Source organism: Tursiops truncatus, chromosome 2 (assembly GCF_011762595.2).
Source record: "Tursiops truncatus isolate mTurTru1 chromosome 2, mTurTru1.mat.Y, whole genome shotgun sequence".
In the NCBI taxonomy this organism is placed as follows: domain Eukaryota; kingdom Metazoa; phylum Chordata; class Mammalia; order Artiodactyla; family Delphinidae; genus Tursiops; species Tursiops truncatus.
This window is the reverse complement of record NC_047035.1, coordinates 107,212,960-107,351,384: the sequence shown is the minus strand read 5'-3', so window position 1 is coordinate 107,351,384 and position 138,425 is coordinate 107,212,960. Positions and strand designations below refer to the sequence as shown.

Sequence of the window (138,425 nt, the reverse complement as noted above, 5' to 3'; positions counted from 1 at the left end):
TCTCAGTTTTTCCTTCCCCAAGAGGCCCTGGAGATCCTGGAAGCCCCAGTCCAGAAGTCTGTACTCCCCGTACTTAGCCAAGAGGAGACTCGCAGAAACTCTGCTCAAGGCTGAGAACATGGCGGGGCCATCAAAAGTTAGCTCTGGCAAGACCCTCAGAGAGCATTCATGTCATTGGGCATTCTTAATCTTGGGCCCATGCATGGTTTCAGGGGAGCAAAAACACATTTCCTCTGTGTGTGTATTTTCCTGGGGAAAGGGTCTCTAGGCTCTAATTTTTATCAAAATTTTGAAAAGCCTGTGTCTCCAAGGTGTTAAGAGCTACTGATTTAGCACAACGATCTCAATTTTTGGTTAAGAAACTGAGAACGCTTCATTTTCTCGTAAAAAGGTGGACGAGGTACCGTAAATAAGCTTCATTCTGCAAACAATTCTGGATAAAAGAAAAAAACCCCAACTTTTTTTAATGCACTGATGAGCTGGCAAGAAAGTGAGGAATACTCAGGCCAAAAAACTCAAGAATCCAAAGAGGTAAGTTGAGCTATTTTATTTGTTTGTTTATATTGTGGAGATCTCTCTCTCTCCCTCCCTCCCTCCCCCACCCACCCTTTCTCTCTCTCTCTCTCTCTCCATATATATATATATATATATAGTGAGATCTACCCTCAACAAATTTTTAACTGTACAGTACAGTATTGTTAACTATAAGCACAATGTTGTACAGCAGATTCCTAGAAATTTTTCATCTTGCACAACTGAAACTTTATCATTTTTATTTTTTAACTCAGTAAACTTGAACTTGGTCGTATGGGCTGGGGTGATATGAGAGAAACCAGTGTTATATTAGTAACTGGCTCTCCAACAAAACAAAGTACCCTGTTTTTAGTGTTTGCTGATTTCCACAGTGTAAATACTCTCACCATAGCCAATTTCAAGCTCTCAATGGTACCAGGAACTGCGAAATTCCTAAATATTGGTTCTTCTGAGCTGGTAGGAGCCAGTTCCAGCACACTACTGCAAGAAACTCAAGTCTCCTCTAAGGTTGGAAGTCTGATAAGACCTTCCTCACATAAGATTGGGACTTCAGTGAATGAATGAACCAGATAGAAGCACCACCACATCCCAACAGACTGAAAAGAAAAATGCCCATCTTAATTTCCCTTTTCTCAGGAGAAAATAAAATAGCCCCTGCAAATTCACAATATAAGCCATACCTATGTCATTTGAAGCCCAAATTCACACTACTTAGGTGGTCTGAAAAATTTCAGTCCAGCATTTAACTTAAATTGGGCCCAGTCTGGTTAACACCATAAGCATCTGGCAAATCAAACGCAAACCCTCTTGGAAAAACCCACCTTCACCCCAGGCCTCAAGAATTCCCACAGAGAAATCTCCAAAGAAATAGTAGCTCCTAATTGAAGATCACGAAACACGCAAGGGAACAACAGATGATGGAAACAAGTCTACGCTGACTTAAGGTATTGGAATTATCAAATAGTATAAAATAACTATGTTTAAAATGCTGAAAGAGTAGAAGAGAAACTTAAAAACTTGAACAGGGAACAAGATACTCTGAAGAAGGACCAAGTATATTTGAACAAGAAATAGAATGTCCCTGTAGAAATTTAAGATATTGTAACTAAATCTACAAATTTAATGGTTGTATTTAATAGAAGATTAGATACAATTGAATATATCAGACACAATAAAATTATAAGTGGAATAAAGACCTGAAGAAATTCTCTAAAAGGCAGCACAGAAAAATAAAAAGATGGAATATATGAAAGAATAGTTAAAAGACATGGAGGATAGAGTGAGATGGTCCAAAATACATATAATCAGAGGTTTCAGAAGGAGAGGAGAGAGATGATGGGACAGAAGTAATATTTGAATAGTTAGTGGCTGAGACTCATCCAGAAATCCATCAATTCATGCAATCAAGAATCTTGAAATCCTCAAAAGAATAAATAAAAAGAAATCCACAAGTAGTCATATCATAGTGAAGCAGATTACCAAAGACAGAGAAAGTCTTAAGGTCAGATTATTTTCGAAGTAGTGACAATTAGACTAAAACAGCTGACTTCTTAATAGCTGGAAGATAGTAGAATTATATTTTCAATGTGCTGAGAAAAAATGACTGTCAACCAAGAATTCTAAAACTAGTGAAAAGATATTTTAAGAATAAGAAAAAATAATGACATGATGAGATGAACAAAAACATATTTGCCACCAGCAGGCAGAAAGAAAGTGATTCCAAATGGAAGGAATTAAAGACAAGAAGGATTGCAGAGCAAAGAAAGTGGTATCTATATGAGTAAAAACAAAGATTGTATAAACAATACTAACAATGTCTTGTAAGCTTAAAAAAAGATAAAATTCAAATACATGAAAGTAATATATAAGCTAAAAGAGGGGTGATTAGAATTAGTTCTAACGTCCTTGCTTTATTTAAGAAAAAATAGAAGATACTGGTTAACTTCAGACAGGCAAAATAAGCATATTAAAGTTTCCAGTATAACCCCTAAGAGTATAAAAAAAAAAAAAAAAAAAAAAAAAGGTATAATTTGCAAACTAGTAAAGGAGAAAAATGGAATAAGAAAAACTAATCAAGAAAACAAGAAAGAATAGAAAAAGAAATCGAGAAAAGGCAGGAAAAATACAAATTAATAAGGTAAAGTACATATACGTACACACATAAACATATATATAAATGTATGTGTGTGTATGTATCAGTATTTCAATAAATGTACATGGACTAAATGCTTCAGTTAGTAGAAAAAGATTGCCAAACTAGACAAAGCAAATGAATCCACCTATCAGCTGTTCATAGAGGCGTATCTAAAACATAATACAGAAAGATTGAGAGTAAAAAGGATGAAAAAAAATCTGCCAAATACTAAGCAAAGGAAGATTGACATATCTATATTAATTTTAGTCAAAATAGACTTTGACAGAAAAAAGCATTATGAGAGACAAAAGGGTCACTTCATAATGATTAAAAAGTCCAATTCATCAGTAAGATGGAATAATCTTACATTTATATGCACTTAATAACATAACTTCAAAATAAAGCAAAAAGAAAAATCAAGGAAAGCAAAATAAAAACAAATTCACAATGCAGTGGGAGATGTTAACACACCTCTCTCAGTAACTGATAGATCAAGCAAACAATCAGTGAGAATTAGGAAAGTGGGGTCCATAGAGGGGAAGTGACAGATGTTCATTCATCCTTGCACAAACACTGAGTGCCTGGATGTCCCAGATCCCACAATTATATGCTTTGCCAGAAAGAAAAAATGCTTTTAGTACTTTTATGAGTGAGAATTTTAGTCCCATTTTATAAATTGGGAGGCTGAGAGACATGGAGAAGTTAAATAACTTGGGTAAGATGCTCTTCCTCAGAAATCTTAAATGTCAAATCCTACTGCCTTACACAGCCTTTGACCTTCCTACTTGTGGACAACCTTAATCTCCTTATATCTCCTCTTGGACTTTAATTTCCTGGAGACCTCTGGTCCAGTCTTTTTAGCCCCTCTCATCACTCTTCTTTCTTTCCCAGCCTGAACCTCTGGAGGGTCATTTGAATCCCTCCCTCCTCAATATCCCTGATTCCCTTGCATCCCTATCCTCTTGGGCTCAGCCCATCCTTGTTTCATGCCTGGAGCCCACCTTCTGTGCTCCTGAGACTGGCTAGCTTGCTGAGCCCTGCTGGAGAAAGATGCCCATCTCTACGAATTCTCCCAGTTCCTGGATCCCAGTCTCCCCACTAATTCTGGGATCTTGCTCCATCAGCTTTACTCGCCCCCATATCTATAAGACCTCATTCTCTTCGCTCTTTCTCCTTAGCCTAACAACTTGCTCAAGTCTCTTCCATTTTAAAAAGGATCCTCTCCTCCCCTTTCCGGCCACCATGTAACCATTTTGCTCCTCTCCACATCCAAGTTTCTCCAAAGAGTAATTAACTGTGTGTCCACTTCCTCATTCTTTGTAAGCTGGCTTCATCCTCCATCACCCCACTGAAACTTCTCTTTCTAAAACTACCAAGAATCTACTAATTACCAAGTCCAAGAGATATTTTTCATTCTTGTTAGAACCTGGGCTCCCCAGGCCTCAATAGCCTTAGGATACAAATGGACCTATATGACTAAAAATGAAACAATAAGCACCAAATTTCACACATTCTTTGCATCTGCCTGCTGAGGTAGGTGAGGAGACCGTCTGGTCCACCCACGTATTTCTGAGAGTCCACAGGCCATTGCTCCTATTGACTCACAAATAGCCTGATTCAGTAGGGCATGTCCGTGGCCCTACGTTTTCCTGCTTTGGTTGAGGCAAAGAGCCCTGTGGAGGGGAAAATGCTTCTCTTTGCTTTATGAGTTCCCAAAGCAGATTTGTTTGCTCCTTGAAATCCTACATTTTTTTCTTTACACTATTTCCCTTGGTAGGACTCAGACGAGTCCAGTGGGCCAAATTAGGTGTTGAATCTGAATGCAGACTCAGAAGTGAGTTCAAATTCTTCATCCTCCCACTCGCCCTGCTTGCCCTAAGCACTAAGGTGTTTCCTCTGGGTCAAGTTCATACACTTGAGTTCTTCCCTCAGTGAAGCAGGCCCTGCTGCTTGGCTACTCAATGGCTATTCCCCCTTCCTTTTGCCTAACAGCCCCTGACCTTATTCAGGTACCTACTTTAGGGAAAGCAGTCCCAGGCCTAGCCCCAAGGGGAGAGTCACCATTAGTCTCTTGTCATCGAAGTAGTCTCAGGCCCCCCAGCTAGTGATTGTTTTAAGCATGGACTTCTTCTAAATGTCCCATTTCCATGAGGCTGAAACACTGAGGCTCAGGGTCACTAAGTTCAAACAGTGTCTTCAGGGTAGAAGCTGATTTCATTGCTTAGAATCCACTGCCCTCTCAATTCTAGCTTTTGTTTCTTTCTGGCCTGAGTATTCCTTACTTCATTGCCAGCCAGGAGGGGTTTTCACACAAAATTGCACTCTTTCCTGGCTTCTTTCTCTTCCCCTATTATCCTGTGCTTCCCCTTCTCCCTAACTGGTTTCTCCTGGGAACATTTCTTTACTAAATCATCTTTACTGAATCTTCATCTCAGAATTTGCTTCTGGGAGAACCTGACCTATAGCATGGATTACTTTAAGAATCTGATGAAAGTTATGGACCTTGTCCCCAGAAAAGTACACATACACACATTCAAAATGTTATGCCTTTTTGCTCCCCCAAAGTCATCCATGGACCCAAGATTAAGAACTCTGGATAAAATGATCTTTGGGGCCCCTCCATAGCTAACTTTGCTTTGTCTCTGGGTGGGTTTGAGGAGCTTAGCTTTGAGTTTCTGAATTGAGGCTTTCAGGAGTGTGGGATCCAACATCCCTTTAGTGAATTTCTTTTCTGTCAGATTCTTAGGTGAGAGTTTCTGAATTGAGGCTTTCAGGAGCGTGGGATCCAACATCGCTTTAGTGGATTTCTTTTCTGTCAGATTCTTAGTTGAGAGTTTCTGTTGCTCTCAACTAAAAAAACATTTTTTTTTTCCACACCACACAGCTTGCGGGATTTTTAGTTCCCCGACCAGGGATTGAACCTGGGCCCTTGGTAGTGGGAGTGCGGAGTCCTAACCACTGGAGCGCCAGGGGAATTCCCTCAACTAAGAACCTTGATAGAGACACTGCCGCATGCTGCATCTTCCAGCATCTCCTGACTCTTCATTGTCCCCAGCACACCATACGGGTTTTACTAATGCTATCTTCTCTGCCCAGAGTGCCCTTCCTCTTCCTTTTAGTCCAATGGCCATTCATTTTTATACTCAGCTCTGACACCACCTCCTCCAGGAAGACTTCCCCGAGAGTCACTCTTGGGAGGATGCCCCAGAGGGATCCCAAGACAGGTGGTCCACACGACCCATGCAGTGATCTAGTTTTATGGGGCTATGTTTACGGGTTCATCTCCCTATCTATGGGGTAAGTTCCTCAAAGTTAAGAACTGTGCGTCATTCTTTTGTGTACCCCCAGCACCTATTTCAGGGCCTGGTACACAGTAGAAACTAAAAATATTTGTGGGATGAATGAATGAATACCGGTAATTTGTGGTGGAGACAGGGCTTAAACCAGTTTTTCTGGCTTCGAAGCCTCTGCATTTTCCACCGTAGATGCCAGGGGCTGGGGGCAGGCTTGTTTGGGATTAAAGTTTTTTCCAGCTCGGTAGTGCCCTGTTCCCCATGGCCTTGCTGAGGCTGTTGATGCTTCGCTAGAGGCCACAGCCCAGCCCAAGCATCCTAGAGCCTCCTTGTGCCCACACTTAATGTGCCTTCAGCTGGAAAACAAACCTGGGCAGGAGAGCACTCCCTGAGGCCCCTCTGGTGGCCCCAGTCTGGTAACTAAGCTGTCCCCTCCTCCTTCCTGACTTTTGTGCTGGGCCCTCGCACCACGCTCCTGTACCTCCCTCCTTCTCCTTCCCTCCTTCTCCTTCCCTCCTTCTCCTTCCCTCCCTCTGGCCAGGAGCCTGGGACCCCGGCTGTGAGTCAACCCCAGAACAGGGTGTCCAGCCTCTTCTTCCCATGGCCGAAGTCGCCCACGGGGGCTCTAGCTCTCTAACCCCCCGCCTGGTCGCTGCCCCTTTGAGAACCTGGGGTCCGGGGAGGCCGAGGGCTCCGGTCTCCGCTGGGGAAACTGGACTCTGGCTGAAGCCCCCAGGCAGGGGCTGCGCTGCCCCGGAGAGAAGCTATCCTCCTGCCTGTGTCCAAGGCCGGCTCTGGGAGTGAAGGCGTCCCCGGGAGAAGCGAGCTGTTCTCCACTCCGCCACCCCCTCCCCAGGCGCCCGGCTCTCCAGCTGTTTTCCTCCTCTGGGCTGTGGGACCTTCTGCAGATCTCCTCTCCTCAGGATGAGGAAAGCAGGTGGCTCTCCCCGCCAAGGCCCCCAAGGGTCCTCCCGCCTCTCCCAGCAGGCACCTGGCTCTCTGCTCGCTTCATTCTCCCGTGGCCGCGGCCCTTCTCCGCAGTGACAGGTGACGGGAGCAGGGTGCCCTCCACCCCTAGCCTCACTCTCCGGGCTCGGGGCCTGTGTCTGGGGAGGGGAGGCTGGGTCCCCCTAGGGAGGACCTGGCCGCCCAGCAGCGGGGACACCGGGGCAGGTTTGCCGGGCCCCGGCCTGTGGCCGGGACGGGCCCGTGGCTCAGAGGCGTCTGTCTGTGGGCAGGGCCGGCTCGGAAAGTCATGGCGCACCTGCAGGACCCCTCACCTGCCTTTTCAGAGTGCTCTCCCTCCACCCCGACAGTGGCTGTCAGGCATCCCTGGGGTCATATTTTCAGGAAAATGGGCGTGTGGCGCCCTCGGTCATCAAAGCAGCAGCCGGCGCCTGGCAAGAGTCCCCTTGGGAGGAGCTTTCCCCTCAGAGCAGCGGTTCTCAGCTGCGAGTGAGAATCACCTGAGCGCTTTTTTTTTTTTTTTCCCGCGGTACGCGGGCCTCTCACTGCTGTGGCCTCTCCCGTTGCGGAGCGCAGGCTCCGGACGCGCAGGCTTAGCGGCCATGGCTCACGGGCCCAGCCGCTCCGCGGCATGTGGGATCCTCCCGGACCGGGGCACGAACCCGTGTCCCCTGCATCGGCGGGCGGACTCTCAACCACTGCGCCACGAGGGAAGCCCACCTGAGCGCTTTTAAAAACCACCGATGTCCCAGCCGCACCCACACCGGTTGAATCAGCACCGCCGAGGAGGGGCGCCTCAGGGTGGGCCTTAAAGCTCCCGGATGGTCCAAACGGGCGGCATTTGAGCCTCACAAGGACACTGAAAGACAGGTACTGTCGTCATCCCCACCGTACAGGCAGGGACACTGGGCTCCGAGAAGTGAAGCCACTTGACCGGGGTCAGAGGGCAAGTGGGAGGGATGGGACTGGAGTCCCAAACGGGAGGGGCGGGTGGCCCCCCTGCTGACCGTGGATCTGGGCTTCCAGGGGGGCTTCGAGTGGGACCACGAGGTCTCAGGCTGGCCCAGGAGCCTGGGCCTCGGGCTGACTCAAGAGCTGGCCCTGTCTCCCCACAAATGTGGAGACATTTCTGCCACCTCCTCCTCCAAAGCGCTGGACTGGGCCTCCTCCAAGCCCCAGGACGCGGTGGGTCACTTCCACTCACCCAGCCGGGTCCTCTCTGGAACAGCGTGCCCTTTGGTGACGGGGAGGATGCATTTTTGAGGTGAAATATTATATAACAGCCAGGAACGGAAAATATTAAAAGCCCACGGGTGCCAGCAAGGTTCGCACCAGGGCCAGAAAGTTCAGAAAAAGGAGGCAGGCTCCCTGCAGTGGAGGCCACGGGGTGGGGCGGGATCAGCTCGACCACCCACACCCTGAATCCCAGGCTGCCTCCGTCTTCAGGGTGAGCGGGAGCCTTGCCTGGGCCACAGGAAGGTCCCAGGGTGGTGACCCCAAGCGGAGAGCTGAAGCTGCTCAGATCCCTCATAAAGCTGGAGCAGCTGTGTCAGCCTGCCCGTCCGCGTCCCTCTCCCACTCCAGGCCTTGAGGATCATGAGGCCCGTAGGGGGAAGTGGAACATTCGGGAACCTGGGGTCAGGCTGCCTGTGGGTCTGCTCTGAGCATCCCCTGGAGGCTCCCTCAAGCAGGGCAGGCCGTTCACCCCTAGAACTGACTCAGAGCTGCCCAGGTGTCAGGAGTCATGGCTGGGCCTGCATCCTCAAGGGAGGATGTCTCAGTGTCTCAGGGCAGAGCCAGAAGCCTCACCAGACCCAGAACTCGGACTGTAGTCCCCTAGCTTCACAGCTCAGTGAGATGCCGGGGAGCCTACTGGAGGCCTAGATGTGGAGCAGCAGACCTGCGCCACCGTGGCTCTGCCCCTCCCAGCGTGAATGGCCTTGGGTAAGTCCCTTACCCTCTCGGGATCTATGAATTTATGACACTGAGCCAGGTGCTGGGGACACAGAGATAAGGCACGGGCCTTGCCCTTCAGGAGCTCACAGTCAATTGAAAGAAGACAGCATTTCCAGGTGAAGCAAAGAGCTCTTCAACTCAGGGTGGGGCTAAGTGGAAAATGATGGGGCTGGGGCAGCTCAGAGGTGGGGAGTGGTGTGGGCTATAGGGCTCAGGGCATGTGTCTGCCTGTTTTGGGTAGGAGGATAAACTCCCATATTGTGCATGTAACCCTAATGCTGCCACCACACCCCAGATCCCCATCTAGCTGTAACTGCAGACCCACTGCTCCCTACTTAGGGAAGCACTGTTACTCTGGTATTTGACTGACAGGGGCCACTGATTGGCTTAGGCTGAGCATCTGACCTAAACCCAGTCCATCCACCCACTGGCAGGTGACTGGTGAAGTGGGCTTCTTGGGAATCGTTCCACCCAATAGGGATGGAGATGGCAACTAGCTGAGCCAATCAGAATGGCTCCTGGTGGAATCTGAACTAAGCAAGTGCAGGAGGTGGACCCATGAGGAGCAAGAGGCAGGCAGAGCTACCATATAGAGAGAAGCACATACCCCACAGGAGAAACACCAGGCAGCCTGAGGGGCTGAGAGAGGGGCCTGCCTCAGCCCAGCTCTTGACTTCAGCTGTCTTTACAACAAGCCTCCATTTTTTTTCAGAATGGCCTGAGTGAGTCACCATTCTCGTTCCCTAAAGTGCATAACCAGCTAAGGAGCCCCCTCATCTCCCTGGCGTGCCAGAGAGCAGCCAACTCTCTCCTCCATCCTGTATGAGGCCACTGTGAGGAAATGGAAAGATCAGAGGGCAGGAAATTAGGAGGCCTGGCCTGGGTTCAAGCCTGACTCAAGTTCCTAAGCGTCCCCAAGAGCCAGGCCTTGGCAGAAGTCTGGTACACCTTGCACAGTGTGCTTTCTCTTTCACTGGTTATGAGCAGGCTCAAATGAAAATGACAGATAAAAGCAGCCAGAAAGGTAAAGGTAGCTGCTGCCTATTCAGGGCATTCTCCCGCTGTTTGATGGGAGCTGATTAGTTGGGTGTAGAGGATTGAGAACCTCTCTGTTCAAGGGGCCTCTAGGGAGATCTGAGAGTCATCGGAGAGTAGGGGCAGTTCTGGATCCAGCAACGTGCTTGACAGTCTTAGCAGTCTCCTGGGGCAGTTCTCAGTAGACCTGTGTCTGAGTCCTAGGGAGAGCAGAAGGGCTGTAAGTAAAAGCTAAAAGAGCTGTTCCACTGAAAAGTCTGTGTCTTATTTGGGCATAAGCAGTCCTGTTTTGGGATCAGGCAAGAGAGGCATTTGTTCCTGCTGTGCTACTGACTTTTGTGCATGGAGAAGGCTCTAGGGTGCTGGCATCAATGCTTTGAAGAGCCACAGTGTTAAAGAAAAAGGGGGGGGGGTGGTCAGTGGAGAAACGTTCCTTTCAACAAATAGTGCAGAAACAGTTGGACATCCACATGCAAAAAAGGAACCTTGATTCACAGACTTTACACCATGTGCAAAAACTAGTTAAAAATGAATCATAGACCTAAAGGTAAAACCTAAAACTCCTAGAGAAAACCTTTGTGACTGTGGGTTAGGTAAAAATTTCTTAGAGCCAACACCAAAAGCACAAATTTATAAAATAAAAAATTGACAGATTGGATTTCATCAAAATTAAGAGCTTCTGCTCTTCAAAAGACACTGTTAAGAAAATGGAAAAACAAGCTACAGACTGGGAAAAAGTATTTTCAAAACATATCTGATAGGGACTTCCCTGGTGGTCCAGTGGTTAAGATTCTTTTTTTTTTTTTTTTTAATTTATTTATTTTTTTTTGTGGTACGCGGGCCTCTCACTGCCGTGGCCTCTCGCGTTGCAGAGCACAGGCTCCAGACGTGCAGGCCCAGCGGCCATGGCTCACGGGCCCAGCCGCTCCGCGGCACGCGGGATCCTCCCGGACCGGGGCACGAACCCGCGTCCCCTGCATCGGCAGGCAGACTCCCAACCACTGTGCCACCAGGGAAGCCCCCAGTGGTTAAGATTCTGTGCTTCCACTGCACGGGGCCTAGGTTTGATCCCTGGTTGGGGAACTAAGATTCCACATGCCTTGTGGCCAAAAAGTAAAAAACAAAAAGACCCCATATCTGATAAAGGACTTGTATCTAGAATATATAAAGTACACTCAGATTTCAGTAATGAGAAAACAAATAACCTAATTACAAATGGGTAAAATATTTGAACAGGCACTTCATCAAAGAAGACATAGAAATGGCAAATAAGAGTATGAAAAGCTGGGGGCTTCCCTGGTGGCACAGTGGTTAAGAATCCTCCTGCCATTGCAGGGGACACGGGTTTGAGCCTTGGTCTGGGAAGATCCCACATGCCATGGAGCAACTAAGCCCGTGTGCGACAACTACTGAGCCTGTGCTCTAGAGCCCATGAGCCACAACTACTGAGCCCACGTGCCACAACTACTGAAGCCTGCGCACCTAGAGCCCGGGCTCTAGAGAACCTACCACAATGAGAAGCCATGCACCACAATGAAGAGTAGCCCCTGCTCACTGCAACCAGAGAAAAGCCCACACGCAGCAACGAAGACCCAACACAGCCAAAAATAAAATAAATAAATTTATTTTTTTAAAAATGTATGAAAAGCTGCTCAACATCATTGGTTACCAGGGAAATGCAAATTAAAACAAGACACTACACAACCATGGGAAAGGCTTAAAAACGGTCAAACATGAAACTTTAACAGTATCAAGTATTAATAAAAATGCTGAGCAGCTGGAACTCTCATGTTGCTGGTTGGAAAGTAAATGGAAAAATCACTCTGGGAAACAGTTTGAAAGTTTCTTATAAAGTTAAACATACACTTCACATATAACCTAACAATCGCACTCCTAGATATTTACCCAAAAGAAATGAAAAACCTGTTTACACAAAAACCTGTACATAAATATCCATAGTGAAAAGGTAGTTGCTAGAAACTGGAGACAACCCAAATGTCCTTCAACTGGTGAACGGAAAAAGAAACTGTGGCACATCCATACAATAGAATATTACTCAGCAGTAAAAAGGAATGAACTATTGACACGTGCAACAGCATGGATGATTATACTAAGTGAAAGAAGGCAGACTTAAAAGGCTCTTACCAGGGACTTCCCTGGTGGTCCAAGGGTTAAGAATCCGCCTTCCAATGCAGGGGATGCGGGTTCGATCCCTGATCGGGGAACTAAGATCCCACATGCCGCGGGGCAACTAAGCCTGTGCACTGCAACAGAGCCCATGCACCACAACTAGAGAGAAGCCGGTGCACCGCAGTGAAGATCCTGCATGCCACAACCAAGACCTGATGCAGCCAAATAAATAAATATTTAAAAAAAACCAACGCTCATACCAAAGGATTCCACTTGCAGGACATTCTTGAAAAGGCAAAATGACAGGGAAAGAGAACAGATCAGTGGTGGTCAGCAGCTAGGGATGGGGGAGAGGGCTGACTACAAAGGGAGCTTCTGAGGTGATGGAAATATTTTGTATCTTGATGGTGATGGTGGTTATAAGATTGTTTGCATTTGTCAAAAATCATAGAACTTTCCACTCAAAAGGGTGACTTCTACAGAATGACAATCGTGCTCCAATTTTTAAAAATGGGAAGTGGGATTCAAACTTCTTCTTCCCTTTCTTTGCCTTCCCTGTCACTGGCCAACATTCTGTCCTCAAAGCTCTTGTTTTCCTGGGGGGAAAAACACCCCAATTCGGCCACCCTGAACACTGCTTTGCTTCTGGGAACAAAAAGCCAACCCACTAAGAATGGTCTGTGCAGGCCCATGTCTGTTTCTCTTCCTCTGTCCCACCCTGTCTGGCTAAGCCTGCTCACCAAGGCCCTTCTAACCTCCATTTCCCCTTCCCTGCCTGCTCATCCGGGCCATCTGGAGTCCCAAATCTTTATGGCCCAGGCTTTGTGTGGGTGAAAGATCCTGCTTGGAAAGAGATCCTTACGCTCAACTTTCCACAGCTCTAGCCCATTAAACGTCCACGGGTCCCAGGGATGCACAGCCAGAGAGGACAACTACCTGGCATCCGCCTCACCTCACCCCTGACTGAGGCCACCCCCATCACGACTGCAGGCTCTTCTGGGCTGCCAGCGTCGTGGTCAGAGCTGAAGCCGTACTACAGCCAGAGCCACCTGGGGCCTCTCAGGGGAGTCATGAAAAGAGGCCCCGGGTCATGGGAAGCAAGCAGCAGAGTCTGGTAGATGCTTCGGGGCGAGCCTGATGAACCACCAGGGCAAACACATCCCACTGAGTGTGACTAGTCCAGGAGGGGAGTGTGAACACTCTTGCGATGACTCCCTGGTAAGTGTGCACCCAGTAATCCTGTACAAAATCATGAGTGTGGGTGTCCCTGAGAAACAGCAGGGCACCGTGGGGACACTAAGATGTAAACTCAAGGCTGTGACCATGGTGAGTCACCACAGGGACAGTGAGGTGACCTTTTTTTTTTTTTAAGCTTGAAGAGCATTCTGTGATGACCACGGTGAGCACACTACGCAAGGTGGAGGGCTCTACCTGACATGTCTTGGGGGATCCGCCAGACCATGGCCCATTCTCAGGGAACCTGCTCCTACCTACAACCTGTGCGGGGTAAGCACACCCTTACAAGACCAGGTGCTGACTGTCAGGCGGCGGTGCGTGCAGCAACCCATGTGGCTTACATAGTTCTGAAGGTTTCTTTGTTTTTCTTCCATTTTCCAAGCTGGAGTTGTTATTATAGTTGCTCAGCTTTGCTCAACTCTTCTGGGATGTGTTGATGTGGTTACAGGGTGAGGGGAAGTCATACATGGGTAGGTTTGCAGCAGAACAAAGGGAGTGCAAATGCTGAGGTTGACAGCTGTTAAAGTGGTCTCTTGATATCAGGATTCAACTACTGGTATCAAGGTGAGTAGTTAGACATTTCGGGTTGACTCCTACTAGGAAAGGGGTGCTTGTGTTTGTGGTTGTGTTTTAGGTGCGTACGTGTCACTTTTTACTTCCTAGCATCCGTTCTTCCTACTTCTGGTGACAGCACCACAATTTTCCTTTGAGAAAAATCAGTCCATGTGATTCCAGTGGGATGATCTACCCCTACCTCTGGAAGTGGGCTAATCAGAGCTTTCCACCCACATGGTTACAGGAACTGGGTCAGGAATAGGCCAATGAGAGCCTTTCCCAGGACTTCTGCTGGAACAATGGGGGGAGAGACATGCTTTTTCCATTGGAGATTTGAGATGTGCTAGAAGGGAGTCTGGAGCTTCTGGAAGATAATACATGGGAATGGCATCGTTCCAGTTACTGTTGCTGTGTAACAAACTACCCCAAGTTTTAGTGGCTTAAATGATAATCATTTTATCATATCCCCTGAATTCTGTAGGTCAGGATTTCAGGTAGGGCTTGACTGGGCCATTCTGCCTTTTATGACTTTGATTGAGGCCACTCAGTGGCATCCATCTGGTAAATGAGCTGGTCTGTCCTAGAGGGTACAAGACAGCTACACTCACATGACTGGTGATGTGAGGGCTGGAAGGCTGGGCTCAGCTGGGACTACCCACCAGAACACCTACACGAGGCCTCTCTGATTTGGTGGTCTCTTGGTAGTTAGCTGGCTTTCCCCAGAGCAAGCATCCAAGTGGAAGCTGCATGACTTTTTCTGACCTAGCCTGAGAAGTTCACCTCATTCCTGGTTACAAGCAAGTCATAGCCCCGCTCACATTCAAGGGGAAGGAAATTAGATTCTACCTCTTGATGGCAGAGTAGGGCAGTCACCTTGTACGAGAACACATGCAGTGGGAGCTATCGTTGCAGCCAACTTGGGAAAACACAGGCTACAGCCTCCCTGGGAAAAAAGCCATCTCAGAGGAAGCAGTTGAGAAATGGAAAGAGAGCAGTCCTGATGATATTGTTTGAGTCCCTGGATCCAATTTTTCCCAGGACTTCAGTTATGACAACCATCAGTTTCCTTTCCTGCATAGTCCAATCTGAGTTGTGCTTTTGTCTCTTGCAACTGAAAGATCTTTTACTCTTAGTGTGTATATCAGTTATCTATTACAGTACAACAAATCACCCCAAAACTCAGTGGCTTACAACAATGATTATTATTTCTCACGATTCTATGGGTGGCTAGACCATTCCTCTGCTGGTCTTACCTGGCTCACTTATGCAACTGCTGAGGTGGAAAATTCAAGATGGCCTCATTCACATGTCTGGCTGTTGGCTGGGGGCCTCAGTTCTCCTTCATGTGGTCTCTTATCCTCTAGGAGGATAGATTGACTTCTTTCTATGGTGGTCTCAGGACCGTGTTCCTGGGGAGTGGAGGCGGCAAAGTCTCTTGAGTGTCATTTCTGTCATTCCTTTGTTCAAAGCAAGTGACAAAGCCAACCCAGGTCAAAGGTGAGTAAAGAGACTCCACCTCATAACGGGAGAGTTGCAAAGAATTTGTGGCCATATTTAATCCACCACAGTACGATAGATAGCTGGATCACGTTAGATGGGGACATGTTTGAAATTAGTGTATGTATGGGAAGCAGGGTGTATGTGCCAGGCAGGCAGAGCCAGCGTGTTCTAGTATGTTCTCGCTGAGGAGCATATGGCTGGAGTGTCATTTCCATGGTGGCTTCTCTGAGCTGAGGGCACCCCAGGACAAGGTCTACACTAGGTCACCGGTTCCCAGGGGCGACTCTGAGTTGAAGACCTACTGTGTCTGAGTGACTTCACCTCTCTGAGCCTCAGTTTTCCCTCTATAAAATGGGTGTGGTCATCCCTGCCTCGCAGATCAACTGTGAGGCTGAAGATGAGCTGATGACCATGAATGTGCCTTGTATATTACAGGATGGTGAACATTATCATCTGAGACCCAAGAAGGAATAGTCAAGGTGGGCCTGGGTGGTCAGAGAGGGCAGGAGGGAGGAGACTGAGATGGGGCATCGAAAGGTGGGGGACATTCACATGGGAGGGGAGGAAGGGCTGTATTTCAAGATGGGAAGCTGAGGAATAAAACTATAAAGGCATTGGGTTGGAACAGTGACAGACTGTATCTAGGATAGGGAGGAGAACAACAGGGTCAGAGTGCGAGCTCTCCCACTCCCGTAGACTCTGGGTGTCTAGGCTCCCATACATACTGGGTCAGCAGCCCCTGAGGGTTACTCAGAGCTACAGTGAAGTCTTCTTCCAGTCCCCAGGGATCATTAGTGGCTTGTCCCTACCCAGGCCTGCAAAGCCCTCTCAGGCCGCAGGGGGGCAATGATGGGAGCATGGGAGTGGTGGTCAGAGAGCATGTTAGAGACACAGCACCTTCCTCTGGAGCCACCAGCATCATGTCAGACCCCTCCCAGTGTTCCCAAGCTCCTTTCCCCTCAGCAGGGTGGGGACCCCTGGCCTTAGGCTTGGGTCACAGTTGGCCTGGCTAAACATGGCTCCAAGCCCCTCAATCCCCTGGATAGGGGTGGAAGTGATGGATGGGTTTCAGTGTGTTCCAAGCCGGGGCTTGGAGCTGCAGCAGACTAGCCTGGCCTGCAGAAGCCCCAGGTGGCCACTCATGGCTGGTGCCGACCCATCTAGGCCAGGCCCTGGACAGTCCAGATCTGTGGCTGCCTCCCAAGCCCTGACTATCCTAAGGTCCTGGCCAAGGAGAGCAGCAGCCTCTCCCTCAAAGGAGTTCTGGGAGCACCGGGTGGGAGCAGGCTCAGATCCCACCAATCTAGCCCTGCGCAGTTCACAGCTCAGCCCCACTTGGCGACAGAGAGGGATTCTTTGATGGGGGAGGTGGGAGGACATGAGCTAGAGGGACACAACCTGCTGGGCTGTAATCAGAACCCAGGGATTCTAGCTCACAGTCCCTCAGCCTGTGCCAACCATGACAATACCCTCTGGCCACTGGGGCAGGATAGATGGGGCCTCAGTGTGAGCTCTGGGCCAAGCAAGGACACCTAGGCAGGAATCATGGCCTAAGGAGCTCCACTTTGCCAAGCCCTCCACCTTATAGGCTTCCCTCCTCCCACTACAGAAAGAGAAGAGAGGGGTGCATTTGGGAGGCTGGGGAGACCTCTTTCACCTACTCTGGGATTCCATAGAGTAGAGACCTTGGAAATCAGCTGATTACCCTGACCTTGACCTCTGGTCCTCTGGTTTACCTTTCCCCACCTTCCTTTCCTGTCTACCTTGCTCTCCTTATCTAGAGTCTGTGGTCAGGTAGCTTCTCTGGCCTCCTTCCTGACCTCTGGTGAGATTCTTTGGAGCTGTCATTTCTTCTTTTCTCTCCTTTCTGCAGTGTTTGTTGTCAGCATCTTATCAAACCTTGTAAGAGCTGGTGGGGGTCTCAGAGCTCACTCAGTCCAAACTCCTGTTACACAGGTGGGGACACTGAGGTCCAGGGTCACTTGGGTCATTGCTTGTCCAAGATCACACATCAAAATTAGCAACAGAGCCAGCACTAGGCTTTTGACTCCCAAGTTCTTGTTTTTCTCCTGTTCTTCGATCAGGCTATTGTGGCTCAGCTTTTGTCTGACCATGGACCAGCAGAGTTCTCAGGGGCTTCACTTAGTTCAGAATTTGCCTTCACTTAGTTCAGGCTAAAGCTGCTTCATGGCTTGGCTCTGATCGTAATTGGACGGGACTGGGTCTACTACAGGATCTATGGGCCAAAAGCTGGGGGCCAGGAGGGAGACCAGGCTCCAAGAGGAAAAGCAAACCAGCTCTGTGCCCCAGATCTGCTTAGGGGCTGTCCCTGCTCAACATCCTTCCTCCACCATCCTCCTCTCCCCCAACAGCTCCTGTCCGGGATGGTGCTCAGAGAAACAGAGCTCCTAAACCCTTGTTTGTACACACACACATACACACACACACACACATTCACATAGAGAGAAAGACACAGACGTACACACATACAGCATATACACAGGCACACACACACACAACCACACACGCACAGCTCTCTGGATAAGAGTGTGCACGGCTACACTGTGGGATCATTTCCATACAAGGCTCTTTCCTCTGAATGCATGGATACATCTCCTCCCTATAGCCTCCCAGTGCCCAGCCTGGAGCCTGCCCCCAAACAGGCGCTCAGTGAGGGTGTGTGGAAAGAGTGAGCTGACACTGGTGTGGAGGGCCACACGGGCCAGGCCTCCATCTCCAGGCCCTGCATGAGGCAGAAAGCCCAGCCCAGGCCAGATGAGCCTGAGACATGAGGCAGGCCTTGGAAGCTCCTGCTGTCTCCCTGGCTCACCCCTCCCCATCTTCTGCCTCCACCTGGTACTCTCTTCTTGTGTGGTCTGTTAGCCAGCCACATCAAAATCACCTGGGAGCTTGTTAGAAATGCAAAGTCTCGGTCCTCACCTCAGACCTACTGAACTAGAGAGTCAGGGTGAGGGGCCCAGCATCTGTGTTTTAACAAGCCCTCCAGGGGATTCTAATACACGCTGAAGTTACAGAACTGCTGCCTGTGACGACAGGCAAACTCATGCTGCAGGGGAGGCGGGTGAAGTCTGGGAACACAAGCAGCTGCCTGTGCCACCTATGGGTAAGGCACTGCTGGTGGCACCCATACCCAAAGTCAGACACACGCACATATGGGCATCTGGCAGGATCTCAGAGAATCCACATGCAGGAGCTCCTCTCGGGTCCAATGGGTATAGGCAGGTATCCAAATGGAAGCAGGCAGGGGTAAGGAAGAACTACTCTCATCCTGTGCCCCACCACTCCTCTGTCCCTTGTCCCTCTGAGGTTCCCTGCGTGCTCCCTCAGGGGCTACAGAAGCTCAGTAGTTGCCCAACTCTGACCAAGCACCCCCAGCTGAGAGGCCAGGTGATCTGTGGCCCTAAGAGAGCTTGGGGTATGTGCTAAGGCCAGCATAGGTGGGCCAGGGCCGGGGCCATGCGGGGGATCAGCAAGCAAAGCTTAGGCAAGAGCATCCCACCTCCTGAGCTATGAAATGCTGCCCACATGTAGAATTGCCCTTGGCCCCTTCCCAGGGCTGCTCAGTGCCCAGCCGCCTCTTCACCCATCCCTCTGCTCTGGCCTATGGAGCCCCAGGCAGCTGCCCACCTGGCCCATCCCCAGGCCCTGCGGCCTCTCCCTCTGAGAATCTGGAAGCGAAATCCGGGCCCCTGGAGTCTGCAGGGGGTGTGGGGAGGGGTGGGGAAGGCCGAGCTTCCTCAGGCTTGGATCTGGTTTCGCGGCCGCTTCCCGTGGTGCATTGCCACGGGCTGAGCCACCAGCTGTGCTATATAAGGCCCCGTGGCTGGGCTGCTGGGGAGAGGAAGACCTGGACCCCCCAGCTGAGGAGTCCCACTCAGGACACGGTGAGCTCCACTCCTATTCTCCTCAGCCCATCCCTGCACCCCACTGCCTGGCTCAGCTATTCCTGACCACCCCTTATCTCCCCCAGAGAAGACTCCCCTTTCTGCTCTGGAGTTCTCTCCTTTCTCCCATTGACCCAAGGTCTTTTCCCTCCCCCACCTGAGGATAGGGGCCCTCAGAGAGTCCCAGTCAGGATCTTTGTACCTCTGGGCACTCTGCTTTTTTCCTGCGGTCAGCCAGTCTTCTTTATCCGAGAGTTCTGGGATCCGTGGGATGGGGAGCCTCACCCGCAGAGCATATGCTGAGGAAACTTCCATGCGCTGCCAGATGGGAAATGGTTTTTCCATAAGGTGCCTCAGGCCACTTTGACTTCCCAGACAGTTGCGGAGCAATCCCAGACTGAATGCTGTGCAGGCCCGCGGGCTCAGCCCTCTGCTCAGAGCCTGGGAGCGTGGCGTGAGACACACAAGAGCTGGAGACCTCGGGGACACCCGTGCTCTGTTCTCTGGGCTGAGAAACAGGTGGTGGTGGAGTTAGTGGGCTTAGAGCTGGATGATCTGCAGCATGGGGTTGGTCTGTTCTTCTTTTGGGACAACAAAGTGCTATTTTTTTTTAATAAATTTATTTATTTATTTGTGGTTTTTTTGTGGGTTTTTTTTTGGCTGTGTTGGGTCTTCATTGCTGCGCGTGGGCTTTCTCTAGTTGTGGTGAGCGAGGGCTACTCTTCGTTGCGGTGCGCGGGCTTCTCATTGTCGTGGCTTCTGTTGTTGCGGAGCACGGGCTCTAGGCGCGCGGGCTTCAGTAGTTGTAGCACGTGGGCTCAGTAGTTGTGGCACACGGGCTTAGTTGCACCGTGGCATGTGGGATCTTCCCGGACCAGGGCTCGAACCCGTGTCCTTTGCATTGGCAGGTGGATTCGTAACCACTGCGCCTCCAGGGAAGTCCCAACAAAGTGCTTTTGAATCTTTTTTTCCAGAAAGGAGGAATCTCCCTTTTCTCACCACACCCTGGACTTTGGAGGTTGAAGGGAATCACTTTTGAATTTCCAGGCACTGGTCAGATTCTGGGTTGGCCAGAGCTCTGGGGAGAGAGAAAATTGAGCGAGAGCCTGGGCCGCTCCCACTGCATCCTTGCCCTATTGCCAGGCCTGCTCTCCTCTCCCTGCTCCTGCAGCCCATAACCCATGCTCAGCAGTTACTGGGGGGCCCTAGCCTCTCCCAGTGCATCCCCTCTGCTCTCCCTCAGCAGGCTCCTGAGGGAGGCCCAGGAGCAGCCAGGCCAGAAACTCCCAGCCAGGCCCCAAACAAACAGGCCAGAAATGTGTTCCAGCTGCAGCCAGTGCATATCTGGGAATGTGTTCATGGAGGCGTGTGTCTGAAGCATCTGCACCCTTCAACTGGCCAGCCCTGTGAGGCGCCACTGTAGTCGGGACAGGGGCTGCGTAGCCTTAAGATGTAAGCCTGTTGTGTGAGAATGGGAGCCCCACCAAGGGGTAGCAAAACATGCCCCCAAGCCCGGGTCTGAGAAGTGATTAATGAGTCACCCAGAGGCTGCCGCGGGTGATCCCAGGCCCCTCCTCATTGGCAAGGAAACTTCTCACCCCTACTGTCCCTTGTGTCCCATCTCGATGTGGGACCCTGGCACCTGGACCCAGGGTTTGAATCCAGGTCTGCCTCATGTGAACTCAGAGTCTGACTCTGTGCGTCTTGCAAGCTGACCAGATTTGCAATTTGGGCAGGTGTCACTCTCACAAGACTTCATTCTGTCCACTTTTCACCCTTGATAGGTCAAGAACTAGTTCTGCTCAAGCCCTAAGAGGTGACTTAGAGAAGTGGAACCTGACAAGCTTTGTCTCTTTGCAGGTCACTGATCTGAGAAACTTCTCAGGGGTCACGTTCCAGGGACAATCCGACTCTGTGAAGGAACCCTCACTCAACTCCTGCCACATTCCCCACGGGACCTGGAGGAAAGATGGTGGTGATCAAGGCCTGCGTGTTCTTCTTCCTGGTCCTAGAGGTCACCTCTCTGTTGGGTACAGGCTAAGTATCTACTGTCTCTCTAATCCCCCACTTGTCATAATGAAGTCACTATGGTCTGGGACCCAACTCTGCATCTGCCTTAAGCCACAGCAGCGGCACTAAGATCTGAGGCTGGTTTGTCTATTTATTCATAATTTATACCCTGCTTGTTTTCCTAAAGGATTTGAGATAAGTACCAATATTACAACTCACAGAACAGAATCTTTTAAATGAGGAGCAGGGTAAGTGTCACTCAGAAGGCAGATAAAAGATAAGAGCGTTACCACTCCCCCTGAGTGTTAAATTTAGCTCTGAGCTTTCTGATAGCCAAAGCAAAAGGAATCACTGGGTTCTCACAGCCAGATTTTTGGTTTTAGTTTCATGAAAATTCATTTAGACCCTGTAACCAAATTTGACAGAGACACCAGAACCTCTTCTGGTCTCCTTGTCCTCTGACCCCATTCTCTGGTGACACTGAGTTCTCAAGGGAACAGGTGGAGAGAATTTGCCTGGTGGGCTCCCCAAGGCTTCTAAGCATCAGAGCTCCCAGCACTATCCTGTATATGCTCTCCCATCTCCCCTTCCTTTCCTGATTTCTAGCCACATACTCAGGTAAAGCAAAAATATGCTCAAAATCCTCTCATAAAGCAGCGAGCACTGCAGGCTTTGTGACCACAGATGCAGGAACAAAGGCTGTCTCAGCATCTTGCCAAACCCTACATGTGCCCACCTCCTGCCTTGCTCTTTCTACCCTGACAGCTGCTGTTGGGGAAGATGATTAACATTCAGCCATCTGAGGGGAAATCAGATTAGTTTGATTAAAAGAGCTCCTATCACCCCAATTAAGCAGCAAAGAGAATACTGATTTGGCTCTCTCACGTGAGAGTTAATTACCTTTCAAAGATTTTGCAGTGCTCTGCTCTCCTTTCTCCTTTCCATTTGGGAGCCCCCAACGCAGCCTCCGGTGGCGTGGGCCTGGAGGCTCACTGCCTGTGGCCCGAGGTCCCTATACCCTTCCTCAGGCAGACTTTGCCAGCCTGGGGTCAGTAAATTAAAGGACCACTCCTCCAGTTAGGCCCTGTGAAGGTGAGGGTGGATTCCCAAAGCCAAACTTTGCCAGGAGAAGGGAAATGGACATCTATTGTCCAGGTCTTGAGCTTAAAAGGAGTTGCTAACACTTATTCAGCAAACATTCTGTGCTAGGCATTGTTCTAAGTGGATTTTATGAACGAGCTTATTTAATCCCTACAATCCTCTGAGATAGGAACTATTATTATCCTCACTTTATGATGAGGGGTCAGATGAGTTAAGTATCTGGCCCAAGGTCACAGAGTCAGGAAGTGGCAGAGTGTCTGGGGCTCACAGTCTCAATCTCCGTATACTTCAGAGATGTTTACTTTGTGTTACCTCATGGAATCCTCACGCCAACTGGACCACCATATGTGCAGTGGGAACTAATATCTCCATTTTACAGATGAGGAAAGTAAGGTTCCATTCTGCCAAGAAGAACAGGCCCAGACCCTAAAGTAGGAGCCCCAGGTGCTCAGCAGCATCCCATGGTCCCTTTCTAGAACAAGAGTGAAAAGAGAACCACCATTTGTTGACCACGCACTGCATGCCATGTCCCTTTACCTTCACCGTCACCCTGAATATGCACCAGGACCCTATGATGTGGTGATTGTTGATGCAGTTCTATTTTATGGGGAAACAGATTTAAAGGAATAAAGCTTTTGTGAAGTCACACAGCCAGTAAGTGGCAGAGGGGGATTTGAACCCATGCCCAGTGCTCATGTTCCATCCCCCACATCACACTGCTTCCCTATGTCTTGAGAGGCTAGTAGCAGGACCCTGCTGGGCCCTTGTAACTGTTTTGGCCTCTCACTTATCCTCCTGGCCCTCAGGGAGGCAGATGATGCTCACTCAGTCGGTGAGAAGAGCCCAGCCTGGGAAGAGGACCTCAGGCATCTTTGCCAAGACTGCTGACCCCCTGGACAGTGAGTTGTGGCTGGAGCAGGGAGTAATTGGGGGGAGGGTTTTTACTGAGCTTGCTAAGAGGATCTCTGCAGCCAGGGAACAATGTCAGGGGTCCATAGAAACCTACTTTTTTTTTAAATTTTCAAAAATGTTTTATTTATAGCTATTTGGCTAATGGTCATGGTTGTAATATATATATATATTTAGATATCTTTTTTAACATCTTTATTGGAGTATAATTGCTTTACAATGTTGTGTTAGTTTCTCCTGTATAACAAGGACCTAGAGTCTGTCATACAGAGTGAAACCCACTTTTAAAAGGCATTTGGGGACTTCCCTGGTGATCCAATAGTTAAGACTCCATGCTTTCCACTGCAGGGGGCGTGGGTTCCATCCTTGCGGGGAGGAGCTAAGATCCCACATGCTGCACGGTGTGGCAAAAAAAAAAAAAAAAAAAAAAAGGCATTTGGCCTACATCTCTGTCCAGGCAGAGGGACCAAGTATATAGGACAGCTCAGAATCATGCAGCCGCCTGATAGCTTCCAGAAATGCTATAGGGCTTGCTGGGGCCAGAGCACAGGCTGGCAGGGAGAGAGCAGGGAGATGAAGATGGAGAGATACCAGGGGCCAGCTCACCAGCACCTGAATGCCTGGTTAAGAGAGTTAAAGCCAGGAGTGATGTGGCCCAAGCCACGTGGAGAAAGCTCACCCTGACTGCAGTGTTTGGAGAGGGGTGCGGATGGGTTCGGAGGAAGCTGGAGGTAGAGACCCAGGCAGGAAGTTTCTGATGTGGTACAGCCAAGGCTGCTGAGAGCTTTAACAGAACCTTTGGTGGTAGGGTGTAAGCAGAAGTGTAAGAGATTGGAGAGATGCTGGAGAGAGAGATGCAATGAGGGGCTGAGACCAGTGTGGGGGGGTGAGGGGTATTAGGGATGACTTCCAGGGCTTGAGCTCACCTGTAGCTCCAGGGCCTGGCTCCTCTCCTACCTGGCTCTCTCTCTCAGGTCCTGGGGAGTGGACAACGTGGTTCAACATTGACCACCCAGGTGGGCAGGGCGACTACGAGCGGCTAGATGCCATTCACTTCTACTACGGGCACCAGGTGTGTCCTCGGCCCCTGCGGCTAGAGGCTAGGACCACCGACTGGATACCCGCAGGCAGCACTGGCCAAGTGGTCCATGGCAGCCCCCTTGAGGGCTTCTGGTGCCTCAACAGGGAGCAGCGGCCTGGCCAGAACTGCTTCAATTATACCGTGCGCTTCCTCTGCCCGCCAGGTGAGCCTGACCAGTCCCCACCCGCTACCTCCCACCAGCCTCGGCAAAGGGAGAGTCAGGACCTGCGTCTGGCTATGGGAACTCTGGTGGTCACACACATCCACATGCTTTGACTCCATAATAACCCATTAGTGTCATGAGAACCATAATCTTCCCAACAGTGTTCTGTGTGGATGGGTAATTTCCTTTCGATCCACTTTACTGAGTGCCTGTGGCACGGTGGTGAAGACCACAGGCTCTGCAGTTGGGCTGCTTGGTCTGAATCTGGGCCTACCATCTCTACTGTTTTCCTTAGACAAATGTTCTGAAGCTCTCTGAGCCTCATGTTTCTCACATGTAAAACAGGGGTAATATTAGTAATCCTTCATAGGGGTTTTTATGAGGATTAAATGAGATAATGAATGTAGAGGGTTTAATGCAGGTGAACATCCACTAATTGTCAGTTTCTATGTTAGTTCTTCTGTGCCAGACACTGCTAGTTATCTCCATTACTCAACCTTTACAACTGACCTGTGAGGAATCTCCATTTTGACAAGTTATTCCAGGTTCAGGGAGTTTAGGTAACTTCTTGGGACGACACAGCTGATAAATGGAATGCTGGGATTTAAACCCATGCCTGTGTTTGCAAAGCCCAAGAGTTCGTGCTCTTTCCATCTCCTCTCCCCACACTGGATAATTCAGAGCCAGCTGCAGGCCTGCCCGCTTCTTGGATATGCACGCTCCCCTCCCGGGATCCCACCAGTGCACACAGCCTGACCCTGCAGGCCCGGGAGGCAGTGGTGGTCGTCTGCAGTGGGAGCTCAGGCTGAGCAAGGTCTCCTGAGTGAGGTCCGAGGCCTCCATTCTTGTACACAGGCCTCAGACCAGAGGTGAGGAGGGTGGGCAGAGGGGGCTTGATGTCACTGAGGCCCCAGGCCCTGACTTCCCAGGGGGCCCTTCTTCAGGAACGTGGGTAAAGTGTAAGATGGTGCTATCCCTGCACCTCCTAGGACAGCACATCAAAGTCCCAGTGCTTGGCCAACAAGTCCCTCTCAGGGCCACCCCTAGCCCATTCGGTGTTTTTGTAAAACTTAGAGACACCACTTCCTCAAGACTCTTGATGTCCATCTGCTGGAAAAATCATTGCAGGAAATATAAATATCAGTGACATCTGTGATGTAAATGGAGGCCTTGCTCTCTGAGAAAAAATAGCCTCTGGGTCAGATTTCCTGACAGAGTCCCTCTGAGAGGGAAGTCAGACCATCTGCTTATCCTGCTTTGCAGGATCCCTGCGCCAAGACACAGAGCACAGCCTCTGGAGCCCGTGGTCTCCCTGGAGCAAGTGTTCTGCTGCTTGTGGTCACCCTGGGGTCCAGACCCGAACACGCACCTGCTTGGCGGAGACGGTGTCACTGTGCAATGATGCCACCGAGGAGGGTCGGCTCTGCATGGAGCAGGCCTGTTCAGGTACTACCCCTGCTCTTGGTACTGGGCAGGCATGGGGCTGGGGCTGAAGCAGCCTAGAATAGTTTAGAGGGTCAGACTGAGACAGATTCATCCATTCATTCATCAGGTATTAAGTGAGCATCTATTACGTGCACCGATGGGGGATGTAGAGGATAACGTGGGAGCATAGTGCATGGTCAATTATTATAGCTTAGGGGAATTGAGGAAGCCTTTCTAGAGGAGGTGTCCTGAACTAAGTCTTGAAGGATGAGTAGGAATTAGTCATGCAGGCTGATGAGGAAGGGTAACAAAGGCCTAAGGGGGAGAGGAAGCATATGTGAGTCCACAGGCTGGGACGTGACTGAAGGAGGGCCAGAATCCACACACGCCCTCCTGATGTGGCCCCTTCTTCCACAGCCTGTGACCTGACCTGCCCCATGGGCCAGGTGAATGCTGACTGTGACGCCTGCATGTGCCAGGACTTCGTGCTATATGGGGTTGTCTCCCTCCCTGGGGGTGCCCCAGCCTCAGGGGCTACTGTCTACATCCTGACCAAAACACCTAAGCTATTGACCCAGACGGACAGCAGCGGGAGGTTCCGAGTCCCTGGCTTGTGCCCCGATGGCAAAAGCATCCTGAAGATCACAAAGACCAAGTTTGCCCCTATCAGGCTCACAATGCCTAAGACTAGACTGAAGGCAGCCACCATCAAGGCGGAGTTCATGAGGGCAGGTACTTAACTTCTCTGGGATAGGGCTGGGGAGGAAGGCTGGACTTTTAAATAAAAGGATTACAGTACTAAGAGCTGGCTTTCCAGGTTGCCCAGAGTACAACTGAAAAATCCCCAAGTCCCAACATCATCTGCCAGACCCCCCCATTCCTTCTCTTCTCTCTTCCCCTCTCCTCTCCTATTATAGTCCCCTCCACCCACACTGAGTCACTCCACTCCTATCCGTTCCTCAAACACACAGGCACACTCCTGCCTCAGGGCCTTTGCACTTGCTATATACTCTGCTTGTAGTGTTCTTCCCCCAGATATTGGAATGGCTTGCTCCCTCAAATGTATGAGTTCTTTCCTGGTCACCTTATCTAACATAGTCAATTACAATACAGTATAACGTTTGAAAGGCATAGAGAGAGAGGCTGGGGGAATTCAGAAGTGGTGCAGAATGGCCAGAAAATTCTGCTGGAGTCCGCAGAGCAGCCAGCTCTGTCTCAATGGCAGTGTTTGGGAATCTTGGCTGGTACAAGGTCCTCTTGGTTCTCCACTGCCTCACCCAGATGCTGCCTGAGAGGCCATGGGAGCAGGTCCCAGGCTGAGTAGATGGAGGGAGTGGACTCCATTCTGGACCAGCTACTTATTAGGACCATTAGAGAGGGGCTGGGTGGTGTGTGTGAAGTTGTACAATTTTAACGCATGTCAAAATACCTGAGGGAGCAAGGCTCTGGAGAACCTGTCACAAAGAAAAACCCAAAACACCATGTCTCATCTTCTGTCTCAGAGACTCCATACATTGTGATGAACCCCAAGGCAAAAGCACGGAGAGCTGGGCAGAGTGTGTCCCTGTGCTGTAAGGCCACGGGGAAGCCCAAACCAGACAAGTATCTCTGGTGAGTATTCTGCCAGCTACCTGGCCCAGTTCTCTTGGAAGCCAGAGCTTTCTTGCATTGGGTCTGGACTTATTAGTCATGGCAATAATTAACAAGTGGGGGCCAGCAGGGCTGAGGCCACCCAGACAACGAGCAAGCCCTGTTGTTGTCCTATCAAAGCTGGGGTCCCTCAGAGCAGCTCTGGTCTTGGGGTCCTGACTCATATCCTTGGGCCACAGAACCAGGTTCCCCAGCCCTAATTTCCCAGACAAGGGCAAACAAGGTCAGTGTCCCCAGTGGCTGTCCTTTACCCTTCACAAACATTTTATAGCCATTATCTTGTTTGACGCTCTCAACAATTCTATGGAGTCAGCTAGGCATCACTGCTCCTATTTCATAGAACAGGAAGCTGAAACTCAGATGTGAAATGGTTTGTCTAAGGGTCCATAGCCAGTTAGTGGTGGGGCTGAGACTCAGAATCGAGTACCCTGACTCCCAGGCCAGTCAGTGTTCTTGAATGAGCTGAGCCAGTGGTGGTGTTGGCATCTGCAGGGACCCGTCCACCATCTGCCTTGCTCCTGGCACTGTCCCCAAGGATACCAGCCCTCCTACTGCCCCCTCAGGCCGTCCCTCTCCATCCCTTTCAGGTACCATAACAGCACCCTGTTGGACCCCTCCCTCTACAAGCACGAGAGCAAGCTGGTGCTGAGGAACCTGCAACGGGACCAGGCCGGGGAGTACTTCTGCAAGGCCCAGAGCGACACTGGGGCTGCAAAGTCCCATGTCGCCCGGCTGACTGTCATAGGTAAGACTGTCAGGGCCCCTGGGGAGCCCCTGCTACAGCACTGGGGAGCACTCCAGTGGGCATTCCTGGGCAGTAAAACCTTGGGCTTTTCTAGACTGTGCTCTCTGGGACACAAAGATGGCACAGACCTCGATCCTACCCTCACAGAGCTGCCACTCCAGGATGGGTGGAGAAATAAGAGACAAGTCAGTAAAGATGAAAAAATGTAGTTAAAACAGGAGATAAGGAATTGTGGACTCTATAGATGAGAGACAGAGACCTTCCAGGTGGGAGTGACTATGGCTGGTTACTTGAGGCTTAAATAGGGATCATCTGTTGAGTTTTTTAAACTACTGACGCCTGGGTCTTACCTCCAGAGAGCCTGATTTCATTGGTTTGGGATGTGGCCTGGTCATGCACAGGTTAAAATCTTCCCCAGGTAATTCTAATTTGCAGCCAATGTTGTGAATCCCTGGTCTTAAACAATGGCCAGGGTCTGTGTGTATGGAGATGGGAGCATTCCAGATCAAGGGGCCAGCATGAGCAAGGTATAGAAGTGGGAAACTGAGGGGGCTTTACAAGAAAGGGTGACCTGATTAAAGCTGGTTTCTAGAAGTGAGCTGGAGGAGGAGAGACTGGAGGCCAAGACCAATCAGGAAACTGTACTTGGAAAATGAGGGAGAAGGAGGATATCTTAGTAATTGGCCTAAACAAAACCAAACAAAAGGCAGAAGAAATTTTGTTGGAAGGATTTTGGAATATTTCAGAGACTCCAAGAAAGTTGAGTAACACACCTCGGGACAGGCAGGACACAGGGGACTTGAATCCTGGCAGAGGAGATGTGGAGAACTGTCAGCAGTGGTTCCCCGCTCATAATACCAATGCTCCCCGCTTGTCACAGTTATTCTTTCTTTCCTTTTTTTTTTCAGTTATTCTTAATACTTTAAATTTTAAATATTTTCAATTAAAAATATTTTTTACTATTCTAAAGTTAAATTTATAGATAATAACTACATATAATTTCCAAATATACATGCACATGGCCCTAATAACATAAAAGGGAAATACAAAGAAAATAATTTTAATACAAAATAGTATGTATTTCAATATGTAAGTGCTTTGGCATAATGACACAAGAACATCAACCAAGAGGTCAGATACTTGCACTTGAATCCAGTCACCATGAATGTGGCAGCTACAAATGCTGATGGATACAGGGGCATCATTTCACATTCCTTGGGCAATTGTTGTAGGTACATGATTTTTCTGAAACAAGAAGCAATTCTTGGTATTTTTCCAAGCTAAACAAAGTACAATCTTAGCTTGACTTATATGGTAGTTGCATTCTTGAAAAATTCAATGTATGGTAAAGCCATGTAAAAAATACCAGGCTCTGATAATTTTAAACAAGTTTTCCACCTACATGAATGTCTGTAGAATATGTGGAAGTCAAACAGGATGCAGAAGAATTCCGTATGAGAGACAGTGTCAGGCACTGCAGAAAATAGAGCTGCAAGGCCCCTTGCCCACTATAAGTCAGAAGCACTGCCAATTTTGGTGGTAACTCAAAACACCCTCACGAATTTTCAAGACCCCTCCAATTAGGACGATTACTCTACTGGTCTCAGCAGCAAACTCTGTTCCCTGTGTGTGAAATGGAATTAGTAACAGCTGTTCTATCTCCCTCAGAGGAGTTTTGTGAGAGTTGGGATCACACAAGTACTTTGAAAACCCTGAAGTATGGCAGAGAGGGGAGATTGAGGTCCCCTTTATGTAGGGAAAGAACTTGCATTTAATATCCGAACTATTTCCCTCCATAGCCCCCGATGAGACTCCTTGCAACCCAACCCCCGAGAGCTACCTTATCCAGCTGCCCCATGATTGTTTCCAGAATGCCACCAACTCCTTCTACTATGATGTGGGTCGTTGCCCTGTCAAGACCTGTGCAGGGCAGCAGGATAATGGGATCAGGTGCCAGGATGCTGTGGAGAACTGCTGCGGGATCTCCAAAACAGAGGAGAGGGAGATCCAGTGCAGTGGGTACACGCTGCCCACCAAGGTGGCCATGGAGTGCAGCTGCCAGCGGTGTACGGAGACCCAGAGTATCGTTCGGGGACGTGTCAGTGCCTCTGACAATGGGGAACCCATGCGCTTTGGCCACGTGTACATGGGGAACAGCCGTGTGAGCATGACTGGCTACAAGGGCACCTTCACCCTCCACGTCCCTCAGGACACTGAGAGGCTGGTGCTCACATTTGTGGACAGGCTGCAGAAGTTTGTCAACACCACCAAAGTGCTGCCCTTCAATAAGAAAGGGAGTGCGGTGTTCCATGAGATCAAGATGCTTCGGCGGAAAGAGCCCATCACCTTGGAGGCCATGGAGACCAACATTATCCCCTTGGGGGATATCGCTGGTGAAGATCCTGTGGCTGAGCTGGAGATCCCATCCAAGAGTTTCTACCGGCAGAACGGGGAGCCCTACACAGGAAAAGTAAAGGCCAGTGTGACCTTCCTGGATCCTCGGAATATTTCCACAGCTACTGCTGCCCAGAGTGACCTGAACTTCATCAATGATGAAGGAGACACCTTCCCCCTTCGAACATACGGCATGTTCTCTGTGGACTTCACAGATGAGGCCACCTCAGAGTCACTTAATGTTGGCAAGGTAAAGGTCCACCTCGACTCAACCCAGGTCAAGATGCCAGAGCACTTGCCCATGATGAAACTCTGGTCCCTCAACCCAGGCACAGGGCTGTGGGAGGAGGAAGGTGACTTCAAATTTGAAAGCCAAAGGCGGAACAGAAGAGAAGACAGGACCTTCCTGGTGGGCAACATGGAGATTCGTGAGAGGAGGCTCTTTAACCTGGATGTCCCTGAAAGCAGGAGGTGCTTCATCAAGGTGAGGGCCTACCGAAGTGAGAGGTTCTTGCCCAGTGAGCAGATGCAGGGTGTCGTGGTCTCTGTGATCAACCTGGAGCCCCGGACTGGCTTCTCCTCTAACCCCAGGGCCTGGGGCCGCTTTGACAGTGTCATCACTGGTCCCAATGGGGCCTGTCTGCCTGCCTTCTGCGATGACCAGTCCCCTGATGCCTACTCTGCCTACGTCTTAGCAAGCCTGGCTGGGGACGAGCTGGAAGCAGTGGAGTCTTTTCCTAAATTCAACCCAAATGCAATTGGTGTCCCTCAGCCCTACCTCAACAAGCTCAAGTACCGCCGGACAGACCATGAGGACCCACAGGCCAAGAAGACAGCTTTCCAGATCAGCATGGCCAAACCAAGGCCCAACTCAGCCGAGGAGAGCAATGGACCCATCTATGCATTTGAGAACCTCCAGGCATGCGAGGAAGCACCTCCCAGTGCGGCCCACTTCCGGTTCTACCAGATTGAGGGGGATCGGTATGACTACAACACGGTCCCTTTCAACGAGGATGACCCCATGAGCTGGACTGAAGACTACCTGGCATGGTGGCCCAAGCCAATGGAGTTCAGGGCCTGCTATATCAAGGTGAAGATCATGGGGCCACTGGAGGTGAACGTGCGATCCCGTAACATGGGGGGCACCCACCGGCAGACAGTGGGAAAGCTGTATGGAATCCGGGATGTGAAGAGCACGCGGGACAGGGACCAGCCCAATGTCTCAGCTGCTTGTTTGGAGTTCAAGTGCAGTGGGATGCTCTATGACCAGGACCGTGTAGACCGCACGCTGGTGAAGGTTATCCCCCAGGGCAGCTGCCATCGAGTCAGCGTAAACTCCATGCTGCATGAGTACCTGGTCAACCACCTGCCACTGGCGGTCAATGACAACACCACTGAGTACACCATGCTGGCGCCCTTGGACCCACTGGGCCACAACTATGGCATCTACACTGTCACTGACCAGGACCCTCGCACAGCCAAGGAGATTGCGCTTGGCCGGTGCTTTGATGGCACATCTGATGGCTCCTCCAGAGTCATGAAGAGCAATGTGGGAGTGGCCCTGACCTTTAACTGCGTAGAGAGGCAGGTGGGCCGTCAGAGTGCCTTCCAGTACCTCCAAAGCACCCCGGCCCGGCCCTCCCCCGCAAGCACTGTCAGGGGAAGAGCACCCTCAAGGAGGCAGCGGTCAAGTCAGGGTGGCCAGCGCTGGCGCAGAGGGGCGGCCTCTCTGAGGTTTTCTGGGGTTGCTCAGCAGCCTCTGAGCAACTAAGGCTTGTGGTACTTCCCTTCTCCCCACAGCCATTGTGAGACTGACACCCAAACTGTCACTCGGTTAACTTAAGCCCATCTGTTCCGGTGCAACTTGCTCGTTTGTTTCTTCATTCCCTTTCTTACTCTCTTTGTCTTGTGATACTGATTGGCATGGAGCCCCCAAAATGTCAAAATAAAGCCTCTTTGCCCTGTTCTTTACAAGAAACACAGGAAATTGGCCATGGGCAAACTCTGTAGCTTTGAGCATTCTTCATTTAGTGCCATTCATGGAAATGTCCTTCATTTTCTTTTTTGCATGGTTTTGCCCACCTCTACAATAAGGATAATCTGATGTTGAAGATCAAATAACCAATATAAAGCATATTTCTTGGCCTTGCTCCACAGGATGTAAGCAAGGCCCCCATCACAGTTCATACATATAAAAGGTGGTGAAATATTTTTACTTGAATTATAAATAACATTTATTTCTTTGCTGAATCTGGAACTCTAGTGCACATTCAGTGTTACACTGTTGAGTATAAGGTAATCATAGTTCCTCTACCAAGTCTGGAAAAAACATCTCCTGGTATCCACAACTGCCCTAGGTTGCTAATTATATTAGCGTGTTTCCCTTTATATTTGCTTTTGTTCTTTCTAGAAGCCCAGTGTGGCCCAGAACACATGTCAATAAATGCACATTTTGTACTTGATTTTGAGGTCACTGACCTGTCTTTAAACCATTAATCTGAGCCAACTGCTCAGAGGGACAGAGGGGTCTCTGGAAAGTGGTCACCAGGTGGCATGAGGCACAGTGCCACCTAACCCTAAGTTACAGGGCTGGGTGACTAGGCACGTATTCTACTGGTCAAGTTTGTTCTCATAGATCATATTTTCCATTTGCAGAGAAGAGCAGAGATTCCTGGAGTTGTGAGCCCCTCCCAGATGTTCTGGGCCCCTGAGCAAAGCTGAAAACATGTCCTGATTTTTTTTTCTTTTCTTTCATTCCAGTACTGGGGAGCTTATACAGTGGCTTGGCCCAGGGTCTGGCAAGCTGGCCCAGTGGTCCTTTGGCATTCCCCCACAGCCTGCTGCCTTCTCCAGCTGGGCTGGCTGACCTCACTCAGAAGTGATGGGCTTTTTCTTTTTTTATTCCAAGCTCTTCTAAAGTTGCCCAGCTTTTCCAGACGCCAGCCTCTGTGTGTAACGGCCTCTGCCAGGTAACAGCCTCTGTCCCTTGAGTAAAATGACTGGATGACTGATCCAAAAGGACAGGGTTTTTTTTGTTTTTGGAAAAGGTGTTTGGTTTAAAACAGTAAATCAAGAGGCCACTGGATGGTGCCAAAGTGATCTTGGAGGCATCAGTAGCCAGGGATGTAGGGTTGAGTAAGATGCACTGATTGCCTCTTTCCCAACCTCTCCAGAGTCTATTAGGAAAGAGGCCAAGGGGATTGGGGGAGGAGAGGGCATCATTTACAATCAGGACAAAAAGCTCTCCTTGATCCCCCGGCTGGCCCAGTGCAGTTCCTTCTGGCCACCTCTGGTCTGGCCTGGATTTGTACTCTTGGATCAGCATCTGCCCAGCTCCCAGGGGTTTGGTTCATAATCAATTAGAAATTTCTCTGGCTAAGCACCGCATCCCCATGACCTCTGAGAAAGTGGGTGTATGTAGGGCTGGGGCCTAGTGGCCTTTGATTGCTCCTTGACCTACTTCCAGACTATGCTTCCCAGGGAGTGGCTCCCACTGACTGCATGGGTTGGGGGTTGGGAAGCTTGACTGAAGGGGTCTGTGTTCAGCTATCTACAGCACAGATGCCTCGCTGCTTCGGGAGTGAGTATGTGCTGCTTCGACCTGACCATCCAGTTCCCTTCAAACTCACCAAAAGAGGCCACTGGGAAAGGTGGGCTGACTGGGCTCCCAACTTATGGCCTTCCCTTTCTGTTTTCCATTGAGGGCCTGAATAAATAGATCCCAGCAAGCAGTAGCTGGTACTTGATTTTTCTTTCTTATAATAATGTTTATATTTGTGCACTCACAGTGCACAAGCAAGATTAAATTGGCATAAATCATATTGAACAACTTGGAATTGACCATTAGTCCTTGCCAGACATCTTACCAATACAACCCCCTAAAAAAAAAGAAAGAACAGAGCTATTAAGACCTGACATCAAGGGACATGATAGACCCAGGGCAGATAAGCAACCACCCTGACATTGAGGGAACAAATATTTGATCATCTAATGCTTTCTATCTAAAGATTAATTATCAAAATGGGAATAATGTTTCTCAAACATTTATTGAGTGCCTATTCTATGCAAACCCATGTGTGCAAGTAGACAGGCCTTCATGAGTATATAAAATATACTACAAATAGTGGCACCAGATTTGGAGGGGACGGTGGTCAGAGGAGGCTTCTTAGAGGAGGTGACATTTAATTTGAGGTGTGAATGATAGCTAGGAGCTGGCTTGCTGAAGGTGTGGCTGTCAGGAGCAAGGGGCACAAGCTTGTGCAAAACCAGGAGGTGGAGGCTGGGAAGGGATGGCAGATACCTCTCTTTTCAGACAGGAAACACTATTGAGTTGAGCTCATGACACCTACTTTCTAAACATCTTGCTTCCAAAGACAGTTGTGCTCCCTGCTAGCTGTCTGACTTTGGTTGTCATTTTCCTCACCTATAAATGAAGGGGTTGGGGAACTTCCCTGGCGGTCCAGTGGTTAAGACTCTGCACTTCCACTGCAGGGGGCTCAGGTTCGATCCCTGATTAAGATTAAGATCCCGGGCTTCCCTGGTGGCGCAGTGGTTGAGAGTCCGCCTGCCGATGCAGGAGACACGGGTTCGTGCCCCGGTCCAGGAGGATCCCACATGCCGCGGAGTGGCTGTGCCCGTGAGCCATGGCCGCTGAACCTGTGCGTCCGGAGCCTGTGCTCCGCAACGGGAGAGGCCACAACACTGAGAGGCCCGCGTACCGCAAAAAAAAAAAAAAAAAAAAAAAAAAGATTAAGATCCCTCAGGCTGTGCGGCACAGCCTAAATAAAGGAATAAACAAATAAATAAATGAAGGGGTTGGTTGTACACCTAAAACTAATACAATGTTATGTGTAAATTATATCTAAATTATCAGTAAATAAATAGGAAAAAATTTAAATGAAGGATTTATCTAGATTGAATCTAAACCACCTCTAAAGTCCTTTTCATGATTTTCAGTGAGGCTAAGAGCACAGTTCCCAAGATGCTTTTGCTTTAACAAACAGCTGATGATTCATTGGGTGTTCCCTTCCCCTGTGGAGACTCTGCAGACTGGATGGACAAAATGTTCAGTTCAAAAAAGCCCCGGGTTTTTGTCTCAGACTGCTGTGCACTGGCTGATAACTCAGTTACTGAGAGTGAACTGTAAGAAGACAGACACCAGATGGCAGGGAGGAAGGGCACAGGCAGGAAGACAGAGGGGCCAATCAGGCTGCTTCTGTTTCCAACCAAGGACGTTCCAGGCAGAATGCTCTCTACAGTTTGGAGAGTTCCAGCAGCTGAGTTGGTAGAGAAAAATGTCACCAAGCTCTCTCAGTCTTGAAGGATTGAGAGAACTTAGACAAGCCAAGTTGGAAGCAGTGCAGGATAGGTGGAGTTCCAGGCAAAGGGATCAGCTAGAGCCAAGGAGTAAAGATGGGACCGCACAGTGGAATACTTTTGGTTATAAGTAACAGGGGTACCAGCAGACATCAGGAAGGACCAGAACCAGGAAATGCAAAGCCATCAGAATCTAGGCCATCACTCTCAAGCTGATTATGACTTATGGCAATTTGGTAAATTATACCTTTGTAAATAGAACTGAAACATGTCTTTTCTCTCTACCTGATCCCTCCAGAAATTGGGATCTCTTAGTTTCCCAGCAACTTTATCAGGCAAATAAGAATGGCTACCTGCTAACAGGTACAGGAGTCTCAAGGTACTTGGGGGGAAATGAGAGGAATTCACCAAAATCTATGGATATCACAGGTGGAATCTGTGACAAGCCCTTGGTATGGCTTTCCTGCCCCTGTGAGGCCTTTTAAAAGCTCAATCTGAGGGACTTCCCTGGTGGTGCAGTGGTTAAGAATCCGCCTGCCAATGCAGGAGACACAGGTTCGAGCCCTGGTCTAGGAAGATTCCCACATGCCGAGGAGCCGCTAAGCCCATGCACCACAGCTACTGAGCCTGCGCTCTAGAGCCCACGAGCCATGACTACTGAGCCCGCGCGCCTAGAGCCCGTGCTCCGCAACAAGAGAAGCCACCACAATGAGAAGCCCACGCACCGCAACGAAGAGTAGCCCCTGCTTGCCGCAACTAGAGAAAGCCCACACGCGGCAACGAAGACCCAACACAGCCAGATAAATAAATAAATAAATTTATTTTAAAAAAGTAATCCTCAAAAAAACCCAAAACAAAACAACAGCTTAATCTGAAATTCCATATGAAAAGTTCCAGCACAGCCAAGTTAAAAGAGCCTACGTGATCAGTTACACTTATGTAAATAATCAGGCTAAGTTTATAAAAACCAGACTTATTTTGCAAACAAATTAGTCTGAATTTGACTATATTTGGTAGAAATGAGGGTAATTTTAGAGAGAAAAAAATATGTTTCAGTAGATATTAAATTCTAGTTTTGTTAATTGAGGTCTGTATTTACTGCTAAAGACTCACTTCTCAGATGACTCCTTGTTGCTATGTTATATTATTGTAAAGTTTATTTCTGAAGCTTATCACAGTCATCTATCTTTGGATGAAGATCAGATGTGTCTCCTGCAACCAGGGGATAATGCATACAGGAAAAGACATCAGATAAAGGACTCTTTACAGCCATGTTGAAAGGTACCATATCAAGCCTTCTCTCCTGAGTGAACGGCAACTCCTGTTTCTAACACCCAACTTTGACTAACTAAGACAAACACTACCAGGCCAGGACAAGAAGAAGATGAAATCTGAAGTAGACAGCTGACCCAAGATGCCAGACCAGGCCTGTATACTAATTACTTAGACAATTGCTCACACTTTTGCTTTTTAACCAAATGTATTTTTTCCTTGGGCCCAATCATTTGCAAGTTTCAAAAATCAATCCAATTTCTGGGTTTGTGGCCAATTACCTATGTCCAGTACTCCTAGGTTACCTTGGTGGATTTTCCTCTCCAAAGGCTCTAATTGGATGGCTCTTAGCAGTTTTATTTTAGAAGAAAGAAACTCTAGTACCATGCAAGCTAATTTTACTGCCAATATCACTAAGTGGGACCCTCTTACTCAGCCAATTAATGACAACTGTTCTGAACCTGGTCAAAAGTAATCCTTTTCACTAGATGTTAAATATTGGGTAGCTCCTAACAGGATCTAGTGAATTTATGGAACAAGTTTATGGCCTTGGCTCTCCCCAGGTTGGCTAGGAAGATGCACAGTTGGTTTCCCTGGGGCTCAAGGTCACCTACAGGTAGTCTTGGAAACAGCCCCTGCAATCGGCTTTATTGTGAGCACACTGGGTTCTATCAGTTTTCCAATGGTATGACCATTTGGCTGAGATATTTGTTAACTCATGACACATGAAGAATCAAATTTCTGCTCTGAATGGTCCTCTTCCCAGTTTAGGAAAAATACTGGGAAAATGGTTTGGTTTAGGAGGATCTTGGCTTAAACATTTACTAATGACATTGTTACTGCTCCTGTCAATTTTGATCACATCTACAGTTCTCTATACATTAATGAACACTCACAGTGCACAAGCAAGATTAAATTGGCATAAATCATATTGAACAACTTGGAATTGACCATTAGTCCTTGCCAGACATCTTACCAATACAACCCCCTAAAAAAAAAGAAAGAACAGAGCTATTAAGACCTGACATCAAGGGACATGATAGACCCAGGGCAGATAAGCAACCACCCTGACATTGAGGGAACAAATATTTGATCATCTAATGCTTTCTATCTAAAGATTAATTATTAAAATGGGAAAATTGATTAAATAAAATTCATATTTTGTGGCAGGATGAGAAAAATTTAAACATAAAAATTTTCCTTGCCCATTGGGGCCTCTACCTTCCTCCCCTTTAGTGCATATTGTTTATTTGCATTATCCAGACCTCCTTATGAGTTAACATTCCTCTTTAATCTTATAAAAGGTCACAACCCCTTAGGAGATAACCTTCCTTCTTAATCTTGTAAGGGGCCACAATGAACGACCCATGACCCACGCTTTCTACTGTGGATCTGGATTGTGTACACTGTCAGTAATACATCATTTGACATATAAGCCTTTGTCTCAAAAACATATAACTGTTCTTTAACCTCTAATAGGCATAACAGTCCTCAGAGCTTTCTGAAAGACTCTCTTGGGATATAATCCTCAGGTTGGCTTAAATAAAAATTCCCATTTCTTCCTTAGATTGACTATTGATGATTTTTTCATTGACAATATAAAACCAATCAATTAAAAAACAGGTTAGATTCAAATTGGTTTTCTGGCTGATGGAACAAATCAAGGTCATCTGTCTAGATGGCTAAACCCTTTTTTACTAATATTTATAGAGAAGACACTTAAGATTTGTATCTGTCCTTGATAAGTCAAGTTTCAAACTATCTTTCCTCCATTCTTTAAATAAGAATTACCTTCTGAAATTTGCCTTTTAAAAAGATGGCCTGAGATAAGAGTTCCTGGAGAAGACCAGGTAGAACATTTTCATCTCAAAGGCCTGGGAGGAGAAAGGCAAGTTCCTTCCAGGAGAACTTTTTTCCCTTAAGACCAGAAATTGTTTCTTTTTGCCTTTTTTTTTTTTTTAATTTTGGCTGTGCCAGACTTCCCTTGTGGTACAGTGGTTAAGAATCCACCTGCCAATGCAAGGGACATGGGTTCGAGCCCTGGTGCAGGAAGATCCCACATGCCGTGGAACAACTAAGTCCATGCACCACAACTACTGAGCCTCCACTCTAGAGCCCATGCGCCACAACTACTGAGCCTGTGTGCCACAACTACTGAAGCCTGCATGCCTAGAGCCCATGCTCTGCAATAAGAAGGAAGGTTATCTCCTAAGGGGTGTGACCTTTTATAAGATTAGGAAGGAATGTTAGGCAATTCCCTGGTGGTCCAGTGGTTAGGACTCTGTGCTTCCACTGCAGGGGGCACAGGTTCAACACCTGGTCAGGGAACTGAGATCCTGCGTGCCACATGGCATGGCAAAAAGAAAAAGAAATGTTATCTTGTAAGGAGGTCTGGTTAATGCAGATGTACAATACACACTAAAGGGGAGGGAAGAAACCCAAACAGGCAGAGAAAAAGATTTGTTTAAATTTTGTTTTGCCATGAAATATGAATTTTATTTCATCATTCTCAATTTAACTCAGTCTTGTTCTACATTCTTTATTTGTCAACCTGTCTGTCTGACTGTCTCTCTTTCTAAGTCCCTCTCTCTAGTCAGTCTGATTTTCAGTCTCTCCCTCTTACTGTGTGGTCTTTCCTCTCTGTAGGAACCCCTAGTTTCTTTGCAGATCAGCTTTCTCTGCTCCCCAGGGTTCATAGAAGTGGTGGCCATCTCTTAAAGCTAATGAAGAGCCCTGACCTAAGCCCTGGTTCCTTGGAGATTCTGATTGTCTCATTTCGAATTGGGGCTGTACCTCTAGTCCAAACAACTGTGGCCATAGTGGGGAGTGGAGTATAAAGGGCAGTCCTATGATACAGTCATAGTTGCTGGGGACGTGGCACAATTCTCAGAGGAAAGGGATCTTGGAGAGTTGGGGAGAACCCCCTGAAAGGTGAATACTTTCAGTGGGACAGTGAGCAGATCACTGTGGGTGTATGGTCAGGCCATTCTAGATGGGTGTTCTCTTGGTCTCTGTACATCCCCTGCTCAACCAGGCCCTGCTTCACTCACATGACCATCCAATTGTCTTAATTATAGGACTTAATTAGTAACTATCTACATGCTTGTCCCCTGCCCCAGCCACTGGTTTCCTTGGTAACTGATGAGCCAACCTGACTTCAATTCCCCCTATAAATGGCAGCTTACTTCTCCCCCAAGTAGCATCTCTCCAGGACCTTTTGTTTTGTTTCTTTAATAAATTTATTTATTTATTTTTGGCTGCGTTTGGTCTTTGTTGCTGCTCGCAGGCTTTCTCTGGATGTGGCAAGCAGGGGCTCTAGGCGCGTGAGTTTCAGTAGTTGTGGCACATGGGCTCAGTAGTTGTGGCTCGTGGGCTTTAGAGCGCAGGCTCAGTAGTTGTGGCGCATGGGCTTAGTTGCTCCGCGGTGTGTGGGATCTTCCCAGACCAGGGATCGAACCTGTGTATACTGCATTGGCAGGCAGATTCCTAACCTCTGCGCCACCAGGGAAGTCCCATACCTTTTGTTTTGTACATGTAAGATCCCCTGTCCAATAAACCATTAATGTCTGGCTGTCTCCGAACTCTTTGGCCTGGAGGCTGGGCTACTACAAGGCTTGCAAGGCCTGCAGGGTGCAGTCCAACAGTGGGTTTACTGGGAGTTTAGAGTTTTCCATTTCCAAACATCAGGGGACTTTAAATACATCGAATGAGATCTGTGTGGTACCAGTTCTTTGAAATCTGTTGTGTGTTACTTCGTGACCTAGTACTTGGTCAGTTTTTGTAGTTTCTATGTGCAATTTTTAAAAAAAGTATATTCTCTAATCATTGGGTGCAGGTCTCCATACAGGACCATTGACTTATACTTTTTAATTATTTAGTTCCATAAATGAGAAGTGTGTTGAAATCATCCACTAAATGATGTGCTTGTCAATTTCTCCCTGTGATTCTTCAATTTTGGCTTTACATATTTTGAGGCTATGTTAATAGATGCCTATTATGTATTGGCATCTATGCCTATTATGTATTGGCACCCATTATGTATTGGCATCAAAAAAAAAAAATTTTTTTTTTTTTTTTGCATTATGCGGGCCTCTCACTGTTGTGGCCTCTCCCGTTGCGGAGCACAGGCTCCGGACACGCAGGCTCAGCGGCCATGGCTCACGGGCCCAGCCACTCCACAGCATGTGGGATCTTCCCGGACCGGGGCACGAACCCGCGTCCCCTGCATCGGCAGGCGGACTCTCAACCACTGCACCACCAGGGAAGCCCTATGCTTGTGAGTTGAATCTTTTATCTTTTATGTAGTTATGTTCTTTGTTCCTATAATGCTTTTTTTGTCTTAAAGTTTATTTTGTCTAATAATATAGCTCCGAACTCCCTTTTTGGTTAGTATTTGCTCAGTATGTCTTTTCTATCATTTTACTTTTAAGCTTATGTGTCTTGTTTAAAGATGTGTTTCTTGTAAACAGCATTATAGCTGGATTTTAGTTTATTTTATTCAATCTAACAATGTCTTTTAACTGTGAGTCTTGTAAGTACATATGGTGATTACAGTTATATATGGACTTTTTTTTACCATCTTACCTGGTGGGGTTTTTTTTAAATCACTTTTATTGTCAGCTTTTGGATTGAGTAATATTTTTCTTATTCCATTTATTTCCTCATATTGAATTAGAAGTTTTATACCTTTTCTATTCTTTTAGTGCCTTCTCTTTTTCTTTTTTTTTTTATTTTTGCGCTACGCGGGCCTCTCGCTGCTGTGGCCTCTCCCATTGCGGAGCACAGGCTCCGGACGCGCAGGCTCAGCGGCCATGGCCCACGGGCCCAGCCGCTCTGTGTCATGTGGGATCTTCCCGGACCGCGGCACGAACCCGCGTCCCCTGCATCAGCAGGCGGACTCCCAACCACTGCGCCACCAGGGAAGCCCATAGTGCTTTCTCTTTTTAAAATAAATTTATTTATTTATTTTTAGCTGTGTTGGGTCTTTGTTGTGGTGCACAGGCTTCTCATTGCAGTGGCTTCTCTTGTTGTGGAGCACAGGCTCTAGGCATGCAGGCTTCAGTAGTTGTGGTACGTGGGCTCAGTAGTTGTGGCTCACGGGCTTAGTTGCTCCATGGCATGTGGGATCTTCCTGGACCAGAGCTTGAACCCGTGTCCCCTGCATTGGCAGGCGGATTCTTAACCACTACGCCAACAGGGAAGTCCTGATTTTTATTATACATATTGATTTTAACAAAATCAAAGTTAAACAGTATCTTCGCCCCTCAAATAATATTTTAATTCCTTTTTATTTGCCCTTCAAAATATTTATTTTATAAAAAAATTTTATCATTTTATACAGTTTGTTTAAATTTATTTGCATGTTTACCACCTCAGATCTTGCTTTTAAAGTCATTTTTCTTCTTCCTGAAGAATATCTTTTAGAATTATTTTAGTGAAGATCTGTTGTGGGTAGAACTATCAGGTTTTTTAAATTGAAATTTAATTCACATACTGTAAAATTCGCAATTTTTTAAAGTATACAATTAAATGGCTTTTCGTATATTTTAGTATATTCACACCATCACTTTCTAATTCCAGAATATTTTCATCCCAGAGAGAAACCCCATACTCATTAGTAGTCACTCTCTGACCCTCGTCCCCCAAGGCCCTGGCAGCTACTTTGTCTTTACGGATTAGCCTATTCTGGACATTTCATATAAATGCAGTCCAACAATATGCACTTGTCTCTTTCACTTAGCATGTTTTCAAGGTTCATCCATATTGTAGCATGTATCAATATGCCATTACTTTTTCTTTTTTTTTGGCGGTACGCGGGCCTCTCACTGTTGTGGCCTCTCCCGTTGCGGAGCACAGGCTCCGGATGCGGAGGCTCAGTGGCCATGGCTCACGGGCCCAGCCGCTCTGCGGCATGTGGGATCTTCCCGGACCGGGGCACGAACCCGTGTCCCCTGCATCGGCAGGCGGACTCTCAACCACTGTGCCACCAGGGAAGCCCTGTTGAGCATTTTTTACATACTTATTTCTTTTTACTTATTATTTATTTTATATACTTACATACTCATTTGTATATCTTCTCTGGAGAAATGTCTATTCAAATTCTTTGCTCATTGTCGTATCTATTTGAGCTGCTACAACAATACTATCAAAGACTGAGTGGCTTATAAAGAATAGAAATGTATTTCTTGTAGTTCTGAAGGTTGGGAAGTCCAAGATGAAGGTGCTGATATATTTGGTGTCTGGTGAGGGTCCACTTCCTGGTTCAAAAGGGCAAGAGTGCTCTCTGGGGCCTATTTTATAAAGGCACTAATCCCATTAATGAGGGCTCTACCCTTATGACCTAATCACTTCCCAAATGCTCCAGCTCCTAATATCATCACACTGGGGATTAGGTTTCAACATATGAATTTTGGGAGGACACAGACATTCAGTCTATAGCACCTCCTTTTAAAACTGGGTTGTCTTTTTACTGTTGAGTTGTAAGAGTTCTTTATATATTCTCAATACTAGGCCCTTATCCATACTTGATTTGCAGATATATTTTTCCCCATTCTATTGGTTGTATTTTCACTTTATTGATAGTGTCCTTTGAAGCACAAAATATTTTAATTTTGCTAACGTCCAATTTATTTGTTTTTGGTTGCTTATGTTTTTGGTGTCATATTTAAGAAACTGTTACCTAATCCAAGGTCATGAACTTATACCTAGATTCTCTTCTAAGAGTTTTATATTTTAGCATTTGCATTTAGGTCTTTGATTCATTTTGAGTAAATTTATGTATATGTATATAGGTAGAGATCCAACTTCATTTGTATGTGGATATCCAGTTGACCCAGCATCATTTGGTGAAGATTCTCCTTTCTCGTTGACTGGGCTTGGCACTCATTGAAAATCAATTGGCTGTAAAAGTGAGGGTTTATTTCTGGACTCTCAATTCTATTCTATTGCTTGGTATATCTATTCTTATGACGGTACCACTCTGTCTTGATTACTGCAGCTTTGTAGTAAGTTTTGAAACCAAGAAGTGTGAGTCTTGCAACTTTGTTCTATCAGCTTTTATTATCTGAAAATGTCTTAATTTTGTCCTAATGCTTGAAGACAGTTTTGCCACTACACAAACACTAATTCAATTTTAGTCATATAATTTTAACAATTATATTTTTAATCTCAAATTTTTGTTGTTGGGGTTCTTTTTCAAAATACCTGGTCCCTTTTTTTTTTTTTTTTCCGCACCGTGTGGCATGTGGGATCTTAGTTCCCCGACCAAGAACCTTCAGTGGAAGTGCTGAGTCTTAACCACTGGACTGCCTGGGAAGTCCCCTCTGGTCACTATTTTTTTTTTTAAGATTTATTTATTATTTATTTATATTTATTTTTGGCTGCATCGAGTCTTCGTTATGTCACTCGGGATCTTTGTTGAGGCACTCGGGATCTTTCATTGTGGCGCCTGGGCTTCTCTCTAGTTGTGGCGTGCGGTTTTTCTCTTCTTTACTTGTGGCGTGCAGGCTTCAGGGCAGGTGGGCTCTGTAGTTTGCGGCATGCGGGCTCTCTAGTTGAGGCGCATGAGCTCAGTAGTTGTGGCGCGCGGGCCTAGCTGCCCTGCAGCATGTGGGATCCTAGTTTCCATACCAGGGATTGAACCTGTATCCCCTGCATTGGAAGGCAGATTCTTTGCCACTGGTCCACCAGGGAACTCCCCCTTCTGGTCACTTTTGATAACCTCCAATTGCGTGCTCATTTTAAAAACAATTCCTGAGTTTACTTTTGATTCTTTAGAACATTTATATGACAATTTTCAACCTATGTAGTAACATAAGAATTTGCATGCATGTTCATGGAAAATTTTCTTCTTTTTTTAAAGCTCAACAATGCAATAAAAAGTGTATTTCATCCAAGACAATCTAATAGTGAGTCCTGTGGAATATAGTGCGGTGGCTAAATGCATGGCTATAGAACCAGGCTACCTGGGTTCAATATTGGTTCTTTTACTTACTGGCAGTGTAATCTTGGACAAGCAGTGTAATCTTGGACAAGTTATCTAACCTCTGTGTGCTTCAGTTTCCTCAACTATAAACTTGAGAAAATAATATGTACCTCACGGGGCTATTTTAAGGATAAGTTGAACAAATGTATGAACACAGTATATATTAGTAAATGGAGGTTGGTACCTCTTAATCCCCTTCACCTATCTTCCCTACCTCCAACCCCCTCCCCCTTCTGGTAAGACCGATTTGTTTTTTTGTTTTCTGCATCTGTGAGTCTGTCTTTTTATTGAGTTTTTAAAAAATTTATTTGGCTGTGCCGGGTCTTAGTTGTGGCACGTGGGATCTTTTTATTTGCGGCATGCGGGATCGAGTTCCCTGATCAGGGATCGGAACCCCGGCCCCCTGCATTGGGATCACGGAGTCTTAACCACTGGACCACCAGGGAAGTCCCTGTCTTCTTACTGAGTTCTTGCATCCACTTCTCCGTTGCCTCCTTTTTTGTCAGGCTCTCAGAGAACACTTTGGCTGTGGTTAATATGCCCACTTCTAGCACTGCTCCCCTTTCTAATTTACTCACTTCTGGGAAGGAGATCCATATGACCAAATCAGTATTTGAAATGAGTAAATAGACACAGAATGAGATTCTGAAGGCCCAGGTATGAGCAAAGTGTATGAACTTTGAACTGCCACCTTTGCAACATCTATTTTGGTGGCTCAGAAGCTTTTCTCTTCATTTCTTCTTATTGACTAATTTACCAACGGGTACTACTTTACACACACAGCCCAGTGGATGCTTGCAAGTAATAAATGATTACAACTGTTACCAAAGCATAAATATCTCTTATTATCTAATATTATGGCTAAGGCAAATTAATTGCAAATTGTAAAGGACTTATAAACCAAGGGTCTGTATCCTCTCTCTTTCGTCTCTCTTCTTCAATTTTGCATTTGAAATCAGGTGAGCTCCTTACAGTGCTAAGGTATAAAGGAATAGGGTGAGGTTGTCAACAAGTTGGCCAGGAAGCGTAACTAAAAAGGAGTTTTTTACAGGCATAAAAGGAAAGCCATAAATTACATCATTGCACAGAAAAAAAAAATTAAGCGCCTACTGTATACTACGACTCAGAATCTTTTATTTACATTAACCCTAGGGGGTCAGGAGCACCCCGATTTATAGTTGGAAAAACAGGCTTATGAAGTTAAGTAACTTGTCAGAAGTCACACAGCTGGTGAGTGACCCAGCTAGTAGACACACAGCATTCCTTCTACCCCTGACATCTGTGCCCTTTAGAAAATACTAAACAAGCATTCCTAGCACTGTCCTCAAGATCTGGTACACCAAAAGTTCCAATGCATTAGCTTTAAGAACACTTCTCCTCATCCTACAACCCCTCTACCATGGATTCAAAGAGGGAAGCCATGGTGAGTTAGTGCCATCTGCTGACCATCTCCCTGAACATCAGGATGAAGGACATTCCTCTAGCTGAGGACACGGTTGGGGATGGGGAACCTTGTGCCATCTTAGGTCACCACCCCCCACTCAAGGACAGACCCAGGAGGACGGTGAGCATCTTCTTGTAGAATCCTTGGTCTCCCTACAGTACCAAGTCTGGGCAGTGATTTACTGAGGGAGAAAGTGGTGGTAATAGAGGAAGCCTAAAATAGAGGCCTTGAGAAATAAAGACACAGGCTTCTACCACCACAGAGAACACACCTTATTCATTTCGGCAAATAAAACTTAGCATTTCCTGATTCTAGTAATAAAAATGGATTCCTGAGCCCCACTCCAGACTATTTTATCAGAACCTTCCCTGGTGGTGCAGTGGCTAAGAATCCGCCTGCCAGTGCAGGAGACGGGTTCGAGCCCTGGTCCAGCAAGATCCCATATGCTGTGGAGCAACTAAGCCCATGTGCCACAACTACCGAGCCTGTGCTCTAGAGCCCGCGAGCCACAGCTACTGAGCCCGCGTGCTGCAACTACTGAAGCCCGCGTGCCCAGAGCCCGTGCTCCACAACAAGAGAAGCCGCCGCAATGAGGAGCCCGCGCACCGCAAGGAAGAGTAGCCCCTGCTCGCAACTAGAGAAAGCCCGTGTGCAGCAACGAAGACGCAACATACCAAGTACCAAATGGAAGTCTTGGTATATCCCCATGGTATAAGTTCCCCAATTTGAATAACACTGTAAGATTTATACCATCAAAGAGCCTAGCACAAAGTTAGGGTCCCAATACAGGCTTGTTGGGTGCTGATCCTAATAATCCAGGTACATTCTGACCCACAGAGCATAGTTTGGGGGTGATGCACTGTAACTACCAAATTCATGTTGCCTGTGTGATGAAACCATGACCAGTCTGATGCCAAAGCCACATGACCTTTGCTCACATTTGAGAAAAAGTTAAACTGAGTTTTGTACACCTCCCTTTGTTTTGTACTTTCTAGGACAAAGTCTACACTCTGCTAATCAGGCATCTCCTGAGAATTCCTTCTGGGACACTCAATCAGTTGGATCAACCATTGTATAAATTTGTGTCTATTAACACTTCTTTGTCAATTATAATTTGCTCTGATTTTATGTCAGATTTTCTGAAGACACCATCGCAGCTTTCTGCCAAGCTAATGTAGTTGGAAGATAAGTACTTAATCAAGTATTTACTGAATTTCTACTGTGTATTCAGCCCACGTTTATAATGAAATACCTGCCTTCAAAGACTCATAGTACAGTTGGGAATACAGGCTAAATACACAAAACATCGGCCCATAAATAAAATTGAATACTCAGTTGTCCTTGGAATGAAAGAATATATTATGAAACAATATAAAGATATTCCTATGTCATCATACCAGTGGCACATATTTTTGTTTTACCTACTGTCTTATCTTTCCCCACTAGAATAGAAGCTCCATGAGAGAAACTTTTTTGTTTTGTTCAATGCGATTTCCTCAGTGCCTGGCATGTAATTGGTACTCAATAAATATTTGTTGACTGAGTAAGTCAAGTTTTTAGAATGGACAGAGAAAAGGAAGGCTTCATGGGGTGCCCCCAGATAAGCCTAAAATAAAGTGCTTTTATTCAGCTTGCTATATAGCAATCTATAGATTTTAGCAACCAACTTCTTAATTTCTATAAGAAGAAGAAAATGTGTATATAATTGAAATAGAAGGTGGGGTGGAATGAAACAAATTTAAATTGGGTGTTAAGAGTCCACGTGACCTGCTTAGCTTACCGCTACAAGAAGTTTGTCCTAGAATCAGTGGTTTTCAAACATTGTTTTAAAGCAGAACAACTATATTTTCTCTTTTAAAAAAAATTTTTGTGTGTTTATTTATTTATTTAGTCTGCGCCGGGTCTTAGTTGCAGCACGCTGGATCTTCGTTGTGGCATCTTTTAGTTGTGGCATGCGGGCTTGGACTTCTTAGCTGTGGCATGTGGACTCTTAGCTGTGGCATGCATGTGGGATCTAGTTCCTGGACCAGGGATTGAACCCAGGCCCCCTGCATTGGGAGAGTGGAGTCTTACCCACTGGACTGCCAGGGAAGTCCCATGACTATTTTTTCAAACGAAACCGCAATAAATGAAACAGATAAAACCAGAGCTGCTCTGACTGACTTTGGAGGTGGCTTGGAGGAGGATTTGGGGAGGTTCACTCTCTTAGTCCCCTCATCCCCACCAAAGAGCTTTGGCTTCTGAGGGATTCTAGGAACACAGTTTGAAAACACTGGATTGTAGGAATTTTAGAGTCTCTATTCTCTCAAAATTCTATTCATGAAGGCAGCTGAGTTAAGACCTGGGCTCCCTTCTGGTCTCTGTCACTTTAAGCTGAAGGAGTACCAGGAGTCAGCACCCAGAGAGACAAAAAACCTGTGTGGTCTGGGCCAAGGCCAAGGCCAATGCCCCTTCTCACGGCCAGACCCAGGGAACTAGAAGCCACAGTTCTCTGATCCCAGACTGAAGAGGGCTAAATAACTAACTCTGGCTTGCGTGTCGTCGTCCCCCCATCCCCTCCGTCCCCACCCCCTCCTCCGCCAGCTCAGAACTGAAGGTATCCAAGCTCACTTGGCAATTTCTCTGGGCTTTGGAGTTTATGAGAATCTTATATACAAAGTAAATACTCTCTCTGGTGCCAACCCAGATTGAAAAGAGTATGATTCATTTGTCACCATCCTGTACTTTGTCAGCTAGCTGGTTGATCCACTTTATTTATTTCAAATTTATTTATTTTTGGCTGTGTTGGGTCTTCGTTGTGGGCTTCCTCTAGTTGTGGCAAGCAGGGGCTACTCTTCGCTGCCATGCGCGGGCTTCTCATTGCGGTGGCTTCTCTTGTTGCGGAGCATGGGTCTCTAGGCTTCAGTAGTTGTGGCTCGCAGGCTCTAGAGTGCAGGCTCAGTAGTTGTGGTGCACGGGCTTAGTTGCTCTGCAGCATGTGGGATCTTCCCGGCCTAGGGCATGAACCCGTGTCCCCTGCATTGGCAGGTGGATTCTTAACCACTGCGCCACCAGGAAAGCCCTGATCTGCTTTAGATATCCAGAGAGGAACCAGCCAAACAGAGGCCTAAGAGTAACAGAAGAGAGATTCTTGAAGTAACTATTTACCAGGGTGTGATCAGGTTTAAGGGAACGGACAAAGGATTGTAAAGCACCCAGGGACTAGTAACGACCTGAAGAGTCATCACCACTAGGCTTGAAAAAACAAGGAAAGAGAGTTGTCATCCAACAGCTGTTGCTTGAGGAACTTCGTAAAAAATACCGCCACTTCCAGGTCGCAAGTCAGGAAAGCAAAGATAAGGAAAAGATAAGGAACACAGGATGGGGAACCCCCGAGGGGAGGAACTTATCGATTCTTACAGAATCGGCCGCTTTCAAGACTCCTCCTGCGACCGGATAAGCCACGGGTCTCACTTTGACCTTCCCAGACACCAGTAGAAAATGACCAGTTTACGGTTACGAGCTGGAACTACAACTCCCGGCATGCATCTCTCCGCTACAATCGCAAACTTTTCAACGCTAGGATAAAGGGACTTTCCGGAAGAATTGTGGGTCGGGACTTGTAGTTCTTCATTTGGTGGGGGCGGGGGTAAATCGGCCTTCTGCCGTAGCGTGCTCATTGGCGCCCAGGTCACCGCCCCCTTCCCCTCGCCTACGTTTGTGTCTCACGCACGCGCCGCTCGTGCCCACGCCCCCCTCCCTAGGCCTAGGACGCAGGCGCGCGCAAGCCCCCCTGGGCCCGATAGGCGGGGAGGGTGCGGGGGGAGGAGAACGTGGGGGGGGGCATGTTAGGTGTCTATTCAGTAGACGGCAGTGGGGCACGAAGAGTGCAAAGGCATTGCTGCCGGGGGGGTGATATCTGCAGTGGGCCTAGAATCGACAGGAGAGTTCGGAGCCAAGCCAGCGAACCCCGCGAGTAGCAGTCGGCTGCTGAGACCCGGAGGGCGGCAGGGGGCGAAGCCCCAGCCTAGGCCCCGCGGAGATGTCAGGCTGCGGCGCTTGTACTTGCGGCGCCACAGCTGCGCGGCTCATCAGCTCCTCGTTCGCCTCCGCGCCAAGAGGTAACGAAGTAGTCCCGCACCTGAGCTCTTGACCCAGCAGTGGCCTGGCCGGGGGCGGCGGGGACCCTGGGGAGGGCGAGAGGCCTCCCCCACCCCGAGGATGTGAGGAGGTGCTCGGCGCTTCGCTTGGCAACCCCCCCTTTCTCCGTGGCATGGGTCTCTGCCAACCTCTGGAGCAGCTGGTTCTCACATTTGAAGTGAAACCCTCTGGCTCCCCCACCCTCCCGCTTTCAGGCCCTCTGACTTTGGGGCCAGAATGTGGTCGCTTCGCAGAAACCCTGAAAGAGGCACGCAGTGCTCCGTTGGTTAAAAAGTGTCCCCAGACCCCACTCCGCAGGTGACTGCCGCCTCCCCTGGCTGCGGCTCCTCTTCCGGAGCCCGGCCGGGTTCCCCTTGGGCCTGTCGTGGGCCGCGGGAAGGGCCCGGATGAGGAGCCGCCACTGTTGGGGTCCCCCCGGGGCCGCGGGGCGCCGAGCGGGCCGTCCCGGGCGCAGGCCGCGCGGGGGCCGCGGTGTCACAGTCGTTGTGCGGCCGCTCACACCGGGACGTAAAGCTGACTCGCACTACTTTTCGGGGGCCGCAGCAAAGCGCCCGAAGAGATGGAAATTCCCACAGAAATTGTTTTTGAAGGGCTTAGGTGTCTCAGGGAGTCAGTCGTTTGCCGGATTTCCTAACTTGACAGCCCCAAGTAGTTTTTTAAGGGTGGCGCTTGTTTACCTGTCCTTTCTGTTTATCAGGAGCTGTGAAAGAGTGGCAACCCCAGCCAAGAGATTCCGGAAAAGAAACCATTTTTCTCTTCCCTAAATCTATGAATAGCAGACAAAGAGTCTAGATCCTGTTATAATCACTAACTTCTAGACAGATTCGTTTTGCTTTGGATTATCAGTTTATGATCTTTGGATTAGAAAAAAAAAGCTCCCTTTTCCGAATTTTTAGCTTCATTGTAAAATTCTTACAGTTTACTAAATATTTATTTTCCGACAGTTTATTTCACAGAGGGATTCAATGAGGTTGTGTGGGCAGAAGCATTTTGTAAAATGGTACATAAATGTAAAGGAGTGAATTTAGTCCCAGGACACTGTTAATCCTGAACAAGTAGACATCCCTATTCCAGGAATATGAGTTGCAAACACTCGAAATTGACAGATATTTAAATTCATTTATTTGACAAATTCGTTGAGGGCCTGCTATGTGTCAGGCCCTGCTTTGGTGCTGGAGATGGAAGGGTGAATAAGTCCTCATCTTCGAGTTTAGAGGAATAGACAAAGAATAATATTGTTTCTGGGCCTGTATAAGGTATGTGTTCTTCGTGGGCAGGGAAGGCTTCTTTGACAACATTCTTTGTCTCTATCAATTGTCCCTGAAAACTGTGAGTTATAGAAAGTGTGCAGCTATTTGTTTATTTTTCTTTTCAAAACAACATCTTTCAAAATTAAATCTATCATTAGGTAAATCAGCAAAAACTAATGACTTATTTAGGAATTATCTATTTGTTTCTCAGTTAATACAAGTTTACTAGAGGTTTTCAGAAATACCAAACTATAATTTTCACTGTAAAGGAGTAAATTAAATCTAAAATATGAGACATTACCCAATATCATTATAGAATTTAATATTTTTATATGACAATGAAACAGCAAATGGATTTACATAAAATGTTTGTTTTCCATGGTAGAAACTCTAAAAGTATACATAAGTCTACAAGAATATAAAGATGTATTTTTTTAAGGCCTGAAAAACCTTGAAGAGGGTTATTTTTATTTAGAATTCTTGGAAAGAGGAAGAGAGGTGAAAGATAGAAAAATCACAGTTGAACTTTAGCTACTTTATTATTCTTATGTACAGAGTTAAGAATTTCAGCAACATAATTTAAACAAATAAAAATAGTTTCATCAATATAGTCTTCTAACAGGAAATTTGTACAATGAATTAAGAATAAAAGGGGAGATTTCAGAGCTCCTCTGAAGTACAGTGCTATTCTCTATTTCTATTGGTTTATCTGTCATGTTAGACTTTAAAAATTTTAAACGGTAGTTTGAAAAATTAATTTGATAAATTGTCATACTAGACACTGGATCTGTTTTCTTTTCCTGTTGGGCTATGTGTATCCAATTTAATGTGTTTTTCTTCACTATTCTCTTTGAATATGAAACCTATAGTAAAGTAAAATTTTAAAATATTTTTTCTACTTGAATTGCTGGTGTTTTCAATATTGATGTATATTTTTTCAAATGTACTTTGCATATATAACAGTTTGCATTCTAAATATATGCATTCAGAAATGTTTGATTCCATTTAAAAAATTCTGAGTGACAGTACTTGGTTTGAATTTGGCTGTGAGAATTGTGTGCTCCTGTGTAACTCAGGGTGTCACCTCATGAGGGTGTAAATGAAGATTTGAAGATGCTCAAACATGTTGGTGGGCATCTATAATTTTTTTTAGCTATATTTTAATTCTCTCTCTCTCTCTCTCTCTCTCTCTCCCTCTCCCCCCTCCCCCCTCCCCCTCTCGTAGTTAAATCCAATACAAATTAATATGACAAAGTGAGTAAATGATAGAGCATCTTTATTTCTACAATAGCACACTATTTCCTAATCAACATTTCTCTTTTCTTGGGCATGTTCATCTTCAGACCAGCAGACTAGTAGTTTTAGTGAAAACCTATCAAACGTTTTTAAACTTGAGGAAAGCTATCATAGGAGTGATGTTATTTTTCTTTATTAAGAAGTATGCAGTATTCCTGAAGTAATAACTTGGGCATAAAATAAAAATTTGAGATTATTAAAAGCAATAAGCATCTACTAAGTTGCCAGCATTGTTTGCGAGTTTTTGTTGAATTTTGTTTCCAATTTGTGTTGGAGGTTAGAGGACTGGTGTTCAAGAGAGCATTTAACTTAATTTGCCGTTTCATCAGTTGTTATACACTTAAAATATTGTCACTACAAATATAGTTTTAAATTTTAATTAGTTCTTTTGCTCTATTTCTAAAATGCAAATTAAAGATCGGTTAATCTTTTAAGCTGAATCATTTGTATGTTTTTGGAGAATGCTTAGTTCAAGATTGAATATAGGAAGTCAAGTATTTAGAAATTGAATAAATTACCCTCCAAGTTCTTAATAGCCCTAAAATCATTGTGCCTTATTCTAATATATATTTTTAAAAAAAAACTGCTCTGAAACTCAAAGCTTTATCCTTATGACAGAGTTTTGTAAGGAGTTTAACTTGACTGTCTTCTGTCATTGCTGCCAAGTACTCTTTCGAAATATACTTCCCATAAATACTTCCCTTTTTGGCTTTTAGGGGTTTTTCACCTCGGTTCACAGGCTTCCAAAGGGCCCAGGGATAGAATTCAGAGGTTATTTGAACTTTATTTTCACTAATCTGAGTGAAATATAGCATTTCCTTCAATTACGAATGTAGGCAGCAAACCACAGTAGTATTAGCAATACCTGTGGATTTGTCACCAATCAAACACAGATATTTTCATATCACATTACATTACTCGTATTTCAAAATATTGTTTATACTTTCCACTACTTTGAAATCATGGTAGTTACATTAAAAGCTGTTAGATCTTATTTAATTTTGTTAGTTAAGAAGAATATTTTTAAAGAGAAAAACAAATACCGTATGCTAACACGTATATATGGAATCTAAAAAAAAAAAAGTGGTCATGAAGAACCTAGGGGCAAAACGGGAATAAAGACACTGACCTACTAGGGAATGGACTTGAGGATATGGGGGGGGGGGGAGGGTAAGCTGGGACAAAGTGAGAGAGTGGCATGGACATATATACACTACCAAATGTAAAATAGATAGCTAGTGGGAAGCAGCCGCACAGCACTGGGAGATCAGCTCGTGCTTTGTGACCACCTAGAGGGGTGGGAGGGAGGGAGATGCAAGAGGGAAGAGATAAGGGGACATATGTATATGTATAACTGATTCACTTTGTTATAAAGCAGAAACTAACACACCATTGTAAAGCAATTATACTCCAATAAAGATGTTAAAAAAAGAATATTTTAAAAATATTTTGATAACTACTTGAGGATAATTGGTTTCCTTTGTTATGTATTTTATTCTGTACATTTAAAAACATTCTGAATAGGCTTTACCAGACTGCCAGAGGGCACAAAAAAGGGTTAAAAACTGATTGGGTTGCTGCAATAATTTCTGTGAGGATTTTATATGATTGGTGAATGACTGATCATTTAAATCGTTTTGTACAGTGGTTTTAAAAAGTGGGGTCCTCAAACCAGCAGCATCAGCATCATCTGGGAACTTGTTAGAAATGCATTCTTGGGTCCCACCTCATACCTTCTGAATCAGAACCAGGGAGAATCCCCTCCAGCCTGTGGTTTAACAAGTTCTCCAGGTGATTCTAATGCATGCCCAAGTTTGAGACCCAGAGGTTTAGTATTTACAGCATCTTGTTGGTGTAGCCCTTAGATTATATCAGTAGAATATTAAAACAGCTCTCCAGTACCATACCATCAGGGCCAGCAAAGAAATTCTTAAATTTAGATTTTTAAATGATATGAACATGTTTCTCAGATAGTATTTTCTGTGGTGACTGTATGGTTGCCTTGGTTTCATATGTTACTTGATAAATTATTTAAGGTGAAGGACACTTTTTCTTTCTATTCAAGTAGATTTTAAAAGGATCATGTTCATAATTTTTATCTCTCTTAAATTCCCAAAGATAATTTCCTTTCAGCTTATTTTCTAATAATACTAGATATTGTAAATTGTTAAATACTATTTTAAAAGATGTATTGTAAGTGGGAAATAATACACTCTATCTGATACTTCAGGGCTGTTTGGATCTAAACATCCAAGTACAAATAGCCTCACATAAAGCTTGTTACAATTGTAGTTTTCTTTGTGAATACATCATAAAGGTTCAATAAAAAAGTTACCCTTGTTACATAGATTATAATAAATTACTGTATTATGCTACCTTTCATATTAACTTATAATGGATGTTTTCAAGCACACACAAAATAGAACACTGAACCCCAAAATACCTGTCACCCAGCGTCAAGGTGCATTCAACTTTCTGCATTCTTGATTTCATCTATCCCTCTCCTCCATGACTTTTTCTAGACTTGCTTTTTAGATTGACATAGTCTTTAAGTCATATTATGTCCTTGGAAAAACATTAATGTTTAGCTTAAATTTCATAAACTACCTTAGATCTCATTCTAATGAGAGAGTAATAGCTAACATAATTTACTGCAGAAAATGGAAATGTTACAGAGAAAATTTGAAATGTCTTTTGAAGATGTTTCTTAGAAGGAAAACATCAAATGTAGTTGGTTTTTTTTTTTCCTTATTAATAGTCAAGCTTAATAGTGTTAAGCAAAATTTTACACTCTTTGGGTTAGGGACTGGGATGTCATAATCCTTTTTTGGTGTTCTTTGTGAATTTATATAGAAATGAGAAAATTTGTTTCCTCTTACTTGTATCTTTCCTGAGTAGTTTGGTGGGTTCATTTTAGTACTTCATGTAACTGGAGATGGCCTATGGTGATAAGTAAAGAAACTAGTTCTAACAGTAAAGAAACTAGTTCTAACAGTGTACAAAATTGTGTTGGAAAATGGGAGTCGTTAAAAAAAGAGTTATATAATTAAGCATTTGGTTTTGAATTGTTTGATGTACATAATTTTTTTTTTTTTTGCGGTACACGGGCCTCTCACTGTTGTGGCCTCTCCCTTTGGGGAGCACAAGCTTCGGACGCGCAGGCTCAGCGACCATGGCTCACGGGCCCACCCGCTCCGTGGCATGTGGGATCTTCCCAGACCGGGGCACAAACCCGCGTCCCCTGCATCGGCAGGCAGACTCTCAACCACTGTGCCACCAGGGAAGCCCTACATAATTTTAAACCAGTTTTTGCATTTGGATACAATATATACATGTGTGCATGATCTTTTAAAAGCCCTAACAGGTGTGGGAATGAAAATTTAAGTCCTGAGTTGTGAATTTTGCAGGGAATAAAATGAGGGAGGGAAAATCAGTTTCTTAAATTTATCTAAGTGTTAACCCCTTGGTTGTTTATTACCTCCTAATAGCACTCTGCTGGGAAACTTCCTTTTTGGGGATTCATTAATGTACATTATAGCTTATGCAAGATTCTGAATAGCTCTAGTGTACTGAAGTCTATGGAATTTTGTTTAACCTATTGTATGACCATTCAGTTTTCTTGTGTAGGGAACAGTCTTTTAAAGACCAGCTTGGGAAATGCTGCCTTATGGGAGTATGGCTCTTTTGCCATTGACTATAATTTATTCGGAGGCCTGTTTCGTATTTATATGGAAAAAAGCAGGAGTCAGCAAACAGTGGCCCCATGGAACAAATCCAGCCACACCCATGTGTTTACATATTGTTTAAACTTGCTTTCATGTTACAGGGAGAATTAATGAGATTGAGACTACATATATGGCCCACAAAGCTGAAAATACTTACTATCCTCGTCTTTTACAGAAAAAGTTTGCCAAATAAGTCAGTGATTAACCTATGTCTTTTTTAAGAATTAACTTCAAATATGGCAAAAGGTTAAAATGTTTGAAAGCTGGATGGTGGTTACACAATATTTTTTTATTGAAATATATTTCTCTTTTCTATAGGATTGAAATATTTTATTAAAACATGATTTAATGAATAGCACATAACTTTTAAAAGAACATTTGAAATTTGTTGCCATTGTTGCAGATATTACCCCCATATAACCAAAGAGACAGATGAGTTCATGTCAATTGTTTATTCTCATTGGTAGAAATAGTATAAGAAGTATAAGAATATAGGACATAAATGGCCTTTTTCCCCTACAGGTGAGGCAGATGTTGAACTGCTTATTTTTCACACTTTGAAAGAGCCATTCATTGTTATGACCTGGGTGGTCTTTCCTTACTTCCAAAGCACAGGTCGGGCCAGTTTTTGAAGATGGTGTCACCGGTTTGTACTACTGCTGTGAAGACTATAGCTTTTTCAACCTCCTTTATGCTTGAGGGATTTTTGTCCCCAGGGGACTTATTGAAGGTGTGTTAATATTTGATGTGTAGACTAAATTTCATTGTATTTTCAGGTATTTCTTGTGGTCGCATTCATATACCAGTTTTAGGAAGGCTTGGGACCTTTGAAACTCAGCTTCTACGAAGAGCTCCTTTTAGAGCCTTTACAGAAACACCAGCATACTTTGCTTCAAAAGATGGGATGAGTAAAGATGGCTCTGGAGATGGAAATAAGGTATTTTATCTTTATTGGCATCTATACACATATTTGAGTTCCCTCATTTAAACAATTAAATATAATACTACTACTCTGTATTTCATTGGTTTGTATGTTTTCTGTAGGAAATGTGAAATATATAAAATGATGTGAAGAATTTTACATATTTAAAAAAAATAAATTTATTTACTTATTTATTTTTTGGCTGCATTGCGTCTTTGTTGCTGCGCGTGGGCTTTCTCTGGTTGCAGCAAGTGGGGGCTACTTTTGTTTGCGGTGCGTGAGCTTCTCATTGCGGTGGCTTCTCTTGTTGCGGAGCACAGGCACTAGTTGTACGGGCTTCAGTAGTTGTGGCTTGTGCTCAGTAGTTGAGCTCTAGAGTGCATCCGAACTTGTGGCACACGGGCTTAGTTGCTCCACGGCACGTGGGATCTTCCTGGACCAGGGATTGAACCCGTATCCCCTGCGTTGGCAGGCGGATTCTAACCACTGTGCCACCAGGGAAGTCCCTACATGTTTTTATTTTGTGTTATCGGTCTGAGCCATAAAATAGTTTGATAAGCATTGCACTTAGTAAGCAGTAGCTGAAATTTCTAACACCCCAAAGCAGTAAAGAAGCTTCATTAAGGCGTAGAGAACGGACATGTGGACACAGGCAGGGAAGAGGAGGGAGGGACGAATTGGGAGATTAGGATTGACGTGTATACACTACTATGCATAAAATAGATAGCTAGTGGGAACATTCTGTAAAGCACAGGAAGCTCAGCTCAGTGTTCTGTGACCACCTAGATGGGTGAGATGGAGGAGGGTGGGAGGGAGGTCCAAGAGGGAGGGGGTATATGTATATATATAACTGATTCATTTCATTGTACAGCAGAAACTAACACAACATTCTAAAGGAATTATACTCCAATAAAAAAAATAATCTATGTAGTCAGTCTCATGGTTGGTTGGATTGGGAATAACCATCATTTTCTGCTTCCACACAGTTCTTACAACTCATGATAGTATAAACCTTACTTCATCCTCTACCTCAAAATCTTAGATATCTGTATGACTTAATGTTAGGCTACTCTGTAGCTAGCAAGTAGATGATTGGTGATTGTATTAGGTCAGTGAGTTATCATTTTTTTTTATTATGTGAATTTGACAACACTTGAGTTATTAATATATGTGAGACAAAATGCTAGGTGCTTTCATATCCACACTTAATCCTAACAATGACCCTCTAAAGTAGGTGAAATTATCCCCATTTTAGAGATGATAAAAGTTAGATTCAAGAAAGTTGAGTCACTACTTGCCAAGATAATAACTCCTGATTCAATTTCATTGAAATGTAGTTTTTTACCTATAGTAACTTTTTTTAATTTACTAGTGCTTATTGATTTTTTTCCCGTAGTGTTTATTGATTGTCATTGCAGAAAAGCTAATTATACATGCTGGCACATACCATGTAAAGAAGGAGTGCAGTAAATATATGTGTTTACTAGAACTGATTTTATTGTTTTTACACCAGTGACAATAGAGATATAAATTATACTAATAATTCCATTCTAAAAATTGTAAACATTATAAGATTACAAACAATATTGTTTATACTTAAGTTACATGGTGGTTGCCTGAAAGTAATAATTGACTCTTCCTTTTTTTTTTTGTCTTCCACAACGTTAGAAATCAGCAAGTGAGGGAAGCAGTAAGAAGTCAGGCTCTGGGAATTCTGGGAAAGGTGGAAACCAGCTTCGCTGTCCTAAATGTGGAGACTTGTGCACACACGTAGAGACCTTTGTGTGTAAGTATTCTTCTATTGTTCTTCTTTTTCCCTGCCTTTTCTGTAAGTCGTTACTTGCATTATATACATTGTATAAACATATACATTATAAATACATACATTATATAAACTAGAATTATTTTCTTCCTGAACTTACGTTAGTCTTTTACGTTCACCGAATACTAAAAATCTCCTGGACTAGTAATGCTTTGCACTGTGGTATAAGGTAATTTAAGAAAACTCTTTGCTTCTTTTTTTTTTCTCTCTCTTTTTTTTTTTTTGCCGTACATGGGCCTCTCACTGTTGTGGCCTCTCCCGCTCTGGGCACACAGGCTCAGTGGCCATGGCTCACGGGCCCAGCCGCTCTGCAGCATGTGGGATCCTCCTGGACCGGGGCACGAACCCATGTCCCCTGCATCGGCAGGCAGACTCTCAACCACTGCGCCACCAGGGAAGCCCTCTTTGCTTCTTTATTTTGCTTACCTGTGTTTATTTTAAATTTGGATTTTGTGGCTTTTCATGTATGTAACCATTAAGCTGTAGAAGAAGCAAGGCTTATTTATTCTGTATTTGTTCTTCAGATACCTATTAAGCATCTCATATAGCTGGAGATTGTCAGTTATTCAAATATTAAGGTATTTTCCCTTTCTGAGTACTTACCAGAGGTGCTAAGTCCTCAGTTCTAGGAAGTGTCTGATAATTATCAGTGATTCAGACACTAAGAGAAGGAAGACATCAATAGTCCTATTTTTTTTTTTTTTTTTTTTTTTTTTTTGTGGTACGCGGGCCTCTCACTGCTGCGGCCTCTCCCGTTGCGGAGCACAGGCTCCAGACGCGCAGGCTCAGCGGCCATGGCTCACGGGCCCAGCCACTCGGTGGCACGTGGGATCCTCCCGGACCGGGGCACGAACCCGTGTCCCCTGCATCGGCAGGCGGACTCCCAACCACTGCGCCACCAGGGAAGCCCCAATAGTCCTATTTTTGCTGTTAGTGTCAGTAACTATTTCTGAAATGCAGAGATGCTACTGCTGATATTTTATTTAATGAATCAGATAAATCATTTCCTACATGATTAGAGTTGATGGTAATGACTCAAGAGTAAATTACTTTGCACTACCATGGTACCTGCTATACTATCCAATTGTGAAAAGATTGATGGTCAGGCTTGGCAGAAGTTTCAGTTTCTGATGATTAACTAGAGAGGATTCTCTATATTCTAACTCAAATATTGAGACTTCAGTTACATTTTCACATCTATCATTAATATTAATTGGCCACTATATGAAAATGTATTACATGTAGCATATCTTTACAATTTTGGAAAGACCTTTAAAGTGGTACCATTCTATATGAGGTTCTCTTTGTGGCTTTGCCTAGTAAGAGATCAAAGAGAAGAATCAGTATGAATGAAAATTAATTTGGATTGCAACATAAAATGAAAGTGGTAGAATTGGATGATATAACTTCTAAATAACATTTACTTTTAACACATTGGTGTCATATAGTAAAATTCCAAAATGTCTGAGGATTGCTCAGTTCATACTGGCAGTGTCATATTACATGTTTTAATCAAGAAAATTTCCATTTTTTTCCCCAAAGAAAGATTTCAACCTTTATAGACCTATAATTCTACTCTAAAAATGATTTCCTAGAATAGAAAAGGAAAGAAACTAACATTTAATAAATGTCAGTATGTATAATTTTATTCTCACCATCTTATTTTTGCCAAAACAGGGAATATCCTCATTTTTATAAATGAAGTAGCTAAAATTAAGTTTAAGTAATTCATCCAAGGTTATAGAGCAGTGAAGACTTCTTATTCAGAAATTCCTTTCCTATTCAGAAGTTCCTGTCCTTTGTACCAACTGGAATTCTTTAGGGATAAACTAGCTCCTCTTGAGATTAAATTTTTCTTTTTATACAGTGTTTTCATAACTTTCCAGGTTGTATTAATCACTGAAGGTGATTGTTAACGTACAGATTCCCACCTTCCCTAGAGATTATCTAGATAAAAAACACTATACTTTAGTGTTATCTAATCAACTCAAGGCTGTTTCCTTTGGGAATTATAATTAGGGAGGGAGATGTGGGAGTAGAGAATATGGAAGAAAAGAGTAAAACAAGAGTACATTCTTACAAAGCATCTGTTGAGTCAGACACTGCTAGGCCCAGGAAATACACAGATGAGCATGATACTGTCCCTTTCCTCTGGAGCTGTACTGCATAGAAGAAAGAATCCCCAACAGTGAGGCCCTCTTCCTTGGTTTTGCTGGCCCATAATAAAAGTCTCTCCAGAATGTATCCCTTTTGAATGCTGAGGATCTTCTGTGTCTACTCACTGAAAATTGGATCATCCTGGTTCTAAAGAATGTTGTTTGAACGTGGGTTATTCATTTTGTTTGAATCTGCATTTATTAGTTATTAGTTCATAAACATCTTTTTATGTGCTTTTTGTTTGTTTTTGTTTTTATTCTTTTATGTGCTTCTTAGTCACTTGTAATTCTTTTGTGAATGGCCTGTTTAAGTGTCTACTTTTTTTGTCCTTTTAAATTATTTTTAATTACCCGAGGAATACATATGTATATCTCCCTTTGTAAAAAAAAAAGTAGAGCATTATAGATAATGCTAAAGATATATTTCTGTAATATGTCTTCATTGAACACATAACTTTTAAAAAGCATAAATGGTTTCATATTGTTCATGTTTCTGCAAATTGTTTTTTTTCCCAACTCAGCAGTGTTTTGAGAGCTTTGTGTGTTAATACATACAAGTTCTTTCTTTTAAATTTTAATTTTTTATTGAGCTATTATTATTCACATACCATACAATTCACCCTTTTAAAGTATACATTTCAGGAATTTTTAGTATATCCATGAAGTTGTACAGTCATCACCAGTATCTAATTCCTGAATATTTATATCACCCCCAAAAGAAACCCCATAACCCTTAGCAGTCACTTTCCACCTCTTCCCCTCCCAGCCTTGGCAACCATTAACCTACTTGTGGTCTCTATGGATATGTCTATTCTGGATATTTCATATAAATAGAATTATACATTATGTGACTTTTTATATCTGGCTTTTTTTACTTAGCATGTTTTCACGGTTGATCAGTGTTGTATTATGTATCAGTACTTCATTGCTTTTTATGGCTGAATAGTATTTCCATTGTTTATCCATTCATCAGTTGATGGACATTTGAGAGTTGTTTCTGCTTGTTGGACATTATGAATGAATAATGCTACTGTGAACATTTGTTTACAAGTTTTTGTGTGTACTTATGTTTTTACTTCTCTTGGGTATATGCTTAGGAATGGAATTGCTGGGTGAAATGTTAACTTTGTTTAGCTTTTTAAGGAACTGCTACAGAGGTGGTAGTTTTACAACCATTTTACAACCCCACTAACAATGTGTAAGGGTTCTAATTTCTCTACATCCTCTTCAACATTTATGTCTTTTTTTTTTTTTTAATATAGTTTTTTTTTTTTTTTTTTTTTTTTTTTTTGCGGTACGCGGGCCTCTCACCGTTGTGACCTCTCCCATTACGGAGCACAGGCTCCGGATGCGCAGGCTCAGTGGCCACGGCTCACGGGCCCAGCCGCTCCACAGCATGTGGGATCTTCCCGGACCAGGGCACGAACCCGTGTCCCCTGCATCGGCAGGCGGACTCTCAACCACTGTGCCACCAGGGAAGCCCTATGTCTTTTTTTATTATAGCCATCATAGGGATGGGAAGTGGTATCTCATCATGGTTGTGATCTACATTTCCCTAATGACTAAAGATGTTAAGCATCTTTTCATGTGCTTATTGACCATTTGTATATCTTCTTTGGAGAAAAGACTAAATTTTTTGTCCATTTTTAAGTTGGGTTATCTTTTTATTGTTGAGCTATAAGAGGTCTTTATGTATATTGAATACTAGACCCTTATCTAGATACGTGATGTGCAAATATTTTTTCTCATTCTATGGGTATTCCTTTCCTTTTAAATGCTGTATAGCAGGAGTCAGCAAACTTTTACTATAAAGGCCAAATATTAAGTATTTTAGACTTTATGGGCCATATGGTCTCTGTTGTGACTTTTCTTCTTTGCTGTTATAGTGCAGAAGCAACCATAGACAATGTAAAACAGTGAGGATGGCTATGTTCCAATAAAATTTTGTATATGGACACTGAAATTTGAATTTCATATAACTTTCATTGTCATTTTTTTAATGTAGAAACTGTTCTTAGCTCATTGATCTTGCTGTACATATTTCATCTCACAAGTATATTTGTAGTGATTTTTATGTTTTCTTATAGTGGTATTACTCTTGCTTGACTGACTGTAGAAATAAAATGCCATTTTTATAGATACCATTATGAATGTATAGAAAATCATCAGAAATTGAAATAATATCTAAGATTCTTGATTATAATGATATATATTTTTTAGTTTTTTCTTACCCATTTAAAAAATAACTGTCAAACATGAATAGCATCCCTACTTTTATTTAAGGTAGAGCTTTTAGTTGTTTTTTGTTTGTTTGTTTCTGTTTTTTGGTCTTTATTTCTTTTTTATTTTAACTTAAGAGAAAATTGAGATATAATTTCTTTACAGAAAAGGAAAGAAAGTGCATGGATTCTAAATGCACAGTTTGATGGATTTACATGTCAAATAGTCCCACACCCCAGAAGGCTCCCTCTTGTTCTTTCCTAGTCACTAACCTCTCTTTCCCCAAGGCAACTACTACCTTGACCTCCATCGCTAGAGATTGGTTTTGCCTGTTCTTATACTTCATTTAAACAGAGTCATAGTGCATGTTTTGCTTTTGGGTAGAGCCTTTGGTTTTTATTTTTATGTATATAATACTTTCTGAAGGCTTACTGTAATTACATTTCTCATAGGTTAAGAATAAACTTTCCTGCAGTGGTTTGGAGATTTTATGTTTGACCCTGAAACTTTTTCAAAATCATGAAGAACTTTCATTTAAGCAAATATCCTGAAAAAGGTTTTACTAAGGTAGTCTTTCTTCTGTCGTGGGTATATTATACAAGCATGTTTACTGGAATCAGTATTCTGTTTATAAAGGAATATAGGATACCTGTAGTAATCATTTAAAGGAAGGAGGTTTATTTATCCTCTGATGATTTAACAAAATCAGATTTTGCCCCTTGTTTTTAGGAGTAAAAAATATGCATTACAATGCTTGTTTATTTGTTTGTTTTTTTGAAATAGCATTTTGATAAATAAAATCGAATCCTTGAACTTGGGTATATGTTGAACATGTTTCAGTGTAAAACTGTATTGCAAGTATTCAGGTAGAATTTAAGCAACCCTTCAAACAGTAAGCAGAGAGGAATGTTATTTGTCAGTGTTTCTCTTTCCCTTTCACCTAGTATCTTCAGAGAAATACTTTGTTCTTGTGTTCTCAGGCCAGATTTTTCTGTCACACAGCCTGAACTAGATTAGCGGCTTCTCTGCCCTTTAATCCTTCCCCTGTTTACTGGTGCCTTATCCTAAACTAAAGCCACTGTCTTTCCCACTGATGGGAGATGGTGATAACGTGTTTGGGCTTGTGTTAATCAGAGGTACTTGGTATAGCTTGATCTTTTTTTTTAGGGAAGCACTTACTAGGTGATTGATAAATGGAATACACAAATGACCCCTAATCTAGTTTAAAATTTGTGGCTAGAATTTATCCAGAATGTATTTTTGTTTGGCCTTGTGTTTAAGAACAGACACGTAAGAATTAAATTGGCTGAATTAATAGTTAAATTTATTTTTTAAATGCAGAATTGTCTATTTTTTAAAAATTTAGATTATTTTGTGAAGATTGAGGTGTGCTTGCCAGTGCAGTTTTTCTTGTAATGTATGGATAGGTAGTTATAATATTCCCAAAGGACAGGGATTCCCATGGTTTTAAAAATTCTTTTTACCTGTCTAGTTAGGTTACACAAAGGTAACATAAAAATGTATACCTAGACCTACCAACATGTAACTAATTCCTGTGTACCTTTTGCTCTGTATCTGTTAATAGTCTGTATGGGATTCTCTACCATGCGAGCGGGGGCTACTCTTCGTTGCGGTGTGCAGGCTTCTCATCGCGGTGGCTTCTCTTGTTGCGGAGCATGGGCTGTAGGTGCGCGGCCTTCAGTAGTTGTGGTGTGTGGGCTCAGTAGTTGTGGCTTGCGGGCTTTAGAGTGCAGGCTCAGTAGTTGTGGCACACAGGCTTAATTGCTCCGCGGCATGTGGAATCTTCCCGGACCAGGGATCGAACATGTGTTTCCTACATTGGCAGGTGGATTCTTAACCACTACACCACCAGGGAAGTCCCTGACTCCCCGCTTTGACTGCCGAGGGCCCGGGTTCAATCCTTGGTTGGGGAACTAAGATCTTGCAAGCAGTGTGGTGCGGCCAAAAAAAAAAACTTTAGCGAATGGAGAAGTCGAAATCATTTCAACTGATCTTTTCTCTAGATGCAGTCTATCACAAAATGAAAGAACCTAGTTAAAATGAACAAAGTGTAGTTTACTGAACTCATCTTTATCATCTATTTTAGGTATAAACTAGGCTGTTTGTTGTGGCTAGTGGAGTGAACTACAAGCATTTTTGTCAAGTATGTAGGTTTCAATTTCAATGAGTCTTTAAGGTTAAACACTATTTGAATTATTTTTCTCTGTCCTTTTACAGCATCCACCCGCTTTGTGAAGTGTGAAAAATGTCATCATTTTTTTGTTGTGCTATCAGAAGCAGACTCAAAGAAAAGCATAATTAAAGAACCTGAATCAGCAGCAGAAGCTGTAAAATTGGCATTCCAACAGAAACCACCTCCTCCCCCCAAAAAGGTATAGGTCTTAGTTCAGTCTTATAAGCACTTTATCTTGAAAACATTTCATTGCTCCCCTCCCTCCAGTTTATATTGAATCTTAATACTAGTATCTAAACAAGTGTTATAAGTTCTTAATATGGACTATACCTGGCTAAATTGTTACTGATATTTGATACTTGAAATTCAGGTATGGAATCCATTGCTGTTTTCCCATGTCATGATTACTGTATTCGTAGCAATGAAATATAGTTGATGATTATTAAAGTAGTGTTAATGCTGAGTTAATCTAAAATGATATCCTTAAAATAGAGCAGCTGGGGATTTATTTTTGTTAGTTTGGGCCCCTAAATAACACCAGCCTGCAGTTTTTCCCCCTTAAGTTAATCTACTTTATGGTAAAACAGCCTCGGGCTAACAGTGGAAGCAAGTAATTTTTTCCTGACCAATGTGCCAGGGCTCTCCTGTATAGCACTGTGACTTTTGTGGTGTGGGCTCTTCCTAGGAGTCTCAGATGGATTGTGATTTGGCCATGTGAAACACAGCAGAGTGTACCACCAGCTTCATTGGGTACTTGGCGTACACTTTCTGAGAAGGAGGAGCCCTGCTCTGGGCTGTGTGCCCTCTGTTCTGGCCATATCTCAGATGTTTGCACACTTACATCATTTGTCACCCTCTGCTTCGGTTTAGCTTTCTTCTACTTTTTAGGTACCAGTGCATTTGTCTCTGCAAGTGTGCTATGGCAGGTTTAATAAATCATGGGTATAATTTTTAAGGAATGATGATTTTTAAAAACCGTAATAAAATACATATGGCCAACGACTATAGAATTTGTCATGTAAAAATAAATGAAGTAATGGAAAATATAGCTGTTAAGCTTTATGTTCCCCTCTAATTTGTGTAGACTTCAAACATCTGAGTCAAAGTTCTAGAGAATAAAGTTCTAGAAAATAACTATTTTCAGGAGTTAGTGAATATTAACAGTTAATTTCTGTTTCTAAAAGCTGAAATAATTTATCCCAGGTGCTAAGCTCTTGGCAGTATCCAAGTTTCATCTAGAGCTTTAGTTTCTACCAAGAATAAGGCTTTTAGATTGCCATTTAGATAAAAGCATAGCTTTAAAGTTAATATCTAAGAAGAAGCTAAATGTTTATGAGCATTAAAACACATTGATACTGGTGGTATAATGGTCTTTGATTATATAATGCCTATTTTGAAAAGGTTAGTTTTATAATATGTTGTCTTTGTGAAGAATATTATTCATATTATTGAGAGACATGTAAAAAGGATTTTTAAAAATGATTTACATTAATGATGATAGCTTTAGACCCATGGTGGCAAGTGTAGGTATTCTAATTGACTTTAATATTAACTTTCAAAAATTAGGATCAGTGACATTGTTTATAGAATAGAAACTGGCATAGCACTAGAAGAGTACAGGGATACTTTGTTAAGCTAGAGAACAAAAGAATTGTGTTTTGTTCCTTTTAAGTTTGGGGCCTCTGAATCATTGCTACGTAATGTGTCATGCCCCTTGCAATTTGTTTTGTTTTGTTTGTAAACCTAAAGGGAGCAAACATTCATTCGTTTGTTTATTTATTTATTTATGGCTGTGTTGGGTCCTCGTTGCTGCGCGTGGTGGGCTTTCTCTAGCTGTGGCGAGCGGGGGCTACTCTTCACTGCGGTGCAGGGGCTTCTCATTTATGGTGGCTTCTCTTGTTGCGGAGCATGAGCTCTAGGTGCACGGGCTTCAGTAGTTGCAGTGCGCGGGCTCAGTAGTTGTGGAACACAGGCTCTAGGGCGCGCGGGCTTCAGTAGTTGTGGTGCACGGGCTTAGTTGCTCCGCGGCATGTGGAATCTTCCTGGACCAGGCATTGAACCCATGTCCCCTGTATTGGTAGGCAGATTCTTAACTATTGCGCCACCAGGGAAGTCGTGGCATTTTGTTTTGGATGAGAATATTTGTTCAAATTTAAAACTGTAAGTAAATGTGCTCAGTATAGGACTTCCCCGTTGGTCCAGTGGTTAAGACTCCATGCTTCCACTGCAGGGGGCACAGGTTCAATCCCTGGTAGGGGAAGTTCCGCGTGCTGCACGGTACAGCCAAAAAAAAAAAAAAAAGTGTGCTCAGTATGTAACTTTAATGTGCATATTTTGTGATAGCTCATAGTAAGTTGTTCATATCTAATCATTTTTCAGATTTATAACTACCTCGACAAGTATGTTGTTGGCCAGTCATTTGCTAAGAAGGTGCTTTCAGTTGCTGTATACAATCATTATAAGAGAATATATAATAATATCCCAGCTAATGTGAGACAGCAAGCAGAAGTTGAGAAGCAGACATCATTAACTCCTAGAGGTTAGTGTTTTGATAATTGACCAAAATAGAGATTACTGTGCTTTAGAGGTAATCCTTATTTGGAACTCTTTGCTTTTGTCTTAAAATACTTTTAGTACACTACAGCATTTTTCAAAATACAGATCACTTCCCATTAGTGGTTCATGAAATCATTTCAGTACATTGCCAACAGCATTTAAAAAAGAGTTAATAAGTGTGAGTAGAAAATACCAGAGTATGTTAACAACTTAAGTGTTAAGTTAAAGTGTTAAGTGTTAAGTGTTAAGTTTCTTAAAACTTTTGTTTTCAGTTATATGTACATGGGTTCTGGTATGCAGATTGAGACATCATTTTTGAATTGTAGACTTGACTACAACTATTTCCCCATGACTGGATCATTGCAGTGCTCTCTGTGTGACTCTTGAGTTCTTCCCTTTTGGGTTCAGGATACAGAATTTCATTTGCCTAAGTCAGAGATATATGGAGATGATAAAGCTTACAGAACATTTTCAGCACTCTTTCCTTTTAGTCCCCAGCTACAGAGTGCAAGGTTCAGGGCAAATTTGTAAGTGATTCAAAGTATAATTCCTATTAATGGTAGATTCTAACGTACCAATATACTGTGTAATGTCAACTTACTGTGGACAATATTGTGTGTGATATTAATAGAATGATTTTATTTAAAAAACTATGAATAGAGTACAGTGTAAATATTTTAAGGTCTTTTGTGTGTGTGTGGTTTTTTTTTGTCCAGGGAGCTGTAATTTCTGATTTGTCCTACAGTGTATCATTTTACATTCTTTTAGTTATCATTTTATAATTTTAGGGAGTTCTGCTAAATACTTTCAGTATTAAATTACTTTTAGTAGCTACTAAATATATGACTGATTGGCTTAATGAAGACAGTTGTTCACTGGTTGAGCTTACTGCAAAATAGTCATGTAGTAGGATCAGTTACTTTTTTAGAAAGTATAAATCATAGTAACTATTGAAAGACTTGGAACCTTCATTTTTATAAGGTCCAAATCGCGTTGTTTAGTCATGGAGCAAAATGATTTTTTCTGATTCCTTCAGTCAACAAATTAATAGTTAAGCTCTTCTAGGTGCTGGAAAAGCAAATGGTTACATGGTATTTATAGTATGAGGGATTTAAACTCTTATTAAAGACCTAAATTATTACTACTCTTTTCTTAAAATAGATAGCAGCTTTGTATTTGACAAATGTGAATATTAGCAACTGGACAGCCATCATTAAGCATCTTTGGGGTTTTTTTTAATGTAGAAAGTAGGTAGCATATAAATTCTTTGATAATGTGAAAAGCTGAAAGGACGTTAAAGAACATATTCTTTAAATATATTTGGAAGAGGGCAAGAAGTGGAATACTCCTTGTTTGTTCCCCTAAATTAAACAAATATATAATATTTTCACATTGCCATTTTCATCCTCTTTCTTAGAGTTAGAAATAAGAAGACGGGAGGATGAGTACAGATTTACAAGTAAGTGACCTCTCTTCAGGTCCTCCTCTGTAATCATTCTTCCTTTTGAGATTTACCTCAGTGAAGTTTGTCAGCAGTAGTAATGGTAGACATGTATTTGCTTGTGTATTACTAAGAAAGATATTGTATATTATCTAAGCCTGTTTGTTATACGTGGTATATATAACTTTGGAACAGTTTCATAGCTAATTTGTGTAGTTTGTAGATGTTGGGTTATTTTAGATATTTGATTTTATCTTTTCTGTTGTGATATTTCTTAAAGCATAATGTAGAGAAATAAAAAGTACTATATGCAGTTTTTCTCTAGATCTGCATATTAACAGATGTTGTATTTTTAAAAATCTGTAGCTTGAATATTATATCCTTTTTTAAAAAAACCATACAATTAAGAGTTGGTCTGCCTGTAAGTGACAAATTTTAGGGGAGGCAGATTATCTTCCAGCTACTCTTTGCCAGAAACCACACTGTTTATTTTTTGGTGTTTATGAAACTTAGTGTAGACTCGCTAATTATACATAAGCACCAACTCACTGTTGCGAGCCCTAGACTGCCCCTATAAGCATCAGATGGTCTGATGGAGGGTGTGGAAGGACCTGATAAACCAAAGGTAGTGGCCATTCTGATGTCTTGAACCCATTCTTTGGAGGTGGATATAGCTACCATACAGAGGGAGAAGGTTCCAAAGTTATAAGAAGATTCATGTTGTCACAAAAAACAAAAAACAATAGATAAGCCAGTATGAACATTTTTCACTTAAAAGTTTGATAATTTTACATTTGCCTTTGAACCAAACAGTGTTATACATCTACTATTTGAAGTGTACTATATATTCAGGATGAGCTATGAGAACATAACTAGTTTACCAACTCTGGCATGAGATTTATTAAATGTAATAAAATATGCTGTCAATATATATTCATAAATTTGGGCAGGTGGCTGATGAAGCTACTATGAATTATTAAAGAAAAGTCTATAGTGAGTATTTTGATAAAATATATATGTAGTGATTTTTTAAAAATGTATGTAGTGGGGCTTCCCTGGTGGCGCAGTGGTTGAGAGTCCGCCTGCCAATGCAGGGGACACGGGTTCGTGCCCCGGTCCGGGAAGATCCCACATGCCGCGGAGCGGCTAGGCCCGTGTGCCATGGCCGCTGAGCCTGCGCGTCCGGAGCCTGTGCTCCGCAACGGGAGAGGCCACAACAGTGAGAGGCCCGCATACCGCAAAAAAAAAAAAAAAAAAATTCTTGGATGTTCCTTTGGAAATCACATATTAGAGACCAACATATGTCTTTTTAACATGTTAAGATTGATGCTTTTTTCCTCCATCATTGGAACATAAAGTTTTTCTGAAGTTAAGCACGAAATGAAATAGTTGGCTTGCATATAAGGGCTGTGTGTTATACAAATACTTAAACACAAGAAAACGGTAGTACTAATAGTAAATTCTTCCAAAGCACATATAAAACTATCTGCCAGGCACTGTTTTAAGTGTTTTACATGTATATATTCATTAATCTTCCCCAAACCTATGAGACAGAAACTATTATTTTCACTACCATTTTACGTATAAGAAAATTGAAGCACAGAAATTTTAAGTAGTTTGCCTAGGGCCATATAGCTGATGAGCTGCACACAACTAACTATTCTAGCCTGCTTGCTCATAGTCCTTATTATAGAGAGCTGCCTATGTAATGAGAGATAATGCAAGAACAGAGACTTAACTGAAAGAACAGGAGAGTTATCTCAAGTTTACCCTGGAGCATATTTTCATAAATGGAATGACAAACATCATTTGTTCTGTACTATTTAAATTATTCCTTTTTAAAAAATACTTAAATCATAGAGTAAGTTAAATACATGTGTCATATGATTTCACTGTAGTCAGTATGCTTCTTGTGATTTTGTTCAAATTACCTAAATCATCTTTTCCCCATTGGGCAGACCTACTTTTCAGCCAAGCACCTTCTTATATTGTCACAATTCCTAACTAGATTTTGCTGAAATTAAAAAAAAAACTTTTCTTTTTTTTTTTGTTTAGTAGGGACAACTATCTAACTGAACTAATATAGACTGCATTTTTTTTGCCTGATGTGAATTGTACTGAGACATAGCATTGTGATTTATTCGCTGATCATTAACTGTCAAATGGAGCACAATTTAATTAAATTCAAATGTTTATTTAATGCCTATTATTTTTGATGACTAGAATAACCCTTTACTAAAGGGTGTGACCCAAAGATAGTTTGAAAGTGACAGCCAGATAGAATAGTACTATAATAATATGTCTGCTGAACATCTGTCTGTTGGTTGTTTTTTTTTTTTTTTTTTTTGGCGGTACGCGGGCCCCTCACTGCTGTGGCCTCTCCCATTGCGGAGCACAGGCTCCGGACGCGCAGGCTCAGCGGCCATGGCTCACGGGCCCAGCCGCTCCGTGGCACGTGGGATCTTCCCGGACCACTGCACCACCAGGGAAGCCCTGTCTGTTGGTTTGATTAAAATAATAAAGCATTTGAGAGTCCGCCTGCCGATGCAGGGGACACGGGTTCGTGCCCCGGTCCGGGAGGATCCCACATGCCACGGAGCAGCTGGGCCCGTGAGCCATGGCCGCTGAGCCTGCGCGTCCGGGGCCTGTGCTCCGCAATGGGAGAGGCCACAGCAGTGAGGGGCCCGCGTACCACACACACACACACAAAATAATAATAAAGCATTGGAAAATACTGATATTCTTAGAAACAACCTAAAAATAAATCCAGAAAATATAAACAAGTATGATATGAGCACAGATACCTTAAATGCTGAGAGCCAGGAGCAATATGGATAGTTAAAAATCTGGCTAATTGAAAAGAGTATTGGGATTCTTTCCTTCAGCCAAGAGAGAGTGAGAATAAGATTTTTTTTTTAAGGGATCCAGCTGATAAACTGTTAGTTTGCCAACAATATGATTCCCATATAGTTAAGATTATGTCTCTAATAAAGGAACTGCAGTGATCCAGTTGAGATCCTGTAAAATCAGGAATTCAGATAGGGCCAAGGATAATGAATCTTACCATAGTTGGTTTCTCTGGTAGACTCACAGGATCATTTTTAAATGTGGAAGAGACTGTTTAAAGGTCATATGTCTCAGTATTTTCACTAAGGAAGCAGGCCCAGTAAAGCTAAGTGACTTGCCATGCTCCTACAATAGAACCGAGACTAGAACCCAAGTTTCCTATTTCTCAGTTCAATGTTTTTCCCTTTCTCCACAGCCCTGCTTATTTTCATTTGTACTGAAAAAATAATATACCTTTATCTTTCAAAGTGCCTCCAAATCAATTGTGTTTTGTTTTTGTTTTTTTTTTTATTGGCTGTGTTGGGTCTTTGTTGCTGCACGTGGGCTTTCTATAGTTGAGGCAAGCGGGAGCTACTCTTCGTTGTGGTGCGTGGCCTCCTCATTGTGATGACTTCTCTTGTTGCGGAGCATGGGCTCTAGGCACGCAGGCTTCAGTAGTTGTGGCATGTGGGCTCAGTAGTTGTGGCTCGCGGGCTCTGGAACACAAGCTCAGTAGTTGTGGCTCATGGGCTCCATGGCATGTGGGATCTTCCCAGACCAGGGCTCGAACCCATGTCCCCTGCACTGGCAGGCGGATCCTTAACCACTGCGCCACCAGGGAAGCCCTTGTGTTTTGTTCTTAAACACAGGCATAGAAACACAAAGTGTACATATGACTTGCTCAAGATCATATAGCTATTTAGAGGCAAATAAAGGACCAAAGCTAAAGCTTTCTGACTCCTAGCACTGTTCTCCTATTACACTGCCTTCTTTTCAGTAAAAGTATATTCTTCATACAAGTTTATGTAAATAAGGAAGGTAAAAATAATCCATTTCCTTTGCTTAAGGTTCCCTGAAAAATCATTGTGTATTGTACATTTGTCATTAGCTAATTTGAGGCTTTCTTCCTTTATAGGTAAGGCAAAATCAGAATATTTAAATTTTTTCTAAATAGGTGATTGGTTTTAGATGTAGGGTTTTATTGGGCATTTTTTCAGGTACAATCAAATGAAGCTCTAATAATTCCTTTGGCATTTTTTCAGAGTTGCTTCAGATTGCTGGAATTAGTCCACATGGTAATGCTTTAGGAGCATCAATGCAGCAACAAGTAAACCAACAAATACCTCAGGAAAAACGAGGAGGTGAAGTATTGGATTCTTCCCATGATGACATAAAACTTGAAAAGAGTAATATTTTGCTGCTTGGACCAACTGGGTCAGGTAAATAACTTACTGAAAAATCACTACTCATTTTAAAAAAAATAGAATATAAATGATTCTGTAACCTGTGTCTTATGACTGGGGGATTCTCACTCTTAAGAGGAACATCTAAGGCCAATCTTACGGTAGTTATAAAGGGCTTAGAACTGAATTTGAGGTGTTGGTATTGCCCTTTAGGCCAGTCCCTAATATCTTAACAGGAATAATGAAAATAGTGTACCATTATATCTGAGTAATAGTAGAGAAAAGATGTAACACTAATTTTTCTTATTATACATTCTTCACATTTAATTTGTTTTGCATTTTTGTAGAGAAATTGTATGACAACATATTTTTAGTAAATTTTTAGTTACTGTTTCTATTTGTAGGTAAAACTCTTCTGGCACAAACCCTAGCTAAATGCCTTGATGTCCCTTTTGCTATCTGTGACTGTACGACTTTGACTCAGGCTGGATATGTAGGTGAAGATATTGAATCTGTGATTGCCAAACTGCTCCAAGATGCCAATTATAATGTAGAAAAAGCACAACAAGGTATGTTTCAGTGTAGTTTGTCCCCAGATATAGTCTGTTGGGGAAGCAGTCTAATAGCAAGAGAATATAATTTTTATTTTGAGTCAAGGAGTAAAATTCTATAATTATATAAAAGTAGCTATGTTAAACATTTTCTAGCATACCAAGGGCCACAAAGTTTGCTTTGCCTTAATGTTATAATATGGCTACTAGGGTGAAAACAGGCTAAATTACTATTCCATTAGATCCTTAATACTATCATTGTTTTTCCTGTTCTGACTTTCCTCTATACTCGTAATGCTGGGGTGGGGTAAGGGAGGGGATGAGGACAAGTGCAGGAGAGTGCAAGATGTATATAGAAACAAATTAGGCTATTGACTTAGGGGATGTCATAGATGCTGCATTTCTCTTTTCCCTATCTATCATCTGTCCTTGTTTACACGAAGAGCTTGACAGCTTCCTGTCCAAATTCCTTTAAGACAAGAATATGGATGGGAAAAAAATAAGCTAAAATTTTGCTAATACCAGCCCTGTATCCACCTTCTGCTTTCACACTATACCTCTATCTTAGCTTCTTAGAATAAAGAACCTGAAAACATTAGTGGGGTAGATAACTATTGTCATAGAGAATTGGTTATCATACCCAAGTGATATTCTATAGAATAAATTATAAAACGTTTGCACAAAATGATGAGTGGGAAAGCTAGCAGTGTATTTTTATAGTATTAAGCCATTGTATATGTTAAGTGTTAAAGATTAAATAACCTTGCTCTCTAGCTACCTAGTCATTTAAAGCTGAGTTATTTTGTGTATATCTTTTTCATATTATAAATAGAATCCTCCTTAAATTATAGGAATTGTCTTTCTGGATGAAGTAGATAAGATTGGCAGTGTGCCAGGCATTCATCAGTTACGGGATGTAGGTGGAGAAGGCGTTCAGCAAGTAAGCAGTTGAATATTTTGTTCAAGTCCACTAAAAGGAAGGGAATACATCAACCTCCCAAATATTGTACGTTTGGTTTCACATTCAATTAGATTCTGTTTTGTTTATTTCTCCCACTCCAAACTCCATATACCATTTAGTTCAGGTCCTAAGAGAAAGCTGTTGGCGATTTTAAATACCAAATTACCTCTGTTAGGAAATTAAAAATACTTTAAAGAAATAAATGAAATTTAATTTTTGTTGGTTTTATTACATAAAGGCCCAGTTAAACATTTCTAGAGGACTCTTGAAGAAAGTTCTGGTTGTAACTAGACATAAATGAACTATGTACATGTATCTTATTCTTTTCACTTAATTAGAAGATAAAATAGAGTTTTATGCCTTATAGAGTCATACTTAAAGTCATAATAATCTATTGGGCAACTTGACCTTTTACTGGTAACTAATTATGACATAAATTACAGGGTAAGGAAAATTGCTTTTGTTTTTTTGACCAAGACATAGACAGGTACAGTCACACTTATAAAATGTGCTGGATGATGTTTTTTATAAAGGCATCTCAATACATAGGTATTCTCAAAGTTTAACACTAGGAGTAGAATAGAATTTTAATTTGCATGAAAGACAAATCTTCAAAGATTTTCAAATTTTGAATGTTCCCACCATGGTTGAATAACATCTTAGAGAGCCATAATTCTATCTTTATGTCAGAACTATGTCTTTACCATCAAAAACAACCTCTTGAGTTGACTGTTTCCTGAATGCATCAGGAGTCCTATACCTATTCCAAATAAATTTATGAATAATTAATGTGATAGTATATTAGATTTTCATGTTAGTTATAGAAATGTGGGAGTTTTCTTCAGTTATGCTCATTGACCATAACCACATATTATTTTCCCCATTGAATCCCATTACCTAAAGTATAATAAATAATACGCTTATATGATGATGCCATAAATCATTTATTCTTTATTTAGGGCTTATTAAAACTACTAGAAGGCACAATAGTCAATGTTCCAGAAAAGAATTCCCGTAAGCTACGTGGAGAAACGGTACAAGTTGATACAACAAACATCCTGTTTGTTGCATCTGGTGCTTTCAATGGTTTGGACAGAATCATCAGCAGGAGAAAAAATGAAAAGGTAAGTTTTTCTGAGTGATTACTAGGAGAGAAAGCATTTGAAGTTAGAGGATGGACCCTCAGTTTCTAATCTCATATCTGCTGGCTGCCAGTTGTGGATTTTTACGAGTTAGGTTTTCTTAGAGTATACCAGAAATATATGCCTAGTTATTTTTAAAATGTCATAGTAGTAGTTTGGAAGATTTCTAAATATCATCTATATATGGGCATTTTTAAAGTATAACTTGATGATTTCAATTTTATATTTCATCTAAGGAGTTTTTTATTATTTGAGGTAGCTGCTGTATCAATAAAAATTCTACTCATTTCTCTTGCCCAATTCACTGGAGCCCAATAAAGAGCTTGTCTCCATTGCTCCTGCCCATAGAGTCTTCATAGATCACTGCTGACATGCACAAATGGAGGAAAGCAGTTTGGAGGTTGGGGGAAGGGTTGTGATCCCACCTAGTTTTATAGATGTTTCTTAAACATTCTTATAAGCCTTGATTTTAACTGGTACTTATTTTTTCATATCCTCAAAGTTCATGCCCAGTACCTGTTTATTGATTGATTACAATAAAATGTAATGTCAGCATAGTGGCAAGAAGCCCGAAAACATGCCTGTTTTCCATGCTTTTGTGTTTTACATAGTAGCCACAAATGATACCTTTTATATAATATATTCTACGTAAATGAATATATCATAGATCACCTCTTTGCTGTATTGTTTGCTTTAAGTCTCCTTGGCCTTGCATGTTTAGTAGTTTACTTTAGCTTTTAGTTTAGTAGTAGTAGCTACTAATGTAGTAGTTTAGTAGTAGTAAAAAAAAAAAAATAACGCTGCTAATAAATGGTTGCCTGTGTTAATTCTTTTGCATAGCCTAGATGAGAAACCTCTTGTACAGATACTAACTGAGCCAGGTAGTGCTGTTATTCCTCAATAAGGTTAGATTTTTATTTTTCATATTAGTTAATTTATGTTTTTCTTGCTTTTGAAATTCTGTATAAATTAGCCTAACAAATTAGAAAGACGAAATTATTTCTTTGTGTGTGCGCCCAAACATGCATGCGTTTGAGAGAGACAGATGGGGGAGGGTGGGGAAGAGAGAGAGAGAACTTTATATTCAAAATTCTGTAACCAAAGCCAAGGACCATGTTCTTATATTTATTTATAATTCATACTTCCAAAAAGAATTTGAAGCTAGAAACATTTAGAAAAGAACAATTAAAAGTATTATTAGTAAAGAGATCAGAAACATGTAAAAGGAAGGTTTAGGTCATTTCAACTTAGTGGAAATTAAGTCACTCTGTTTAGCTTTGAACTTCTTAATGAAAAGTAGGGAGAAATCGTGAGCTAGTTTTTATTGCCTGAAAGAGGAAGGGTATGATGTCTTCATGAGAGACAAAGATTAAAAAAGAGTTTTTCACTTAGATTTTTTTTTTTTAATTTATTTTGGCTGTGCCGGGTCTTAGTTGCAGCATGCAGGATCTTCGTTGTGGCATGTTTAGTTGCGGCATGCAGGATCTTTAGTTGCAGCATGCGAACTCTTAGTTGTGGCATGCATGTGGGATCTAGTTCCCCAACCAGGGATTGAACCCGGGCCCCCTCCATTGGGAGCGTGGAGTCTTACCCACTGGACCACCAGGGAAGTCCCTGTCACATAGATTTTTAGGAAAAGAAGACAGAGACATAAGAGAGTCTGCAACAGTGATTTTATAGAGGATTAAACACATCCATTTGGCTACTGTTTTTACCAAACCTCATTGAAAGCCAGGAGTACAATATAAATAATATACCTCTACCTCTACCTCTTTCCTAACCATATGAAACTGCTTGCAGTCTTAAGTTTTATTCCTATTGCCTTTGCTCATATCCTCCCCACCTCAGTCCAGTTGGCAAATATGTGTTCATTTTTTTTTTAACACAATAAACATTTATTTCTTGCTCAAACAAATCCAGAAGTGTATTGGGTGGTAATATGTGTTCATTGTTTAAGACTCAGTCTGTCAAATGATTAGGCAATTCCTCTGTGAAGACTTTCTTGGTCACCTCCTACCCTCTGTCCCCAGTATTTCCTCTTTTCTTTCTTTCCACTGCTGTAGTTTCCTGTACAGTTGTCCTTCATTGCACCTATGATGCTTTAATATCTTCATGTGTTCTCACTGTAAATAAGTCCCTTTAGGTTAGGATAAGGGCTGTCTTCAGGTTTGTATCCTCAGTGTTTTATAATAATGCTTAATGCTTAATAAATGTATATCCATATATATAATAAATATGAGTATATATATTTATTACTATATATGCTTATATTGTATGTATAATAAATGTTTAATATATGTTTAAATTATTGAATGAAAGGTATTTTGCTTTCTGATACACTAACTGTCCACATACACAGCTTAGAGTATCAGGAATGGATTTTTTTTTTAATGAATTAATTAATTTATTTATGGCTGTGTTGGGTCTTCGTCTCCGCGCGAGGGCTTTCTCTAGCTGCGGCAAGCGGAGGCCACTCTTCATCGCGGTGCGCGGGCCTCTCACTATCGCGGCCTCTCTTGTTGTGGAGCACAGGCTCCAGACGCGCAGGCTCAGTAGTTGTGGCTCACGGGCCTAGTTGCTCCGCGGCATGTGGGATCTTCCCAGACCAGGGCTCGAACCCGTGTCCCCTGCATTGGCAGGCGGACTCTCGACCACTGCGCCACCAGGGAAGCCCAGGAATGGATTTTTAACTTAGCTGTTTTCTCATATATCATGTACTTGTTCTTTTGACAAAAGTTGTATGACATATCAAAATTAAACTGCGGACAGTTGCCTGGAGTATAGTTCTTTTATATTGACTAAAGCAAGATCCATACACCTTAGATAAACAACTTTTTGCAGCAAAGTTACCATTTTTGTTTGATGTCCTTACATGTTCTTTATAAAATCGAAATTATTCTAACTCATAGGATGTTCTAACTCATAGGATATTCTAACTCATAGTATGCAACCCCAAATCACGATTTTAATAGAATGCTTAGCAATGACTTAAGACACTTGTGGATAATTTTGTTTTAAGTCTGCTTGTTCCATAGGCACTATTCCTGTTTACAGTATTACAAAACTGACTTTGGTTACAAAATAATTACTATCTCTGTTTCCACAGTTCTTGCACATTTTGGAAGCCACACTAGTCTAGAGGTCTCAGAAAAATCCTGCAACATCATTGTATGAGTTCTAAGGGACTTCCCTTCACAGTTCTTACTTACCTACTTTTACTAGAATTCATTCTTTGAGAGTTGGTTAGGTTCTCAATTCTGAAGGCAGATAGACCTGAGTTTGAATCCTGGCTTTTACCACTAGCAGCAATGGTACTTAACCTCTCTAAGCCTTTTTCTTCGTTGTAAAATATAAATGATAATACTTTCTTCTGTTGTGAAGATGGCATGAGATATGCATGTAAAATGCTGAGCACGATGCAGCTTTATTCTGTTATTTATAATACCTGTCTTTTCTTTGGCAGTATCTTGGATTTGGAACACCATCTAATCTGGGAAAAGGCAGAAGGGCTGCAGCTGCTGCAGACCTTGCCAATCGAAGTGGAGAATCAAATACTCACCAAGACATTGAAGAAAAAGATCGTTTATTACGTCATGTGGAAGCCAGAGATCTCATTGAATTTGGCATGATTCCTGAGTTTGTGGGACGGTTGCCTGTGGTAGTTCCTTTGCATAGCCTAGATGAGAAAACACTTGTACAAATACTAACTGAGCCACGAAATGCTGTTATTCCTCAGTACCAGGCCTTATTCAGCATGGATAAGGTTAGATTTTTATTTTTTATACTTACTTAATTTATGGGTTGTTTTTTTTTTTGCTACTGAAACTCTACATATGTTAGCCTAACAAATTAAAAAGCAATACTTTAAAAAAAAAAAAAAGCAATACTTATCTTGAATACCAGCCTATTCCTCACTAAATATGGATCTAGGAATCAGGGAAGGCACGTTGTGTCATATTAGACACTTAGGAGTTGGCTTTATTTTTTTCTTAATTAAAATTGACATTGTAGCTTAAAGCCCAAGGATATATATATAGAGAAATTGTGCTAGCAGCCTACCCCTAACCCCTCAAGCCAGGCACACAGGATTGTCTTTTCAGCCTTGATATTCTAAATGCTTTCATTGTGACATACTAGGTATACTTTTTTTTAAAGTTAGCTCTCACATCTACTTCTCTGCAGCCATATATCTGGCCATATATCTCTGGAGCCATATATCTAATCAGATAGCAAATGTTTGGGTTTTCTGAACCTAGTGTCTCAAAATATCAGTCTCCTTCTCTCCATTGCCATTGTCCCTACCTCAACTCAGTCTCCTTTATCATTCTTCACCTTGACCCATGCATTTACTTCCTAATTGGTCTCCCTATCTAAAGTCTGTCTCTGACCACCACCACCAAAATATTATCATCTCCCACTTTACTTCCAGAGTGGATCTTTTTAAAATTATTGAACACAGTGTTCAACAAATATTAGATATTAAGTTCTTAATAAATACTTAATGAATAAACACAAAGCTAATTATTTTACTTCCCTCCTTAAAAATCCTTCAGTGGTCCCCTAGCCTTATTTAGATGCCCCCACTTTGGTGCTCTCTTAGCACCATGTGCAAACACTATGCTGTAAATGCTCTTTTACTAATTTGTCACCACCCAATACACTTAAGTTTCTTGAGGGCAAAGGTAGTGTCTGATTCATCACTCAGTTTCTAATATGTAAACACACAGGGGTTCAATAAATGTTGAATAAAGCCCTAGAAAATCCACGTTAACGTAGAAAACCTCTTCAAGGACTAAGGACAAACTTGAGATTCATACTGATACCTTCCCATAGGTTAATTCATAGAAACAAGTGCTTTTTGAAGGCAAGGTTCTGAAGCACCGTGAGAGATAATTACCTCACTTAAATTTTACATTTTCTGGATATAGAAATTAATAGACAAAAGTTGTTTAATACCAAGATTTTATAAAATCTGATGTTCCAAAGTATTTTGATTTTGGGAGCGTATATTAACTTCTCAATAAGTTTTGGAATTTGTGGTAATTTAGAGAGACTTGTCTAAAGTTTTACCTTCGTTCTATAGGATGAGAGGGTTAGTAACACTCTTTAAAATGAATATTTTCCAGAAACTAAGTTATAGTCTAAAAATGCTTTAGTCTGAAAGGGGATAGTGTCAGTCAAGACACAAAGATTCTGACTCTGTGTTTCTGAGTATTAGTGAATCAGTGTACTTAGCTCTCTGGAACTTATTTCTTTACCAGTAAAGTCAGGGCATTAGTCTCTTTTTGTTCTAAAAAGACCAGTAACGGTGGTAGGTAGTAATAGTTAGTAGATCAAATACTGCATGGTTATATTAGGAAAATATCATCAAGTATTATCTGAGTTATTTCTTTTGAATATATTTGTAGTGTGAACTGAATGTTACTGAAGATGCTTTGAAAGCTATAGCCCGATTGGCACTAGAACGAAAAACAGGTGCACGAGGCCTCCGGTCCATAATGGTAAGTTGGCATAAATTTACAGAAACTAGATTATTTCTTGGTCTGAATTTTGAGAATACTAAACCTCGATGTTTTCCTCTGGAAATACATCCAGAAAATTGGTCTAATATTTTTTGTGATTTTTTTTTTTTTTGGTCACAGTATATTATATCTTTCTTTTTTCTAAAAAGGAACTTCAGGGTGTTTGCAACAAAGGACATACAGTTAATATGATTAATGAAATAGAGGAAATCAGGATCATGGGAAGGAGAATTTCACAAAACTCTACATAGGCCTTTTGACTTAAGCTCCAGAGTGCCTTCTCAGAACCATTGAAATCCTCATTGTTGTTTTTTGTTTGAAATGAAGTTGTAGATACTGTGGCATTTTACCCCTAAATTCTTCAGTATGTTATGAACTATTTTTATTTTGTTACAAATCCTGGAGACCCAGCCTACTTTGAGTCACCACCCACCCTCTTCCTTAGAGTTCTCACCCCTACTCCCCCAGGTCTGGCTGTACAGTGGGTTACTATTTCCCTACATGCTCCCAAAGCAAGCACATATTCTGTTCTCTGAGGATTTCACTGCTAAATATTACTTCTCTTATCTCAGTAGGACTTTTTTTTTTTTGCGGTACGCGGGCCTCTCACTGTCGTGGCCTCTCCCGTTGTGGAGCACAGGCTCCAGATGCGCAGGCTCAGCGGCCACGGCTCATGGGCCCAGCCACTCCGCGGCATGTGGGATCTTCCCGGACCGGGGCACGAACCCGTGTCCCCTGCATCGGCAGGCGGACTCTCAACCACTGCGCCACCAGGGAAGCCCTCAGTAGGACTTTTTGATTAGAGCTACACATCCATCATAATTTGAGATTTTACTCTTTAATGAAAGCCTGGACTTCAGGTGTTGTGATAGATTTATAAGCATGTAAACTAGAAAAACAGGTGATACAGTTGACATTTTTAGAAAATTTGATGTACTCAACCAGTATTTTCCTTAATATGGAATATAATCCAGCCCCTACTCATAGGCAAAACTAGTTTTCTTTAGTAAATAACTTTAGATCTACTGCAGCACTTGAGACAAATGCCTGTTTGAAGTCATAGCTTTGTAGAGATGATTTAGGATTAAATCATTTCCAAATTAAGGATTACTAGTTGACCTCCTTTGGTCATAGAGTATGTCAAGAATGCTTCTGAGTAACACCTGAATCACATACAAAATGAAGGTACAGTCTTTTTGTATGTGCACGGTGACCTAAGTAGGCAGAACTATACAGACAAAAAGCTTTCCCTTATAGAATGACTTCTCTGTGAATTTAGTTAGAAGCTGTTTTAATATGAAGAATATGAAAGCTTTTACATTGACTTTTCAACATTCAGTTACTGGTGCATAACAGGGACTCCATAATATTTGTTGAGTTGATGAATTCGATTGATAACCTGTAGAATACAAGCATTTTATATGTAACCTCAGTTTTCCATGTAATTCATTACTTTTTTTATCTTTTTAGGAAAAGCTGTTACTAGAACCAATGTTCGAAGTCCCTAATTCTGATATTGTATGTGTGGAGGTTGACAAAGAAGTAGTAGAAGGAAAGAAGGAACCAGGATACATCCGGTAAAGTGTATTGTCAAACTAAAACAGATCTAAAGCTTGAGATAGGCTCTTTATTGCTATGGTTTATTGGTCTGTCATAAAATTATATAAAAATCCTTATAAATCATAAACTAATCAGTTATCTCAAGTTTTCTGTAGAAAAATTTTCTGATTTTGGTTTATAAAATATTTTGAGTCTTGAAAATTGATCTTCAAAATTAGTCTCCACTTGGGACTTCCCTGGTGGCACAGTGGATGACTCCACGCTCCCAATGCAGGGGGCCCGGGTTAGATCCCTGGTCAGGGAACTAGATCCCATGTGCATGCTGCAACTAAGAGTTCGCATGCCACAACCAAGGAGCCCACCTACCGCAACTAAGACCAAATAAATAACCAAATAACCAACCAAATAAATAAATATTAAAAAAAAAATTAGTCTCCACTTTTTTCTCCTAAAGGAAGAAGTATCAAAAAAAATATAAAAGTAATCCAAATGAAAAGACTTAAATGAACTTTGCTGCTAATTCTGTAATTTATGAATTACTTGTTTCATGTCTTTCATAAGACCAAAACTTTAAAAAATATTTATTTACTTGGCTGTGTCGGGTCTTAGTTGTGGCATGAGGGATCTTTGTTGCGGCATGTGGGATCTTTCATTGTGGTGCGAGGGCTCTTCATTGTGGCGCACAGGCCTCTCTCTAGTTGTGGTCCCGTGGGCTCTGGCTCTCTAGTTGTGGCACGCAGCCTCAGTAGTTGCAGTGTGTGGGCTCAGTAGTTGCGGAGCACAGGTTTAGTTGCCCCGCGGCATGTGGAATCTTAGTTCCCAGACCAGGGATTGAATCCGTGTCCCTGCATTGGAAAGTGGATTCTTAAGCACTAGACCACCAGGGAAGATCCACATAAGACCAAAACTTTGACGACATAATTTTTCTCTTAGTTGTATCTTATCAGTTGACAAATTTGACATATCTTTCACTGCTTTATTTAACTATTCTAGGGGTCAGTAAACTGTCTTGTACAGGGCTAGATTAGTACTTCAGGGCCATACAATCTGTATTGCAGCTACTCTGCCCTCATAGCACTAGAGCTACAGTCCATAAATGAATGAGCATGTCTGTGTTCAGATAAATATTTACAAAACAAATGATGGGCTTTATCTGGCCTGCAGGCTGTAGTTTACTGACCCCGATCTATTCAATAAATATTTATTAAACAGTGTTTGACATTAATGTTACCTACATAAAAATTAGATTTCTGTCACAACATATGTTATGTTTTATGCTTATCTTCTAAGGTAACTTATGAGGCAGTTGATTGGTTTTGAACAACCTTTACTTATTCAAAGAGATATAATTCTCATTTTTATTGTTTAATATTAATATATAAAGGAATTGTGGTGGTCTGATCATAATTTTGACTAGTCATATTGGTTTGATCAGAAGCTTTCCACTTCTTTACCATTGACATGCTAAATGTCAAGCATTTTCGTTAATAGATTCTACTTTTTTGCTGGAGGAAAGGCCTTCACGGTTGAAGCCTTGTTGTTGATTTATTTCAGTAAAAAATTTGTTTGGGAAAACTACTTGTAGTTTTTGGTTGTGTGCTCTAAATGTTTCCCATATTTTACCATTAAGCAATCTTAGTATTAGAAGTGCTCTTAACATTTTCCTTCTTTGTGTGTCATTTCTAGCTAAGTGGATTAATTTTTTATTATTCATTTTTTTGAGAAGTTGTGTTTACCCCTAATTCTTATTTAAAAAAACAAAAAACACTGATGGCTTTTCATTATAGGGCTCCAACGAAAGAATCCTCTGAAGAGGAGTATGACTCTGGAGTTGAAGAAGAAGGATGGCCTCGTCAAGCAGATGCTGCAAACAGCTAAACTGTCAGACTTCTGTCCTGTATATAAAGTTTTCCTTCTTTTGTTTAGGATCGTAACTGTCTCTACAGTCTGACATTAAAAGCATTGGATCTATCTTGGATATCATACATGGTCAGAAGCTTTTAGGATAAAAATCAGATCATGTATATAATGTAACATCACATTGATTTATACAGACTGACATAACATGGACTTAATGACACAGTGTTCAGAGACAAAATGTACATTATTTTGGTTTGGTTTTTAAAAAATACGCTTTAAAAAAATTCTTAGGAGTTCTTTTAAGCAATGCAGGTGTTGCAATAACTGTGGATTTTACAATAATGTAACTATAAATGGGAAAATAAACTCTTTAAAATTGAAGATTGGGATGCCATTCTTTAGTTTAGCCTTTTCTACCCATGTTTGTTTCCTGAAAATATTAGAATTTTTTTCATCTTAAAAGTTGGAACAGGTAGTTTCCAAGTAGTTAAAGATTTCATGGAAAAAGTACCCTGAAGAACCTTATTTTGATGATTTGTTTAGCTGTATTCTTAGTCTTATCCACTAATGCATGACACGAAACTTCCCCATTGGACTATAAAAAAAGGCCATTCTCTTGCTGACTTGTCTGATTTATTTGCCATCTTTGGTCCATTTTAGTACCATGAGTGAGCAGATGGAATTGAAGTCTGCCTTAAATCTTCAGGAAGAGACTACATCTAATTCTAAAAGTAGTATTACAGCCATGTGCTGAGCTAAATAAAATATCCTAATACATTTACCTAAAGTACTTAGTTTTCTGTTGTTTTCTGGTGCTGGATATTTGTCTAATTCTTTGGCTTCATAGAATATTAAAGAAAATCTATGCTATCAGCAGAAGGGAATGTGTTCATACTAAAATATAAGTTATTAACTTTCATTATATAAGAAAACTAAACAGTGGGGGAAATTTGGGGGACTTAACAGTGAAAATTATTTCATTTGATTCCATAAATATTAAAATATTTGAGTACCTTTTAAACTTTTTTCTTTCCCACTATATTGATAGAAGTTCCTATACTGTTCCTTCAGTTCAGCCTTGTTTGAAATTGTTTAAATCAGAGTACCTTTAAACATTTGTTTTCAGTTTTTAGTTTATAAACTCTTGAGTTTTCCTCTTACTGCCCCCGCCCCCATTTTCTTAGGAAAAGAACCCTAAGCTATTAGCAAATTCTACATCTTGTTGATGAAATTGGGTTTTCTGTGATGTAATAAGAGATGTTAGATATCTATTTATGGCTGGGGTAGGACCAGAAATGCACTTTTGCAAAGTGTTTAAGCCTGGTTGCTAGAGTATAGAACAGAAACTGGTATCTTTCTTGGTCTCCCTAGTAATGGTTGAAGTTCTTCTCAGGAAGTCTTTCATATTATAACTGTTCTTTATCTTTTTCTTACAGCCTCATCATTTTCCTTTTTGTAGAGTGAAAATTAGAGTAGCTACTAAATATATTAAAGGCAGTCCTCCAGAAATGCACTGGGAGACATTTTAGTCACAACAACTTACATTTGGTTTTGAAAGTTAAAGCATAATTGATGTTTTTAAATTAAACACAACTGAGTATAACTACGATTTGTATCTTGAAACTTGTTTTGGCATTTGAATAAAACAAAAGCATTAAATGAAAGCCATTGTTGTGGTGTGTCCATAATGCAGTGCCATTTTTAAAAGGACACAGATATCATGAGTGGCTTTATTCTAGAGACTGTTAATCCTGACACATTCATATTCTTCTAATAAATTCTCCTAGTTGTAGATTCCACAGACAAAAAGTCTGTTTATGTTAAACATTGATTGAAAATCCTTACTTAAATATCCTGCATGGGCCCCACACTAGGAATACAGACCAAGCTTTCCAAGAAGTTTACTAGTCTAGTAGGGGAAGCAAATACAAACATCAGTGCATTATAATAATGGAAGTGAGGTAGGTACTAGGTGTGGCACAAAAGGTGATAGCCCAGATGGATCTGGAAGAACAAGTAGGAATTTTCCAGAAAGGAATAATGAAAAGTAAATCAAAATCTCAGAAATGTGAAACAACTAGGGAGATTTAGGAGTTGAGAAATAGGTAACCAGTACAACTTCATGTTACTACTCTGAGAAGACCATTTAATATATCTTCTCCCCTCTCCATCTTACTGAAGACTTTGCCTTTCATTGAGAAACCATCAAAAGATGGAACTCATCTTCCCACCATCAAAGTTATAAATGTATCTGCTTCAGCACCCAACCTTTCTCTCCAGTTACAGCTGAAGGATTCCTTTTATCAAAACTCAGTCACTCCATGTTATTATGAGGGGATCCCATCATCCCCTCTCATTTCTTAAGGCCTCCGGTTCTTTTGTTAGTACCTCTACTACATTATTGGTCTCCTTCCTTCTGAAACATTCCCGGAAGCATCTAAACAATGCCTAGTATTTCCTGTTCTGTAGCAAACCCCCAAGCTTATTTTTCACTTGTCTTTCCAACTACACCGTTCAGTCCACTAGCATGAAGATCATGCCTGTTTCGTTAACTATAACCAGCACTTAACATGGTGCTTCATATATTTGGTGCTCCGTACATTTTTTAAAAATTATAGAATATCTTGTATGCCAGATTAAGTTGTAATTTTATGCAGAAAGTAGTGGAGAGCTATTAAAAGGGTTTTAAGCATGAGAATTGGACATCACTAGATATGTGTTTTAGATTGTTGGGAAGGGAAGGTGCTGAGATAAATGGAGGGAAACATGACTAGAGGCCTACTTGTGGACATTTCTCCAGCACTTGCCCTTTATCTCCTACCATCTTTTGGATCAGTTTTTTTTTTTAACTGGAATATAGTTGATTTACAATGTTGTGCTAGTTTCAGGTGTACAGCAAAGTGAATCAGTCATAAATATATCCACTCTTTTTTTAGATTCTTTTCCCATATAGGCCATTATAGAGTATTGAGTAGAGTTCCCTGTGCTATACGGTAGGTCCTTATTAGTTTTCTGTTTTACATATAGTAGTGTGTATATATCAATCAGATAAATTCTTACCAACGTACAAAACATAACTCTTGAACCCACATCCCCTCCACAGTAAACTACAAGTTGATCTTGCTGTTTCCAGTTCCCTTCCAGCCTTTGATTCTGAGTGAGATGAGAAGTTGCCAGAAGGTTTTGCATGGAGAAATGACATAATCAGATGTAAGTTTTAAAAGACCACTCTGGTTGCGGTATAAGAGAACACACTACAGAGGACCAAGGACTAAATCAGGGGCACTTGGGGCTATTATAATAAGCCTACTAGAAAAGATGATGGATTGGACTAAGATGATAGCCATGTAAGTGGAAGAGTGGATGGGTAGGTATTTTTGCAAATCTGATGAAAAGTGGTATCCCATGTTCCTCAATGGGAAAACAATATTATAAAGATGTCTGTTATCCCTATGTTAATTTATAAATTTAATATTCCAATAAAATGCCAATAAGTTTTAAAATGAAACTAGGCAAATGGATTCTAAAGTTCACACAAAAAAATAAGAATGGTAAACAAGCAAAATGATAATGCACACTCATAATGCTTACTCTGTGTCACTCTGTTCATTTAATGCAACAACTCTATGAGGTACATACTCTTATCAACCCTTCTAGATGAAGAAACTTAAGCCCAGAGTGTTTAAGTAGCTTTCCCAAGGTCACACAACTAGTAAGTAACAGCCAGGATTTAACCCCAGGTAGACTGGTTCCAGAGCCTCTCCACCTAACCAGCAACTGAAGAATGAGGAAGGACTGCATCTTCTATTTTTAAAATATTATAAACTGGGCTTCCCTGGTGGCGCAGTGGTTGAGAGTCTGCCTGCCGATGCAGGGGACACGGGTTCGTGCCCCGGTCCGGGAAGATCCCACATGCCGTGGAGTGGCTGGGCCTGTGAGTCATGGCCGCTGAGCCTGCGCGTCCGGAGCCTGTGCTCCACAACGGGAGAGGCCACAACAGTGAGAGGCCCGCGTACCGCAAAAGCAAAAACAAAAACAAACAAACAAACAAATATATATATATATTATAAACCTTTACATATTTAAGTGTGTACCAGTGCATGAACAGACCAATGGAAAAGAATGTAAAGTACAGAAATAGATCCCAAATATATATGGGAATTTAGTATTGGAAAAGGTGATATTTCAAATTAGGAAAAGAATATTTAATAAATGGTATTGACAACAGTATACATCTAGAAAATAAAAAGGTATATCCATACCTTACCTAATAAATTTTAAGATGAAAACTGAAGCCTTTAAATATTATGTACAGTATTACCTAATTACTGAATACATAAAATACAAATAAATATGTAGAATATTACAAAGTTTCTGAGAAATATTAGTGGTCCCTTGGGAAGTGAGGTCAGGCTCATGTTGGTTCTTCTCATGGTACAGAGCCGGACTCTTACCCAAGGGATCATCCATCACTTTACAGCTTTGAAAAGTAAAGCTCTCATCATGTGATACTGGAGCAATTGGACATCCAAAGGGGTGGGGTGGGAGTGGGGGCTGAAACTAAGTCTCAATACCTTATACAGAAATCAACTCAAAATGGATCACAGACTTAAATGTAAACTTAGAAAACTTTCAGAAAAAGCACAGGAGAAAACTTTTCAGGATCTAGGGCTAAGAGTTCTTAGACTTGACTCCAAAATCATGATCCATAAGAGGAAAAACTGCTAAGTTGGACTTCATCAAAATTAAGAACTTTCGCTCTGAAAAAACAAAACAAACATGTTAGGATGAAAGGACAAGCTATAAAATGGGGGAAAAATATTTGCAAACCACATACAAAGGACTAATGTCTAGAATACATAACACAAATTTCAGCAGTGAAAAACCCAAAAAATCCAGTTAGAAAATGGGCAAAAGACATGATCAGACATTTCAGTGAAGAGGGTATACAGATGGCAGATAAGCATATGAAAAGATATTCAACATAATTAGCCATTAAAGAAGTGCAAATTAAAACCACAATGAAATATCACCACATATCTATCAGGTTGTCTAAAATAAAAAATAGTAAATACACAAAATGCTGATGAGAGTGCAGGCCAAATGGATGATTCATATATCGCTGGTGGGAATATAAAACGGTACAGCCACTTTGGAAAACAATGTGGCAGTTTCTTTAAAAATTAAACATGTAACTGGTGTATGACCTAGCAATTGCACTCCTGGGCATTTACTCCAGAGAAATTATGGTTTGTGTTCACATAAATACCTGTATACAAATGTTTATAGTAGCTTTATTCATGATAGCCCCCAAATGGAAAGAACCCAAATATTCTTCAGCAGGTGAATGATTACACAAAGTGTGGTTTCGTTTTATACACACATTTTTTTTGCACACCTTTATTGCGATAAAAAGGAACACTGGGGGCTTCCCTGGTGGCGCAGTGGTTGAGAGTCCGCCTGCCGATGCAGGGGACACGGGTTCGTGCCCCGGTCTGGGAAGATCCCACATGACGCGGAGCGGCTGGGCCCGTGAGCCATGGCCGCTGAGCCTGCGCGTCCGGAGCCTGTGCTTCGCAGCGGGAGAGGCCACAACAGTGAGAGGCCCGCGTACCGCAAAAAAAAAAAAAAAAAAAAAAAAAAGGAACACTGATGCAAGAACCTGGATGTATCTCTAGAGGATTAGGCTGAGTGAGAAGAGTAAATCCCAAAAGGTTATGTACTGTATGATTCCATTTATATAACATTCTAGAAAGGACAACAGTTATAGAAATGGAGGATTAGTGGTTGCCAGAGGTTAAGGAAGGGAAGTGGGTATGGCTATAAAGGGGCAAATGAGGGATCCTGGTAGTATGGAAATGTTCTGTATCTTGACCATTGATGTCAACATCCCGGTTGTGATACTGTAATACAGTTTTGCAAGAGAAACTGAGTAAAAAGTACCCGGAATTTTGCGGTACTATTTATTACAACTGCATATGAAGCTACAATTATCTCAGAGTTTAATTTTTAAAATCTAATCATGTGGCGTGAATGGCCTTCCCTGTCTCTTCTGCTTAAAACCCTCCAGTGGTTTCCCACAGTTCTTAAGATATGAGATCCTGGACGCTACGATCTTGTCCACCTCCCAGGATCACCAGGCTCCCTTCAGGCTTTCTGTGCTCCATCCACACTGGCATTCTTTCAGTTCCCGCACCAGACCTACTCCTAGTCTACTAGGGGGCTTTTGCAAATGCTGTTCCCATTCGGACTGTGCGTCCCTCTCTTCTTTCTCTTCTATTTCTACGATTTAACTCATAATTACCCTTCAGACCTCAGATGGAGTCTCAAAGCCTTAGGACAACCTTCCCCAACCTCTTTAAATTTAATTTTCCTATAAGCTCTTCTTGCCCTTTTTTCCTCTTTGGTAGTACTTACATTCGCCGCTGCCCTTTTGCATTTGATTGCAGGATTACTTGATTAATGTGTTTTCTTTACTAGATAGGTAGTTCTACGAGGAGAGGAACTGTATCTGTTAGTCGCACTGCAAAGGGGCTAGCTCCTCACCTAGAATGCTCAGTAAGGACAGTATTTTTTAATTGAAGGGTTGAATGAACGCCCATCCACGCGCCGGGCTCCCTGGGTCGGGTGCGTCACACTTATGTCGCGCGCGGTATACGTCACTTCCTCCCGAAAGACACTTTCGCTGGGAACCACTCAGATTCCTGTCACTTCTCAGAATCCCTCCGTGGTGGCCATGGCTCTGCCTCCCTTCTTCACCCCGGGTCGCCCGGGCCCGCCGCTCCCGCAGCCGCCGGCTCCCGCTCCCTTCGGCTGTCCGCCACCGCCGCTACCCTCTCCGGCTTTCCCACCGCCTCTTCCCCAGCGGCCTGGTCCCTTTCCGGGGGCCTCCGCCCCCTTTCTCCAGCCCCCGCTGGCTCTGCAGCCCCGGGCCCCCGGGGAAGCCTCCCGCGGGGGCGGGGGCGGGGGCGGCGGCGGCGGCTCCTTCTACCAGGTGCCGCCACCGCCGCTCCCTCCCCCGCCGCCCCAGTGCCGGCCCTTCCTAGGGAACGACGCCGGTGAGCGCCCGCGGCCGCCGCCTCCAGGCCCGGGGCCGCCCTGGAGCCCGCGCTGGCCTGAAGCACCGCCGCCGTCCGACGTGCTTGGGGACGCGGCCCTGCAGCGCCTGCGCGACCGGCAGTGGCTAGAGGCGGTGTTCGGAACCCCGCGGCGGGCCTGCCCGGTGACCCCGCGCGCGCCCGCCGGCCCCAACCTGGGCGAGGTTCGGGCTCGGTTGCGCGGGTCCCTTCGCCTGGTGCGGCGGCTGCGCGACCTGGGCCATGCGCTGCGCGAGGCCGAGGCTGACGGCGTGGCCTGGGCGCAGCTGCATGCGGAGGCACAGCCGCTGCGCGCCGAGCTGGCCGAGCGACTTCAGCTCCTGACCCAGGCAGCCTATGTGGGCGAGGCGCGGCGCAGGCTGGAGAGGGTCCGGCGCCGCCGGCTGCGGCTTCGCGAGAGGGCCCGGGAACGCGAGGCCGAGCTGGAGGCGGAGGCCACGCGGGCAGCGGAGCGCGAGCAGGAGATTGACCGCTGGAGGGTCAAGTGCGTGCAGGAGGTGGAGGAGAAGAAGCGGGTAAGAGCAGCGGATGCACACGGGAGCAGGGGTAGTGGTGTTTGACACCCGATGGGCCTTGAGGCTTTGCACTGTCATTCCTCAGGGCTAAGCTTCTTTTTCCTCATCCGTAAAATAGATAGTTTGCCTTTCCGACCTCATATTTCCGTATTGGTTGCGTGTTAATGGTGTACAGTAAATAACACAAATGCTCTAGGTACGCTGCAAAGTCCCATAAATACAAACTATAGGATTGCATAGTGGTTTTGCAGGGATGACAGATCTGTTTTCTGCTCCAGCGTTCTGTCCACTTAGTAACATTCACGACGAACAAGAATCTGGGTCCTTGCGTCTTGTCCTGCTCTAGGTGATTTTAAAAATACAAAAAAAGAGAACTTGGGGCATTTTCTCAAGGAACATATACCCTAATTGGCTGATGGGGCACTAGTGACGATTTTCCCAGGATTCCTTTATTTACAAGTTCAACAATATCCCAAGTTCAACGATGGTATTTTTGAGCACTTACTCAAAACCTTGTAACAGTCTGAGAGGTAGGCAGTATTATCCCAATTTTACAGATTAGGAAATTGAGGCAATAGAGAGGTTAACTTGCCAACAGTCACACAACCGGTTTGTGGCAGTTTCACTCCTGATTTGAGCCCAGATTGCTCGATTCCAAAGCCTACTGATCTCAAGTTTTAACTTAAGTAGAGGGCCAGGGTGAAACTGGAAATCAGTCAAATAGTTAAGGCATTCTCATTACTTTTGAATGCCTCTAGGGACTTCTCCTCTCCCTCCACTCTCCACAACCAGCGGGTACAGGCTTGTGTCCTCCTTGTGTCTGCTACAGCCCTGGCGTCTGATCCAACTCCCCTCTAAAGTATATTGATGGCAAGCTTTGTCTTCACACCTCCAGGAATATATCAGCGCTTTAAAGGAGAGTACTTGGAGGCAATGCCTTAACCTAAGGGAATATGAGTAAGTTCACCAGACATTTAATGTGGGCCCATTATGGCAGGCCCACTGCTGAGTGCTGGAAGTAGAGGTGAATAAGACATAGTGCTTGTCCTTGAGGGGCTTAGAGCACCATGGGGGATCATGTCTGTATAGCATGGTGTGTGTTAGGATTTCAACTGTAGGTGCTATAAAAGCCCAGAGAAGGAATATCTAATCCACTGGGGGAAGGTATCAAGGAAGGCTTCCCAGATGATATGGTGACATCTCAGCTGAGTCTTGTAGGAAATGTCAAAGCTAAGTGAAAGCAGCATGTGCAGTTCCAGAAACAAAAGAGTGAAACAGCATGGTGTGTCTGTAATGGTGAAACTATAGTGCTTATTTGACAGATGGGAAAGAGAGCTTTTAGGCAAAAGGATCCTCCCTACCATGCACTGTGAGGGTACTGGAGACAGAGTCCTATGAGTAGTGACTTGAGGAACCAGGGTTATTTAGCTTACATGTGAACCAACTTAAGAGAAAGATTGAGTCTTCAGATGTTTAAAAGGCTGTCATATCAAAGAGATCCTTGAGACTTTAGAGCATCGGGGCACAAACCGTGCTTAGGTTATCACTGAGAACATTGTAGAGTCCTAGGCCTTTCCAACCCCATTCTTTATCTTCCCTGCTAGTCTGAATCTTTGGATCCAGGAGTCTGCATTTTTAATAAGAGAGCCCCAAGTTAACAAGGTAAGTTGGAGGCAGATGTTCCTTGAACCACACTTTGAGAAACTCTGAGGAAGAAACAAAGGCAAGAGCCCACATGGAAGCTGCAGAGAAGATAATCCCTTGGCTGGACCAATGTAGAGAGGAGTTGTGCATGGCTCAGGAAATTGGGATGTAGATCCAGTAGAGTCTTTCTTAACCTTGGGACTGTCTGATCCTCTGAAATCTCAGGGCCAGGCAGATTTTCTCTGCTGTAAGGTTGTTACTCGTAAGGTTCCATACTGGGTCTCATGGGCTCTCTTTCTCATCCAGGAGCAGGAACTTAAAGCTGCTGCTGATGGTGTCCTATCTGAAGTGAGGAAAAAACAAGCAGACACCAAAAGAATGGTGGACATTCTTCGGGCCTTGGAGAAATTGAGGAAACTCAGGAAAGAGGCTGCAGCAAGGAAAGGTAACCATGGCTTTGCATTTCTTTCCATTCTTTACCCTAGCCCCCTCCTCCCCAAAATTGTTGAAGGAAAAATGCTTGATACTTCATTATTTTCACCAAGTAGGGTAACTAAGCTTATCAGCAGTACTTCAGAACTTTGGAAGTAGAAAGCCTCAGAAGGTATTTATCCCTGGTAGCCAAGATTGAAAAGGATGTGGGAACCCACCGCACTGTCTTCCTCTTTTTTTTACTTTTATAAAAAAATTAATTTATTTATTTTTGGCTGTGTTACTGCACATGGGCTTTCTCTAGTTGTGGTGAGCAGGGCTACTCTTTGTTGCAGTGCATGGACTTCCCATTGCAGTGGCTTCTATTGTGGTAGAGCACCGGCTCTAGGCTCACAGGCTTCAGTAATTGTGGCACGTGGGCTCAGTGGTTGTGGCTCACAGGCTCAGTAGTTGTGGCTCGCAGGCTCAGTAGTTGTGGTGCACGGGCTTAGTTGCTCTGAGGCATGTGGATCTTCCTGGACCAGGGATCGAACCCATGGCCCCTGCATTGGCAGGCGGATTCTTAACCAATGTGCCACCAGGGAAGTCCTGCACTGTCTTCCTCTTGACTCATCATTGCCATCCCAGGCATTCCTGGCCACACTTTTCTGAGTGAGGTTGGCGTGGCTGGTCAAGCCCATATACCAAGATGAAAGCTATTCTGTCTTTACTTGGTGCTTCAGAAAGTGTCGAAAACTTAGCATGCTCCTTCATATACATTTCAAACCTGAAACATTGATATTTGTAGAGGTGTGAATGGTTGGATGGGGCAGGGAGTGCCCTGCAGGCTGCATGGGTGTCCCTGGCTTACCTGCATGTCACTTTTGGACCCAGAGAACCTCAGTGGTCTCCTCTTGCCTCTAGAGGGAGCACTGGTTTTCTAGAAGTTCCCCAGTTGTGCTTTCCTGCCTGCCTGGATCCTTGCTCTTGCCAGTCTGTTTGTCTGGAGGGCCTTCAGTACCATCTTTGCCATTTTTAGCTCTCATTATCCTTCAAAAGTAAATACAGTAAATTCCATCCTTCCCCGATCTGGACTGAGGTGACCTACTGCTCCTTCTCATTTGCACCTGGCTTGAACAACATGCTGCCTTATTTAGTAGGCTGTAGGCCATTGACATTCACCAGGGATATTTGAGAGTACACAAATTAGCAAGTACCACAATAGCAAATGATCTGCCCTGTGTGGTTTAAAATATAATTGAAAACTGCAGCTCAGATCCTTAATAAAATGTCTCTGGGACATGTGCATTCAGTCAGGCTCATTCACTAGCTAAATGATTAACTTCTACATGCCAGCCTCCAGACTGGCTGATTCAGATTCAGGTCTCAGAATCAGATGACCCCACAAAGCATTCATGAATCAGAGGGAGGTTGCATCTACTGTGTTTACCTCTATCTCTTAATTATAATAATGCAAAACCTGAGGGCTACTATTTAATATTCCCCTACTTCATGTCCTCCGTGAGCTGAGTGTTCAGTAAACTTATGCCAAGTGAATTTATTGTACAACACAATTTCTATTAGTCTGCCTCACTTCGGTCTGAAAGAAGGAAGAAATTTTAGGAGAAATTAAAATCTAAAATAAGCAGGCTCTGGAGTTAACTGACTTGAATGTAAAACGATTTAGTATCTAGTAACTGGTTTTGTTGGATACTTTAAAAGAAAAAGAGCAACTTTCTAAGTTCTCTCACTGTGCTGAGAAAATGAAGCTGGTTATGTAAGCAGGGCCACGTCTCAAAGTGTCTTATTTGCTAGGCTAGACTTCTCACCTATGCTTAAAGCTGAGTGGAACCATTGGAAGCTTTTAAGCAGAGATGACAAAGGTCAGTGCTGGCAGAGTAGAGAAAGGTTTGGGGCTTCTAGGAGGGAGGAAAAAAGAGAGACTGATAGGGCTGTTGCAGTCTGGGCAGGGATAATATGGGAGTGTGAACTAAGAGTCAGATAGTGAGCTGGAGAAAAGTAAACAGATTTAAGAGATGTGAGTAGAGTGTGTGTGTGTGTGTGTGTGTGTGTGTGTACATATAAGTAAATAACTTGGGGGAACTCAGCATGTGGGAGCTGAAGGAAAAAAATGACTTTCAGGTTCTAGCTTGATCTATTGAATGAGTGATGATACCATTCTAATTGACCAGGAAAACAAGAGGGGGAACAGACTTGGGGCTGATGAGTTCAGTTTGGGACCTGTTATGTTTGTGGTGCCTGTGGTACATCCTGGATAAGAGTTTATCAGCATGTTGCTGTAACTAGGGATGACCTTGAGGAGATTGTGCGGTGTGAGATGAGGCCCAAAGACAAAATCCTAGGGAATGTCAAAATCAAGATGGGTAAGGAGGAGGCCACAAAAGAGATCAAGAGAGGTCAGAGATAGGAGGAAAGTGTAGACGCCTTACTTTTTCTGGAAAGTGGCAAATGCTCAGAGAGATTGTATAATTTTGGGCAGGTTACTTAAACTTCTCTGTGCCTTGGTTTTTCCTCACCTGTATGAAGGGAATAGTGATGGTACCGATCCATGGGGTGTTGTGATGATTAAATTAGTAAACATGCATAAAGTGTTTAAAACAGTCCTGGCGGGCTTCCCTGGTGGCGCAGTGGTTGAGAGTCCGCCTGCCGATGCAGGGGACATGGGTTCGTGCTCCGGTCTGGGAACATCCCACATGCCGCGGAGCGACTAGGCCCGTGAGTCATGGCCGCTGAGCCTGCGTGTCCGGAGCCTGTGCTCCGCAACGCGAGAGACCACAGCAGTGAGAGGCCCACGTACCGCAAAAAAAAAAAAAAAAATCCTGGCATGTAGTAAATGCTGTATAAGTGTTTATTATTATTATTATCAAATAATATAAAGATTAATAAACATCCATGGGAATTAGTACCCAACAGGTTATTAGTGACTGGTGCTGGGTGCATTTCAGTGGAGTGGTATGGGTAGAGGCCAGACTAGACTAGATCAAAGAGGAGGAGATAAGAAAAGCAGACAGTGAGTCCAGCTTATTAAAAGTTTGCCTGTGAAGAGAAGCAGGAGGGATAGTTAATGGCTTGAGGTCCTGCAGGAAGTAGGGAGATTCAGATCCCAGATGGAGGAATTAACTTAAGTGGAGAAGGACCCATTTTCCACTGAAATGAAAACGAAGAGGGCAAGGATGGGTAGTAATTCAGATGAGTAAAGTCAGCAGCAAAAAATTAAGGGATTTCCTGGCTGATAGCCTCTTTTCTCTAGGGAAAATGCTAGGTGGTTTGCTAAGAGTAGAGAAGTAAGGCTTTAGGAGGGAGGTGAATGTTTGAAATAATTGTTGTGAGGAATGAGTGAGAGCCAACCAGAAACACATGGGAGTATGGCTGTAGAGAGGTGCCATTATGGGCTGAGCTGATGTAACTATACACTGGCACTAGGTCACATAACCAAATGAGTCTGCAGTTGGCAGGGGAGCACAGAGCACAGGTCTATTGGGGTTTTGCTTAATGGGCGACCACACGTTTTGGTGAAATCTGATATATTAGATTGGAGGTTTTAGTGAAGCTGACAGAGTTTCGGGTAGAAAGTCAGAGAAGAGAATAATTGGGTTTAAGACTTCAGAGGTGGAAACTTTTTTCTGATCATGCCAAGGTCCAAAGACTGCACAAGGCCCTAAGGTATGGGTGGCTAAAGGGGAATAAAGGAGAAAGCATTGGTATCTAGGAGCTGCAGGAACTAGAGAAGTAATGGTAGAGGTGGAGGGAACCTAGATCATGTCGTTGCAGGGGGTCTGGAAGAGGATTGGTCGGGGTGGGGGGGGGCGGTTCAGAGGGAGTGTGTCATGGTGGTCAGGAGGGATCCATGAAAGGCTGAGGGGAATGAGCGCGGGTGGTGCAGGCCAGCACACCGAGATGGGAGCAGGCCACACCTTCTCAGGGGTCTGGAGGCACTTTGGGGCTGATGGCGTGTCTGTGTATTTTTGCTGTACTGAGAGATTTTAGTACTTGCAGCAGAGATTGTATGACCCAGAAGCCTAAAATATTCACTGTCGGGCCGCTTATGGAAAAGATTTGCCAATCCTTGGTCTAGGTAAAGAAATGAAACAAAACCATGAAATTATTATGAAACAACAAAGTGACAGCTTAAATTTCTCAGTGCATAGGAATTTTGTGTGTATTTGGAAAATAATTGGCAACTTAGTAGATGGATTTGAGTTGTAGAGTTTCCATAGGTGGGAATGAGTAGATGAAAACTTGTTCAAGCCAAGAAATCATGACAAAATGATCTGAAGGAACGTTAGCCTCGGAGATGAAGATAGGAGAGCGAATTCTGCAACTACTTAGCTGCCGTGGTTGAGGGAAAAAAGAGTCAGACCTCCAAATCAGGTTGACCAACCATCACATCTGTCCCAGGACACTGGGTTTTCAGTGCTAAAACTGGACAAATGAAACATTTGGTCACCCTGCCCTCAGCAGCAGACTGTGAGGTTATTGTGGTTGGTTAAGTGTATTTCTTCCTCACTGTCCAAGTGTGCGCTCTCAGAAGTTCAGACTCAGTCAGAGGAAAAATTGTTTATTAGTTGGGTCTAGGAGTCTGTGCTGTAGGAATTTCACAGTGAAGAAGTAAAAGACAGTTCCTCCCTTTAGTAGAGGAATTCTCCAACTGAAGGATCAAAACCATTAAGAAATAAACAAAATCAAAGGTTAAGTAGTGTGATACAGAAAGAGGAGTTAGTGAAAGTCAGGGGTGAAATTAATTGAAGACTCAAAAAGATCAAATTGAGACTTGAAGGCTGGTTGGAATTTGTAAACTCTAACCAAATTCATACTGTTAGTAGGACTTTGAGTCTGTTCATTAGAACATGGATTTGGGGATAAGAAAAAGTTGTATCTAAAATGTCATTTGCATCTCTTTGCCCAGGGGTCTGTCCTCCAGCCTCAGCAGATGAGACCTTTGAGCATCACCTTCAGCGACTGAGAAAACTCATTAAAAAACGCTCTGAATTATATGAAGCTGAAGAGAGAGCCCTCAGAGTTATGTTGGAAGGAGAACAAGAGGAAGAGAGGAAAAGAGAATTAGAGAAGAAACAGAGGAAAGAAAAAGAGAAATTTTTACTACAGAAGCGTGAAATTGAGTCCAAGTTATTTGGGGATCCAGGTAAGTTCCTCTGTAACCAGTGGAGGAAAGAAAAATACTAGATTGACAGCTCTTTTCCTCATGGATGATCTCCACCTAAGCTAAGAGGTGGTAGGCGACAAATTGGAAGGATCCTTTAGGATTTGAATTCTAAACTATATCCTGGAAATCAAGGATAAAGATGAAACACATTTGATCATATTGTATAATCATAGACTAAGTCACTTTGCCTTGAGAAATATGCTGTACATATGAAGCATGATGACATGGTATTGTGCCTTTTCTTTTTCAGATGAGTTCCCACTTGCTCATCTCTTGCAGCCTTTCCGGCAGTATTACCTCCAGGCTGAGCACTCACTGCCAGCACTCATCCAGATAAGGTCAGAGGGGCATTCTCCATGTTTTCCTTCCCTTAGGTAGCAAGAAGCAGTCGACAAAGTGCTTATGTTGTTGAGGTCTATTACTATATCTTTTTTTTTTTTTTTTTAGTTCCTTATGAGTTTATAGAATGTTTCCAAGTTTGAAGCATGCCACACACGTCTTGTTTAGTCCTCATCAGTTCTTGAGAAGTAGATGTCCCTATTTTAACAGGTGAAGACGCTGAAACTCAGGTTGTGACTTGCCCTCTGTATTATCCCATGCTATAGCTGTTATGTTGACTTAAATCATTGACTTCCTTTTCCTAATTCTCTTCTACTGCTAAACAGACCAAGGAAAAGAAACCCTCCCTGTGTACTCACCTGTGGAGACTGTTAACAAAGACCCACACTGACTTGTGAGTTCTTACAGGTCAAAGCCAAGAGAGCTGGGAACAAGGAGTCTCACCTTAATCTGCAGTTACTAATGAGCTAGGTAAAGTTTTCAGTTCTGAGTCTCACTTTCCTCACCTACAAGGTGAAAATGATGGACTAGACTGTGGCCTTCAAATGTGAACAGTAGTACCCTCCCAAATGTAATCTTTTGAAAAATCAGTTTGTATAACAATGAATGAATGGGTTCCACAGGCAGTTTAAATGTGTTATTGACTGGAAGCACTTTGTTATTTCTAGACTCCCCAAAGCATCTACTTGGGGCCTAAGTGTCTTCAAAGCCTGATTTGAAAAACCACTGAACTAAGTGCTCTCTGAGGATCCTTCCAAGGTCCAACAGTACTCTTTAGCGCTGTTCTGGGAAAAGTGTATTTCTGGTTAACATACAAGTTTTAGCCTTTAAATATATTACAATGGGTTCTCGTTATTTACAGCAGCTATATTCTGTAAAACTGCAAATGCTGAATTAGAGAATACTGAACTGCTGCTCCTGAAGGAAATACAGAGCTAGGCTCCTGTGAGCCTTTGGCCACGACATTTTCATCAACTGATCAATACCTAACCTTGTCTTTCTTTTTAAAGACAACTTATTTAATACATACTGTTGATTCATCAACATTGAACTCATAGCTAATGGCACTATAACTCATGCCTGAAGGTAGCTTATCTAACATACATGTGTTCTCCATGAGGCATATCACAGCCTTCTAATGCTAGCTATAGCACTCCAGCACTGTACTCGGGAGCCATTTTAAACAGCAAAATGCCAATAGAGAGCACAAAAATTTGAAGAATGTGGTACTAAACAGACTACAGAAAAGATACTTGTTGACAGTAGGGGAGCTGAAAAGAAGAAGGCAGAGTGTCACCTTGTTCCACCACAGTTGGGAACATGCCTTTTGGTGACTCAGATTTTTCACTGCTCTGTGCATGTTGGCAAGTAACCAGGGAAGCACCATGAGTAATGATTTGTGGGTTACAAATAAATTTTAGTGAATAGCCAAATTTGCAAATACAGAATCTGCAAATAATGAGGATCGACTGTATATTCATTATTTGGTTATCCATAAAATATAAGTTATTTGGCGTTTTTTCCCACTTACATATATGTACATTTAAGAAATAGTCTTTTGCATAATTTCTAGAAATCAAGTTCTTTAATGGACTCATATCGGTCATTTGAAAGCAAAGTCCTGTAATAGAATATTTAGTTGCTAACATAGTGCTTGGAATGAAACAAAAATAAACAGTTGTTCTGTAATTTTCTCATTAAGGCATGATTGGGATCAGTACCTGGTGCCATCTGATCATCCCAAAGGCAACTCCGTTCCCCAAGGATGGGTTCTTCCCCCGCTCCCCAGCAATGACATCTGGGCAACCGCCATTAAGCTGCATTAGTAAAGATGCTCCAGGAGTGTCGTCCAGCCAAGGCTCTTTCCAGCTCTAAGTATTAGTGACGCTGCCATCTTCTTGTACTGTAGTATAAATCACAACCTCTAAACTCCACGTGGCATTGCCCTACCCAGAAGTTACATTTTCCTTCTGTCCTCTGTCCTGGCCAAGGTGCCTCTTGAATCAGGAGATTAATATGGTTCCTCAGGAAAGGACCTAGGTGAACTGAGGTTTTTACGACAGGCAGTGGCCTTGGTTCATGAAATTCGCCTCTGTTTTGAGGGGCTTGGTCCAGATTGATTTATAAGTTTACTTTTATCTTTCTTGTGTGGTGATGGATAAGTATACGCTATACACTCATACCCTCGACACAGGTGTGCACTGGGTAGATTTAGCAGTTCCTTCCCCAGTACTCCTTGTTAAAGCAAGCTTGATGCAAAACCTCCTTACCTTTCTTACCCAGAGAGCCTCCTAACTTCCAGGAAGAAAGGTCAGAAATGCTTTATCTTCAGTTTTGTGAATCCCACTTTTTGTGCAGCTGGAGAGGCTGGGCTGCCAGAAAAGCTGGTGGCCTTGTCTGGTAGTCAAGTGGAGAACTTGGAAAGCCTGAAGAGTACCTGTACCCAAACTGGATTGTGTTTTAATGGATGATGGCTGCATTTTCCCCATATTAGAAGGATCCTAATGAAAGCACCTGCTTTTTAAGTTCCTAGAGGTCTGGTTGTTCAGAATCTGCAAGGATAAAAATTAATTTCCTTATGGGAGTGGGACCTTGATTAACCTCACTCAGTCACATTGTGGGAGCTGGTATAGTGGAAATTGTGGAATTTTCTTAGGAACTCAAGCTTCCAAAAATATACATGTAATTTAAGCTGGGGGAAAAGCAGATAAAAATAATAAAATTTATTTTTTTATACTCATTAATAAATGCTGTTGTGCCTGGAGATGATCAGTCATATAACATGTCAGGTTTTTTGTTTTATTTTGTTTTCCTTTTTGCCATTTATTGTGTTATTTATATTTCCAAAAAGCTAAATAAATATCATTTTTAGTTTGAGCCTTTGCCCCCAATTTGTTGCCTCCCAAATCACTACACACTGTTTCACATTGATGAAAGACATTTACTGCAAAGTTCAAATTTATTAACTAGGCATTTGCTACCGGAAGGTGAATCTCAAGCACCAAACTTTTTAGGTGCTATCCAACTCTGGATAAACAGGAAAGGACATCTCAACTTTGGAAGTGATTTCATGTACTTCGAAGCTCTTGGATACAAGATGCTAACACATTTGTCCCTTTTTTGTTGTTTCGTTTGCACTGTTTATATGTTATGCATTACAGAGTTAACAGGGTATGAGGGCCAGCACTCCTCTAAAGTGTTTCTAAGCTCATAAACCTCAGAATCTGATGTGATTAGCCTCACATAACCCCGTAGGCCTGTGTGCCCTTTTGTTATAAATCTCCACCATTTTCTGATGAGATGCAGGAAGAGTAGAAATAAAAGATGAATTGTACAATGTATGTTTGGTGTCCAGACAGCCTTGCCACTAAGATACCTGCATTGATGGGGTTAGGGAGTGTGGAGCAAGGACTCAGGAAAACTCCGGCAGCAGAACCCAAGGAAAAGAAAGCATTTAACCTCAGGTGGAAAAAACCATTCCCTCTTCCCTCTCATTCAGCTTCTGCAAAGTTTTAATAAAGTGAGCATTATTTTTATTATTTGGTCTTTTGTTAAGTTTTTCCTAGTTTATGCCCTGTGTAGTGGTGGTGGCAGCAGCCACTGGTACTTTAAGGCAGCTGTCCCCAACCTTTTTGGCACCAGGGACTGGTTTTGTGGAAGAAAGTTTTTCTAGGGACCAGTGTTGGGGAGGGGAGTGGGGGTGGGGATGGTTCAGGCTGTAATGCGAGCGATGGGGAGCCGCAGATGAAGCTTTGCTCACTTGCTCACTCACTCGCTGCTCACCTCCTGCTGTGTAGCCCAGGGGCGGGGGGTGGGGTGTGGGGTGTGTTGGGGACCCCTGCTTTATAGGTTCAGAAAGAAAGACTTTTAAAAAATATATATTTACTTATTTTGGCTGCTCCGGGGGTCTTAGTTGCAACACGCAGGATCTTCGTTGGGGTGTGTGGGATCTTTTTAGTTGCTGCATGCGGGCTTCTTAGTTGTGGCATGCAAACTCTTAGTTGTGGCAGGCATGCGGGATCTAGTTTCCTGATCAGGGATCGAATCTGGGCCCCCTGCACTGGGAGCTTGGAGTCTTACCCACTGGACCACCAGGGACGTCCCAAGAAAGACTTACAGTAGTGTCTTTAATGAATTGTACTCCTGAGAATATGGACAGTATCATTGTAATCTTATCCTACAGTCTTTTCTTTTTAATTGTGGAAAATTTCAAATATTAAAAAGTAAAGAGAATGGTATAATTTTTTTCATCATCTGGCTTCAAATAATGGTCAACTCTTGACCAATCTTGTTTTATCTGTACCCCTACCAATCACACTGGATTATTTTGAGGCAAATCTCAGATGCCATATTACTTCATAGGTGTTTATGTAGCTCTAAGACATTTAAAAAATTTAACCACTGCTATTATTGCACCTAAAGAAATGAATAACTCCTTAGTATCATCAAATATTCAGTCAGTGTTTAAATTATCTCATAAATGTGTGTTTTACACTTTGTTCCAAATCAAGATCTGGATGCAATCTATGCATTGTTGTTGGTTGATGTGTCTCTTAAGTTTCTGATAACCCATAGGTCTCTCTTTCCTTCCTCCTATGTACTGTTGCACTTTCACTCCCTTGCAGTTTATTACTTGAAGAAATCAGATCATTTTTTTCCTAAAGAGTTCCCAGTCTGGATTTTGCTAACTGCATCCTTGTGATTACATGTTCCTCTATTCCTATAATATAATGATTAGACAGAGCTGTACTGTCTAATATGGTAGCCATGTATGGTTATTGGGGACTTGAAATTGAGTTTGAACTGAAATTGAGTTTGATTTGCCATGTACAATTACACATGTGGTTCACATGTTTCTATTGGACCACTCTGATCTAAATGTTTGATGACATTAAGATCGGGATTTTCTGGCAAGAGTATTTCATAGACCTGGTGTGTACTCCGTTTAGGAGGACTAATTGGTTGTCTTATTTTGTGATCTTAGCAGCCATTGACATTCAAGACCTAGACACACTCATTTGGATTTGCAAAATAGTGATAGTTTAATTATGCCCTTCTTTCTTTAATTATCAGCTGGAATATACTAAAAGGAGAAAGAGCCCCTCATCAACTATTTGGTTACCCTGGGGTACAATTTGTATAGGAAAGGCAAAAAAATAAATACATGATTTTATTTACTAGTTTTCAAAATAATGAGGTAGTTCCATAGCATCCTCCAAAAGTTACCAGTGAATTTTTTTTTAAGTATCATTATGAACTCAGATCTAAATGTATTTGTCTTTTAGTCCATTGTTTTTATCTTTTTTTATTGATTGCCTCACCTTTGGCCAGTGCGAGCCTCTTTTAACTCCACTCCTGAGTTCCCACTTAATCCCAGTATTCTGTTCCAAGTTTATCTTGCACATTTCCTATCCCTGACCTATACCTATATTCTCTATGTATTGAACATAAATTAATGAAAATAGAGAATTAAACTCTTTCAAAGACTAACTAGAAATGTGTTGATTCATCATGTCGTATATGCAAGTAATTTGTTTATCTTGACAAATTTCCAGGAGACCCTGGATTTGTGAGAAACTCTAACAAAAGCGTTTATTTTTAAGAAATTAGGTAAATACAGGGAAGATTGGAAAATGAAAGAGATTAGTTGTATGTTAAATACTAAGAGTGTTCAACGGGAGTGCCTGAGTTTATGACGTCAAAGAATTTGCTACAGCCACCCAACTTAATCACTTTAAAACCATTCATGTTCCTATGTCCACGTGACTTTCGTGCAAGGATGTATCAAGAAGCTTAGCTGAGATTATACCATCTGTTGTAGCAATTCACTTCTACAAGTTTTGTCCACAGAGAAGCTATCCTGGGAATTACAAGGTAAGTACAAAGTATGTCTTGTTCCATTCCAATAAGAATAGTATATATAGAAGGAATGTGAATGCTGTGAAGTAGTAGCTGTGGTAGAATTTAGGAACTAGAGATTACATTTCCAAGCATTTCTAGCTAAGTTTTTTTTAAAAATTGCTTATAACAAATAAGCTGTTCCCGCATAATTAACTTTTTCCTTTTGAGTGCACCCATCAGTAGATCCCGACTTGCCACACCTGGCTATCCATGAAGAATTTGTTTCCATTTGCTTTGTGGAATAAACTGGGTTTTTCATAGTCTCTGAAGCAAAGATTGAAGTCTTTGAGGCAATTGGTGTTAGAGTGGATAACTATGCAGAGCAGTAGACATTTTCCAACTTTATTAACTCATTCTTGCCGGAATGTGGTTACCAGGATTTGAACAGTGTTCTTGGGAAATGATTTCTATTTACCATTTTCCAGGTACAATGTGAAATGCTGGAGACATAAAAAGGGGGCAAACAGACAGGATTCCTGCCCTCCTGCAGTTAGTCTAGAGTAGAGAAGCTTAATGATTATACAGATAATTAAAGTCAGTTAAAATTGTGATAAGCACTACAAAGAAAAAGTACTTAGTCACAAATTTATATTTTTCACTGTTCAAATTTTTTTAAGTGCCTGTTGAGGCTCAGATAATTTGCTAATAAGTACAAGGGCTCTAATGGTGAGCAAAATACCAAATACTCCCTAATGCAGGTTTTGAGGGAGATAGATATTAATCCAACAATCATAAAAAATGTGCCAAGTGCTTTGAAGGAGAGCTACGGTTCCATTAGATTGATTAGGCCTCCCACCCTTTTTTCCCTCAAACAGTGTTCTGTAATGCTTTTAGGTGAAATAATACAAAATATCTGTGTATTATATAGTAAGGGTAAGAATTCATTCAGTTTATGTATGTATATGCTAGGTCACAAAGTCAAATATATTTCATTCTGTGGGACACAGTAGAAAAAAATCTTGAAAACCAATGTACTAGTTGGATTGATTCAAGTTCGGGTGTCAGGGAAAGCTTTTTTTGAGGAAATGCTGTTTCAACAGAGCTCTGAAGAATTAACTAGTGGGAAGAGACAAAGAGGAGCATAGCAAGTATCTGGAGCAGCATCCACAAAGGCCCTCTGGGGGGCCAGGAGACCAAGGCAAGTTGAAGGCCATCATGGCTAGAGTAAGACAGCAAGTGAAGGAGAAGGGGCCAGACGCTGTAAGGCTTTAGAATCCCTTGTCAGGAGTTTACTTTTACTCTGAGAGTAGGTGGGAACCACTGGAGGCTTTTAAACAGTGGAAATGGCTTAGTTTGCTGTTTTGAAATGATCATTTTCATCCCAGTGTGTGGAACAGAATCATAAGGCATGAGAGGATACATGGACATCAGTTGTCTGAGTGAGAGATAATGGGGGCTTGGATTTCCACGGTAGCAGTGGAGGTAGCATGAAATGGCTAGATTCCAGAGATTTAGGACAGAAAACCTGGCAGGGATTTGAGATGGGTGGCAGTGAAGGAGAAGAAAGTATCAGGGGTGAGTCCCAAGCTTGTGTGCCCCTTAGACGTTCCTTGAGACAAGGAATACTGGAGGAGGAGGAGCAGTTTGGGGGAGGGGAAGATCAGAGTTCACTTTGGGTATGTTGAGTCTGAAGCACCCTTGAGACATCTTGGAGGACATGCCTCAAGGGCAGTTGTGTTGTGAGTTTGATCTTAGAAGAGCACTGGAGAATTTAATGTGTGAGTATTAGATTATTGAAGCTATGGGCAAGGATGAAGTCATTTTGGGAGGATAGTGGACACCTTTAGAAAATAATACTAGTGTCATTGTGGGGACTCCATGTAGACCAATTACTACAATCCCCACCTACCCAGCCCCTTGCCCCAGGCTGAGATGTGGCCATATGGGCACAGACCCACGGACTGCTGATGGAAAGGTCCTGGATTATGCAGTTTGTTGAAGCATGCAGACTGGCTTTCCTAATATCGCCATTGTCCCACCCTCACCCCATCCCTTCAGACCCCTTCAGGGCTTTCTCTGCCTACTGAATGGGATTAGCACTCAGCCTGAAGTTCAGCACCCTCCCCAGCTCCACCCCAATCTACCCCTTCGATCTTACTGCAGACAGCTTCTCAGCACAAAGGATATACTTGAGTCAAGCAGCTTGTCTCCCCCTCACTCTGCCCTGCCTCTGCTCCCTGGCTTAAGCTGTTCTCTCCCTGGAGTTATGCTCTCCACTCAGCCTTTTCCCTGCTCACAGGCTGTTCTCCCACCCTCCAGGGTCCAGATCAAGTCCCATCTTTCCTGAAGTTTCCCCAACCCCCCATAAGAACTAGAATATTCTCCTCCCTCTGAAGAATATCATCACTTAATGATCTGTACCTCTTATTTTGTATTTAGCAGATGCAGATGTGACCGTCATTTTAGAATATGTTCTAACTAGATCACGTCTTGCACTGTAGCCCTTGCTGCTATTAAGAGGTGTTTCCAGAATCCTCAAACTCTTAAATTACTCTAGAAGCAAGTATAATGCTGAGTAGAGAATATCTGTTAGGATGCAGGTGCTGGGGCAGAGGGAAGGAAGCAGGAGGCTGGCCCTGTACTTGCTCATTGGACAGGCAGTTCACACTTGGGACTCAGCACAACTGTGGTCCTTCCCCATAGCTAAGAATTCTAATGATAGCTGAAAATGTGAACAATAAATCTGAGAATGCCAAAACTTCCTAACTTTCATGTATCCCCTACAACTCCCTACACTCAAAGGTCCCCTGTAGGAACAGGTTGATGGGGCAGATAACTTACTGATCACACTGAAAGCTGTCTGATCCTGTAGCATAAAGACTCAATGCCAATATGATGGGAAACTATCTCCCAACATGGGGTGGAGAAGCCTTTTGAGTCTTACATACAGTAAGACACTGACAAAAGAGGGCAGAGAGTAGAAATGAGGGAATTAAAGGATTTGCCCATCTGGCCTCATTTGACCTCTCTGCACTCAGATTATCGACTCTACCTCCTCACATGATGCTCTCATGTGGGTGTGGTGATGACCCCAGTGACCCCGAACAGCAGGGCTTTGCACCATCCTGGTAGGGATGACATTGTATTGAGCCAGGGAGCCACTCCCTGGTGTGGGCTCCCTGCTAAGCCCTGATTATTTGCAAAATGCCAGACTGTGGTCAGGAGTCTAGATTTAAGTGTATATTATAGGCAGTCATGAAATTGAATTATGTGAATGAGTTTTGCTTTGTTTTTTAAGGCAAGAATATTTAATGTGGTCTAAAATACATAAAAAAGCAAATCCCTGGCTGTTGTGAATATAATTAAACTAACAGCTACTACACTTGATCTTAGCCAAAAGGCTCAGAAGCTATGTGTGAATTTTTAATGTTTAGATTTCAGCTTTAGTAGATATTGTTGACTAATAATAATTGACTTTCTCACCAACAGTGCATGAGAGTTCCAGATATTCCACAACCTCATCAACACTTGATATTGTTAGGCTTTTAAAAATTTTAACTCTTCGTGTGTGTGTGTGTGTGTGTGTGTGTGTGTGTGTGTGTGTGTGTGTGTGTGCGTGTGTAGTGTTATCTCATTGTTTCATTTTGCAGTTCACTGATGACTAATGAGGTTAAACAACTTACATGTTTATTGGCTATTTGGATATTCTCTTTTGTGAGGTGCCTGTTAAAATCTCTTGCCTATTTTGGGATCTTTTTCTTATTGATTTGTAGAAGTTTTTTGCATATATTGGTTATGAGTACTTTGTCAGATATGTGTGCTACAAATATCTTTTCCCCCTCTGTGATTTGCTTTTTCACTTAATGGTATGGTGATGAATGGAAGTTCTTAACTTTAATGTAACTCAATTTATCAGTATTTCCTTTATGGTTAGTCTTTTTTGTAACCTTTTATGAAATGTTTGCCTTTTCTAAGGCCATAAATATATTCTCCTATTTTATCTTCAAGCTTTTTTTACCTTTCACATTTAGATGTACAGTCTATCTGAAACTGACCTTTGTTTATGATATGAGGTAGAGGTCAAGATTTTTTTTTTTCTAGGTGAATATCCAGTTGGTCCAGAACCATTTATTTAAAAGACCTTCATTTTCCTACTGCTTTGCAGGGCCAGTTTTGTCATAAATCAAGGATCCATATATGTGTGGATCTGTTTCTGGACTTTTTTTTTCTGTTCTATTGGTCTCTTTGTAAGCTCTTATGTCAATACCACACTGTATTAATTGCTTTCACTTTAAACTAAGTCTTGACATCTGATAGTATAAATCTTCAACTGTGTTGCTGCTTCTTCATGATTGTCTTGGCTTTTCTTGGCCCTTTGCATTTTATTTAAATTTAGAATTAGTTTGCCAATTTACACCAAAAAATGTGGTGGAATTTTGATACGTGGGATCTATAAATCAATTCAGGGAGAATTGATATATTTACAATATTGAGTCTTACAAGCCATGAACCTGGTATGTTCCTCCATTTAATCTAATGTTTTATAGTTTTCTGTGTAGAAGTCTTATAAATCTTGTGTTAGATTGAGTCCTAGGTAATTAATGCTAATATAAATGGTATCAATCTCTAATGAAAAAATTAAAAAAATTTTTATTTTATATTGGAGCATAGTTGATTAACAATGTCGTGTTAGTTTTAGGTGAACAGCAAAGTGATTCAGTTATACATATACATGTATCTATTCTTTTTCAAATTGTTTTCCCATTTAGACTATTACAGAATATTGAGCAGCATTCCCTGTGCTAAACAGTAGGTCCTTGTTGGTTATCTGTTTTAAATATAGCAGTGTGTATATGTCAATCCCAAACTCTAACGAAATTTTTAAAAGATAACATTTATGTGGTTTGTTTTTTTTATGTAGAAATACAATAGATTTTTGTATATTGACTTTGTATCCAAAGACTTGCTAAATTACCTTACTATTCTTTTGGATTTTCTACATATAAATATGTCGTCTAGAAATAATGGTGGGTTGGTTTCTTTCCAATCCTTATACTTTTGTTTTATTTTTCCCTCTCTTTTTGCACAGACTAGTACCTCCAGTGCAGTGTTGAACAGAAGAGATGATGGGGACATCTTTGTCTCATTTCCAATCTTGGGGGTATATTTTAATATTTCACCATTAAGTGGGATGTTTGCTTTAAATGTTTTAGAGATTTTCTTTGTTAGGTTAAGGAAATTCTCTTCTATTCTTAAGTTGCTAAAAATGGTTTATTGTTTCTTAAAATCATGAGTGGATATTGATTTTATCAAGTGCTTTTTCTGCATCTATGGAGATAGCTAATTATACACTTTTTCATTTTTATTCTATTGATATTTATCTTTATTCCCATTGATTAATTTTGGAATGTTAATCCAGTCTCTCATTCCTGAAATAAACTCAACCTGGCAGTATTGTATTTTTCTATCCATAATTATTTTTGATAAGATTTTTGCATTTATTTTCATGAAGTATCAGCCTCTAATCTTCTTGTCAGGTTTGGTATTTTTTTTTAACATTAAAAAAATTAATTAATTAATTATTTTTTGGCTGCATTGGGTCTTCATTGCTGCACACGGGCTTTCTCTAGTTGCGGCAAGCAGGGGCTACTCTTCCCTGTGGCGTGCAGGCTTCTTATTGCGGTGGCTTCTCTTGTTGCGGAGCACGGGCTCTAGGCGGGCGGGCTCAGTAGTTGTGGCTCGCGGGCTCAGTAGTTGTGGTGCGTGGGCTTAGTTGCTCCACAGCATGTGGGATCTTCCTGGACCAGGACTTGAACCCATGTCCCCTGCATTGGCAAGCGGATTCTTAACCACTGCGCCACCAGGGAAGCCCCCAGGTTTGGTATTAAGGTGATGATGAAATCAAAACAAGTTAGGATGTATTCCTTCTTTTCTGGAAGAGTTTGTGTAGTTTGATATTTCTTTCTTAACCATTTGGGTGCAAACTTGATGAAATGCTTTAGAACTAGTGTTGCAAACCGTGTTTTGGGAAACAGTGGTCTAGAGAGCAAAACTTAAACATGAAATAGTCAGTTGCTGTCGGTTTGAATGCTCTTGTTTTATTCATTTCCTCCCTTAGGCAGCACGGGCCTTTCCCTTCCTGGCTCTGTGGGGCTCGGCGAAGTCACCACATAGGAGAGCAGTGAGCCATTTGAGACCTGAGCCTGGTCCGCAGGAATTCGCTCTCTCCCTGCCAGCAGGAGGCCTGCCCCAGCCCTGCTCAGCCATCTCCACCATCTTCCTCTGACAGAATGAATGCCCTGGATGGTGTCCCCTTCAAGGTGCCCAAGGGCTTTGTGATAGGCACAGAGCCCCTCCCTGGGCCAGAGCTCAGTGTCCCAGACTGCAGGGAGCTTCTGCTGGGTTCTATGGTAAGTATATCTCTCTTTCTGTCTTCTCATCCCTGGGTCTCTGGGTCTGATGCTGAGCCTCATTAGGTCCCTTGTTCCTTGATTTTAACTGGCAGCCAGTCCTGTTCTGGTATATTCTAGGATGTTCAGAAATAACCCAAGAGGAAAAGATATTTCATGAAGAAGGCTAGTGTCCTGGTGTTGGGGGCTATTTAGTGGGTCTTATTTTAAGTTTAGAATAACTGGAAGGTTGCCTATATAGAGTAACTGAGAGTCATAGCAAGGATGCTCCAATTCCTCTGTTCTCTATCAGCCTGCTGCCAATTCTAAAATTCCACCATTAGAATCACTTAGTTGGGCTAAGATACTATCTCCAGAATCCTCCATTAAAATGCAGACAGTTACATGGGACACATCAGAAGGGATTACTATTCCACAGACCCAAAGCACATCTACCCTGGGGGCACCCTTGAGGCACCCCTTGCCCCACAGCTCACACTGGGATATGCACCCAGTATATATGGTGGTATCACATACCCTCAGGATAAACATGATTATTTAACTTCCAAGTGAGTCAAATTTACTTGAAGATTTAGGAGGAAACCTATTGCATTTATATTATAACACAGATGTATCATGGGGTAGAAGGCAAAATTCACATGAATTTTTAAAAAATGAAAGAAAAGGCTTGCAGAGAACTGTGGAGCTCATGTTGGGTCTCTTGGGACAGAGTCCTTGGGCTCTTCTGTCCTCAGTCAGCGCTGTGTGGGCTAACTTTGTAGGAAAGTTTGAGGATCTAGTTCAGCTCTCATTCACTTTTGCATATGAGGACCTGAGGCTCAGAGAAGGGAAATGATTTGTCCAAAGTTAGTGGCAGTGGCAGGACTAAAACCCAGGTCCTGACTCTAGATCATTTCCTGATAGCTAAGAGAAGGATTGGAACATGAGAGCCATCAGACAGATAATGTTCGAGGGCAAAAAAAAGGGTTGTGGGAAGTGAGGTGCAGAGAGCATAGTCCAGGAAGGAGAGGCCTGGGGAGGGTCAGGTAGAGAGGCATGAGTGGCCTCTGGGGACAGGAGCAGGAGACTTATCTGCAGACCCTGGAGTTGCACTTAAGCTCCTTAGGACCCAGAACAGAAATAAGCTTTGTAAAGCCCAGAGCACAGTGTCCAGTGGCCCACGCTCTGTGGGGCAGGAGTTCTTGCCCTCCCCAGGCAGCCTGTGCTGTGGGCCCTCTGGCAGTAGAGCCTGTATTGTTGGGAAGAGGAACTTGCTTTAGTAAACTCCAGGGGAGGTAGACTATCACAACTTTTCCCTCTCTGCTGGGCTCAAAGCAAGCTGGGAAGAGGCTATTCTGAAGGTTATTTCTCCTCGAAGCAGAAATGTGTACCCTTCTGCCAAGTCTATGTCTAGTGTCCTAGCCCATGTGCTGGCCCTGTCTCTGCCTCCTGTTCTCAGGGTGGGCATCTGTACTCCCTTGTGCCTGTTTCCCTTCCTGAGCCTCCATTTCTTTTACTGCTGTGGCAAATAATCAAATAGAGACTCCAAGTATGATTTACAGCCTCTCCTGGTCAGTCTTCCAAATGTACTGGGCTGTATTCCCAGTGTTTGGAACTTGAAACACATTTTCCCATAGCAACAATGTTATAGCTAGTAGTTAGATTATCAGATGAACCTGTAGTGGCCTAAGAGAAAAAAAGAAAAAAATAGCTACCATTTATTGAGCACCTGCTATGCACCAGGCCCATGCTAGGTGCTCTTTATACGTTCACTCTTCTCTCTCATTTTTATGACCCGTTTAGCAGGTGGGTGTTCCTTCCCCATGGCACAGGAAACCAAAGTTTCCACCCAGGTGACCAACAGGGTCATGTGGCTTGTAAGTGACACAGCCAGGACTCCAACGTGATCAGACCCCAAAGCCCATGTCCACTCCCTGTACCCTACTGCCTTCCCAAGGAGCCTCAACAAGTCTGTGTTTTGTTGTTTCATCATAGTTTCATCATCCCTTTAATCAGAGTTAATTTCCCTTTTGTCAATTAAAATTTTTAGAAAGAAAATATATTCATACAGTTTGAAATGAAATACATATATATAATGTATATATATGTATATATAGGTATAGCACAAGGGTCAACAAACATTTTCTGTAAAGAACCAGATAGTAAAAACTGGCAATTACTTAACTCTGCTGTTGTAGGGAGAAAGGGCCATAGAGATTACAGAAAGTAGTGGATGGGTATGGCTGTGTTCCAATAACACTTTATTTATAAAAACAAGGTTGGAGGTCGGTTTGGCTCCCAGACAGTTTGCCTACCCTGAAAGAGTGAAAAGCCTTCCACTGACACCTTCCCATCTGTCCTGTCCCCACCTCACTGGTGACCTCTGTTACTCATTTTTTAAAATGTATTCTTCTGGAGATTCTTATGTGTGTATATAAAAGCAAATACAGCTATTTCTTCCTTTTTTACACCAAGGGTAGCATTTTATATACACTGTTTGTCTTGATTTTTTTCACCTAATATATTTTAACACCTTCCATATCAATACATAGAAAGCTTCTTCACTTTGTTTTTCACTGTATTGCGTTAAATGAATACATCGTACTTTATTGAATGAATCCCCTCTTGATGGACACTTAGGTTCTTCCCAGTCTTTTGCCATTACAAACAATGCTGCAGGGAAAGACTATGCAGATGTCCTTTTGAATTGAAGTGTGTTGCCATATTGCTCTCCATAAGGGTTATATTGACTTACATCCAACCAGCGCTCTACAAGAGGCCTATACCTCAGCTCCACTCCCCAACCGAGAGTCATAAGATTTTGGATCTTTGCCCAGGGATAGGCAAATGGTATCTCAGTGTAGTTTTATTTTGCCTTTCTCTTATCCTTAGTGAGGTTGAGCAGCTTTTCATGTGTTTAAGAGCCATCTGTATTCCCTTTTCTGTGGACTGTCCATATCTTTTGTCCATTTCCCTGTTGGGCTGTTGGTCTTTTTCTTATCTATTTCTAGGCACTCCTATATTAGTCTGTGTTATCAGAGCTGTTTTCCTTCCAGTTGTCATTTGCCTTTGACCTTGCTTATGGGGTATATTTGCCATGCAGATTTTCACATGTGCGTGTGTGTACTTTCATGGCTTCTCAATTTCAATTCAGAGAAATGTTTTCCCACTTGAGGTTATAAAGGATTTCTCTCCTGTTTTCTCCTAGTACTTTTATGGTTTCATTTCATAAAATTGAATCTTCGATCCTTTTGGAATTCACCCTCGTGTATGATGTGAGGATGGATCCAACTTTATTTCCTTTCAGCTGACTAACACCATTTTTGACTAACACCATCTTCTTCCCATTGCTTGAGATGCCACCTTATTATTTACTGAGTCCCATAGATATTAATTTCTATTTCTGGACTTTCTGTTCTGTACCTTTAGTCTATCTGTGCCAGTGCCTTAGCTTTAATTATTGAGGTTTTATAATATATATTAACAGCTGGTAGGGCCAGTCCCCCTTATTTCTCTTTTTGTCCCCAGAGTTTTTCTGGCTATTCTTATTGGTTTTTCATATTGAAATTTAGAATCATCTTGCTTAGCTTCCACAAATCACAAGTGCTGGTATTTTTTTTTCACATCTTTATTGGACTATAAATGCTTTACAATGTTATGTTAGTTTCTGCTGTACAACAAAGTGAATCAGCTATATGTATACATATATCCCCATATCCCCTCCCTCTTGAGTCTCCCTCCCACCCTCCCTATCCCATCCCTCTAGGTCGTCACAAAGCATCAAGTTGATCTCCTTGTGCTATGCAGCAGCTTCCCACTAGTCATCCATTTTACATTTGGCAGTGTATATATGTCCATGCTACTCTCTCACTTCATCCCAGCTTCCCCTTCTCCCCCTGTGCCCTCAAGCCCGTTCTATACATCTGCGTCTTTATTCCTGTCCTGCCACTAGGTTCATCAGTACCGCTTTTTAAAATTCCATATATACGCGTTAGTATACGGTATTTGTTTTTCTCTTTCTGACTTACTTCACTCTGTATGACAGTCTCTAGGTCCATCCACCTCACTACAAATAACTCAATTTCGTTCCTTTTTATGGCAGAGTAATATTCCAGTGCATATATGTGCCACATCTTCTTTATCCATTCATCTGTAGATGGACATTTAGGTTCCTTCAATGTCCTGGCTATTGTAAATAGTGCTGCAATGAACATCGTGGTACATGACTCTTTTTGAATTATGGTTTTCTCAGGGTATATGCCCAGTAGTGGGATTGCTGGGTCATATGGTAGTTATATTTTTAGTTTTCTTAAGGAACTGCCATACTGTTCTCCATAGTGGCTGTATCAGTTTACATTCCCACCAACAGTGCAGGAGGGTTCCCTTTTCTCCAAACCTCTCCAGCATTTATTGTTTGTAGATTTTTGATGATGGCCATTCTGCCTGGTGTGAGGTTGTGGTTTTGATTTGCATTTCTCTAATGATTATTGATGTTGAGCATCTTTTCATGTATTTGTTGGCCATCTGTATGTCTTTGGAGAAATACCTATTTAGGTCTTCCACTCATTTTTGGATTGGCTTGTTTGTTTTTTCAATATTGAGCTGCATGAGCTATTTGTATATTTTAGAGATCAATCCTTTGTCAGTTGCTTCATTTGCAAATATTTTCTCCCATCCTGAGGGTTGTCTTTTCATCTTGTTTATGGTTTCCTTTGCTGTGCAACAGCTTTTAAGTTTCATTAGGTCCCATTTGTTTATTTTTGTTTTTATTTCCATGTCTCTAGGAGGTGGGTCAAAAAGGATCTTGCTGTGATTTATGTCATAGAATGTTCTGCCTATGTTTTCCTCTAAGAATTTGATAGTGTCTGGCCTTACATTTAGGTCTTTAATCCATTTTGAGTTTATATTTGTGTATGGTGTTAGAGAGTGTTCTAATTTCATTCTTTCACATGTAGCTGTCCAGTTTTCCCAGCACCACTTATTGAAGAGGCTGTCTTTTCTCCATTGTATATTCTTGCCTCCCTTATCAAAGATAAGGTGACCATATGTGCATGGGTTATCTCTGAGCTTTCTATCCTGTTCCATTGATCTATATTTCTGTTTTTGTGCCAGTACCATACTGTCTTGATTACTATAGCTTTGTAGTATAGTGTGAAGTCAGGGAGCCTGATTCTTCCAGCTCCATTTTTCTTTCTTAAGATTGCTTTGGCTATTCGGGGTCTTTTGTGTTTCCATACTTATTGTAAAATTTCTTGTTCTGTGAAAAATGCCATTGGTAATTTGACAGGGATTGCATTGAACCTGTAGATTGCTTTGGGTAGTATAGTCATCTTCACAATACTGCTTCTTCCAATCCAGGAGTATGGTATGTCTCTCCAATTGTTTATGTTACCTTTGATTTCTTTTATCAGTGTTTTATAGTTTTCTGAGTACAGGTCTTTTGCCTCCTTAGATAGGTTTATTCCTAGGTATTTTATTCTGTTTGTTGCAATGGTAAATGGGAGTGTTTCCTTAATTTCTCTTTCATTGTTAGTGTATAGGAATGCCAGAGATTTCTGTGCATTAATTTTGTATCCTGCAACCTTACCAAATTCATTGATTAGTTCTAGTAGTTTTTTGGTGGCATCTTTAGGATTTTCTATGTATAGTATCATGTAATCGGCAAACACTGACAGTTTTACTTCTTCTTTTCAATTTTTATTCCTTTTATTTCTTTTTCTTCTCTGATTGCCGTGGCTAGGACTTCCAATACTATGTTGAATAATAGTGATGAGAGTGGACATCCTTGTCTTGTTTCTGATCTTAGAGGAAATGCTTTCAGTTTTTCACCATTGAGAATGATGTTTGGTGTGGGTTTGTCGTACATGGCCTTTATTATGTTGAGGTAGGTTCCCTCTATGCCCACTTTCTGGAGAGTTTTTATCATAAATGGGTGTTGAATTTTGGCAAAAGCTTTTTCTGCATCTATTGAGATGATCATATGGTTTTTATGCTTCAATTTGTTAATATGGTGTATCACATTGGTTGATTTGCATATATTGAAGAATCCTTGCATCCCTGGGATAAATCCCACTTGATCATAATGTATGATCCTTTTAATGTGTTGTTGGATTCTGTTTGCTAGTATTTTGTTGAGGATTTTTGCATCTATGTTCATCAGTGATATTGGTCTATAATTTTCTTCTTTTGTGATATCTTTGTCTGGTTTTGGTATCAGGGTGATGGTGGCCTTGTAGAATGAGTTTGGGAGTGTTCCTCCCTCCACAATTTTTTGGAAGAGTTTGAGGATAGGTGTTAACTTTTCTCTAAACTTTTCTCTAAATGTTTGATAGAATTCACCTGTGGAGCCATCTAGTCCTGGACTTTTGTTTGTTGGAAGATTTTCAATTATAGTTTCAATTTGATTACCTGTGATTGGTCTGTTTATATTTTCTAATTCTTCCTGGTTCAATCTTGGAAGGTTGTACTTTTCCAAGGGTTTGTCCATTTCTTCCAGGTTGTCCATTTTATTGGCATAGAGTTGCTTGTAGTAGTCTCTTAGGATCTTTTGTATTTCTGTGTTTCAGTTGTAATCTCTCCTTTTTCATTTCTAATTTTATTGATTTGAATCTTCTCCCTCTTCTTCTTGATGAGTCTGGCTAAAGGTTTATCAATTTTGTTTATCTTCTCAAAGAACCAACTTTTAGTTTTATTGATCTTAGCTATCATTTTCTTCGTTTCTATTTCATTTATCTCTGCTCTGATCTTTATGATTTCTTTCCTTCTACTAACTTTGCGTTTTCTTTGTTCTTCTTTTTCTAGTTGCTTTAGGTGTAAGGTTAGAATATTTATTTGAGATTTTTCTTGTTTCTTGAGGTGAGCTTGAATTGCTGGGAGCTTCCCTCTTAGAACTACGTTTGCTGCATCCCATAGGTTTTGGATCATCACGTTTTCATTGTCATTTGTTTCTAGGTATATTTTTATTTCTTCTTTGATTTCTTTCGTGATCTCTTGGTTATTTAGCAGCACACTGTTTAGCCTCCATGTATTTGTGTTTTTTACTGTTTTTTTTCCCTGTAATTGATTTCTAATCTCATGGTGTTGTTGTCAGAAAAGATGCTTGATACAATTTCAATTTTCTTAAATTTTCCAAGGCTTGATTTGTGACCCAAGATGTCATCTATTCTGGAGAATGTTCCGTGTGCACTTGAGAAGAAAGTGTATTCTTCCACTTTTGGGTGGAATGTCCTCAAAATATCAATTAAGTCTATCTGATCTACTGTGTCTTTTAAAGCTTGTGTTTCCTTATTTATTTTCTGTCTGGATGATCTGTCTATTGTAAGTGAGGTGTTAAAAGTCCCCCACTATTATTGTGTTACTGTCAATTTCTCCTTTTATGGCTGTTAGCATTTGCCTTATGTATGGAGGTGCTCCTATGTTGGATGCATAAATATTTATAATTGTTATGTTTTCTTCTTGGATTGGTTCCTTGATCATTATGTAGTGTCTTCCTTATCTCTTGTAACAGTCTTTATATTTTTATTTTTTAAAAACTTTTATTTATTTTTATAAATTTTTAAAATTTATTTTATTTATTTGTTTTTGGCTACATTGGGTCTTCGTTGGTGTGCATGGGCTTTCTCTAACTACAGTGAGTGGGGGCTACTCTTCATTATGGTGGCTTCTCTTGTTGTGGAGCACGGTCTCTAGGTGCGCAGGCTTCAGTAGTTGTGGCATGAGGGCTCAGTAGTTGTGACTCACAGGCTCTAAAGTGCAGGCTCAATCATTGTGGTGCATGGGCTTAGTTGTTCCACAGCATGTGTGATCTTCCCGGACCAGGGTTCAACCCCATGTCCCCTGCCTTGGCAGACAGATTCTTAACCACTGCGCCACCAGGGAAGCCCCCAACAGTCTTTATTTTAAAGTCTATTTTATCTGATATGAGTATTGCTATTCCAGCTTTCTTGTGATTTCTATTTGCATGGAATATTTTTTTTTCTTTTTTAGAAATAAATGTATTTATTTATTTATTTTTGGCTGCATTGGGTCTTCATTGCTATGCATGTTCTTTCTCTAGTTGTGGCGAGCGGGGGCTACTGTTCATTGCGGTGCACAGGCTTCTCATTGTGGTGGCTTCTCTTGTTGCGGAGCATGGGCTCTAGGCGTTCAGGCTTCAGTAGTTGTGGCACGCAGGCTCAGTAGTTGTGGCTCACGGGCTCTAGAGCGCAGGCTCCATAGCTGTGGTGCACAGGCTTAGTTGCTCCGCGGCATGTGGGATCTTCCTGGAGCAGGGCTTGAACCCATGTCTCCTGCATTGGCAGGTGGAACCTTAACCAGTGCGCCACCAGGGAAGTCCCCAACAGTCTTTATTTTAAAGTCTATTTTATCTGATATGATAATTGGTATTCCAGCTTTCTTTTGATTTCCATTTGCATGGAATATCTTTTTCCATCCCCTCACTTTCAGTCTGTATGTGTCCCTAGGTCTGAAGTGGGTTTCTTGTAGACAGCATATATAAGGGTCTTGTTTTTGTATCCATTCAGCCAGTCTATGTCTTTTGGTTGGAGCATTTAATCCATTTACATTCAATGTGATTATCGATATATATGTTCCTATTACCATTTTCTTAATTGATTTGGGTTTGTTTTTGTGGGTCTTTTTCTTCTCTTGTATTTCCCACTTAGAGAAGTTCCTTTAGCATTTGTTGTAAAGCTAGTTTGGTGGTGCTGAATTCTCATAGCTTTTGCTCGTGATTTCTCTGTCAAATCTGAATGAGAGGGCTTCCCTGGTGGTGCAGTGCATAAGAACCTGCCTGCCAATGCAGGGGACACGGGTTCAATCCCTGGTCCAGGAAGATCCCACATGCTGCGGAGCAACTAAACCCATGCGCCACAACTATTGAGCCTGTGCTCTAAAGCCCGCGTGCCACAACTACTGAAGCCCACATGCGTAGAGCCCATGCTCTGCAACAAGAGAAGCCACTGCAATGAGAAGCCTGTGCACCACAATGAAGAGTAGCCTCTGCTCGCTGCAACTAGAGAAAGCCTGTGTGCAGCAATGAGGACACAACACAGCCAAAAATAAAAAAATAAAATAATTAAAAAAAAAAGACTCATTAGCCACCTTTCTTTAAAAAAAAAAAAATCTGAATGAGATTCTTGCTGGGTAGAGTAATCTTGGTTGTAGGTTTTCCCCTTTCATCACTTTAAATATGTCCTGCCCCTCCCTTCTGGCTTGCAGAGTTTCTGCTGAAAGATCAGCTGTTAACCTTATGGGGATTCCCTTGTATGTTATTTGTTGCTTTTAATATTTTTTCTTTGTACTTAATTTTGGATAGTTTGATTAATATGTGTCTCTGAGTGTTTCTCCTTGGATTTATCCTGTATGGGATTCTCTGTACTTCCTGGACTTGACTGACTATTTCCTTTCCCATGTTAGGGAAGTTTTCAACTATAATCTCCTCAAATATTTTCTCAGACCCTTTCTTTTTCTCTTCTTCTGGGACCTCTATAATTTGAATATTAGTGCATTTAGTGTTGTCCCAGAGGTCTCTGAGGCTGTCCTCAATTCTTTTCATTCTTATTTCTTTATTCTGCTCCACAACAGTTATTTCCACCATTCTATCTTCCAGCTCACTTATCCATTCTTCTGCCTCAGTTATTCTGCTATTGATTCCTTCTAGAGTATTTTTAATTTCAGTTATTGTGTTGTTCATCACTGTTTGTTTGCGCTTTAGTTCTTCTAGATCCTTGTTAAACATCCCTTGTATTTTCTCCATTCTGTTTCCGAGATTTTGGATCATTTTTACTATCATTACTCTGAATTATTTTTCAGGTAGGTTGTGAATTTCATCTTCATTTATTTGGTCTTGTAGGTTTTTACCTTGCTCCTTCGTCATAACATATTTTTTTGTCGTTTCTTTCTTTCTTTTTTTTTTTTTTTTTTGGTGGATGGGGCTGTATTCCTGTCTTACTGGTTGTTCAGCCTGGGTCTTTGTATCCTTTTATTCCTTAAGTCCTGTTGACTGTCTCATTATCTCTCAGTCTCTTTCTCTCCATGACTGCCTCATCAGTTCTGAAGTTGTCTTTTTCACTCCTCTGTCCTTCACAACCCACTTATTTTGCTCCAATCTCTTTCTCTGTCCATTTATTCTGCACACAATTACAAATATGCCCTTGGGGCCAGAACTGCCTTGGGCCCTGAGAATACAGAGAGAAATAAGGTGCACTCAGGGTGCCACACTTAGAACAGCTAAGTTATGTTCCTCTCTCCAACATAGGGTCATTCAGGGGTGGGAGGGGGCAGTGCCTGTCTGCCTTTCTGCCTCCCATTTTCCCCACACACACCACTTCCCCCAGGCTTAACTGGCCATCATTGAGCACTGAAATTGCCTTTTGAGAATATTTATATTTTTTAATGGAGTTTTATATTTCCAGTTCTAAATTTTAATGGTAGGTACCGGGAATATTTTATTTTTGCCTCATTTACAAACTCTCAATTTAGGTTATTTATGTGGGCTCCAGATTTATTTTTTAGTTGGCTTGATCTGTAGTGGAGAAAGCACTACAGTCAGAGGGACAGAGGAATCCCAGCTCAACCACTCACCACTAATCTGACCACCAGCAAATCAAATTTTCTGAGCCTCATTTTGGTAATCTGGAAATAGGAATAACATTAGGACCTAGTAAGTAGAGTTCAACAAAAATTGGCAATTTTTACATTTCCTGGGCCCCAAAGTAACCTTGGATGGCAGCGAATGGGATGGGGGCAAGTACCACTCCACAGAGAGGTTGGCAGGCCTGGGCTGGCCTCCAAAGCCAACTGCTCAGTGACAAATGATTCTGGGCTCAAGTGAAAGCTTCTTTGCTAAGAACAAGTTTTGTTGGAGAATTTTTTTAAGCCCCTGTTGTTCAATTATATACTGAATGGCAAAGGGACTTAGATATTTGTTTTCACTGTTTCAGTCTATTAACCTATTCCTCACTTTGTCCTTCCTGCACAGTTTGCCGTTAAATTGTTATTGATATCCATCCACCCCAGTGCTAGCTAAAACTAAGGGTGAGGGTGGGCTGCGATGAATGCCTGGGGCTTAGAATCAGAAACTGTCCAGGCCTGGTGAGTCTATGCCTGAATAGGTTCCCCAGAGGCCAGAAGGTAGGGGTGCGCCCCCGGCCCTGGTTTGCCTGACGGAGCCTCATTCGGCCTTCTTTCCGCAGTATGACTTCAGCCTGGAGAGGAGGGCACTCTTCTGGGTGGAGGCTGTAGTCCGGGGACCCTGCCAGGTCCAGTGCGATGCCCCGGGGGCAGCTTCAGCCCCTCCCGCCTGGCTCTTGCTGGTCAGCCCTGAGCAAGGGCTGGAGCCCATGCCTGCCGCAGCGGAAGGTCCTGAGGCTAGACCGCAGGAGCATCCTGAGGAGGAAGAGGTGGAGGAGAAGGACCAGGATGAGGAAGAAGCCTTCTCTACCATGGAGGAAGAGCCGGATCCCTGCAGCCCCCAGCCCAGCTCCTCGGCGAGCCCCAGCCTGAGCCAACACCGGTGCTCGCTGGACGTGCTGCGCGGCGTGAGGTCGGAGCTGGCCGGGGCGCGGCGGCGGCTCTCTGAGTGCAGACTGGCCGCCCGCCCCCGCAGTCTCCTGCACCGCATCCGCCACCGAGCTCTGAGCCTCTGCCCTGGCCCCACGTCACCCCTGGGCCCGGCACTCCCGCTCCCCAGCGCCCCAGTGCCACCCCCGGGCCCCGAGCCATCGCTCCCCAGCACCCCTGCGCTGCCCCCGCGGCCCTCCACGGCTGGCGACGTGCCTCCGCTGCGGAGCCACAGGCCCGTGGTTGCGGTAAGGAAACTGCCCCCTTGGCCGAGGCCACATCTCAGCAGTGAGGCCCCCGCAGTCTGGGTCTCCGGCCTGGTTCGAAGCCTTGGTCCCCTCCTCTCCGTGCTCCTCCTCCCTACCTGCTCTCACCTGACCCTATACCATGCAGTCCTTCCTGTGGCCCTTTGCCTAGAATATTCCCTGCTCATAGGTCCCTAATCCCTGTTTCTCACTGTGCCTTCTTTGCTTCTATTAGGGTGCATGTCACAATAACTGTAATTACCCAATATCTGTCTGTCTCTTCCAATGGAATATGATTCTTCTAGGGCAGCGACTGGATCGCATTTATGTTTGTTTCCACAGCACCCAGCAGCACACTTGGCCCATAGGGGGTGCTCAGTGAATGTCTGTTGAATCAGTGAATGTGGCTCAGATCTAGGGCTTCCCACCCAGCAAGGCTTGCTGTAGGATGAGTGAGGGGAAGGCTCAATCAAGGAATATTCACTGTACAGTTACTTCCTTCAAGAGACTGGGTTGGAAGAGACCAGGTCAAACGCACAGGACAAGGAGAGTTGGGCAAGGAAGTGTGAGACAAGGCAGCACTGTACAGTGGGAGGAATCAGGTATTGAGAGAGAGGTGAGGGTTGCTGCAGGATGGGAAGGCTTCAGGACAGAGGATGTGTACCAAGAAGAACTGGGAGCAGATATGAACATATGGTGAAGCCAATGAAGCTTAAGCCTCAGGCCCCTCACTAGCTCCTTCCAAGGCCTTGTACATAGTTTTATATCCGTAACTGTGTCTTTTTTCTTTAAGTGGTCCAGACTGTGTAAGTATCAAACTCCACAAAACCTGGATCTGGAACAGATGGGTTAGGTCAGCATTAGTAGCAGGAGGTGGCAGTTAGGCACAGCTTTCTTCCCCCCAGCAGTTCCACAGTCAGGCCAGGAGATGCAACAGAATAAGGCCAAGGTGAAATTAAATCCAAAAGACAGATTCAAGGTCTGGCATTTCCCACTCACTGCTGTGTGAGCTTAGGCAAGTCACTGAACTGCCCTGAGCCATCTCTTCTCTACCTGTAAAGTGGGCAGCAACCCCTCACACAGTTATTTAAAGCGAACAGAGAAGAGACTGTGTAAACTGCACAGGCCACGCCCACATCACGGACTAGCTGCCGATGCCAGGATGGCTCTTCCCTGGTCCCAATTAAATTTAACTCTAGCAACAATCCTACAGCGGGGTTGGGGGGAGGATGGGGCAGATGTTCTGAAGGGGAGGAAACTGAGGCAGAGAGCAGGTAAGAATCTTTTTCAAGGTCACAAGAGTAGACTCAAATCCTAAGATTTGCATGTTTTTCACCTGGGGTAAAGAGCGGATCCTAGGATGAGGTCATGGCAGGGAAACCCCTGAGAAGATGAGGATGGGTGGGGAATTCACATGTCACATGCACTCTGCTCCTGAAGTCAGGGCAGCAGCTAGGCTTTTCTTAGGGAGGAGGGGACAGGGCGGTATGTTCGGGGTTAGCAGATGGATGCTTCTTCATGGGGGACGGGTTAGGGGTGATGCCAGCCAAACCAATTGAAATGCCTTCAAGCCACCCTCCTTAGTCCAGGGTCTGTGTGGGTTTCCCCAACACCACAGCTGTACCCAGTTCCTACCCTACTCCATGCCCAGCCAAGCCCCAGCCAGCCAAACTCAAGAAGGAAGATCTGGCTGGGAAGATCACCCCTGCTTCCCCCTTACTAAGGTTTGGGGTAAAGAACCCTGGATTTGATTCTGAGTAGGGTTCAGGTCCCAAAAGTGTGTTGCTTACCAGGTCATTAAGTTGTCTGAACCTTGACTTCAATATCTGTAAAGTAGAATGAGCCTATCATATTTCTCTTTCAGGGTTGTTTTAAGCAGTAAGTATTATCATCTACTGGCAGTTTCTGTATGCCAGGCCCTTTGCTAATCAGTTTTCTCACCTTGTCTTATTTAAGCCTTGTAATAACCCTGTGGGGGATCTGGTATAATTGCATCCACTTTACACATGAGTAAACTGAGTAAACAGTGGAGAGCTGGGATTTGAATCCAGGTCTGCAGGACTCCAAGCTCCTCACAATATTAGCCCCTACACTCTGTAGAGAGGGTGGTACATAAAGGCATCTTTAAAAATGTCCTGCCTAGCCAGCTGTCACCTCCATGGTAACTGACACATCCACTTGTTTGTGTTTCAGTCCCTCAGCCCGCATACCTGCCTGCCACCTCCTGGGCAGGTGCCCCAGCCTCTCGCCACCCACAGATTGCACCCTGATTCTGCTGATTTGCTGTCCGCCCTGAGCCAGGAGGAGCAAGACCTCATCGGGCCAGTGGTCGCCCTGGGGTATCCCTTGCACAGGGCTATCATGGCTCTACAGAAGACTGGGCGGCAGAGCCTGAGCCAGGTGAGTGGAGGACCCAGAACTGGGGGGCTGAGGAGCTGGAGCCCAGTGAGTGGCCACGCTCTTTTTATCTTCAACTTGAAGATACTTTATGTTTTTCTCTAGAGGCAGAATTTCAGCTTGGAATCAATTTTTGGGGGTTGTGAGCAAGTTTCTAGACCCTAATGCTACCACCTCCATAGGAGTTTATCAGGAATCCCCATACCTACTTGGGGAGTCTCAATATTCTACTCCTGTCCCAGTCTCTGCCCCAGATACAGAAGACTGGAGCTTTGGGCAGCCACGAATCTCTCCAGAGCTGCCCAATAACACTTTCTGCAGCAGGAGAGATGTTTTATTCCTGTGTTGTCCAATACAGTAGCCACTAGCTATGTGTGGTTACTTGAAATGTGGCTAGTGTGACTGAGAATTTTAATTGATTGTAATTAATTAAAATTTAAAGGTAAATAGCCACATGTGGCTACTGGCTACCATATTGGATAGCACAGCTCTTACCACTTCCCTCAACAGTTTATCCGTACCCATATCCATCTCTCTCTCTTTCCATCTACCCATCCATCAATCTAGTCATCAGTATTTGCTGGGCACTTCTTGGGTGTTTAGATGCAGCTAGGAGCTATGGGGAAAACCAGTATTGTAGGTTAGGTTCCCCAGGAAGCAGACTCCAATGGAGTTTGGCATACAGGATATTTATTAAGGAGACCCTTGGGAACAACTTCTGGGTAAGGGAAATGACAGAAGCAAGGATGGGTAGAGGGAGAGGTTGAGCTTTGTAGACACAGTGAAAGCCAACTCCACAGCTTGGAAGCATATATGGCCCTTCAGAGTTGTCCTAATTGGGGATGAGATGGTCAGGCCTTCATACTTCTGCTTCAGTCAGTCACCGTTGTGGGAAGAGGGTGACTTGAGAGAAGTGATTCTCTGTAGCTAAGGCAGTTCCTGAAGGGACAGATAGTTTCTGTGTGAGAACCTTCCAGGGCAGCACCTTAGGCTGATCTGAGATTTAAGAAGTTGCCTCCACCTTCAGCTGCCGCTGAAAAGCCAGGACCTTGGCCAAGAAGCTGTCCAGGAGGGCTGTGAGGGGCCAAGTCCATGGTAGGGACTCTGACATGCCTCTTCAGTCCCTCCAGACCCTGTGACAAGGCTGGGGTCTCGGGCCATCACTGTGGGAGTCTGAAGATTAGCTGGAGGCAGCACAGGGCACTGGCCTCCCTGTGGGTGGGCTGGGAGAATCTCACTGCATCAGGAACGTTGTGTTTCCAGACATAGACTGACCACCTGCCTGGTGAGTCTTCTCCCAGTGAGCAGTCAGGGGCCAGGCACTAAGGGGTGGGCCTGAAGGGCCATTGGATGACTTCATCTATCCTCCCCCACCAAGTTAGTATTCCTCTCTGTTCTGTGAAGCTCCACCATTAACTGAGCATCTCCTTTAGGTTCACAGCCCTTCTCCCTTTGAAAGACAAATACCACAGTAAATCGTTTTGAAAAGAGATGAACGACGGATGCTCCAGGAGGGGGGGCATCAGGTGATAGAGACAGGGCACTTGGAAGAAAGAAGGAGAGAGGAAGAGATACAAAAGATAAGCTTTGTCCATCACTCCTTCCCTCCTTCCACAAGGATCGATGTGTCTACTGACTGCCTGCAGGACAGGTGTGGGTGGCATGTGTGAGGGTCCATAGGCTGGGCCGAGACTTGCCATGGGACTCTAGGCACATCAGGTCCCCTCTTTGAGCCTCACTTTCCCCATTCACAGAATAGAGGGGAATATGTGTTTATAATCAATAACTGCTGGAGGTCCCATCCTGGAGTCTGATGGTGACATCCTCACCTACTGTGGGGCCTGAGATAGGCCTGGTAACTGACCAAGATAGAGAATCCTTACAAATGCAGATTCTCAGGACCTACTCTGCAGAGTCCCAATCAGTGGATCTGGAGTGGGCCCAGGGCCCTATCATTTTAGAAGATCTGCAGATGGTTCTGATATGCATGGTTCTGATATGCAGCCTGGCTTGGGTCTACTAGTGTGGACTGAGTCAGAGATTCTCAACCTTGGCTGCACACAGGAATCACCTGGAGAGCTGTAAAAGTCCCAGTGCCCAGGCTGCCCCCTGACCAGTCATATCAGGGCCTCTGGAGGTGAGCATCAGCAGTTTATGGGTAGTGATACTGAGGCACCAGTAGTTTTAAGGCTCCCAGGTAGCTACAGTCAGCACCAAGGCTGAGAACCTTTGCTGTCGATGAACCAAGAGGTGAAGGGAGCATCCCCCATCTGCCCTGCCCTTGTTTTCACCTTCGGAAACCCTGTCTACTTTCAAGCCAGCTCAAAGCCCCTCCTCTAGCAGCTAGCCTCCCGATGGACAAGGCACTGGCCAAGAGGTCAGGTGATCTGAGCCCTAGTCCTGGGACCTGGGGCAAGCTGCCCGCCCTGCCTAGACTTCAGTTTTCCCAACTGTGCAAGGAGAGCTTGGTTGGGTGGTTTTCAAAATGTGCCCAGAGCAGGGTCCCTGAGGTGGGGGCACTGGACTCTGGGCTCCCTCCACCTCCTGCCCACAGTTCTCCCAGAGCAGCTTCAACCTTACCCTGTTACTGTTGAAGCCCCCTGGTGCTTGGACAGTTCAGAAGCTAAAACAGTTTGAAAACCATGAGTCTATTACGATCTGTGTTTTCTGCCCAGTTCTGAAGGTCTGCAGAAACCTGACCTGTTTCTCCTCCACTTATACCCATAATTCTAAATCCTGCTTTGATCTGCCCGGCACTCATGTTTTCCTGTATCTGGTTTATCGCCCCCACTGAGCTGTAAGCTCCCGGAAGGTAGTTCTTAATTCATTTTATAAACACAGCATACATTTATTGAGCTCCTTCTGCCTGCCTGCCATGCTGGGTTCTAGGAACACAGTGGTGAACAAGACTGACACAAGTCTTCCCTCATGGAACAAAAAGTTAGCGGTTGAGAAAGACAGTAGAGCAATTACAAAGCTGTATGTGAGGGGAAGCATGGGGTGCTGTGGGAGCACCTGGTGGAGATGGGGGGTGGGGAGAGGCTCCCCAGGGAAGAGGAGTGAGGCTGGCCTTGGCCTTGGAACTGGATGTGCAGGAGTCTGGGGGTGCTGAGGGAGCAGCTGGGCTGCTGACAGAGGTAAGCTGGCCACTGAACCTGGGTTGGGAGGCAGCACTTTATCCTGAGGGCAGAAGTAGCCCCTGATGACTAAGCAGAGAGTGGCTGGAAGAGATGTTCCGCCCTGTGGGTCCTCCACTGTCCCCTCCCCTTTCCAGCGCTGGTGCAGGACTGTTGCAGAGAGTGGGGCCCACGGGGTCCTGGATGGCAAAGATGTTATGTGTCTGGCGGTGGGTGGGGTGCACAGCTGTGGGTGGGAGAGGAGGTTGTTTTCTCACAGGTGGGTGCGCACCAGGGAGGGTAAGCATCCTGGGTGGGTGGTGGGTAGATACCCGTGTTTGAGCCCTGGCCTATTCCCCACTTAGGTTCTGGGAACACCTTAGCCCATCCTGACAGCCCTCTTCCTGGATTCCAGCCCCCAGCTTGGGACAGTTGGTGAGGCTTTGCTGTCCACCTGTCCCCAGGGGAGGCCTCTGACCCTCTTCTGTTGGCTCATGGGTCTCTGGGGCCACGTTGTGTGTGGCAGGTTGCCCAGTCAGCCTGGCCCTGAGCTCAGCCTTAACGAGGCCCTTGGGTGCCTCCTCCACCCCATCTGCTGCCCCTGCCACCCCTCTTAACCTCCTTCCCTCTGTGCCCCTTTCCTGCCCAGTTTCTCAGCTACCTTAGCGCCTGTGACCGGCTATTGCGACAGGGCTACGAGGAAGGCCTGGTGGATGAGGCCATGGAGATGTTCCAGTTCTCCGAGAGCCAGGTCAGCAGGGCTTCCAGCCTGGGCCCCCGGGGAGGGGAGGTGTGGGGTGCACACATGAGCCTGGTGTGCTGGGGAGGACCAGTGCCAGAGCCGGCCTGGGGGCCACAGGAGACAGCCTGCTTGCTCAGCCCTGGGGAGAAGGAGACAGCCCAGGGAGATGGGACACAGGGAAGGCAAGAGGACCCAAGGGGAAGGGGAAGGGGAGAGGACCCAAGGGGAAGGGAAAGGGGTAAGGGAAGGGGAAGGGGTAATGGAAGGGGAAGGAGTAGGGGAAGGGGAAGCGATAGGGGAGGGGAGGGGGAAGGGGAAGGGGAAGGGGTGGGGAGGAAGCAGGAGAGAGGGCTTTAGTGTTATTTAACTGAATCAACACAACAAACATTGACTTTCACTCCTTGTCAGACACCCAGACAGGAGCCAGATAGGTAGCAGAAAGGTGCTTGAACTCTGTGCTCAGGGAGTGTGCCGCCTACCTGGAAACCCAGAATGCATGTGGCTGTGGTCCCAGTAGGAGGACATTCTAAGGGCCTGATGAATGTGACCTGTCCACAACTGGCAGTTGGCTCAGGCCAGCAGTCTTCACAGAGGCTGAGGGAGGGATGCAGGGGTAAGAGAGATGCTGAGGAGAGGAGTGGGGAGGGGCAGGGAAGTTTCAAGCACTGGGGCCGGAGGAGGAAGGCAGGGAGAGGCTGTACTGTGTGAGACCTTGGCAGGGTTTGGGGCCTGGACAGAGACCCTGCGCTGTGCATCCTCTGGGCACCAGTATGCAGCCTTCCTCTTCCTGCCCCAGCGCAGCACCCGAGCACAGGGAGTCAGGAGTGAGCCAGAGTGGGGAAGGAAAGCCGCACAGAGAGAGCTGGCAGCCTGGCTGGGCTCCCCTTCCTTGGCACAGGAAGGGAGGTTTGAGCCCATGTCACTGAGGTACAGGAAAACCACAGGTGCTGCCCAGGATCAGGCTCACCTGGCCTGTGGGGGTCACAGCTTTCTGGGGGTATGTACAGTGGCCACCTGGGAGGGGGCTCCCCAGGGCAGAGGCCCAGCCTCACAGAGTCCCCCACGCCCTCTCTGCCTCCTGTTCCTCAGGCAGGGGAGTTCCTGCGCCTCTCAGAGCAGTTCAGAGACATGGGCTTCCAGCAGGACCGGATCAAGGAGGTGCTGCTGGTCCATGGCAACCGCCGTGAGCAAGCCCTGGAGGAGCTGGTAGCCTGCGCCCAGTGACCCTGGACGCACCTCGCGGTGCCCACGCATCCCTGGCAGTCCCTCCTGACTGTATTATGAAGACCACATAAGAATAACAAATTGATGCATACTCGTAAAAATGCAAATGATGCCAAGGGTGGGAATAAATACTGTAAAGGAGGCAAAACTTTAGCCATCTTAGGATTTCAACTGGGTCTCTTTAACAAAAAGATTAACAAGAGAAAAATAAAAGTTTATTAATGCATGCGGCACACATCATGCCTGAGAAACTTAAATGAAAAGTATCTCAAAGTAGCAGTTTAGAACTCTGGCTTATATAGCATCTTCAACAAAGAACAATAAATTTGTAGAGAAATGATAGGACAAAGGAAAACAGTTTTAGGCTTCCAAGGATGGCAAACTGTGGGAAGGTAAATATATGGGAGGGAGCTAATGGAGTAAGGTTGGTTTGTAGGCTCCCCTGGTACATTTCTGGGCTGACAAGAATCTGTCTCCAGAAAAGGAGAATTTATATCCTGCCTTTAAGCAGAAAAGAGGGGAAGGGTAGAGAGCTTTTCCTGCATTTGCTGCTTCTTAATTGCCTTCAGCTCAAAATAATTATGTCAAAGAGGCATATTTTGGGGTGACAGTCTGGTTTCCTTCAATACCAAAAGAATCAGCTAAAAGAGTTGAAAGTGGTTCCTTGCGGGGAGGGGCAGATGGAGTTGCATAGGCGAGGAACTGTCTTCATATATGCTGTGTAAAATGACCTATATTTGATTCTTTAAACTATGGGCATTAGTAACTTTGAGTTTAAGAAAATTAAAACAAATAAATGATGTGCAGTTCTTTGGATCCTGTAGGTTTCTGGTCTTGGGGTGCAAAGAATATCTAACTGGGGGTCAGAAGACCTAATTCTGATTTTGGTTCTGCTGATGACTGGCTCAAGGCCTCTTTGGGCCTAAGTTTCCCTAGGATAAGTGGAGTGATTAGCCCTGACTGCTATCCATAAGAATACCCTGGGGAGTTTGTTAAAATGTCCAAGGCCCCACTCTTGGATAATCTGATTCAGAAAGTCCAGCTTGGCAGCCCTTGGGAATCTGTTTTGTTATTATAACAAGCTCTCTGGAGATTCTTTTTCTTTTTTTAATTGATTTTTTGGTTGTTATTGTTGACCCCCTTCACCCATTTCCCCCCCTTCCATCCCCCACCTCTGGCAACCACTAATCAGTTCTTTGTATCTATGAGCTTGTTTTTATTTGTTTCTTTGTTTTTTAATATCCCACATATGAGAGATCATACAGTATTTGTCTTACTCTGTCTTACTTATTTCACTTAGCATAATACCCTCAAGGCCCATCCATGTTGTCATAAATGGCAAGATCTCATTCTTTTTTTACAATGAATAATATTCCATTGTATATTTACACCACAGTTTCTTTATCCATGCATTCATCAATGGACACTTAGGTTGTTTCCATATCTTGGCTCTTGTAGATAGTAGAGCAATGAACATGGGGATGCAGATACCTTTGCAAGTTAGTGTTTTTGTTTTCTTTAGATAGTATCCAGAAGTGGAATTGCCAGATCATATGGTAGTTCTATTTTTAATTTTTTGAGGAACCGCCACACTGTTTTCCATAGTGACTGCACCAATATACATTCCCAGTAACAGTTCTCAAGGGTTCCCTTTTCTCCACACCCTCACCAGCACTTGCTATTCCTTGTCATTTTGATAATAGTCGTTCTGACAGGTGTGAGATGGTATCTCATTGTGGTTTTGATTTGCATTTCCCTGATGATTAGTGATACTGAGCATCTTTTCATGTACATGTTGGCCACCTGTATGTCTTATTTGGGAAAAATGTCCTTTCAGATCTGCCCATTTTTTAACCATATTGTATGTTTTTTTGATGTTGAGTTGTATGAGTTCTTTATATATTTTGGATATTAGCCCCTTATCAGATATATGATTTGCAAATATTTTCTCTCACTATGTAGGTTGCCTTTTCACTTTGTTGATAGTTTCCTTTACTGTGCAGAAGCTTTTTAGTTTGATGTAGTCCCACTTGTTTACTTTTGCTTTTGTTGCATTTGCTTTGGGTGTCAGATTCAAAAAATCATCACCAGAACCGATGTCAGGGAGCTTACTGCCTATTTTTTCTTCTAGGATTTTCATGGTTTCATGTCTAACATTCAAGTCTTTAATTCCCTTGAGTTAATTTTTGTGTGTGGTGTGAGATAGTGGTTGAGTTTTATTCTTTTGCATGTGACTGTCCAGTTTTCCCAACACCATTTATTGAAGAGACTGGCTGTCTTTTCCCCATTGTATATTCTTGGCTCCTTGGTTGTAAATTAATTGACCACACATATGTGTGGGTTTATTTCTGGTTTCTCTATTCTGTTCCATTCATCTATGTGTCTGTTTTTAGGCCAGTATCTCTGGGGATTTTTATTCAGTTTAATGGACCCATGGCCAGTGTGTCTGATATCAGAGCCAGAGATCTGGCTTCTGCTCTCACAATCTGTGGTCCTATGTCAGTCTTTCCTCATTTGGGGATTGGGCAGGTTGGGACCAAAGTTGTCTCCAGTCACTCCAGGCCTAGCTTCTGGAGGTCCCCAGGGATTGAGGGGACAAATTGCTGGAGCTGCCCATGACTCAGGCAAGCAGAGGTCAGAAGACAAGACGCTGATGCCTCTGCCCTTCTCAGCTGCCCTGAGCAATGACCTGCAGCAATTAGCACAGAACCAAAACCTCTCAGCCCCCTCCACCCAACAAACAGGGCTGGACCTGGAGTTGAGGCCTGTAAAAAACGCAAATAAAATCTTGTTTGAACATGCAGTGAGGATTCTGGAGGCCTACACAAGCCTAAACAACAAGTTTGGGACTCCAACCCAGGTTTCCTGAGGCCCATCCAGCCCCTGGGTGCTTTCCATTAAGCCTCAATGCCTGCCAACTTGAAATTACATTAAAAATATTCTTGGGCCTTGAAACTTGCTTTAAATAACTTGCAGGCAACATAAAACTATTTTAGAAATCAGCAAGATGGCATTGTTAGTCAAAAATAAAACTGCTCTTAGAAAAGACAGTAAAATTCAAATTCAATTTCTAAGATGTAATGTTAAATCTAAAGCTATTTATGTTTTGATTAAGGTAATCTGGCCTCAGTCTGCCACCTTCTTAGGTCCCCTTGTTTAGAGGCGACCAGTTGGCTGGCCTCTCCCCCACGTCACAGGGCCTTCCTCCATATCACTCCCCCATCCTTCTCCCACCTGCCCCAAACTTTCCCATCCCTAGAAAACTATTGCTTGATTAAAAATGAGACATCAATGGGCCCAGTTAGTTTAAATTATTTTTTAGGAGGTAGAATAGTGTGGTAGTTAAAGGCATGGACTCTGAAGTCAGATTTGAGCTGAAACTACAGCCCTATTACAAACTATCTATGTGACCTTTTGCAAGTCACATAACCTCTCTGTGCCTCAGTTTCTTATTCATAAAATATGGACACTAAAATTTCCCAGTTAGGATGATTGAACAGGAGAGCGTACAGGAAGCTTGTGACATGGCATCTAGTAGCTATTATTGATACATATTTATACCCTGCTTTGTTCTATAATCACTACTACCTTTACTCTGTCATCCTTCTCATTATCATTATGGTTAACAAATCTCTAGCATTTATAATCAAACTCAGAAAACCTGGGAGAACCTCTCCCCCAGTGACTCGGCCTCTTTGGTCAGCAGGGTTTAAGAAGGTGTTATGAGCAGAGGATTCTGGGAGAAAGATAATCTCTACAGCTAACAGTAAGGTCATTGGTGTCCCCTTGAAACAGCAGCAGATGACACACTCAGCTACCAGAAGCCAGAGTCTAAACAATGTGACCCTTGGAGAGGAAGCCAGGCGGATGGTGGAGTCAGGGGACCAGGTGGTGACCAAGGCCTGGCCCAAGGATGCAGAATGAAGCAAGTGCTCCCTGAGGCTTTGCTTTCACTTCTGTTCCCATATACTCTGTCTCCCCTTCTGTGTCCCAACCATGTTCCCTCATGGGGAGGGTGTGGTGTGTGTGTGGGAGGCCCTCAGAAACTATTTCAGGCTGAAACCTCAAGTTCTTTGTGTGTTCCCTTCCCAGGGAAATGTGTGCCCTCTAACTAGCTGACCCTTCTGCCTCCTTCTTATAAGGATCTTTATGATTATTTTGGGCCCATCTGGATAATCGCCCATCTCAAAATCCTTAACTTAATCTCATCTGCAAAGTCCCTTTTACCATGTAAGGTAGATAGATAATAACTCCAAGGATTAGGACATGGATGTCTTTGGGGGACCATTATTCCGTCCAGCACAGGGGGCAATGCTTAACCCAAAATAATACGTGACTAATGGTGGAATTTCAGGCAGTCACATAAGGGAGTTTTGTTGTGTTTTGCATTACTCGTTATACAAAGGACATTTCTATTTTGGAACAGAATGACAGTGGAGCAGGCCTTACCCAGGGGTCAGGGTCTGAGCCTGGGCCCTCACCAGGCTCAAGATAACACAGCTGGCTCTTCTCCTCTCTCACCTCTAACAGGAGCCTCTGGGGCTCTTGCTTCAACTTGAGTCAACCTTCGGCAGCTGACAACATTCTCCTGGCACCGGGAGCAGTGCCAGCTGAGGGGCTGCCAGAGCCTCCTCTTGGCCCTGACCCTTCCATTCTGGAGATAGTGGAGGAGGACTCACCCTCAGGTAACAGCTGGCCTCCAAGGATCACGTGGAGGTGTCAGGAGCTTCCTCTTCCTGGACCCTCCTCCCCTCTCAGCCCCCTTCCTTCCACACTCCCTCCCTGCCCGCTCCCCATCCTGCCCTGTCCTCCTATCTTATCTGGTGATTAGAGGGGTGATTGTCGGCCCCTGCAGAGAAACACGCTTTGCCTTTTAAAAGAGGATTCAGGGAGACAGCAATGCTTACCTCATGAACAGTGGCTCATAAATGATAAGGTTTGGCTGAGTAAAAAGCCTGCCAAGGGATGGGGTGGCATTCCCAGTTTTCACCTTATTTCACCATCCATTCTGTCTCTTTGTAGACTCACTTCAAGGAGGATTTGGAGCTTTTGGGAGCTCTGGAAAGAGTCTTTCCTATGAGATTGGGGGAGGCTTCCAAAGCCCCTCCCTCAGGACAGGGCCTCCTGGTGCACACCTCCCCTCGCCCTCTGACCCCAAGGGTGAGGGCTTTGTTCCCAGACATGCTGGGCTCAGAGGAACCCTTAAACAACCAGGAATCTCCTAGAAACTCCCTCTCTCTCTTATACCCCCACACACACTGTCCTCAGGAGGAGTGAAGCCCCTGTCACAGGCATTCTCTGGAGCAGCTGTGGAGGTGTGTGCCTTCATGCCGGGGACAAAGTGGTCCTGAGTGAGGTAAGAACTGATTGCTCAGCTCTACTCAAAGGCAGGCCCCACTCAAGCACCAAATCCTTTGCTAAGCACCTGCTCAG

The 138,425-nt window shown here is 43.3% G+C and overlaps 4 protein-coding genes and 1 pseudogene across 15 annotated transcripts; 4 read left to right on the top strand and 1 right to left on the bottom strand.

Moving 5' to 3' along the window:
- Positions 1 to 12,928: 12,928 nt before the first annotated feature.
- On the top strand, positions 12,929 to 34,453 carry CILP (cartilage intermediate layer protein). Of its 5 annotated transcripts, XM_019948376.3 has the most exons (10): positions 12,929 to 13,266; positions 13,421 to 13,554; positions 21,105 to 21,274; positions 23,162 to 23,254; positions 24,239 to 24,508; positions 25,772 to 25,954; positions 26,351 to 26,665; positions 27,436 to 27,544; positions 28,171 to 28,328; positions 30,128 to 34,453. In XM_019948376.3, the coding sequence occupies exons 3-10, from the start codon at positions 21,214 to 21,216 to the stop codon at positions 32,491 to 32,493; spliced, it is 3,555 nt and encodes a 1,184-aa protein (XP_019803935.1). In that variant the 5' UTR covers positions 12,929 to 13,266; positions 13,421 to 13,554; positions 21,105 to 21,213; the 3' UTR covers positions 32,494 to 34,453. The 5 variants fall into 5 exon arrangements, with proteins under 5 accessions (XP_019803935.1, XP_073657241.1, XP_019803942.1 ...); XM_073801140.1 differs by lacking the exon at positions 23,162 to 23,254; XM_019948383.3 differs by lacking the exons at positions 23,162 to 23,254; positions 24,239 to 24,508.
- Positions 34,454 to 50,563: 16,110 nt separating this feature from the next.
- Positions 50,564 to 86,666, top strand: CLPX (caseinolytic mitochondrial matrix peptidase chaperone subunit X). Of its 2 annotated transcripts, XM_004320987.4 has the most exons (14): positions 50,565 to 50,838; positions 57,926 to 58,086; positions 59,740 to 59,857; positions 66,508 to 66,662; positions 68,843 to 69,002; positions 70,437 to 70,478; positions 74,549 to 74,725; positions 75,094 to 75,258; positions 76,092 to 76,180; positions 77,161 to 77,325; positions 80,807 to 81,106; positions 82,752 to 82,844; positions 84,336 to 84,442; positions 86,213 to 86,666. In XM_004320987.4, the coding sequence occupies exons 1-14, from the start codon at positions 50,760 to 50,762 to the stop codon at positions 86,301 to 86,303; spliced, it is 1,902 nt and encodes a 633-aa protein (XP_004321035.1). In that variant the 5' UTR covers positions 50,565 to 50,759; the 3' UTR covers positions 86,304 to 86,666. The 2 variants fall into 2 exon arrangements, with proteins under 2 accessions (XP_033707715.1, XP_004321035.1); XM_033851824.2 differs by lacking the exon at positions 70,437 to 70,478 and having other exon boundaries at positions 50,564 to 50,838.
- A 6,311-nt stretch (positions 86,667 to 92,977) lies between these two features.
- On the top strand, positions 92,978 to 104,969 carry PDCD7 (programmed cell death 7). Of its 5 annotated transcripts, none has more exons than XR_004525203.2 (6): positions 92,978 to 93,897; positions 95,848 to 95,986; positions 100,880 to 101,116; positions 101,388 to 101,475; positions 101,585 to 101,947; positions 103,179 to 103,312. XR_004525203.2 is itself a non-coding variant. In XM_033851820.2 (5 exons), the coding sequence occupies exons 1-5, from the start codon at positions 93,022 to 93,024 to the stop codon at positions 104,845 to 104,847; spliced, it is 1,356 nt and encodes a 451-aa protein (XP_033707711.1). In that variant the 5' UTR covers positions 92,978 to 93,021; the 3' UTR covers positions 104,848 to 104,969. The 5 variants fall into 5 exon arrangements, 3 of the variants coding, with proteins under 3 accessions (XP_033707711.1, XP_033707713.1, XP_033707710.1); XR_004525204.2 differs by lacking the exon at positions 103,179 to 103,312 and having other exon boundaries at positions 101,585 to 101,686; positions 101,803 to 103,172; XM_033851820.2 differs by lacking the exons at positions 101,585 to 101,947; positions 103,179 to 103,312 and adding an exon at positions 104,832 to 104,969.
- A 351-nt stretch (positions 104,970 to 105,320) lies between these two features.
- Positions 105,321 to 133,801, top strand: UBAP1L (ubiquitin associated protein 1 like). Of its 3 annotated transcripts, none has more exons than XM_033851823.2 (7): positions 105,321 to 107,350; positions 112,407 to 112,478; positions 113,436 to 113,727; positions 124,902 to 125,516; positions 127,707 to 127,913; positions 131,676 to 131,777; positions 132,858 to 133,801. In XM_033851823.2, exons 3-7 carry the CDS (start codon positions 113,608 to 113,610, stop codon positions 132,990 to 132,992), a joined length of 1,179 nt encoding a protein of 392 aa, XP_033707714.1. In that variant the 5' UTR covers positions 105,321 to 107,350; positions 112,407 to 112,478; positions 113,436 to 113,607; the 3' UTR covers positions 132,993 to 133,801. The 3 variants fall into 3 exon arrangements, 1 of the variants encoding a protein (XP_033707714.1); XR_004525205.2 differs by having other exon boundaries at positions 107,171 to 107,350; positions 129,344 to 131,777; positions 132,858 to 132,904; XR_012329475.1 differs by lacking the exon at positions 132,858 to 133,801 and adding an exon at positions 129,344 to 129,561 and having other exon boundaries at positions 107,171 to 107,350.
- LOC117311350 (U2 spliceosomal RNA) lies at positions 110,629 to 110,730 on the bottom strand (annotated as a pseudogene).
- Positions 133,802 to 138,425: the final 4,624 nt, after the last annotated feature.

Bases quoted from the DNA above. Each gene is read 5' to 3' on its own strand.
- CILP (XM_019948366.3), top strand. From the start codon at position 23,050: ATGTTCCATCCCCCACATCACACTGCTTCCCTATGTCTTGAGAGGCTA. The intron at 25,955-26,350 runs GTACTACCCCTG...CTTCTTCCACAG, and splicing joins CATGGAGCAGGCCTGTTCAG to CCTGTGACCTGACCTGCCCC. The intron at 28,329-30,127 runs GTAAGACTGTCA...TTCCCTCCATAG, and splicing joins CGCCCGGCTGACTGTCATAG to CCCCCGATGAGACTCCTTGC.
- CLPX (XM_004320987.4), top strand. From the start codon at position 50,760: ATGTCAGGCTGCGGCGCTTGTACTTGCGGCGCCACAGCTGCGCGGCTC. The intron at 69,003-70,436 runs GTTAGTGTTTTG...CCTCTTTCTTAG, and splicing joins GACATCATTAACTCCTAGAG to AGTTAGAAATAAGAAGACGG. The intron at 75,259-76,091 runs GTATGTTTCAGT...CTTAAATTATAG, and splicing joins TGTAGAAAAAGCACAACAAG to GAATTGTCTTTCTGGATGAA.
- PDCD7 (XM_033851819.2), top strand. From the start codon at position 93,022: ATGGCTCTGCCTCCCTTCTTCACCCCGGGTCGCCCGGGCCCGCCGCTC. The intron at 93,898-95,847 runs GTAAGAGCAGCG...TTTCTCATCCAG, and splicing joins AGGTGGAGGAGAAGAAGCGG to GAGCAGGAACTTAAAGCTGC. The intron at 101,476-103,178 runs GTCAGAGGGGCA...TTTCTCATTAAG, and splicing joins CCAGCACTCATCCAGATAAG to GCATGATTGGGATCAGTACC.
- UBAP1L (XM_033851823.2), top strand. From the start codon at position 113,608: ATGAATGCCCTGGATGGTGTCCCCTTCAAGGTGCCCAAGGGCTTTGTG. The intron at 125,517-127,706 runs GTAAGGAAACTG...TTTGTGTTTCAG, and splicing joins GCCACAGGCCCGTGGTTGCG to TCCCTCAGCCCGCATACCTG. The intron at 127,914-131,675 runs GTGAGTGGAGGA...TTTCCTGCCCAG, and splicing joins GGCGGCAGAGCCTGAGCCAG to TTTCTCAGCTACCTTAGCGC.